We start from the raw sequence: 132127 nt of genomic DNA on the forward strand, positions 1-132127 counted from the left end.
TAGCACACATGCACTCGAAATGTTCTAAAATGTTCTGTATTGAGCGCATGTGACTAACACCACAGCCACCTAAGCCCTGACTTGCCGGACAAGAACGGACAATTAATTGGAATGACTGTAACAGCGTTTCTATCAACAGTGTTTCCTGGAGGCTTGCCCCGCGTCTAGCGCTGCACCGTCAGGAGTTAACCACTCCTACGACACCGGCCGCCACACGGTGAGAAGCCCGGGAGAGACGCGCCACGCTCCCATGTGATCGTTTCACTTGTCTTTTTGGTTAGTTCTGCTACCCTAGTTCACGCCCCCGCGAGAGGAAACGTATTTCCCCTCACATTAGACAGAAGAGCCCCGATTCACCGCGCAGGCTGACGGAGGGCCACTCCAGCAACTGAGCAGCGCGGTCCTGGCACAGGCAGGGTCCAGCCTACCCGCGGCCGGCGCGGCGCCTCAGCAACACCCCCTCCCCCGGAAGTTTGTGCGTCTCAGATGTAAGGTCTGGGAGTCACCTTGACCCTCCTGGAGCGGTGGGGAAAGTTAGCCCTGAGCCCGAGGGGGCGTGAGTGAAACCAAAGAGCACTTTCGCGAGTCAGTTACGCCGTCACATTTTTTTGGTTTCAGGGTAGCTGAAGACCCAGAGAGTTTAAGGGTGGCCAGAGCAGGTGGCAGGACTCCGCCCACCACCACGCTTCCCTTCCTTCAGCTCGCACGCTTCGCTCCCTTCGTGGGGTCCCGCCTCTCAGGCGCGCGCGAAGAGTTGTCGCGCAGTTCATCCTGGGAATTGTAGTCCAGACGCAGAGAGTCGCCCCAGGAGAAATGACTCTGGCCTACATACCCCACAATGCCTTGCGGCGCTGGCCGCTCCCGGATGTGTGCCTGGCGCCGGAAGAGAAGACGGCCCCCCTCTCTCGGCCCGGCCATCTTGTGGGAAGAGCTGAAGCAGGCGCTCTTGGCTCGGCGCGGCCCGCTGCAATCCGTGGAGGAACGCGCCGCCGAGCCACCATCATGCCTGGGCACTTACAGGAAGGCTTCGGCTGCGTGGTCACCAACCGATTCGACCAGTTATTTGACGACGAATCGGACCCCTTCGAGGTGCTGAAGGCAGCGGAGAACAAGAAAAAAGAAGCCGGCGGGGGCGGCGTTGGGGGCCCAGGGGCCAAGAGCGCAGCTCAGGCCGCGGCCCAGACCAACTCCAACGCGGCAGGCAAACAGCTGCGCAAGGAGTCCCAGAAAGACCGCAAGAACCCGCTGCCCCCCAGCGTTGGCGTGGTTGACAAGAAAGAGGAGACGCAGCCGCCCGTGGCGCTTAAGAAAGAAGGTAAAGCAGGGGCAGAATGTGGGGGAGACTGGGATGGAGGGAAGGAGCGAGGGGGCTGCCGGCTGCCACTTGTTTCTGGAGCTCCGACGGTCCGCGGGAGACTTTGCCGCCTATTTTCTCACGTTTCTTCACGCGACAAAAGCCAGGTCCTGCGAAGGTGCCAGGAGCGTGGTAGCCCCAAGTTCGAGCCACCGCCGGCGAGGTTCTCGGGGCCACCCCTTCCCGCCTCAGGTTGTGAGCAGAGGAGCGTGGTCGGAGATGAGCTGCTCCTCGAGCGCGCCCGGGGTCCTGGGAGGCTGTTGCCTTCCCGCCGGATTCCTTGGCGGGCGAGCGCGTGGACCGAGGTGCGGGGAAGCCGGCCGCTCACCGAAGCTTTCCGTAGTTACGGAGGAGCTTGGGGTCCACCGCTGCTTGCCGCGCAGAGCTGCTCCTTTGAGGTGCTGTTGTTTCAGGCTCCCGTCCTGCCATCTTGTCCCACGACGGCGCGGAGTATCCCCGCTGAAAAGCAGGGTGTCGTTCCAGGCCGTCAGGCGTGTGGAGTGAGCTGCAGTTTGGGGTGCAGCATGTCCCTTATTGTTTCTCCTCCCCCTCTCAACTGTTGGGACTTTCTCATAACTTGCTGGGGTGAGTCGAGCCGTTGGGAAATGGAGGAGTTTGGCCACACTCGGTTAAGCAGGAGCGGGAATTATGAATGAAGACTGGTGATTGCAGGACATCCCGAGGAACGTCCTCGAGTCACGATCCTCTCTCTCGACTCCCCAGACTGAATCTTCCACGTGGTGGGGTCTGGGCCTCGTGGGCGAAGTGAGTGCAGAGGCTGTCACAGCGTTAGTCGCAGCAGAACTCTTGAGAGTTTGCGCCTTTTTTCCCCCCACACGTGCCTGAAGCATGGTCAGAGTTTCACTGGCGGTTAATAGTTGCTTCCAGGGCACTGTGAGTTTCACAGGATTGTCTGGATTTTTGCATTCTCGTTACCAGTTTGTTGCGGGTGAAAAAGAAAAAGAGCAAGTAGTTCGGAGATAAGAACGTGCATGATCAATGGCAAGCAGGTGTCGGACCTGAGGTCTGAATCTTGAAAGCTGCATTTATATGTTGAAAGTTGAAATTACCCCTTCCTGCCACGTGCTTCTCTGAAAGGAGTTGTTTCTCGTTAGCTTTAGTTGAATTCTGTAACATTCAACTAATTTTAAAAATCAAAACACTTTTCTCGTCGTAGGATTTGTTTTAGGAGGTTTTTTTTTTTTTTTTGAGGACTTTTGTGAGGCTTGGAATGAAGAACCTCGGTCCTAGGTGGTGAATAAAAGAAAATAATTAATTCTTGTGGTAAAATTATAGGTTGAGGAAAAATACAGTTGGAGTAATAGAAAGCATGTTCATCACTTAGGCCAAGTATCTCTTCAGCCAGTTAGGCTTTATGGCAATCTAGCACAATTAAATAAATCATTTAATTCGTGTGTTAAGTAACGCTGACTTGTGTAATTATTTAAACTATGCTTAAGCTTAAGAAAGTACAAGAAAAAGTTGAATCTGACGAGTAATGTGTACCAGTTAGATGTGTTCACTCATTTTGAATGTTCAAAACATGAAGCATGGTTTAAATGCCTGAGTTATTTTGATCATGAAGCCCATCTATGAAATAAGCTCTTACCTGAAAAGTAGTATTTTAAGTTACAAATGTGGGGAATGATTTCATGAAGTTAGAACCAAGACTTAAGTTCACCATTCAGTAAGTCTTTCCATGGGAAAACTATTTCACTTTAGCAGTCGGCATTTTCCTTAGGTCAGTATTTCAGAGCACTCTTATTAAGTTGCATAAAATACAAGCATGTAAAATACAGGAAAAGTGTTGACTGGACAATACCCGTTTTGAGATTCTACTGTCCTGTTCACTGGGAATAAATCTGTAAACAAAGTCGCTGGAAGGTTAACCTGATTGTGTTCTGTGATTTTGCTACCACATCATGACATAATGCTTGACATACTTTAGACAGATATTTAATATTTATGTTTTATGAGTTAATTTTGTAGATTCTCTTGCCCATTTGAAGAACTTGAGAATTGACAGCAGAATGTCATTGAGAGTGTAGACCAGGGATTTTCTAAAAAAGAATGAATGCCTTGAAACTAGTGCAGTTAGTGAGCTTGGAAGTTATGGATAAGTATATCAAAAGAAGCTTGCATTTTTAAATGTCAGTCTTTTTCATTAGATGAGTTTTAATACGTTTTTAAGATTCTGTAAACTTGATATTGGGTGGGGACGCCAACTATTGTTCACTTGGGTGTGTTTGGCTTGGATATTATTGCAAGGACTGGCTCCATAACTCCACCCCAGTAAACTTTATTACTGATGACATTTATTTAAATACCTTGGTGTAAGGTCTAACGTTTGTAGTCTATCTTGAGTATTTGCAGGGAATGAACTTCAAAATTCTATTGAAGAGATTGATAGTTCTGTTTGGCTCCAGTTACAGGCAGTAGAACAACTGGGTGTGTCCTGATGGTGTTCTGCTTTCTTAGAAAGAACCAAAGTGAAGCAGCTTAAGGTCTTGTAAAACCAATTCCTCACCTGCTTTATGACTTTGTCAGAAATTGGGAATTAGAGCATACCGACAATCTTAAAGTCATTAATTTAACCATCCATTGATCCTCATGGGCACCAATAATTTAAATTGGTTGCCTTTGTGGGGTTTCAGACATTACAGGAAAAAAGTAGTAAAGGGGGAAATTAGTAAATGCTTCAGCTATCACTTAGTGTCACAAGTTTCTTATTTCTTACATATTGCTTAAAAGGAGTCTTAACGTGTGTGTGTTTGGTTTTTAAAGATTCTTTGAAAATAAAGATAGTTGTTAGGGCATATTTTTTAGAGGACTCTCTCCATGCATAATAAGTAACTGTTTCCTAACTTGGAAGTACTTAGGGATGTGGGAGTGTGTACAAACATATATACCCTTATATGCTATAAATTTTTAAACTTTAATAGGGAAAGATGGCCCTTTTTGTGTGCCTGTAGCTAAGAAGACCAAAAGATGACACTTTTTCTGGTTAAATGGCTGTTTTAAACTGAGGTGATGTTCTCTAATTAACCTAAATGCCATATTTTCCTTTCAGATTTGTAATTTCATAGAATTATGAGTCTTAATTGCATTTATTTTTTCAGATTAAATAGAATAACATAGTGTGGCCCTCACTTTTGTGAGGGGCCATATCTAGTGAGAGTGTTGATTTGCTTGGTTATTTATGAATGGCTGCTGGTATTTTCTTTGGTATTTTAAAAGCCAAAATGTATTGCTTGCCTAAAATTTTTTAAATTTAAAACTTTTTATTAAGAGACTGGTATCTTGGAAAGTGACGGGAATAATGGTTGCCCAAATGATTTCCAAGTCAGTTATAGAAAATGCTTTTGAGGGGGAGAACTTGGCAAACTAAATAGAAGTTTAAAACAAATTTATTGTTTTTATTTTATGTATGTATTTAATAGTCGGTGGTATGGATTGGAAGGTTTATTGTCTTTAAATGGCAGTTTTCTTAAGGTACTTTGTTACACATTAGAGTTGCCCGGTGTTTGCTTTTTTCCAACAGGAAACGGTAGTGGATTGGAAGAGAAGCAGCTTTTGACAGTCCAGGCCTAAACTTTTTGGATTGCAAAAATAATTTGCTCATGCAGGTTATCTTATTGTTTTAGGAATAAGACGAGTTGGAAGAAGACCTGATCAACAACTTCAGGGTGAAGGGAAAATAATTGATAGAAGACCAGAAAGGCGACCACCTCGTGAACGAAGATTCGAAAAGCCACTTGAAGAAAAGGGTGAAGGAGGCGAATTTTCAGTTGATAGGTAAGTTGTTTTTTGTTTTTGAGCCAGGTCTAGCACAAACTAGGTCTAACGTGTAGGCTGGAGCGCAGTGGTGCAAGCTTAGCTCACTACAGCCTCTGCTTCCTGGGCTCAGGCGATCCTCTCATCTCAGTCTCCTCCTGAGTAACGGACTACAAGGTCACGCCACCACACTTTGCTGATTTTTTTGTAGAGCTGAGGTCTCACTATATATATTGCATTGGTTGGTCTTGAGCTCCTGTGCTCAAGCTATCCTCCTGCAGTATTGGGATTACAAGCGTGAACCAAAAAAGTCTTCATATTTTGTTAACTTTATGGAGTCACATCTTAATGTTAAGCTATAAATTGGGCCTAATTGCCAGGTAGCAGTCTGGCTAATTGTTTCTCTTAGTTTTACACAGAAACATCTGTATGTGTGCATTGTTAAGTTTTAGATCTTTGGGTAACGGTTCAAACTTAGGTCTCTTGTAATGGACACACTTTGTTGAATTGATAACCAGTTTCTTTTTCTTGCTCTCTCCAGATACAGAGTTAAGAGGAAAATACTGTTAGTTGAAGGAAAATACTGTTGGTTTATTGTTCATAGCAAAATAAATTACTTATGCAAGTTAGATGTGTTTAATTTTTAAGTGTATTGGTAAATAGTGATGGACTGGATTAGATGTGCAATGAATAGCAGTGGAAAAGTATAGGGTGCACTGGTAGTAATGCTTTAGAGTGCTAAAATAGTTTTCTTTTTCTGGGAGGCTGTCTTGTTCTGGTTTCCTTTATGTTTAGAAATAGACTATTTTGAATTTTCTGAAGCGTATGTATTTAACTGTTGGTTTTTGAGCCAGTAAACATGTTCTCTATTTTTGATCTTTTGGGTGAATTTTCCTCATTTCTTCTGGAAACCATGGAAGTATAATTTATTTGTTTGTATTATAGACCGATTATTGACCGACCTATTCGAGGTCGTGGTGGTCTTGGAAGAGGTCGAGGGGGCCGTGGACGTGGAATGGGCCGAGGAGATGGATTTGATTCTCGTGGCAAACGTGAATTTGATAGGCATAGTGGAAGTGATAGATCGTAAGTCTTACTGGTTTTTATTTTACTTTAATATTTTAATCTAATAAACAAACTTTGAATTTCTAGAACTAAAGAGTGTTATGTTAACTCAGTTTTGTTAGTTCTTTTTCACATTACAGTGGCCTGAAGCACGAGGACAAACGTGGAGGTAGCGGATCTCACAACTGGGGAACTGTCAAAGACGAATTAACGTTGGTATTCTGATTTTTTAAAAAATTCTATACCTAACTAGAGGTTAATCCATACCTCTGTCAAATTTTACTTGTCTCTGAGATAAGAATGAATGCTCTCCTCTGAGAGTTACTATATTACAAGATAATGTCTTATGGGATGGGTTTGGGTTATAGTGTATTGAATGACCGGTTTTTTATACTTCGATATATTTGTTACTCATTTTTTTTTTCCCCATATGTATTTGTAGCTTTTCCTGAAACTCCACAATAAGGTTATTTGGGTATTCTGATTATCTTAGTGTCCTTAATAGTTCCTGTTCTAGCTTTTAACTTTGTTGTCATTACAAAATTTGATAAGCTAGTAAAGCTTCATTTTATAATTAACTGCCTTGTTCTGTTACTTTTTAAGTATGAAGTATATGAACTAACTAAATAGTTTATATTGTTTACTTTTCGTCTTCTTCTGGGGAGTGTATTTAGTAGGAAAGGAGTTAGAGAATGTGAGGGCTTATGGTATTTTTGTATGAAGAACTTTTCAGCTACATGTAAATGGACCTAGATGCCTTTCTTTTTCTTTCTTTCCTTAGAGAGTCCCCCAAATACATTCAGAAACAAATATCTTATAATTACAGTGACTTGGATCAATCAAATGTGACTGAGGAAACACCTGAAGGTGAAGAACATCATCCAGTGGCAGACACTGAAAATAAGTAAGTGGTTTTACGTGTAATAGTAATGACCCCGAATTGAAAGCACTGGAGTTTTGCCAATAAGATAACCCATAGATTTAATGCTGTTACTTGATGGCTTTTTGTTTTTGACAAGGGAGACTTATTGTACCCTCATCCCTCAAAGAGTATTTAAAAGAATGCTTTTTTTTTTCTTTTTTTAATAGAGACAGGGTCTCATTATATTGCCTAGGCAGGTCTCGAATTCCTGGGCTCAAGCGTTCCTCCTGCCTTGGCCTCCCAAAGTGCTGGGATTACAGGCATGAGCCACTGCACCCAGCCCTTAAAAGAGTGCTTTATGTGTATATATTTGACTCTAATGCTTTGAAAAATAGAATATTTTAATGTGGTTATTTCTGTTTGATTAGTCATTTTACCATTGTCATACAACAGTACAAATTTTACTTTGAGATAGTTAAAACTAGAAAATGTGGCCATTTTAAGATTAGTTCTATCTTGAAGTTATTTCCAATGTAGAATTTGGAACATAGCATTACTGGCCTGTTTTTAAATGTATGAAGAGAGCAAAGATCAGAGTATGTTATTCACTATCATTTTTTTTTTTCTTTTTTTGAGGCAGGGTTTCATTCTGTTGCCCAGGCTGGAGTGCAGTAGAGTGATCTTGGCTCACTGCACCCTCCGCCTCCTGGGCTCAAATGATCGTTCCACTTCAGCCTCCTAAGTAGCTGGGACTATAGGTGCCTGCCACCAGGCCCGGCTAATTTTTGTATTTTTAGTAGAGACAGGGTTTCACCATTTTGCCCAGGCTGGTCTTCAACTCCTGAGCTCAGGCAAGCCACCCACCTTGGCCTCCCAAAGTGCTGGGATTACAGGCGGGAGCCACCTTGCTTGGCCCTTCACTAACTGTTTTTTTTTTTTGGTGAGATGGAGTTCGCTCTTGTTGCTTAGGCTGGAGTGTAGTGGCGCTATCGGCTCACTGCAACCTCCGCCTCTCGGGTTCAAGTGATTCTCCTGCCTCAGCCTCCGGAGCAGCTGGGATTACAGGCACCCGCCACGATGCCTGGTTAATTTTTAAAATTTTTTAGACTAGCTGGCCAGGCTGGTCTCGAACTCCTGACCTCGGTGATCCACCCTCCTTGGCCTCCCAAAGTGCTGGGATTACAGGCTTGAGCCACCACACCCGGCCTTTCACTAGCTTTTAAAATTACATGGTTTTTTTGTTTTGTTTTGTTTTGTTTTTGAGACATTCTCTCTCTGTTGCCCAGGCTGAAGTACAGTGGCCCTATCTCGGCTCACTGCAACCTCCGCCCCCTGGGTTCAAACGATTCTTCTGCCTCGGCCTCCTGAGTAACTGGAATTACAAGCGTACATCACCACGCCCAGCTAATTTTTTGTATTTTTAGTAAAGACAGGATTTCACCATGTTGGCCAGGCTGGTCTCGAACTCCTGACCTCAGGTGATGTGTCTGCCTTGGCCTTCCAAAGTGCTGGGATTATGGGCACGAGCCACTGCACCTGACCTAAAATCATGTTTACTTTGCCAGTTATTTGTTACAGTATTTTGGTTTAAAGTCTTGGATTACGGGTTATTTAGGACAGTGATTCCTAATCAGAAGCATATTCAAGTTAGTTTGGGGTTGGGAGGGGCAGATGCTTTCTAAACTTTTTCTTTTTTCTTTTCTTTTTTTTTTTTTTTTTTTTTGAGATGGAGTTTTGCTCTTGTTGCCCATGCTGGAGTGCAATGGCGTGATCTCGGCTCACTGCAACCTCTGCCTCCAGGGTTCAAGCAATTCTCCTGCCTCAGCTCCTGAGTAGCTGGGATTACAGGCATGTGCCACCATGCCCGGCTAATTTTGTATTTTTAGTAGAGATGGGGTTTCTCCATGTTGGTCAGGCTGATCTCGAACTCTGACCTCAGGTGATCTGCCCTCCGCGGCCTCCCAACGTGCTGGGATTACAGGTGTGAGCCGCCGCACCTTAAACTTTTTCTTTTCTTCAGGAAGAATTTGCTCGTACGGTGAGCACTGTTAATGATGGGAGTATCGTATTCCGTGGATTTGTTGGGATAAGGAAAAATGATATACTATTGGAGGGAGTAGATAAAAATACATGGTATTGGGTGATGTTTTGAACTTGGTAATAAAAATCTATGCAAAACTATAATGGAATCATAATTTTGCATGATAAACAATGAAATTGTGATTGGTGCCTTAACAAATGAACCCGATGCAACGTTAAGTTTCTCATAGTGGTCAACACAACTTTTTTTTGTTTGTTTTCTTTGAGACGCCATCTCCTGTCTCCCATGCTAGGGTGCAGTGGCGCGATTTTGGCCATTCTGAAGTTCAAGCGATTCTCCTGCCTCAGCCTCCCGAGTACTGGGACTACAGGCATGCTCCACCATGCCCGGCTAATTTTTGTATTTTCAGTAGAGACATGGTTACATCATGTTGGCCAGGCTGGTCTTGAACTCCTGGCCTCAAGTGATCCTTCCGCCTTGGCCTCCCACAATGCTGGGATTACAGGTGTGAGCCAGTGCGTCCAACCACAACTGTTTAATAGAGCCCATGTTCAATCACTCAGAGTGATCTGCAAAGATTATAACTGTTTACCAAAAGGTACTAATGTATTGATAGGCTATTGGTAGCAAATCCTTAGCGCAGTGCCCAGGGGTGAAATTGAGGGTGTTTGGTTTAAAAAAAATAATTATCCATCACATTAGAACAGTCTCTAATCTTACTCCAGACTAGGGGAGAATCTGGGCATAGCATATGGAAGTATAAATTTAAGGAAGACAACATTGGCTGACTTTGTTTAACTAACTTATATATAGCTTCCAGAGCTTCTGTTTGGTTTTTATTTAATCCTTGCAGTAATTCCTGAAAGGTAGGTGTCATGCCTCCATGATATCATAAAAGGTGTGCTAAGTTCTGTTCCTGGCTGTGTCATAACATATGGGTAACCAGGACTTTTTTTTATATTCTTAGATTTCTCATCTGTAAAATGACTAGGTGGACTCAGTACCCAAGATCCCAAGATCCTGTCAATTCAATATAAACTTGCTCTAGGAAGTTTTGTTTTTTTTTTTTTTGCAGCATAAATGTAACCGGAGGAACTTTTAAGATAGCATTTGTCAAACAGTAAAGGGCAGCATCCAGGGAGATATTTGAGCTCTAAGGCTAACTGAATCACCTGCTATCTTTGGAAAGAAGCAGGGCTCCCCAAATAGCAAATGACTTGTTTGGTGACAATTGCAAATTGAGATTATACTAAAATAATGGATCCTTAGGCCTGTGCTTTGTTTCTGTAAAAAGAGGAAAGGATCATATTCTATAGTTATGACCTGAGAATTATATTTGGAAATAAATGGTTTAGTATTAAATAATGAAACCAGTGTGTGTTTGTGGATAGTTCTATTAGTAGTGAATCCATGGCCTCCTTTCCATATACAGGTTGGTTTGAAAATTGGAGTATAAGGATTTTAGGATTTGTAGAAACACGGCTATTGTTTTGATTTGCTCTAAGTGCTAGTTGCTGAAACAAAGCATAGAGGAACAGTTCTTTTATATTCCAAAATTTGAACCCTGGTTGCTGACAGACATCCTAGAGGATTACCTTCTTGTATGTTATTAAGAGTTACATATTGTGGGAATTATGGAAATTAAAAATGTGGTTTAGGAGAAGATAGGCTGAGGATTTTACATAAGAGGGTAGTTTTTAAACAAGGTAGTGTTTTTAAGAAATGTATATTTTAGTATTGGTAAAGCCAGTTCTAGATTGTATTACTGATAAATGATCATTTAAGAGTTCATAAGTATGAATTCCACATTCCTTGTCTATACTTTAATCAGCAAACACTGAATTCCTGGTCTCTACCAAGTTGCTTAGTTACATAGGAAACTAGGATACCCTCATCCTTGGATAATCTTTCTCTAAAAGATTACAAGGTTAACTTTCTTAATTAAAGTCATAAATTTGAAATACTTTCAAAGTAAATGATATCAGCTCTCTACCAGGTATAAAACTTGAAAACCTTTTCACAGGGAGAATGAAGTTGAAGAGGTAAAAGAGGAGGGTCCAAAAGAGATGACTTTGGATGAGTGGAAGGCTATTCAAAATAAGGACCGGGCAAAAGTAGAATTTAATATCCGAAAACCAAATGAAGGTGCTGATGGGCAGTGGAAGAAGGGATTTGTTCTTCATAAATCAAAGAGTGAAGAGGTAAAACTAAGTTTTGTTGTGTTTGAAAATGTTCGGATGTGACTTGAATTGTATTTATAATTTTTGTTTTAAAATTTCAACGTGGGTTGTCTATAAAAAAAGCTTTACATAGGATCATTTGGGGCAGATAATTTGTTTTATAAGGAAAATAAACTGTATTATCACATATTCTAAGAAATTTAGTCCTTTGATCAATTCATAATTATGTTTTATGTGGTAGAGTTGCTTTTTCCTAAAAAGCTGTTAGTGGAGTATCGTGTAATTATTGGTGTTCAGAAATATGATAGTTCTTTTCAAAGTTGTGGTTGTATTTTTGAAATCTTGCCAAACGGGATCATTAAAGGGTTGTGGTATTACGGTGTTAGGTTGAAATCTTGACATTTTCATATGGTTTAACCTAAAATGTAAGTGACTTCATTTAGAATTCAACTTTGGAAACTGTCTGCCTATACCATATATAATGGCCAGGACACTCAGTAAATGGTAATATGCATTTTGTCTAAGGAATGACGGCTTTGAAAACCAAAGTATATGTGGGTTTTACTTGAGAAACATGGAAACTAGTGAAAATACAGTTGACTTGTTGAACAACATGAGGGTGCTAGGGGCACTGACCCCGCAGATCAATGCACGTGTAACCTTTGGCTCTTCCAAAACTTAACTACTAATAACCTGTTGACTGAAAGTCTTAGTGATAACATAACCAGTTAACGCATTTTGTATGTTGCGTATTATATACTGTGTTTTTACAGTAAAGTAAGCTAAATAAAATGTTGAGAAAATATATTTACTGTTCATTAAGTGGAACTGCATCATCACAAAGGTCTTTATTTTGGATAGAAAGAAAAGGGGTTGGGCTTGCTTGTCTCAAGACTGACAGAGGCAGAATGTTCAAAGCCAAGTTGTTCAAGGGTCAGCTGTATTAGAGTAAGTCACATTGATGGCTTTTGATTTGGTAGCTTCCGTTTAAGCTTGGGGGTGTGTTCTTAGAGGAATGTTTCAGTGCCACTTCCTGTTTGGCTTTAAAAACTCATACAAGCCCTAACTATATTATTTCTTCTCCTAAATTCATTTTGTCTATCAGCTTCCTTTAACCTTTTGACATTTGTGTTTGATTTATTCATATCATAAATTGGGCTGTGCCAGAAATCCAGACTGTGAGTTTTATCATCCTAAGGTAAAGTTAAATTAAAATATTGTGAGGGCAAACCCTTTCAATAAGGTATTAGTTATTTTTATTTTTTTTGAGACAGAGTCTGGCTCTGTCGCCCAGGCTGGAATGCAGTGGCACCATCTCTGCTTACCACAACCTCCACCTCCCGGATTCAAACAGTTCTTTTTTTTTTTTTTTTTTTTTTTTTTTTTGAGACTGAGTCTCGCTCTGTCTCCCAGGCTGGAGTGCAGTGGCGCGATCTCGGCTCACCGCAAGCTCCGCCTCCTGGGTTCACGCCATTCTCCCGCCTCAGCCTCTCCGAGTAGCTGGGACTACAGGCGCCCGCCACCACGCCCGGCTAATTTTTTTTTTTGTATTTTTAGTAGAGACGGGGTTTCACCGTGGTCTCGATCTCCTGGCCTCGTGATCCGCCCGCCTCGGCCTCCCAAAGTGCTGGGATTACAAGCGTGAGCCACCGCGCCCGGCCTTCAAACAGTTCTTGTGTCTCAGCCTCCTCAGTAGCTGGGATTACGGACACTTGCCACCACGCCTGGATAATGTTTGTATTTTTAGTAGGGATGAGGTTTCATCATGTTGGCCAGGCTGGTCTTGAATTCCTGGCCTCAGTGATCCACCTGCCTCACCCTCCCAAAGTGCTGGGATTATAGACGTGTGCCACCATGCCCAGCCGATAAGCATAATTTTTTAAACTGCAAAATGGCTATAAGACAGACTTGGAAACATTTTAAAATAAAATGGAGGTTAAAAAGATTAAAAGTTTTTTTTAGGTTTAGAACATTTACTCCATATGAGTAGTAAATGAGGACATTGTCTTTTTTAAGTCCTGTAGAAAAAAAACTGCATTAGAACACGTGGTTTCGGCCAGGCGCAGTGGCTCACGCCTGTAATCCCAGCACTTTTGGGAGACTGAGGCGGGTGGATCACCTGAGGTCGGGAGTTCAAGACCAGTCTGACCAACATGGAGAAACCCCGTCTCTACTAAAGATACAAAATTAGCCTGGTGTGGTGGTGCATTCCTGTAATCCCAGCTACTCAGGAGGCTGAGGCAGGAGAATCACTTGAACCTGAGAGGCAGAAGTTGCAGTGACCTGAGATCACACCACTGCACTCCAGCCTGGGCGACAGAGCAAGACTCTCAAAAAAAAAAAAAAAAGACAAACTCTTTAACTTTCACATATCTTCATTCTCGTGACAAATGTGAGGTAGTTAAGGGGAAGGAAGAAACTATTTACAAATGGAGAACTGTGTTACCGTGTTATTGACAGAGCTCAGAGTTTCTGTTTTCTGCTTCTCATTCTGAGTGCTCTAGAAAAAAGGTCGGACACAGTGGCTTACACCTGTAATCCCAGCACTTTGGGAGGCTGAGGCGGGCAGATTGTTGAGTTGAAAGTTGGAGACCAGCCTGGGCAACATGGCAAAACCCTGTTTCTACAAAAAATACAAAAATCATCTGGATGTGGTTGCACGCACCTGTGGTCTCAGTTACCTGGGAGGCTGAGGCGGGAGAGGATCACTTGAGCCCAGGAGGCAGAGGTTGCAGTGAGCCAAGATCGCATCACTGCATTCCAACCTAGTTGACGGAGCAAGACTGTCTCAAAAAAAAAAAAAAGGAAAAAAGAAAAGGATCCCCCCCCCGCCCCACCACCCCCTGCCCTGACTTTATCCCAGTACAGTTGCTTGTTATCTGCAGGGCCAGGTATCGTTCCAGGACCCAGAGATACTAAAATTTTCAGATGCTCAAGTCCATTATATAAAATGGCATAGTATCTGCATATAGCCTAAACACATTTTCCCTATACTTTATTTTTTATTGTTTCTTTTTTTTAATTTAAAATATAGAACAATTTACAGTTTTGCATGTCATCCTTGTGGGGATCATGCTAATCTTTGTATTGTTCCACTTTTAGTATATATGCTGCCAAAGTGAGCACTCCCTCATACACTTTGAGACAAGGTCTTGCTCTGTCATGTAGGCTGGAATGCAGTAGCATGGTCCCAGCTTACTGCAGCCTCAGCTTCCCCGTGCTCAAGCGATCCTTCTAGCTCAGCCTTCTGAGTAGCTGGAACTACACACCTGTGCCAACTCCTGGACTCAAGCAGCTGTTCTGCCTATGCCTCCCAGAGTGCTGGGATTACAAGTGTCAGCCACCACACCTGGCCTGCTTTTTATTGTTATATGGTTGGTTGGATTTATTTTTTTCTGAATATTTTCGATCTGTGGTTTGCAATAAATTGAAAGCATTGGTTTGAAATAGCAAACATTTAAAAATCACATAGTTAGTATATATAATTGATTCTAATTTGCTGGTGTTTTGTGAATTTGTTTTTATGTTTCTAGCCTCCTTTAAAATTTGTATTAGAACATTCTGTTGCCTTACAGTGTGTTGGTGTGGTACAAAGGAGTGACATTTAATACTAGTATGAGTTGATGTAAGGGGTGAAAACATGGATAAAAACACAAAAATTTATTTGTACTTTAAAGGCTAGTTATTAACAGCTGTAATATTTTTTAAGTTGAGTCTAATGGAATTGTAATAGTACAAGTTCTAATGAAAGAACAAAATGTTCTTTATCCCTTTGGAAAAGAAGATTTCTTACATGTATTTAGGAAAAGAAAGCTGTACTTTCAAGTCTTATAAGCACAGTTTTCAATTACAAGATTAAAACCCATCCCAAGCGTACAAGAAGACATCAGGATGGAGCAGTGTAGAATTGTCTGGCTTACTGCTTTTTTCCCCCAGACTGGGTCATGTATCTTAAACACAAATAGAAAAGAGGATCTGGATTTCACAAACATGACTTCATTTTTAAGAAGTTTCTAGCTGGGCATGGTGGCTCATGCCTGTAGTCCCAGCACTTTGGAAGGCCAAGGCCAGCGGATCGCTTGAGCCTAGGAGTTTGAGACCAGCCTGAGCAACACTGCGAAAACCTGTCTATAAAAAATACAAAAAAAAATTAGCCAGGCGTCATGGCATGTGCCTATAGTCCTAGCTACTTGGGAGGCTGAGGTGGGAGGATCGCTTGAGCCTGGGAGGTGGAGGTTGCAATAAACCCAGATTGTGCCACTGCACTCCAGCCTGGGTGACAGAGCGAGACCCTGTCTCAAAAAAAGGTTCCTGTGACACATTTAAGGTGTGGTTTTATTTGTGCATAGCTTTACAAGATTCCCCTCTTTATGTAAAGTGTGTAGTGTTTCACTTGAATTTGTAGCTCTCCAATTTGTGTAGAAAAACATAATGGTTGTATATTAACAGAAAATGCTTCTGAGAAATTTATATGTAATAAGAGCTTTACCCTAGTTGTAGTTGGAAGAGTGTAGAACAGAGGTTTTCTTTTTGAGTGTTCTTTTTTAACTTCAATGTTAGTGCTAGTAGTAACCTTATATGTCATCTCTCCAGAGGTCTTCATCAAGGATTCACATTGGAGTCCTGATCTGAAGGGCATATTTAAAATGTACTTGTCCAGATTTCACTGCTAAAGATTATGATTCAGTAGGTCTAGGATGGGCTTCAGCCATTTGGGTTGATTGTGATAGCATACATGTCTTTAGTTGAGGACTGCTGATATTACCTGCAATTTTGAGATAGCGAAAAGTGAAGGAAATTCTTCCTCCAGGATCACTATAGCTGAGCCCTAGCTTGTTACCTGTGGAGGCAGTGAGACATTTGTTCACAGAAAGTACAGTTTGGATTTTTGGGTTTTTTTGTTGTTGTTGTTTTGTTTTTTTTAGAAGAAAGCTCATTATTTAGAAATTTTGCAATGTTACTTTTCTACCAATAACCCAATCATCTTCACTTACATTTTTAGGCTCATGCTGAAGATTCGGTTATGGACCATCATTTCCGGAAGCCAGCAAATGATATAACGTCTCAGCTGGAGATCAATTTTGGAGACCTTGGCCGCCCAGGACGTGGCGGCAGGGGAGGACGAGGTGGACGTGGGCGTGGTGGCCGCCCAAACCGTGGCAGCAGGACCGACAAGGTAATTTAAGACTTTCTTTTCCTTTTACATAATTTAAGAACCTCTTGTAAGTCACTGGCTGGGTCAGACTTATAAGTCATTTTTGGGAACATAAGAAGTAGAAGTAGTAGCAGTGTCTTTAAGAAACCGCATGTTAGGTTATATTTTTGTTTAAAGCACTTAAATGCCTTTTTGTGTAGTGCTGTTAGTGGTGTTAAGTTACCACCCTTTTGAGTTCTTCCTAGGTGCCGGTCGTGGTGCTGGGCTAGGCATTTTTTGTACTTAATGTCATTTAATTCTTGTTATTGTGAAGACATTCTCATTTTCCAGATGAGAAAATTCTGGTATAGTGAATCAGGTTAACTCTTGGCCTTTGCTAAGGCTTACCTGAAAACCAATCTGTTCACTTTGATAATTCCTAACTGCTTTTTAGGTCTCCACTTAATAACCATTGTGTTCCTTGTATAATTCCTCTTGTGACACTCATGATTGTTGACACTTTTTTCTTTTACTAGACTCTTCTGTGAGAGCTGGGATTCATTTTTGGCTTCCTTTCTATAATCTCTCCAATGCCTTGAACAGTATGTGGCACAAAACAAGTTCTTAGAGAAATATTTTGATGAATTCCCAAGTAATTGATAGATATGAACTCAGATCTGATGCTTGGAAACAACCATAATGTCCTCCTAAATTCTCAACACCTTACACACCAATTTGGGGACCCACCTGCTTGATTGAGTCTGTTTTTGGTGATTTTAAGGGTAACATCGTTGCCGTGTAATGATACTTTGTTCCTCCAAGACCAATCTTTTTTTTTTTTTTTTTTAAGGTGGTGGTTGTGTTTATGGGCTTTTCCCATACTTTCTTTTTTTATTTTAGTTCTGTTATTTATACTTTAGGCTATAAAGAGCAGTTTGGACTCCTTTTTTCAGACTTTTAACCTTGATGGTTATTGCTACTTAAATATTAGTTTCTTAGCATGCTTTCACATTGATGCCATTCTTATTTAGCAAGTGGAAAAAGTATAAGAATACTGAACAATGCGAATTCACATACATAATTGCTTGTGAATCTACTCGTATGGTTTATTGGAAAAAGTAAAACAACTGGGCTGGGCGCACTGGCTCACGCCTGTAATCCCAGTACTTTGGGAGGTCGGGGTGAACAGATCACCTGAGGTTGGGAATTTGAGACCAGCCTGGCCAACATTGTGAAACCCTGTCTCATTAGCTGGGTGTGGTGGTACACCCCTGTAACCTAGCTACTTGGGAGGCTGAGGCACAAGAATCACCTGAACCCAGGAGGTGGAGGTTGCAGTGAACTGAGATTATGCTACTGCACTCCATCCTGGGCAACAGAGTAAGACTGTCTCCAAAAAAAAGAGAAAAAGAAAACAACCCATCCTATTACTCTGGAATGAAAATAGATCTTGGTAGAAGTTTAGACAGGGCTCATTGCAAATATATGCAGTTTTTTTCTGATCCATAATTTTGTCTTGATACATTTTACCTAGAATTTTAATAGTAGGCTTTTTTTTTTTTTTTTTTTTTGCGATGGAGTCTCACTCTGTTGCCCAGGCTGGAGTGCAGTGGCACAGTCTCGGCTCACTGCAACCCTCGCCTCCTAGGTTCAAGTGATTCTCCTGCCTCAGCTTCTTGAGTAGCTGGGATAACAGGTGCCCGCCACCACACCCAGCTAATTGTTTATATTTTTAGTAGAGACAGGGTATCACCATGTTGGCCAGGCTGGTCTCAAACTCCTGACCTCAGGTGATCCACCCGCCTTGGCCTCCCAAAGTGCTGGGATTACAGGTGTGAGCCACCGTGCCTGGCCAACAGTAAGATTTTTTTAGAGTTCTGTCTTAATGTAGACACTAGCTAACAATGTAATTTAATTTTGGTTTTTCTTTTTCAGTCAAGTGCTTCTGCTCCTGATGTGGATGACCCAGAGGCATTCCCAGCTCTGGCTTAACTGGATGCCATAAGACAACCCTGGTTCCTTTGTGAACCCTTCTGTTCAAAGCTTTTGCATGCTTAAGGATTCCAAACGACTAAGAAATTAAAAAAAAAAAAGACTGTCATTCATACCATTCACACCTAAAGACTGAATTTTATCTGTTTTAAAAATGAACTTCTCTCGCTACACAGAAGTAACAAATATGGTAGTCAGTTTTGTATTTAGAAATGTATTGGTAGCAGGGATGTTTTCATAATTTTCAGAGATTATGCATTCTTCATGAATACTTTTGTATTGCTGCTTGCAAATATGCATTTCCAAACTTGAAATATAGGTGTGAACAGTGTGTACCAGTTTAAAGCTTTCACTTCATTTGTGTTTTTTAATTAAGGATTTAGAAGTTCCCCCAATTACAAACTGGTTTTAAATATTGGACATACTGGTTTTAATACCTGCTTTGCATATTCACACATGGTCAACTGGGACATGTTAAACTTTGATTCGTCAAATTTTATGCTGTGTGGAATACTAACTATATGTATTTTAACTTAGTTTTAATATTTTCATTTTTGGGGAAAAATCTTTTTTCACTTCTCATAATAGCTGTTATATATATATGCTAAATCTTTATATACAGAAATATCAGTACTTGAACAAATTCAAAGCACATTTGGTTTGTTAACCCTTGCTCCTTGCATGGCTCATTAGGTTCAAATTATAACTGATTTACATTTTCAGCTATATTTACTTTTTAAATGCGTGAGTTTCCCATTTTAAAATCTAAACTAGACATCTTAATTGGTGAAAGTTGTTTAAACTACTTACTGTTGGTAGGCACATCCTGTCAAGTGAAGTAGTTTTATAGGTATGGGTTTTTTCTCCCCCTCCACCAGGGTGGGTGGAATAAGTTGATTTGGCCAATGTGTAATATTTAAACTGTTCTGTAAAATAAGTGGCCATTTGGTATGATTTCTGTGTGTGAAAGGTCCCAAAATCAAAATGGTACATCCATAATCAGCAACCATTTAACCCTTCCTTGTTCTAAAACAAAAACCAAAGGGCACTGGTTGGTAGGGTGAGGCGGGGGAGTATTTTAATTTTTGGAATTTGGGAAGCAGACAGCTTTACTTTGTAAGGTTGGAACAGCAGCACTATACATGAAATATAAACCAAAAACCTTTACTGTTTCTAAATTTCCTAGATTGCTATTATTTGGTTGTAAGTTGAGTATTCCACAGAAAGTGGTAATTATCTCTTCTGTCTTCCTCCATTAGAAAATTAGGTTAATAATGGATTCCTATAATGGGAGCATCACCACTTATTAAAACACACATAGAATGATGAATAAAAAAAGTTTTCTAGGATTGTCTTTTATTCTGCCACATTTATTGATAAACAGTGAAGGAATTTTAAAAAAATTTTTAAGAATCGTTTGTCACGTCATTTTTAGAAATGTTCTGCCTGTATGTGGTAATGTCCCGTTTTAAAAGTATTGGGCATCTTCAATCTTAAATATTTCTATTTAGCTGATTGATTCTCACATATACTTCTAAAAGAAATTTTATGTTATAAGAGTTACTTTTTGGATAAGACTTATTAATCTCAGTTACCTACTATTCTGACATTTTAGGAAGGAGGTAATTGTTTTTAAATGATGGATAAACTTGTGCTGGTGTTTTGGATCTTATGATGCTGAGCATGTTCTGCACTGGTGCTAATGTCTAATATAATTTTATGTTTACACACATACGTGCTACCCAGAGATTAATTTAGTCCATATGAACTATTGACCCCTCTTGAGATGGCAACATACGCACTCCTAAATCAGTGTGTTTAGACTTTTCAAGTATCTAACTCATTTCCAAACATGTACCATGTTTTATAAACCTCTTGATTTCCAGCAACATACTATAGAAAACACCTGCTACTCAAGACACAACTTCTTCTCAGTGTCATCCATTGCTGTCGTGAGAGACAACATAGCAATATCTGGTATGTTGCAAGCTTTCAAGATAGCCTGAACTTAAAAAGTTGGTGCATTAGTTGTATCTGATGGATATAAATTTGCCTCCTAGTTCACTTTGTGTCAAGAGCTAAAACTGTGAACCTAACTTTCTCTTATTGGTGGGTAATAACTGAAAATAAAGATTTATTTTCATGCTCACTTCTTAAAAGTCATAAAAACCATCAAATAGGATCATGTTTATTGTCATGTGTTTCCTGGTTTCTGACCTGTGTGCACACCCCTGTGTGTTTATAATTTTTAAATTGAATTTTATATGGGGTTTTTATTTGCTAAAAACTAGGCTGTCGAATCACATTTGGGAAGGGTACTTACCTTAATGACTAATGACTTAATTGGAAAAGTTGAATTCTTGTAAAATACAAAATCCAAGGACTTCTTGGATTTAATCTAATTGTCACTTCTTCGCAGATCACTTTTTTCATAATGAAAGTTAAGCATACTGAATGCTACTTTTGATTGACAAACTGGCTATAATAGTCTAGGGGAAAAATCCCTAAACAGGTACAGATTCCTGAAGTAGTGGTGGCAGCTGATGTTTCAGTGAACTTTTATCTTGATGTGTTTAAATGGAAGTAATGCCAGAGCTGACATTTTTAAGGCACTTTTACAGCTTGTATTGAAATGATTGGAGACCTGGTTTCTTTATTAGCTATTTTGAGACCTGTGGAGTTATGCAAGAATTTTTAAAAGTGGCACCATATACATCTAGTTAGTTCCTTTACTCTTATTTTTTAAATAAAAGTAGGACACATCATTTCCAGGGTTGTAAATATATTTGGGGCTTGTTTTTGGTATGGGTTTAAAAGGAGGATATTAAGTATTCATTCTAATTTTGTTATTTTTCTAATTGCCAGAGATGGTTGCACTGAAATAAAAATAGGGAGTTGCATACAAAGCCTAAATGTGTATTGGATTTCGAAAATGCTAGGTTGGTGCAATTACTTTTGTACCAACCTAACGTGTCTTTAGGAAAGTACCGTCGTGTGGAAGGAAACAACAGGTATTAAAAGGTTCAAAGGAATGAGAAATAGGAAGTTGCTAGAACCTAACTGATGTTGACTTTAAAGGTAAGATTGTTCAGGTATATTAGTGGACATCTAGTCCAGTGGGATAGCAAATTCCAGGGATCTCAGGTGCATGCAATTCTACTTTCTAAAGTAAACACTTAGAAAATAGATTATAACCCAGACGTTTTGGATTATACTGAGACAAATACGTAAATAAGTTTTAGCAAGTCTGAACGTGTACAAGCCAGATCTTCAGGTTAACTAAGAAAAGCCCAGAAACTTCATTATTTACTGTGCTTTGTATGGCATAACTGGTAACAAGGCAGTAAAATGATACATATTTCAACTGGACCGTAGTAATTAAATGATTCATCAGTATCGTTTGCAAGATAATTGGCAGGTTGAGTTAATAGTAAGTGGCAGCTTCCCAGAAATTTGGGTTATTTGGCCTAAGCTGTGCCCTGGGATTACCTCTTCATCTTCCTTGACCTAAGTTCGAATTTGGAGGTTATGTGAAGTGATCGAAATAAATCTTTCAGGCAGAGGAAGTCGGTAATTTCAAGAATATAGAGAAAACAAGGTAATCTAAGCATGAGAAGCTTAAGTTTAGGAAATGGTTAGCATATAAATGGCTAAGCCATCAAGATTTTGGCCACAGATGAAAATATGAACATTGGAAATGAGTGCCGTTTAAATAAGATGCTATATGTAAGCCAGGGGTCAGCAAAGTTCAGCCTGTGACCTGTTTTTTTTTTTTTTTTTCTGTGTGTGTGTATGCATCCCCGAGTTAAGAATGGTTTTTAGGCTTGTATAGGATTAAAAAAAAAAAAAAGCCCACAAAAAAAAATGTAGGCAGCCCAGCATAAGATACCGCCCTTCACAGAAATGTTTGCTGACCCTGGAGCTGTCACTCTCAGGTTATGAGTTTGGTTTTTTTGAAACAGTCTGGCTCCGTCACCCAGGCTGGAGTGCGGTGGCATGATCTCAGGTCACTACAGCCTCCACCTCCCGGGTTCAAGCAATTCCGCCTCAGCCTCCCGAATAGCTGGGATTACAGGTGTGCACCACCACACCCAGCTAATTTTACAGGTGTACACCACCACACCCAAGAATCACTTGAACCCGGAGGTGGAGGTTGCAGTGAGCCAAGATCATAGCACTGCACTCCAGTCTGGGTGACACACACTGTTTCTCAAAAATAAAAGTTTAGTTCTAGGTACAAATTAAGTGGTCTACCCAACAGGAAGCTGTGAAATTAGAAGTAATTTTAAAGCAAACTTTACACCTCTATATAATCAAAGTAAGGGCAAGGTAAAACTTGTTAGTAAAACATGGTTTTTTTTTTAGCCTGCAACATAAAATATATTCTGAAAGCTGTTAAGGGGTGTATAGTCTGTTACAAAAATACCATGATTATAGTTTAGTATTTCACATTTAGTGACTTTCAGATCCCTTTGTGTAAGTCCTTTGTGTTGTGCAAAGAGGTTTTTCTATGAGATGAAAATTATGAACATTTCATATAGGTAAATAAACTCCATAGGTAGAGCTGAGGCAGAAATTAATGGCTCCTGGAGACTGCATCTTTTTTTTTTTTTTTTTTTTTGAGCTTAGAATTCCCATTTGGACAGAATTTAGCTTTTGTGCTATTGATTGCTTCTGTACTAAACTGGCAGCCAATTGTTCACTTCTAAATGGAAGGGAAAAAATTACCCACACAAGTTAGAAAATGATTTACCAAATTATTTTTTTGAGTTTGTATATACTGTTTTAAATCAGTAATGTTTGTTCCTTTTGCTGCCTATTTGGAAGTATGTGGCAATTCCTAGTGCTCTCGTATGACATTACTCTTCTTGAGACTTGTATATGCAAGAAAGTATATATAAAAGATACCTGGTGGTAACTTCGTATCTGAGTTCTGATTCATTATGGACTTTCAGAAATCGATTTAGATAATTGGTTCATACTAGGTGCTCAATCACTGTCACCTTGTGTGGCTTCGTTCCTTAAATAGTTGCTTTAGGTGTTACTGGGTAGAAGCATGGAAAATGAAGGGCTAATATTAAGGATTTTTATGTGTTACTGAGTAGGGAAAATGGGAAGTAGCTTATCTTTGGACAGTTGTATTACTTTGCACTAATCACCTTGTTTGCAGTTGTAGCTGATTCAGTTCTAGATTTTAGGACCAAAAAGATCTCTAATTTAAAGAAACGGTTTTTATATACCTAGAATGAAGATTCTGTTTAAAGTGGTCTTGGTTAACTTGGTTCTTGACGTTTGCCTAAAATTTTGTTGGATTGGGACTAAAATGTTCTATTAGCCAATGAGTAACGTCCAAGTAAATTTTTGTTTTATTTTGGGAACTTTTTATCGAATTCTTTGTTTTACACGTAACGCACAAAGAAATGTTGCTTCATATGGCAGCTGCACTTTGAGAGTACTAAGATAAGCACGTGTTTAGACGTTGTCAGAGTGCTCTGACTGCTGGGGTTCTTTTGGAAAGAAATGGACTGAAAGTGGGTCGGTTTTGTATTTTTCCCATTACATGACAACATGTTTAGGCCTTCTTGATTGGTGAACTAAACACATATCTTTGTTTAGAGATAAGACAATTAGTTTGTGTACTTACCCTGAAAATTCATAATTTCGTGTTTTTTGTTTGTTTGTTTGTTTTTGAGACGAGTCTCACTCTGTTGCCCAGGCTGGAGTGCAGTGGCGCGATCTCGGCTCACTGCAGCCTCCGCCTCCCGGGTTCAAGTGATTCTCCTGACTCAACCTCCTGAGTAGCTAGAATTACAGGCGCCCGCCACCACGCCCGGCTAACTTTTTGTATTTTTAATAGACGGGGTTTCACTATGTTGGCTAGGCTGGTCTCGAAGTCCTGACCTCAGGTAATCCACCCGCCTCGACCTCCCAGAGTGCTGGGATTACAGGCATGAGCCACTGCGCCTGGCTGTTTTGTTTTTTGAGACAGGGTCTTGCTCTGTTGCCCAGGCTAGAGTGCAGTGGCATGATCTTGGCTCACTGCAACCTCTGCCTCCTGGGTTCAAGCAGTTCTCATCCTTCAGCCTCTCAGGTAGCTGGGATTACAGGTGTGCACTACCATGCCCAGATAATTTTTGTATTTTTGGTAGGGGGGGGGTCTTGGCATGTTGACCAGACTGGTCTGGAATTCCTGGCCTTAGGTGATCCACCCGTTTCAGCCTCCCAAAGTGCTGGGATTACAGGCATGAGCCACTAAACCTGATCAAAATTCAGAATTTCTAGTGAAACTTCCACTTTTTTTTATAAAAAGAACTTTTCATTAACAACTACAGATAATTTGGTTTTAATTTGATTTTGTGTTCTAAGCTTCATAGTATATTTCTTGCATATTTGCCAAGCCTTTACTTAGGTGCTAAAGCCTAAATCAGGATCTTCTGAAGAATATATTGGAAGCCTGGATTGGATAAAGCTTTTCTTAAGGCAGATGTTCATTGGTCACTAGTCACAGGCAAATCAATACACATGGCAGGTATATTGTGTGTGCTTCAGACCTCTGTATTTTGTTCATAACAGTATACGTTGAAGATGGAGTGGCACTTAGTGACAGTGTATCAACAAAATTCAGTAGATTTTGTTGATACACAATCCAATATTAACAATTGGACTGACCTCTTGCATCTTTAGTCAAATGCTAGACCTGGAAGTCATGTTGAATTAAGAAATGCTTTGTATGCTGAGTACTTCTAAGTGAAAATACAAACAACATGAGAGGTTCTCTTCAGGAGAAAATTGACAGTTTATTAAGAGAAAATTTCCAATAAACTGTGATTTAACCAGCACTTCTCAGTTACAGGAGAGCATGGATGTTTCCTTTTTTCAAGATCATCAATCTCTTGCTACTTAGGGTTATTAAACCTTAAAAATAACTGCAGATTTTTAGATGACAAATTTTGAAGATTGCAGCTGTAGCTGATGAAATGACTTACTGATTATCCTTGCAAATTATTTTAATCTCACAAGCAGGTTAAAAGTGGGTGTAATTCTTTTTAAGCCATCTCTACAGCTACTCTGCCAGAGACAGATTAGAGTCGGTAAACTAGAGAGACTCTGAAGTGTTTACAGGAAGGCAAAGGAATCCAGTCAATTTAAGTATGAGAGTTGGAAAAAAAAAAACTTCGGAAACAAGTGTTGTGAAAAGAAGGAAATGCTCTTTGTTACTAATTTTCATCCGATTTTGTAAGTGTTTTTACAGTTTTTCTAACTAGTGAAAATGCCCTGAGGGTGAGTGGGTGTTCTGCCCTTCCTTGAAGTGTTTCCTTGGGTCCTATTACCTATAGGTGGTAAAACGCCTGAAATGGGAAGGTGTCTTGAACCTCACCTGTCATAGTCTTGCATGGGCAATGCCAAGGTCTCTTGATGGAAGAATTCCTTAAAGTTGTGGAACTTGAAGAGGCCTGAATTGACCTACAGGGACCCTTTGGCAGCATATGAGAGGTTTGTATCAGTGATGTGACTGAAGTCTCAGAGGAGCCAACTTTAGAATAGTTCTGACACTTGTAAATAAGAAAAGAAGTGACCACTAGCAAAGTATGGAGCCATTTACCACAGAATGAAGGAAAGGCTCTTATTTGTTTCAACAGCTCAGCCACAAAATTGAGTTAAATACAGCCCTAATTCCTTTTTGTTTAAGAAATAGCCTTTATTTTTAGAAAAAGTCAAGTAAATTGGTTGGAGTTCTAGATATTTCTATTAAAGAGGGAAGAGCATATTTTCTGGTTACTTCCTGTTTAAAAGAATGTTTTTATTAATGACAAAATACTCCATTTATCAGTTTACTTCAAATAGTTCTTTTCAAGGAGTGGTACTTCTTTTTTCGTGGCCTACCTGTACCTTGTATTATAGGATTTAGATGAGCTGGGTAGATAAGTTAGCAAATTGAGGAGTGCCAGATTTGTCCTAGTGTCAATTTGTTTTTAAATTTATCTTTTTTTTTTAGGTTGGTTTCTCAAGAGCCAAGAATGAACTAGAACTTCAGAAGTATGGAAACACCAGTTTTTGGTTGCCTCATAAAAGTAACTTTTTTTGGTCCGAGTTTATTTCAGAGGTTTTTTGGAGACTTCAAAGATTTTGTACAGAATCACAGTTACAGTCAACTACAGTGAGAATCCCAATTGGTGTAAACTTGTACAAAATTTGCATAGAATGGAATTCGAGAGTATTTAAAAGTTATGCTTTGAAACTAGACTGTCTGGTATAAAGTATTAGTTGTGTGAATTCCATTATTATTTAACCTTTGTATTTGTTTCCTCACCTGTGTGGTGGTAAGAACTGACTTACAGTCCTTAAAAACTCTATGCACTAAGTACTGTTAGTGTTATTGACTATAATTAACAATTCCTATTAGAATAGGAATTGGCAAAAATTGGCTTATTATATTTTTATTTATTTTGAGACAGTCTCATTCTGCTGTCCAGGCTGGAGTGCAATCGCACGATCTCTTCTCATTGCAACTTCTGCCTCCTGGGTTCAAGTGATTCTCCTGCCTCAGGCTCCTGAGTAGTTGGGATTACAGGCATGTGCCACCATGCCCAGCTAATTTTTTTTTTTTCATTTTTAATAGAGACAGGGTTTCACTGTGTTGGCCAGGCTAGTCTCGAACTCCTGACCTCAAGTGACTCACCTGCCTCGTCCTCCCAAAGTGCTGGGATTACAGGCGTGAGCCACCACGCCTGGCCTATACATACATTGGATTTCAAAGATTGGTGACCTCAAATACTACCTTAACACTCCCATCCCCACATCACTTGATTGTGTCATGTGCTTTGCTTTTTCTTGGTCTGACAGAAGCACTAAGGGTCAATGCAAGTGCCAAACAGAAGGCAGAGGGCAAAAGAAACATGGGACAGGGCCACAAAGAAAGTAGTCAGCAGTATCTGTTGCTAGACCCCCTGTCCCAGGTCTTTGAAAAGAAATTGGTAATATTTTATTGAGTATCCAATTACAAGAGTAGTGAGTAGGTGTGATTAAAAGAATGCAAAAATTTAGTTAAAAACTATGGCTAGAGGTAACCATGGTTAGCATTTTAATGTATATTCTTTACAATTTCTTGCATTGATTTATGAAAGTGAAATGATTCTGTTGAGCCTTTTTTCCTTTTTCTTATTTTTTCCAGACGTCATTACAAATATCCAGCCTTTTGTAAATGACCATTTCCATGTCAAATATTGATATCCTTTTGTTTTTTAATTTTTTTAAAGAGACAGGGTCTGCCAGGCATGGTGGCTCACTCCTTTAATCCCAGCAGTTCGGGAGGCCTAGGCGAGTGAATCACGAGGTTAGGAGTTCGAGGCCAGCCTGGCCAACATGGTGAAACCCCGCCTCTACTCAAAATACAACAATTAGCCAGGCATGGTGGCGGGCACCTGTAATCCCTGCTACTCGGGAGGCTGAGGCAAGAGAATCACTTGAACCCGGGAGACAGAGTTTGCAGTGAGCCAAGATTATGCCACTTCACTCCAGCCTGGGTGACAGAGCGAGACTCTGTCTCAAAAAAAAAAAAAAGAGGGTCTCACTCTTGCCCAGGTGATCCTCCTGCCTCCACCTCCCAGGTAGCTGGGACTACAGGTATAAGCCACCATACCCAACTAATTAAAAAAAAGAAAAAACTTGGTAGAGGTGGGGTCTTGCTATGTTGTTGCCCAGGCTGGTCTCGAACTGGCTTTAAGTGATCCTCTGGCCCTGGCCACCCAAAGAGCTGGGAACATAGGCATGAGCCACTGCACCTGGCCTTGCTTATACTAAAAACAAAACAAAACTGCATAGAATGCTTTTTATCAATTCTAAGATACATCCCAAATTCAGGCATATTAACATGTTAAATTGTGCATCATAGATATCAATGGCATATTACAGTTTTATTGGCATTTTTTTTCTACTTAGAACATAAACTAATGAGATGTCTTAAAACTGCTGGAGTCTTAGATTCCTTGAAATTCAGTGTTTTATTGTACAGATATATCATGATTTAACCAGGTCTCTACTGAAGGGCATTTAAGGCTTTTCCCCCTCACTCCCTGCCCCTCACCATTTTATAAAATCAAATGCTGTTGAGGAATCCTGTATTCAGTTTAATATAATTATACTGTTCCTTGGGCTATAGTGTAGGAGTGGAGTTGCTTATTCAGGTTTTATCGAATATTGCCCATCTGCCCTTCACAAAGGGGCCAACTTACACTCCTGATTTTTATTTATTTTTATTTTTATTTTTTGAGATGGGAGTCTTACTCTATTGCCCAGGATGGAGTGCAGTGGTGCAATCTTGGCTCACTGCAACCTCCGCCTCCCAGGTTGAAGCAATTCTCATGCCTCAGCCTCCTGAGTAGCCGGGATTACAGGTGCCCACCATGCCCAGCTAATTTTTTTTTTTTTTTTTTTTAAAGTAGAGACAGGGTTTCTCTGTGTTGGCCAGGCTGGTCTTGAACTCCTGATCTCAAGTGATCCGCCCACCTCTGCCTCCCAAAGTTCTGGGATTACAGACATGAGCCACCATGCCTGACCTGTTGCAAATATTTGTGTGTGTGTGTGTGTGTGTGTGAGTTTTGCAAGGCTTTAATCTATTTTGGAAATTCATTCTAATTAGGCTGTGATGTAATGATCCAATTTATTTCCATCAGCCAGCAGATTGATTGAATTTCGTATCTTTTTTTAGGGTGGGAAGAAGACCCTCTGATCTCTTGAGAGGTGCTTTACTCATGAGGGTTCACCTGTCAGCCTTTCATAAAGGTGGATGATGTGAACTTCCATGAGTCTTGCAAGTTAGGAAGAGGAAAACATGCCTCCTTGGGAGGGCTTGAGTGGTGCTATTGGGACAGGTGACAACTACATTAGATGACTGAAAAGAGTAGAACCTGGTGGAGAAAAACCAAGAATCGTACACGGGGAGCTGACTATGATAGAATGTGCCTAGTTTGGCATTGCTTTCACAGGCCTCAGGGGATTGGTGATTTAATGCTGAAGCTGAAAGGCTATTACTGGAAGCTGAAAAATTGGGACAATGTGAAGAGAAGGAGGAAGAGAAAAAAGCTAACACCAGTTTAATTTTCCTATTGCCTACAAGGTAGACAGAAACCCAGAAAATAAAATCTCTGGCTTCAGGGAAAGAGGGGTCCTTCAAAGATACTCATGGTGAGAATCTCACAGTTGACGGTGAGGATTTCCATGAATTCATTAAGAATGAACTCAAGGGCTGGGTGCGGTGGCTCACATCTGTAGTCCCAGCACTTGAGGAGGCCGAGGCAGGGGAATCACTTGAGTTTAGGAGTTTGAGACCAGCCTGAGCAACATTGCAAAACCCTGTCTCTACAAAAAATACAAAAATTAGCTGGGCTTTACTCTCAGACCACAACTAAATACAGAAGCAACTTCTGTGACCAGATGGTGGATGTCAGGGGGTGTTTCCCCACACCAAGCAGCAGACGTCATCTGGGTGTCCTCTAATTCAGTGCCAACACTATTCTGGGCATTGGGAACCCAGAGATAGTGTCAGATCCCACAAGTTGCGGGCTCAGTCGCCAAGACTGTCCCAACCCTAACCCCCTGGAACTTCTGACCGATCAGCTTCAAGTTGTTCCCACAGCCCCCTCTTTGGGTTTGATTAATTGACTGGAGCAGCTCACAGAACTCCTAGAAACAACTTTGGTTTATTCCAAAGGATACAGATAAAGAGATATGTAGTGCAAGGAATGGGGGAAGGGGCGTGGAGCTCCCATGCGCCACCTTTTTGGAATCTCCACATGTTCAGCTATGTGGATGCTCTCACGCTGTCTGGATCCAGTCCTCTTGGGTTTTGCTTTTTGTTGTTTTTTAAGACAGTCTTGCCCTGTCGCCCAGGCTGGAGTGCAGTGGCATGATCTTGGCTCACCACAACCTCCACCTCCCGAGTTCAAGCGATTCTCATGCTCCACCCTTCCAAGTAGTCGAGATTATGGGTATGTGCCACCATGCTTGGTTAATTTTTGTATTTTTAGTGGAAATGGGGTTTTTGCCATATTAGCCAGGCTAGTCTCAAACTCCTGGTCTAGAGTCATCCACCCACCTTGGCTTCCCAAAGTGCTGGGATTACAGGTGTGAGCCAACCGCGCCTGGCCCTCTTGGGTTTTTATGGAAGCTTCATGACATCAGCATTCCTTCTCCCAGGGTATGGGTGGGACCCTCTAATGGGAGGGTCTTAAGACTCACAATTGGAAAGGCAGGGGAATGTTAGAGTGAAAGGAGGGTAGGAGAAGGTCAGAGGCCGGCCCCTGAGGCCTGACACACCCAACATAGCAAAAGACTAAGGAGGGCTACAGGAGTTATTGTTATGGGACATCCATAACAATGGATGGAGTCCCCATCCAGACCCCAAGAGGGGATTCTTGGATCTTGAGCAAGAAAGAATTTGAGATGAAACCATAGAGTAAAGCGAAAGTAAGTTTATTAAGAAAGTAAAGGAATGAAAGAATGGCTACTCCATAGAGCAACAGCGTGGGCTGCTCAATTGAGCATACTTACAGTTTTGTTGTTGTTTGTTTGTTTTTTTGAGACAGAGTCTCACTTTGTTGCCCAGGCTGGAGTGCAATGGTGCAATCTCGGCTCACTGCAACCTCCGCCTCCCGGGTTCTAAGCAATTCTTGTCTCAGCCACCTGAGTAGCTGGGATTAGAGGCGCATGCCACTACGCCTGACTAATTTTGTATTCTTAGTAGAGATGGGGTTTCACCATGTTGGCCAGTCTGGTCTGGAACTCCTGACACCTCAGGTGATCCACCTACCTCAGCCTCCCAATGTGCTGGGATTACAGGCGTGAGTCACCATGCCTGGCCCGAGTTATTTCTTGATTATATGTTAAACAAGAGGTGAATTATTCATGAGTTTTCCAGGAAAGGAGTAGGCAGTTCCCAGAGCTGTGAGTTTCTCCCCCTTTTAGACCCTATAGGGTAACTTTCTGACGTTGCCTTGGCACTTGTAAACTGTCATGGAGGGAGTGTCTGTTAGCATGCTAATGTATTATAATTAGCATATAATAAGCATGAGGATGACCAGAGGTCACTTTCGTCACCATCTTGGTTTTGGTGGGTTTTGTCTGGCTTCTTTACCACAACCTCTTTTATCAGCAGGGTCTTTGTGACTTACCTTGTGCCAACCTATCTCATCCTGTGACTAAGAATGCCTAACCTGCGGGGAGTGCAGCCCAGTAGGTCTCCGCCTTATTTTACCCAGCCTCTATTCAAGATGGAGTTGCTCTGGTTCAAACACCTCTGACATCAGGAGCCCGCAACCGTGGATGGAAACCAATATATATCATTATAAGACCACAAAATTGCAATTTTCCTGAGGAATGAAAGCCTAGCTGTATGTTGGTGAGTATCACCTAGATCTGGTGAACCTAGCAACTTGGTCTGGGGTTTTTACTAGTGGTGGGAGGCAGTGGGGAGAAGGGCAGATTGTGAAAACCCCTTGGGGCAATGGCAGAACAGAGTTACCCAACTTCTGTTATTCATGGAAAGAGGACACCGTATCTGGCAGAGTGAGCTGCCAAAGACATGCTCAAATACGTCTTTAAAACGAGAAACACCCCACCATGCATCACAATGGTGCTGTCAACAAATGGGAGAGAATGGGGTTTGGGAAGGAAAATGAACGAATGCAAACAATTGTTCCAATAAGGAGGAAATGGGCACAGATGGGCTGGCTTCTGGAATAGAAAGAATAAGACAAAGCAGTGGCAGGTGATACTCCCGCCTCCCATTTTATTCCCCTTCTCCCCACCAAAACTGCGTACTTTCCTCACAGTTTGCCCACGAGGGCTTCAAGATCTTTACTCTGAAACAGTTCTGTTGAATTTCGCCATAGCTGATCTTCACAGGTGTGGGACAAAGGATAGGCAGAGCTCAAAGTCATCCCTCTGTTCACCTGAGCTACCTCCTTCTCACATGTAAATTGTGTATTTAGTAAAAGGCTGATCAAAACCCCAAAAGAATATGCAACCTTTTGTCTCTTATTTACCTATGACCTGGAAGCCCCCACTTTGAGTTATCCTGCCTTTCCAGACCCAACCAATGTACATCTTAACATATGTTGATTGATGTCTTATGTCTCCTTAAAATGTACAAAACCAAGCTGTGCCTTAACCACTTTGGGCACATGTCCTCCAGACCTTCTTAGGGTGTGTCATGTGTGTGTCCTTAACCTTGGCAAAATAAAAACGTTTTAAATTAATTGAGACCTTTCTCAGATACTTTTGGGTTCATGATGCTTACTTTTTTATTGGTAGCTACTATGGACCAGGCATGATGCTGGTGCTGGGGAAACACTGCCAGAGTTCCTGCTTTCAAGTTGTCTGCAGTCCAGCAGAGAAAGTAAGTACATGGAAATCATGCTGAGGGGGCCTCAGCATCTTAGGAGTCTTTAGGAGTCAAGGAAGGATTCCTTAAAAAAAAAAAAAAAAAAAAAATTTTTTTTTTTGGGAAGACAAATGAGGACTGCAGTATCATATGAGACTTTAAGGGAAAGAAAAGGGTGGGGAGGTTAAATGGGAGACTTGGTAAAATGGGGTGTCGTAGACACGAGGGAGGGGAGGAGAAGAGTGGCTGAGATGGATGAGAGGTAATCAAAAGGAAACCAAAGATAGGAAAAACCAGGTATTATAAGAAAACAGTGAAGTTAGCTCCCATTGCCAAAAGATAATAGGTTGTTCCGCTTCTGAGGAGGTGGCCTTGTCTGTCACGGTTTGTGCCAGTCAAGGGCATGTCTGTCATGGTTTGTGCCAGTCAAGGGCATGTCCTGGGTACAGGCAAGCTACAGCGATGCTGAGAGGAGAGGAACCATTGGGGGTGCCGCACAATAATAGCTAAATAGAGTGGAATAGAAATAGAAAGGAAGGAACTTTTAAAAAAAAGCCTGAGAAAATGATAGGTGTTAAGTTTGGAATTTCAGGAAACGAGGATGTATCAAGAGTTCCAACCTGAAGAAGCAGAGCAACTGTCCATCGCTCAGTTTCTAGAGCTCTGAGGGAAACCTGGAAAACCTAAAGCCCGAGAACAGTTGTTTCTACAGGACTGGGGTATGTATGGACAAGTTTCTAGTTCCGCACATTAGGGAAGAAGTACACATTTGCAACAAGTACTTTGTTAAATGAAAATCCAGAGGATGATGGGGAAGCCATCTCAGTTCCAGTGTTCATGTGGGAAGGGGTAGGGGGTGGACCCTAGGCTTGACAGGAATTTAAGACAAAGTTTTTTTGGATCTTTTATCCTGTTCTTTAGGGAAGAGCACTGTTAGCAGTTTAGACCAAGACTTTTCTCCACTAGTTTGGCAGAAGTGCCTATGGTGAAGAGACAGAGGCAGCAATGGGCCAGGGAGGGTGGCAAGCCAGGGGCCACAGCTTTAAAGAGCAAAACATGGATCATGTTCCAAGTCCATGCTGTGGAAAAGAGAGTTATCTTCCAGGCTCAACTTGAGCTGGCAGAGGACCAGCTCCATATCTTCTCGGGGAATGAAGCTGTGCTTTTGGGAACAGGGGACAGACAACTTCTGAGGACAACCTCAGAGGCTGGGGTCTTAGACCCTGAGACAGCCCTGGTCCTGAAGGCAGGGCCTGCTGCAGCAAAAAGGAGAGGAAACAAGGGGTCAGAGAGCCTTTGGTCCAGCCTTTTACAAGACACCCGAGATTCAGAGTGGGAGGCTGGGTTGCCCAAGGTACTATGGTACTATGGTGAGTTTACCATAGGTCTTCACCATCCAGCTGCCCTTGATTTGCTGAAAGAGGATGAAGCCAAAATAAAACAATAAACCAGCAAATCTAGGAAAAAGGTACATTCTTTTTTTTTTTTTTTTTCTTTTAGAGACAGAGTCTTGCTCTGTTGCCCAGGCTGGAGTGCAGTGGCTCACTGCAAGCCCCACCTCCCCGGTTCATGTCATTCTCCTCCCTCAGCCTCCTGAGTAGCTAGGACTACAGGTGCCCGCCATCACGCCCAGCTAATTTTTTTTTTTTTATATTTTTAGTAGAGATGGGGTTTCACCCTGTTAGCCAGGATGGTCTCGATCTCCTGAACTCATGATCCGCCTGCCTCAGCCTCCCAAAGTGCTGGGATTACAGGCGTGAGCCACTGCACCCGGCCAGAAAAAGGTACATTCTTAGACTTCTACAAATAAGACCAGTCATGACCACCTTGGGGGCCCTTTTACATTGGTGTTTACCAGTGTCTTTTATGTCTTCATCTATAGAACTAGGTTGATTTGTTTTGAAGGCTCTCAATAATCTAGGAGCCATCTAGAGCTGTGCTCTCCAATACAGTAGCCACTAGCCATGTGTGGCGATTTAAATTTACAATCAAAATTTAATTCCTCCGCCAAGCTAAACACATTCCAAGTGATTAATAGCCAATGTGCCTAGTGTCTAATGTACTGGACAGTGAGTGCAGAGGTAGAACATTTCCATCATCTCAGGAAGTTCTGTTGAACAGTACTGATCTGCTATGTACAGCCTGCTGTGTAGCAGGTGCTTTAGAAATAGTCATTGCATGAATGGTCCTCTAGACTGCATGCCGTTAACTACTAAGAGCTGTGGTTTCTACTCTCCTCCTCATTTCCCTTTCTGGCCAGCATACCAAGAAGGTTACTAGGAATCCAAGTTGGAGTCTCTAGGTCCACACAGTGAAGGATGTAATTTTAAGGCCCTGGGAAAGGCAAGATGAGGCATCTGGGTGAAGACCAACTCCCAGTTCCTAAGACTTCCCCAGAGCTGGCTTGCCTGTCCTCTAGCTGCAGCCAGACTGATGGCGGCACCCAGAGTTGACAGCTGCTGGAGCCGGGGCTGGGGGAACTGGGGCAGGCTGTGCTGGTTGGGGGCACACTGACTTTAAGGCTTCAAGCCTCACCACTCAGAGCATGAGGGAGTCACACCTCATCTTTAACTGATCCAGAGTCAGCTTATCACCACAGGAGAAGGTGAGTGGGTGAAGAGAACTTGAGGGGAAAACAGAAAGGGAGATGTGCTGAGGCTCCAGTTCTTCCGGAGAGTCAGCGAGAGGCGCCTCATGTGAGGGGAGGTCATCTGTGTTGGAGGGTAAGTAGCCATCGTGGGTGGGAAGGTCACCCGCTGGGAGCACCGTCCAGGGACAGGCTGGGTTTTCTGGCTTTGGGTCAGAGTCCTTGCTCTCCAGCACCTTGTACAGATCCACCAGTTGTCTGCTCTCAACTGGGAGAGCGCTTGGAGGTGGTGGGCTTGAGGCACTGTGCATCATGTCTTTCTCAGAGGCCTGATCACCTTGGATTCCTTTTTCCCTTTGTGGCCAGTTGGAGCAGTGGGGATGTCTGAAAACTGGGGTCACTTGATGAAGGACTTCACTGATGACCAGCGGTTCAGGATCTTCAGGCATGGGCCAGTCTATCAGGAGCCTGTCCAAGGGCAGCTGTGTCTTCTCCTGAGAGAAAGGAGGAGGAAGAGGCTCACACTGCTGTAGAAGTGACCTAACAACCTATTTCTCCAGGGTTCCCAAATGCCTCACAACCTGCACTGTCTCCTCAGCCCTGGCTGGAACATGGTGGGCACTGGAGTTTGCGAGGTAAGAAAAACAGTTAACATTGTTGGGGAGGCAAAGGGGCGGAAGCCGGAGACTCCTCTCAACCCCCAGCCAGTGAGTGATTCACTGCCCTGCTCAACCTTCAACCTGTTTCCTTCTTTTTTTTTTTTTCTTGAGACAAAGTCTCCTTCTGTCACCCAGGCTCGAGTGCAGCGGCATGATCTTGGCTCCCTGTAATCTCCGCCCCCCGGGTTCAGGCAATTCTCAGCCTCCCGAGTGGCTGGGATTATAGGCGTGTGCCACCATACCTGGCTAATTTTTATATTTTTAGTAGAGACAGGGTTTCACCATGTTAGCCAGGCTGGTCTCGAACTCCTGACCTCAAGTGATCCACCCACCTCGGCCTCCCAAAGTGCTGGGATTACAGGTGTGAGCCACCATGCCCAGCCCCGTTTCTAATGTGAACCAAGCTGTACTACCTGCTTTTCCTCGAGGACAGAGGGCACCGGAGATGCAAAGGAAAGGCTGAGACTGCTTCTGTCTTGGGGAGGAGGCAGTGAAGCCTTTAGGATCACACTGAACAGGTGATGAAGGGACACGAGAGCTGAGCTGAGTCCTGAGAGATGTGTGGTGTTTTTCAGGTAGGGAGGTGCTGGCAAGGAGGACTGGTGTATTTTGGAACCTGCTAGTTATTTCTTATGACTGGTAACCTGAGGCTTCAGAAACAGGAGGCGGTCACATCACACAGGGCCTTTTAAGTGATGCAAGGGTGTTTGTGCCTTGAGAGAACTACTGAAAGGTTTCAGGCAAGGTAATATTCCTTGTCACATCTGCTTTTAGGAAAGACTGCTTTGGAATAACATTTTTAGAATAAATTTTCATCTTTTTTTGCCTTTAGCTAATTTTGTTTGTAACAGACAAGATTAGCTTATACTTTTGTTACTTAATTAATTCTCTCATTTTCTCTTAGCATTCTGCCGGTGACCAGCTCTTCCATGTCCTATCTCTTTCCTTTCCGAACTTGCTGCCAATTCCTGAGTCCAAGTCCTTGGCACTTTATTCACATTTTTAAAAAACTGGGATTTAATTGGGGTCTCTGCATCCTAGAAACAATCCTACACACTGGCTGCCTGACCTTTCCCAAGCAGAGGGTCCAGAGCCTCTACTGACTTGGCTTACATGCAGTCAAGATTCCAGCATTGGCCTGGCAATTGGTTCCTGCCCTTCCTGCACCTCCCTGTCTTTCTCTTCAGAAGCTGCTCTTTCAGCCACTGTCCCGGTCTTACTAATCACGCCCTTCTCTCAGTGCCCCACACACTTTTGCTTCCACTGCCAGCCTTCACCCTGCTTGTGTGTACTTCCCACTGTCCCCTGCTTCGCACCTTCTCCTTCCATGAGGCCCCTGGTGACTGTTCAGTGAAGAAACCACCGTTAGGTTCTTGGCATGTGATACTTTGTGCTGTCACTCTTTTTTACATGTCTGTAAGCCATGTGTGCACAGGGACCAGGTCTTACAGGAGAAGTAGGATGATAAGAAATAGCCATGGGATGAGGCACACCCTGGGGACTAGTCCCAACTCCAGCATGGTAGCCTAGGAAAAACCAGTCAATCTCTCTGGGGTCTCCGTTCTCTCATTTGTCCAATGACAAGTTGTGCAAGAGGGGTTTGGTCTGGATCTTCTTCTTACATCCCCCCCCTTGCCTTGGACATGGCAAGTGTCAGGAAAGTGAACAATGGCACTGTCTCAGAACAGATTTCCACAAAGGGCCCCGCCAAGCTAGAGGATGTGTGTCTGTTTCACTTCGGGGAGACTGCTCTTTTCTGATCACTACCCAAACTGGCCCTGGCACGTTGGTCTGGCTCGGAACACAGCTGGCAGCTCTGGGAAGCTGAGCCGCCAAAGTGCTGCTACCACAGATGTGGGAAAGATGACACCCTGTGCGGAAATGGCTTGTCGTTTTCACAAGGTGAGGTGTTTGCTCTGCCATCAGGAGAGCAACGGCAATACTGAGGCCGCTTCTCACGGCTTTTACAAAGCGGGCCCTCTGGCTGCCAAGTCCTCGGGGGCAGGCCTCTTAAACCACTATCGGTTCAGGAACCTCATGGACACTATTTTAAGCTTTTACAAGCTGGATAACACTCCAGCCATCCCCTTTATGATTTGGCCTTTTCCTTCAGAGCTTTAGGGCACATGGTGGTGTAGCCACATCTTAAGAAACAGTAGGGGGAGGGAAGGCCTGAGAGCTCAAAGCACATTTGCTAGGAGGGGAGAACACACTATTTATTGTGTTTCTGTTGTCTGCCTCTGCCTGGCACCTGGAGAGCAGTTTGCTTTCTAAAAAGAGTCCACCTCCTTCAAGGGTCAAGCCACATGGGGTTCTAAGGCCATCTGAAGGCCTTCATCCTAGAGGCCATATTTAAGCTGCTTCATTTTTAAAATTTTCTAATTCATTGGTTATTTTTGCAAAAAAATTATATGCACATAGTTTTCTTAAGATATTCCAGGCCGGGTGTGGTGGCTCACGCCTGTACTCCCAACACTTTGGGAGGCTGAGGCGGGTGGATCACTTGAGGTCAGGAGTTCAAGACCAGCCTGGCCAACATGGTGAAACCCCATCTCTACTAAAAAAATACAAAAAATTAGCCGGGCGTGGTGGCGGGCGCCTGCAGTCCCAGCTACTCAGGAGGCTGAGGCAGGAGAATGGCGTGAACCTGAGAGGCGGAGCTTGCAGTGAGCCAAGATAGTGCCACTGCACTGCAGCCTGGGCGACAGAGCGAGACTCTTTCCCCCCACAAAAAAAAGGATATCTAAAAGTTCAAAGAGACTATGTAATGAAAGTTAAGTGGCCCTCATACTCTCAACTCTTCCCCTGGAGGCAACCACCATTTATCCGTTTCATATGTATCATAGTCGGCTTCCAGAAATATCCTGTGCCCATGCTGCAGATGTTTGAGTGTAAAATCGCCCTCATTTTTATATAAATAAACCCACTTAGGCAATTGTGATAAATATTGCTCTTTTTACTTTTAAGTATCTTGTAGATCTTTAGGCACATATAGATCTATCTATCTCATTTTTTTAGTTTTTGCCTAATACCCTATTGTATGGATGTACCCAAAATGTTTAATTTGCATCCTGGTGCACCTTTACGTTATGCCCGAGTTTTTGCTTCTATTGATAATGCTGCAATGGATACGCTTATGCTACATAACTTTGGGCATATGTATACCAATTTCCATCACCTTCCTCCTGTCTTTCTCTAATAAGTCTCTTCAGCTCAGAGGTGTAGACTGCTAGAAACTCTCTCCTCACCCCGTGTTTAAAGATCCTTTAAAATGTATAGTGCAATGATGGGCAGCACATCCTGCTTGGATATGAGTCCAGGCTCCACCATTTACTCGCTGACTAACATTGGGCAAGTTACGTAGTCCTCTGTGCCTCAGTTTCCTCATGTGGAAAATGAAGATAATCATACAACCTCATGCCGGGCACGGTGGCTTACGCCTATAATCCCAGCACTTTGGGAGGCCGAGGCGAGCGGATCACAAGGTCAGGAGATCGAGACCATCCTGGCTAACACGGTGAAACCCCGTCTCTACTAAAAATACAAAAAAAAAAAATTAGCCGGGCGTGATGGCAGGCGCCTGTAGTCCTAGCTACTTGGGAGGCTGAGGCAGGAGAATGGCGTGAACCTGGAAGGCAAAGCTTGCAGTGAGCTGATATTGCACCACTGCACTCCAGCGTGGGCGACAGAGCAAGACTCTGTCTCAAAAAAAAAAAAAAAAAACATATGACTTCATAAAGATGTTTATGGGTTAAATGTTAATGTATGAAAATGTTTTCAAAAGTGCCTGGTACATAGAAGATAAATATATCTAAATTATAATAATGAATGTATAATATTACTATATAATTATATATTATATGACAGAATATATAAAATATATAATTACATAACCTGTATATTATAGATATAAAATAGTGATAACAGCAGTTTGTATATATATATATAAAACAGCAGTTTGTGTGTGTGTATATATATACACACACACACACACACACACACACTCACTGCTGTTATTATCACTATTTTTGCTGTTGTAACTTAATAGGGATGAAATTCCTCAGAGGAGACTTAAAGTATGGGTCTTCTTGGGAAGAAAGTGAATGATCTTTGTCTTATATGACCCATGTGCTTTACATGGCATCTTATTTAATCCTCACGGTGGTGAGTAAGAATGATATTGTCAACTCCTGTTTTATTGAGGCTGAAACTTGGGCTCAGATCGTTGGGCAAGTTGCCCAAGAGTCACACACATAGTAAGTGGCAGAGGCAAGGGTGGCCTCCGGGCTTGACTTGAAAGGCACTAAACTGTAGTGACTTAAATGCCTAAAGAAGCTGTGGCTGGGATCCACTCTTTTTTTTTGAGTGGAGGCTGGGACTATGGAACGCTGGCTTCTGGCCTGAGGAAGGGTGTGGATAACAGAACATACTCAGTAGTTGGAGAGAAGCATCTTGAGCGAGAAGTGTTATAAGGTCTTGGAAAGGGTGCCTGGAGCTGTCAAAGCCGCAGGCGATGGGAGGAATATTGGCTTGCTGCTTCTCTCTCCTATTTCTCCCCTTAAATGTAGTCTTCATATTCAGATGCTTTCAACTTCCAGACCCTCCACCAGGGATGGCCCATCTTGCCCACTGTGAGCTTTCTCACCTTTCCTGGGCTGCAGCAGTTCCCTTCACTTCCTTTACTCTCCCCTCTATCATCTATCTGCCAGCTGATCAACCTCTCCTTTAAAACCTTTTCTTTGCACAGTGGAATGATGTACTGGCTTCTTGCCCAAACCAAAATAGTATGGGTTCTATTTATCTTTTCTATGCTTAGACAGGAAAATCAAAATCTTCAATTCTCTTGAAGTTTGGATGAGTCAATGCTCAGGCTAGTACTCAACAAATGGCAAAAAAAAAAAAAGTTTGCTTTCTTCTTTTGAAATAAGTTAGGTGACGAGAACAGGAGAGCAGTTTGGTGAGAAGGGGAATGTGAGGCATACTGAGGAATAAAAAGCTAGGGGGTTTTAGTCTTATGATCGTAAACTTCAGAAGATTCCTGTGCATGGTTTCTCTTAAGTTCAGGAAGAAAAATGAGAGTGAAGACTCAGTGGTAGCTTAGCATGAATAACTTAAGCTCAACCATAGGGTCTCAGCACCCAGGCTTCCTCGTAACTACAGTGGAAATCTTAGATGCACTGACTGACCACAGAGGAATGATACCTTACCTCCGCAATGGGATATTTCTTAGCACAAGTGCTATTTGCTGGATCTGGAATTTCTCTGCTACACCACTGAGGTCTGAGGGCCGCTAGGAGAACAAATACCCTATAGATAAAGAAAACAGTGACATTTGCTTAGGTGTGCACACAGTGGCATGGAAGCACAGGTTCTCAGTGCAGTAACTTCAGTGTAAAGGCTGCTTTTGTATGCAAATAAAAGATAGACACTGAAAGACAAAGATGATTTATCGTCCAAGGCTAGGGTAGTCTTCTGTGAAATTACAACACAGCCACTTGGGGTTTGCTAAATAAACCATGGAACTTTTGATCAACCTAATATTTAGCAATCTTCTATCACTATCCAGCTATGCATTCATTCAACAAATACTGATTGAACCCCTAATATGTGACCGGCACAATGCTACCTGCCAAGCATTGAAGATGACATGTTCCCTACCGTTACTATTTAGCTAATTAGAATATTTACAAAGAGTTTATAATGACAGGTAAATTATGCGAACAGTTGAAAAAAAGACAGGATTCAAAATGGTATAAATAGCTTGAACACAACCATGTTAAAAATGCCAAGAAAAAACTATTATGGGAAATATCTGAAATATCTATTAACAGTGGTTGTATTTGGCAATAAGAGGAAATATAGGTCTTTTATGATGTAGAAGGAAAAATCCTAAAAACATTTCTTATAAATGCATGTGACTTATTTTTTTTAAAGTTCATGAACAATATGAAACATTTTTAAAGACTTGGCTTTGATAAGCTTTGATTTTTTTTTTTTTTTTAAAGTGTGCTTTACAATTTAACCTTTTGAAGTAAGAGATGTGGCCACGTGACTAGGTTTTCTCCAGAGAAATATGAGCAGAAGTGTCTGTGATCTCAGAGATCATGCAGATGAAGACAATACCTAGGGGATGGTATGCCAAAAAGATGGAAGAAAACTGAGTCCCCAGATAACTATGGAGCACAGCTGCCCACCAATCTGGATACGTTACCTCAGGGCCGTTATATGGAAGATAAATAAAGTATTACTTAAGCCACTGTACTTTGGGTCCTCTTTTTTTTTTTTTTTTTAAAGACAGTTTAGCCTGCACTGTAACTGATCTTCACCATTTCCATGAAGAGGATGCATGTGATCCTAGCTGACTCCTTTTGAATTAAACTTTTTCAAAGTCTACCCAAAGACAGCTTCGCTTTGAAGTATCTATCACACATTAGATCTTCAATCAATGTACAGACTGTTAGACAAGTTCAATGGCTGGTAGAATGACTTTGAGTTAGTTTTATTTTGACCTCTTCTCTTACTTTACACAGCATTTGAAGAAAACTTTGTATTGAATAACCAACTCATTAAAAATCTTTTCTTTGAAAAAAAATACATGTTTACTAAGGAAATTCTAAAAATATAATTAAACGAGAAAAACTAAAATCACCTACAATTATATCCCCAGATATAAACACCATTAATATTGTGGTTTAGGCCGGGCACGGTGGCTCACGCCTGTAATCCCAGCACTTTGGGAGGCTGAGGCGGGTGGATCATGAGGTCAGGAGTTTGAGACCAGCCTGGCCAACATGGTGAAACCCCGTCTCTACCAAAAATACAAAAAGTAGCTGGGCGTGGTGGCGGGCACCTGTAGTCCCAGCTACTTGGGAGGCTGAGGCAGGAGAATCGCTTGAACCCAGGAAGCAGAGGCTGCAGTGAGCCGAGATCACGCCACTGCACTCCAGCCTGGGCGACAGAGTGAGACTCTGTCTCAAAACAAAGCAAAAATACTGTGGTTTATATCCTTGGGGCAGAGACTAATTGCCACCCAATATTCATTTTCCCTCCTTCTTAGGACGAGGACCCAGATTTATTAGGACGACAATGCACTTGGCTAAAGTACCACAGTTTTGTTTTCTTTTCTTGTAGCTCTACCTCCAAGGAAAGACCACAGTGTTTTTTTTGTTCTTATTGCTCTTTTAGGCTGAAGTGCAGTGGCGCAATCTCAACTTACTACAACCTCTGCCTCCCAGGTTCAAGTGATTCTCATGCCTCAGCCTCCTGAATACTGGACTACAGGTGTGCACCACCATGGCTGACTAATTTTTGTATTTTCAGTAGAGACAGTTTCACCATGCTGTCCAGGCTGGTCTTGAACTCCTGACCTGAGGTGATCTGCCTGCCTCGGCCTCCCAAAGTGCTGAGATTACAGGCATGAGCCACCATGCCCAGGCTCAGTCACGTTATTTTGGCTTTTATATTATATATAACCAAATTTAATGCAAACTGATATATCTTACATTTGCATCTGTGTGTATGCACTGTTTTTAAGAAATGAAAGTACATATTGTTTGGCAGGCTGCCTTTTAAATGGAACATGGTAAATGTTGTTCATACCATTTGATTTCTTTTTTTTTTTTTTGAGACAGTCTTGCTCTGTTGCCAGGGTGGAGTGCAGTGGTGCGATCTCGGCTCACTGCAATCTCCGCCTCCCAGGTTCAAGCAATTCTCCTGCCTTAGCCTCCTGAGTCTCAGCTGGGACTACAGGCTTGTGCCACCACACCCAGCTAATTTTTGTATTTTTAGTGGAGATGGGGTTTCAACATGTTGGTCAGGATGGTCTCCATCTCCTGACCTCGTGATCTGCTCACCTCAGCCTCCCAAAGTGCTGGGATTACAGGTATGAGCCACTGTGCCCGGCCTGCCATACTATTTAATTTCGACATCATCTTTCATGGACACATAATATGTTATAGTACAAGATATATCAGGATTTAGTTAACCAATCGCTTATCATTGGGCATTTAGGTTGTCTAAAATATTTTTCTTTTCTGAAAATTATTTCAGTGAACATATTTTCCACTAAATATCTGCAGACATCTATAATAGAATAGGCTGGGCGCCAGGGCTCATGCCTGTAATCCCAGCACTTTGGGAGGCTGAGGCAGGTGGATCACGTGAGGTCAGGAGTTCGGGACCAGCCTGGCCAACATCATGAAACCCCGTCTCTAATAAAAAAAATTAGCTGGGCGTGGTGGTGGGCACCTGTAATCCCAGCTACTTGGGAGGCTGAGGCAGGACAATCGCTTGAACCCAGGAGGTGGAGGTTGCAGTGAGCTGAAATCACACCATTGCACTTCAGCCTGGGTGACAAGAGCAAAACTCTCTTTCAAAAAAAAATTTTTGAAAAAGAAAATATATATAATACATTTCTAGTTAGAGATTATTAGATCAAAAGATATATTTTTAAGGATTTGACACATACTGTCACCCAAAGTGGTTAAATAAGTTTAGTCTCTCACCAGGAATGTGTGAGAGTGTCCATTTCCCTAACCCATGGCAGCAACAGCTATTATCATTTTTTAAAAGCCTCATTTACCCACTTGGTAGGTGTAACCAACTCACTTTTGCTGGAAGTAATGCGTTGAGAAAACGCCCACCACGATGATAGCAATGCAAATGCTTGGTGCCACAAACGCCATCCAGTTGGCTTTACCTGAAAAGTTAGGGAGTCCTGTGACTGAGTTGTCATCAATGAACATTTCAAAACCCTAATTGGTGTATGGGCCCTCTGGGCCTTACCCACAGCTCCTGGGCAGCTGTGCTCAAGAACAAGGTGAATTCACTTTTGTCTATGCAGTGCGGGAAATGGGACCCTAAGGGGACCAATTCTATGGTTCTAAGAGGAGCTCTGGCCCTACAGGGCTCCTCCCACTCACAGGGTCAGAAAGAAAGGAGGTACGGAATGCAAAGTACAGTTGTGAATTGGGAGCCTTGACTTAGTCCTGGCTGTGCCGCTTGCAGACGTGTAATCTGTGGACTTCAGTTTCTTTCTTTTTGTTTTTTTGAGATGGAGTGTCACTGTGACTCCCAGGCTGGAGTGCAATGGCACAATCTTGGCTCACTGCAATCTCCGCCTCCCAGGTTCAAGCGATTCTCCTGCCTCAGCCTCCTGAGTAGCTGGGACTACAGGCACGTGCCACCATGCCCGGCTAATTTTTGTATTTTTAGTACAAAAATTGTACTATTCATGACTTCTTTAGACAGCAGAGCCATGTCCTATTTATGTTTGTATCCCAGCACCTAACAGAGACTGTTACATGGTTACTACTCAGCAAGTGCTGGATGAATTAATGGACAATTCCAATAAGTAGTAAAATGCTATAGTTCTTTTCGTAGGAAAGAACAGGCACAATTTCAGGTATTTCAAAAATTTCACAATCACCCTAGCTAAAGGCTTATGCCATACTTTGCTAAAATTAATAGCTACTATTTCTTGAGGACCTCCTATATTCAGACATGCTGCCATGTGCTTTAGATACACTGTCTCTGATCTTCATAACAACCAGCAAGGTATATGTCACCATTCACATTTTATAGATCAAGAAACTGAAGTCCAGGCCGGGCACAGTGGCTCACGCCTGTAATCCCAGCACTTTGGGAGGCCAAGGCAGGCGGATCATGAGGTCAGGAGTTCAAGACCAGCCTGGCCAATATGGTGAAGAATACTTTGTATTGAATAACCAACTCATTAAAAATCTTTTCTTTGAAAAATAATACATGTTTACTAAGGAAATTCTAAAAATATAATTAAACGAGAAAAACTAAAATCACCTACAATTATATCCCCAGATATAAACACCATTAATATTGTGGTTTAGGCCGGGCGCGGTGGCTCACGCCTGTAATCCCAGCACTTTGGGAGGCTGAGGCGGGTGGATCATGAGGTCAGGAGTTTGAGACCAGCCTGGCCAACATGGTGAAACCCCGTCTCTACCAAAAATACAAAAAGTAGTCATGAATATAGTATAGGATACAGATGTGCGAACATGTAAACAATAAGCCATGATGCCATGGTGATATCGTTTGGCTGTGTGCCCACCCAAATCTCATCTCAAATTGTAATTCCCATAATCCCCACATGTGGTGGGAGGGACCCACTGGGAGGTAATTGAATCATGGGGGCAGTTACCCCATGCTACTCTTCTCTTGCTATGAGGGAGTTCTCACAAGAATCTGATGGTTTCCTAAGGGGCTTTACCCCTGCTTTGCTCTCATTCTTCTCTCTCCTGCTGCCTTTTGAAGAAGGATGTGTTTGCTTTCCCTTCGGCCATGATTGTAAGTTTCCTGAGGCCTCCCTAGCCATGCTGAATTATGAGTCAATTAAACCTCTTTATAAATTACCCAGTCTCAGGTATGTCCTTATAGCTGCATGAGAACAGACTAATATAGTAAGTAAATTGGTACCATATAGAGTGGGGTGCTGCTGTAAAGAAACCTGAGAATGTGGAAGCAACTTTGGAAACGGATGAAGGCAGAGGTTGGAACAGTTTGGAGGGCTCAGAAAAAGGAAAATGTGGGAAAGTTTGGAATTTCCTAGCAACTTGGAGGGCTCAGGAGACAGGAAGATGTGGGAAAGTTAGGAACTCCTAGAGACTTGTTGAATGGCTTTGACCAAAATGCTGGTAGTGATGTGGACAATGAAGTTGAGAATGAAGTGGTCTCAGATGGAGACGAGGAACTTGTTGGGATCTGGAGTAAAGGTTACTCTTGCTATGCAAACAGACTGGTGGCATTTTGTACCTGCCCCAGAGATCTTTGGAACTTTGAACTTGAGAGAGATGATTTAGGATATCTGGCAGAAGAAATTTCTAAGCAGCAAAACATTCAAGAGGAAGCAGAACATAAAAGTTTGGAAAATTTGCAGCCTGATGATGCAATAGAAAAGAAAACCCTATTTTCTGAGGAGAAAGTCAAGCTGGCTGCAGAAATTTGCATAGGTAATGAGGAGCCAAATGTTAATTACCAAGACAATGGGGAAAATACCTCCTAAGCATGTTAGGAACCTTCATGATAGCCCCTCCCATCACAGGCCTGGAGGCCTAGGAGGGAAAAATGGTTTTCAGGGCTGGGTCCAGGGCCCCCACTTCTGTGTGCAGCCTTGGGACTCGGTGTTCTGCATCCCAGCCACTCCAGCTTGGCTAAAAGGGACCAACATACAGCTCAGGCCATTGCTTCATAGGGTGCAAGCCCCAGGCCTTGGCAGCTTCCATGTGGTGTTGGGCCTGTGGGTGTGCAGAGGTCAACAGTTCAGGTTTGGAGAACTTTGCCTAGATTTCACAGGATGTATGGAAGTGCCTGGATGCCCAGGCAGAAGTTTGCTGCAGGGGCAGAGCCCTCATGGAGAACCTCTGCTAGGGCAGTGTGGAAGAGAAATGTGGGGTGCAAGCCCGTACACAGGGTCCCCACTGGGCACTGCCTAGTGGAGCTGTGAAAAGAGGGCCACTGTCCTCCAGACCCTAGAATGGTAGATCCACTGACAGCTTGCACCATGCACCTGGAAAAGCTGCAGACACTCAATGCCAGCTATGAAGGCAGTTGGGAGGGGGCTGTACCCTGCAAAGCCACAGGGGTGGAGCTGCCCAAGGCTGTGGGAGCCCACCTCTTGCATCAGCATGACCTAATGTGAGACATGGAGTTAACCTATTTATGCTTGAGGTTGAAATTTTTTGAATTTTTGTCTGAGTGAAAAATCTGACCTTGGCAATGACCTTGAACAGTAGGATATAAACAACTCCCACATGCTTAGTGTTCCAATAATGGAACACTAGGTATAAGTGGGTCTAAGCAGGAGATCATTTTGGAGCTTTAAGATTTAATGATTGCCCTGTTGGATTTTGGACTTGCATGGGGCCTATAGCCCCTTTGTTTTGGCCAATTTCTCCCATTTGGAAGGGGTGTATTTTCCCAATGCCTGTACCCCCTTTATATCTAGGAAGTAACTAGCTTGCTTTTGATTTTATAGGCTCATAGGTGGAAGAGACTTGCTTTGTCTCGGATGAGACTTTGGACTTGGACTTTTGGGCTATTACTGGAATGACCTAAGACTTCAGGGGACTGTTCAAAATGCGTGATTGTGTTTTGAAATGTGAGGACATGAGGTTTGGGAGGGGTCAGGGTGGGATGATATGGTTTGGCTGTGTCCCCACCCAAATCTTATTCTTGAATTATAGTTCCCATGATCCCTACATGTGGTGGGAGGGACTTGCTGGGAGGTAATTCAATCACGGGGGCAGTTATCTCCATGCTGTTCTTGTGATAGTGAGTGAGTTCTCACAATAATCTGATGGTTTTCTAAGGGGTCTTTCCCCCACTTGGCTGTCATTCTTCTCTCTCCTGGCACCTTGTGAAGGACGTGTTTGCTTTCCCTTCTGCCATGATTATAAGTTTCCTTAGGCTTCCTCAGCCCTGTGGAACTGTGAATCAATTAAACCTCTTTCCTCTATAAATTATCCAGTCTCGGGTATGTCCTTATAGCAGCGTGAAAATGGATTAATTCACATGGGATACGTATGAAAACGGGTGTATGCAATGTCCACAGCAGTGCAGCAGAGAACAGCATGGAAAACTGGCTCACAAGTAGCAGAGGAAGGTTTTGCAAAAGGCACAATGTCAAAAGTTTAGAGTTGATTAGCTGGGCATGGTGGCAGGAGCCTATAGTCTTAACTACTTGTGAGGCTGAGGCATGAGAATCACTTGGGCCCAGGATTTCGAGGCTGCAGTGAGCTATGATCATGCCACTATACTCCAGCCTGGACAATAGAGTGAGACCCTGTCTCAAAAAAAAAAAAAAATATAGAGTTGGAGGATGAATAGGAGCCAGCTAAATGGATAAGCTAACAAAGGAAGACCAGACCAGAAAAAAAAAAAAAACCTATGCAAAGGCATGGAAGGAGGGAACAGCCATTACTTTCAGGCGACTGCAGAAAGTCTGGTCTTGCTCCATAATGAATGCTGAAGTGTGTGGCAAAGGATCCAACTAGATGGGTAAACAGGACCATGTGGACCTGGCATTTCCAGCTTGAAGGCCCTTGGGGAACCACTGATGAGTTACAACAAGAGAAGTAATGCCAGCATCTGGAGTCTTGCAGAAAGACTCCTCTTCTGATTGAATGAAAAACAGGCTGGGTGGGGGAGTGAGCAGGAGGAGCTAGAGGCCAGAGACCTGTTAGGGCTCATGAGAAGTGTCAACAGGGCTGAACAGGGAAGTTAATGGAGGTAACCTTTTTTCTACCCCATACAATCAGGAGGATCTGGCCTTCCTTTGTTTTTAAATTGAGATGGGGTCTTGCTATGTTGCCCAGGCTGGTGTGGAACTCCTGTGTTCAATCAATCCTCCCACCTTGGCCTCCCAAAATGCTAAGATTATAGGTGGGAGCCACAGCAATTGGCCAAATCTCACGTTTCTTCAGCATCTGCTTTCCTTTCTGGGCAGATGGAACAAGTTTGGAGTAAAACCAGCAGCAAGATGCTGAGTCCTTTTTTGTTTTTAATTTTTTTCATTTTTGAGACAGAGTCTCACTCTGTCACCCAAGCTGGAGTGCAGTGGTGCGATCTCAGCTCTCTGCAGCCTCTGCCTCCTGGGTTCAAGCGATTCTCTTGCCTCAGCCTCCTGAGTAGCTGGGATTACAGGCATGGGCCACCACTCCTGGCTAATTTTTGTCTGAGTCCTTAATCCACATTAATCGAGCAAGTTAACTTTCTTTTCTTTTCTTTTTTTGAAACATAGTCTCACTCTGTCGCCCAGACTGGAGTGCAGTGGCGGGATCTCGGCTCACTGCAAGCTCCACCTCCCAGGTTCACGCCATTCTCCCGCCTCAGCCTCACAAGTAGCCGGGACTACAGGCACCCGCCACCATGCCCGACTAATTTTTTTGTATTTTTTTAGTAGAGACGGGGTTTCACCGTGTTAGCCAGGATGGTCTCGATCTCCTGACCTCGTGATCCGCCCGCCTCGGCCTCCCAAAGTGCTGGGATTACAGAGAGGAGCTACCGTGCCCGGCCGCAAGTTAACTTTCATGGGAGTGCTGGGGAGATGAGAAGAAGTCTTGTCAATTTCCCAGTGGAGAGTTTCCTGGCATAGAACAACAAAGTCTCTTGAATGATCAACTTGATGCTTCATGTCACAAAGCAAGAACAGCTTGTTTTATGCTTAGAGCAGATGCAAATGAGCATTGCTAGAGAGAACAGCGTAACTTAGCTGGCGGAGGGAAGCCCATGCTAGCTGGGTCACTTATTCATCAGACTCAAATTTAACTTAAGCAACTCAAATCTGAGTTTGATTTGTAGTTCTGCCACTTACCACTTCCATGACCTTGGGTAATCTTTCTGTACCTTAGTCCCCTCACTTTAAAAAGGCATGATAATCCTTCATTTTTAAATTCATTTCATATTGAGTGTCTGGTAGGATGGGGTAGGTATAACCATGTGATTTTGTTAAGGAAATATTAGCAAAAGTATATGTTATAGGTTGAACTGGGTGATCCTCAAATTTGTATGTTGAAGTCCTAAACCCCCAGCCTCAGAATGTGACCTCATTTGAAATTAGGATCATTGCATATATAATTAAGATGAAGTCATACTGGAGTAGAGTGGGCCCCTAATCCAATATGACTGGTGTCCTTATAAGAAGGAGACACATGGAGAATGCCAGATGAAAGCAGAGACCTACAAGCCAAGTAATATCAATGACTACCTGCAAATTACTGGAAGAGAGGAGAGAGGTCTGGAATAGATTCTCTCTCATAGCCCTCCGAAAGAACCAACCCTGCTGACACCTTGATCTTGGACTTCTAGCCTCTAGAACTGTGAGACAATAGATTTCTCTTGATTAGGCCACTCAGTTTGTGGTGCTCCGTTACAGCAGCCCCAGCAAATTAAAGTAGTACACAAAGTGCATAAGAGAATGACTGTTGCATATGCAATAGCTGCTATTGTTATTGTTGATGTGATTCTCACCATTTGTGGAACAGATACTTAGTAAGCAAGTACCGTGTGCTGGCCACCATGCTAGGCCTCGAAGACGGAGGTAAACAGGTATCAGTCCTTGCCTACAGGATTCAGTTTTGAGTAGGAGTTAAATGTAAGTGCATTATGTAAGGAGCATTTGGGAAGGCTTCCTGAAGGAGGAAGGATTTCTGATGAATTTTGAAACATGAGTAGACACTGTCTCCAAGAAGATAGTAGAGTGGTAAAGCATTCTATTTAGGAGAAACAGCAAGTGTAAAGTGACAGCGAGAAAGTTATTAGTGAATTAAAGAAAATCTGATTATCTCTGTACCAAATGTAATAGGAGTGCATGCCTGTGCAAGAATCCAGGGTAGGCTCATCATCCTTAACATTGCCTCTTACCTTGCAGACAAAATTCCCTCTCATTTCCGTGGGAACTTTCGCCAGCAGCTGTCAGAGCTGTCATCCACAGGACATATGTCACTCGGGGCTGCAGGCTGTTTATTGGATGTGAATTTTGGGAGACTCTATAGGGAATTTCTGAAAGGAAGATAAAGGAAGAAAGGCACGTATTTAAAGGATATGGCTTTTAATGTAGGCTTCTACTCATTTTTACTCTTTAATGCTTCATTTAATTTGGAAGGAAAAAGCATTTTGCTATTTTAAAATAGTCCAAATTCCTCAGTACTTAATACCTTAATAGGCCCTAGACATTGTCATTTATGGACATCTCACTCCACAGCATATCAAATTATTTTTTTGTAGTAAAATCTTTTATTTTTACTTTATTTTCTTTGAGACGGAGTCTCACTCTGTCGCCCAGGCTGGAGTGCAGTGGCGCGATCTCGGCTCACTGCAAGCTCCGCCTCCCGGGTTCACGCCATTCTCCTGCCTCAGCCTCTCCGAGTAGCTGGGACTACAGGCGCCCGCCGCCACGCCCAGCTAATTTTTTTTGTATTTTTAGTAGAGACGGGGTTTCACTGTGGTCTTGATCTCCTGACCTCGTGATCCGCCCGCCTCGGCCTCCCAAAGTGCTGGGATTACAAGCGTGAGCCACCGCGCCCGGCATTTTTACTTTATTTTCTAATTTTCTTTTTTTTTGTGTTTTGTGGTAAAATCTTTTGAATAAATTTTTGTTATTTTGCTTTTGAAAATATTTAGCTATAGTTAACTCCCTTTATTTCCAATGCTGATAATATTTCTAGTATTTATCAGGCTTATTTGGGAGTTCTGGAGGAGAAATGTTAAATTTACAAATTGTTTTCAAGGCTATGAAACTTTTTTTTTTTTTGAGACAGGGTCTTCGTCTGTCGCCCAGGCTGGAGAGCAGTGATGTGATCCTGGCTCACTGCAACCTCTGCCTCCTGGGTTCAAGCAATTCTTCTGCCTCAGCTTCCCAAGTAGCTGGGACTACAGTTATGTGCCACCATGCCCAGCTAATTTTTGTATTTTTATCAGTGATGGGGTTTCACCATGTTGGCCAGGCTGGTCTTGAACTCCTGGCCTCAAGTAATCTGCCTGCCTCAGCCTCCCAAAATGCTGGATTACAAGTGTGAGTCACTGTGTCCGGCCAGTTATGAAATTTTGTATTTTGTATTTTTTTTTTGAGATGGAGTCTTGCTCTGTTGCCCAGGCTAGAGTGCAGTGGCACGATCTTGGCTCACTGTAACCTCTGCCTCCTAGGTTCAAGCAATTCTTCTGCCTCAGCCTCCCAAGTAGCTGGGACTACAGGTGTGTGCCACCACGTCTGGCTAATTTTGTATTTTTAGTAGAGATGGGGTTTCACCATGTTGGCCAGGCTGATCTTGAAATCCTGGCCTCAAGTGATCTGCCCACCCCAGCCTCCCAAAGTGCTGCGATTATAGGCGTGAGCCCCCACACCCAGCCTATGTAAGTTTAACAATTAATGAAACAGACATTAACTTTTTTTTTTTTTTTTTTTTTTTTGACACAGAGTCTTGCTCTGTCACCCAGGCTGGAGTGCAGTGATACGATCTTGGCTCACTGCAACCTCTGCCTCCGGAGTTCAAGCAATTCTTCAGCCTCAGCCTCCTGAGTAACTGGGATTATAGGCACGTGCCACCATACTCGGCTAAGTTTTGTATTTTTAGTAGAGATGGGGTTTCACAATGTTGGTCAGGCTGGTCTCGAACTCCTGACCTCGTGATCTGCCCGCCTTGGCCTCCCAAAGTGCTGGAATTACAGGCATGAGCCACAGCACCTGGCCTCACTTAACATTTTTAAACTTTGATTTTGCACTTTTCCATTTGTAGGTTCTAGGCCCTGAGCTTAATGAGGATCTTCAGTCTGACATAAAATCATTAAAAACTAGAGCACCGATACCCAGATTTATTTGGCAGCTGTAAACTTAGATTACCAGTTCCTATGTTCTCAACACCCCTGCAGTTTTCTCTGTAGGGAAGATTTTGTGTTTTGAGTAATACACTGATGCTGTTTTTTTAATCTAAGAAACATGAGTGTAGGTAGCCTGTAATGAATAGACAATCTCCAGTGGCCTGTTGGGTTTGGATTTGGGAATGACCTTTCAAAAGCTGGGGAGGATGGCAGAGTCAAGGCCAGCACTCTAGCAGAAGTAGCCTGTGTCAACTAAAAACAAAATAGACAAATTTCAATAGGTGTTTTTTGTTTTTTTTTTTAAGATGGAGTCTCGCTCTGTCACCCAGGCTAGAGTGCAATGGCACAATCTCGGCTCACTGCAACCTGAGTTCAAGCAATTCTCCCACCGTGGCCTCCCGAGTAGTTGGGATTACAGGCATCTGCCATCATGCCTGGTTCATTTTTGTATTTTTGTAGAGATGGAGTTTCACCACGTTGGTCAGGCTGGTCTTGAACTCCCGACCTCAGGTGATCCGCCTGCCTCAGCCTCCCAAAGTGCTGGGACTACAGGCATGAGCCACCACACCCCGCCGAGTTTCAGTTGGTTTTGAGGTTCATTTTGCCAACTTTGAGGTTGAGGTTGAAAAAGAAACACAAATTACAATAGGATCTGTGACCTATGCTGAGGACCTCAATATTTAAAAAGGAAAGAGGGGAAACTGGGACAGAAAAAAATGGGTGGGGGGTGGGGAAGATAGGCAGTGAGGCAAAGTGGTCTTGTGAGCCTTTGATTAGCACTCAGTGAATCTACATTTTACATGTGAAAGGAGGGGTAAAGGGTCAATTATGCATTTTTTTCTGGAACTCAGTAAATCTATATTTGACATAAAGCAAGCATATGAAGTTACAGCTATCTGTTTGGTAACAAAGGAAAGGCAGTTTTTGCATGACTCAGCTCCCAAGCTTATCTTTTCTGGCATAGTGAGTTTGGGGTCTTGAGATTTTATTTTCCTTTCACACCTGCTAGCTCATTGAGATGACTTCATCTGTGCTGGTGATCACAGGGAAAACTAGAACTCAGCATCATATATTCAGCATATACTGGCTCACAAACTCCGGGGCAAGTCAGAGATGTCTTGCATGCTGAATTTATTTCAACAGTCATAAATATGAGTGCCTACACTGGACAAGGCACTGACAATACAAAAGCATAGAATCTGCCTCAAAGAGTCCACTATCTAATGGGGAAAAGAGACCCCTTCCATTATCCCATCCCTGCTTACTATGGGTAATCAGCAAGATGAAGTCCTGTAATATTACCTCTACTCCACCCAAAGGGGTTGAGGCCCATGCAGATAATTTATTCACCATGAATATCACAGAATTTCTATATTTTACATCCTGTTGAGAAAAGTCCTTGTGGAAAATTCTCAAGTCTACTCTAGCCTGGTGAAATTGCTTGCATAGACTTAAGCTATATGATTGAGCTTAAAAAGCCCTTTCTCTATTCCTAACGCAGGGGATTAAAAAATTAATTTTAGAGAGACCTTCTGTTCCTCCTGCTGCAGCAAAACATCAGCAAGCGTCAGGGAATCAACTGTCCAACTGTGTGAGGGCATCCTTAACTCTGGGAGTGAAATGAGATATTGGAACAGAAGGGAAGGGATTTGTATGGGTTGCTGGGCCAATAAAGTTTATCCACACACACACGCACACACACACATGCACACGCACATATATTAGAAGAACAAAAATAGAAGCTCTATGGGAAGAGGCAGTGAGGAAGATGATGGTGTCAGCAGTTTGGTTGGCAAAATAGGCTGAGTTGTGTAATAGGAGAAAGAAGTCAAGAAGTCAAGCAGGAAATACCAGTCCTGCTCCCTCTGGGCTGTGATCTCTGGCAGAGATAAAAGAGGCCATTCAATCCTTGGCCGTCTGAAAACTTACACTCAGGGTGGTTCAATGATAAAGGCACCAGTGTAGGGAGATGTGATAGTTGCCAGTTATTGGAAAGGCTGTAGATAGGAAGGTCAAGTGGTGCTAGACAAAACAGCTGCACTGCTATTGGAAACAAGTTTTTAACGATCTACATTGGATTTAACAAAGGGTAGAGTGGTATTCAGCTGTTCATTTTTATGAAGCACCTACCATGTGTCTGCCTGTATTCTAGGTATGAGGAGACGATGGTGAGCAAATGCCATGGCTTCTTCCCTTAAGATGCTTAGAGACTGTTGGCAAAGACTACTAGGTAGTAGCAAAGTATAATGTGTTCTCCAGTAGAAAACTGTGCTGGCTGGCCGGGCGCAGTGGCTCACGCCTGTAATCCCAGCACTTTGGGAGGCCGAGGCGGGCGGATCACGAGGTCAGGAGATCGAGACCATCCTGGCTAACACGCTGAAACCCCATCTCTACTAAAAATACAAAAAATTAGCCAGGCGTGGTGGCGGCGCCTGTAATCCCAGCTACTCCGGAGGCTGAGGCAGGAGAATGGCGTGGACCCGGGAGGCGGAACTTGCAGTGAGCCGAGATCGCACCACTGCACTCCAGCCTGGGCGACAGAGTGAGACTCTGTCTCAAAAAAAAAAAAAAAAAAAGAGAAAAGAAAAATGTGCCGGCCATGGCTCTACTGGTGCACATGGCAATATGGACAAGCTTCCAGAGGAGTGGCTGTGCACAGAACCACCCATATAACTCACTACAATCCAGATACCTGGGTTCCTCCCTGGCTCTACACCTTACCTCCTCTGCCAAGGCAGGTCCTTCATTTTTTGCCCTTACCGTGTTCCACATATGCCCTTAATACTGCTGCCTGGTCAATGGTGCTGAAACACCAGTAAGATGGGGCCATCAAAGCAGAACACCTTCCTGCTTTGCCTTTCTCTCTCCTCCTCAACCTACCACCTCCTACCACTCTCTAGAAAGTGCCCTTGTGAATTCACCAATGATTTCTGGTTGCCAAATGCAATAAGTAGTTGTCAGTCCTTGGTTATGACAGTTATATCCCTTTTGTGTACTTCTCCTTTTTATTTTTTACTCTTTGAGACAGAGTCCATCTCTGTTGCCCAGGCTGGAGTGCAGTGGTGCGATTTCAGCTTACTGCAACCTCTGCCTCTTGGGCTCAGTGATCCTCACACCTCAGCCTCCCGAGTAGCTGGGACTGCAGGCGCACACCACCATGCCTGGCTAATTTTTTGTAATTTTGGTAGAGACAGGCTTTCACCATGTTGCCCAGGCTGGTCTTGACCTATTGGGCCGAAACGATCTGCCCACCTCAGCCTCCCAAAGTACTGTGATTACAGGCATGAGCCACCATGCCCAGCCTCCTTTTGTGTACTTTTCTATCTCCCTCATAGACTGTGAGCTTGTCGAAGATAGGGAATAGGTTTTTGTTTTGTTTTGTTTTGTTTTTTTGAGACAGAGTCTCGCTCTGTTACCTAGGCTGGAGTGCAATGGCACGATCTTGGCTCACTGCAACCTCCACCTCCTGGGTTCAAGTGATTCTCTTGCCTCAACCTCCCGAGTAGCTGGGATTACATGCGCCCGCCACAACGCCCAGCTAATTTTTGTATTTTTAGTAGAGACAGGGTTTCACCATGTTGGTCAGGCTGGTCTCAAACTCCTGATCTCGTGATCCGCCCGCCTCGGCCACCCAAAGTGCTGGGATTACAGGCATGAGCCACCGTGCCCGGCAGGGAATAGGGATACTTACTGAATTAAATGGAAATTTAACCTAAACTAGTATAAAATAGGACTGTGAATCTGCACTCTCCCTCCCCTTTTAGCTTATTTTTAAATACCCTTATGCAGGCCTTAGAGTCATCAGATTTGTGACAAAATAAGGAAGGCATTTTCTTCAACATCCACAAGAGCAGCTTTAAGAATCAACAGACTCAAGAGACTTTGACTATTAAAGTAGACGGCTCACTGCTAAAAAAAAAAAAAAAAAAAGAGGCTGGGCTGGGTGGCTCATGCCTGGAATCTCAGCACTGTGGGAGGCCAAGGCAGACGGATCACCTAAGGTTAGGTGTTCAAGACCAGCCTGGCCAACATGGTGAAACCCCTCTTCTACTAACAATACAAAAATCAGCAGGAGGGCATGGTGGCACATGTCTGTAATCCCAGCGACTCAGGAGGCTGAGGCAAGAGAATCACTTGAACCCGGGAGGGAGGTAGAGGTTGCAGTGAGCCGAGATCGTGCCATTGCACTCCAGCCTAGGCAACAGAGCAAGGCTCCATATACAAAAAAAAAAAAAAAAAAAAAAAGAATCAACAGACCATGTGGTTGCAAACAGGTATCTCAATTTAAACTCTGCCAAAATGAAAGTTATTTGGGGGGCAAATTTCACATGAGAAATTCCAGATGGCTTAAGAAGAGATCCATTGATTCCTTACCTCTTGGGGTACATTTCAGAACTGACTTACTCTGGGACAAGTCCAGGGAGAAGCAGTTCTGATCAGTGATATGTTCTGTTTATCAATGGTGGATTTGTTCAACAAATGACCGTAAGCCCTTATGATGCCATACTACAGAGATGATAAAAAAGAATGACATAAGTTCACATGGATGGATGTAGAAAAGTCTCTAGCATGTATTATTGAGAGGTAAAAGCAAGGTGTAGATCAGAATATTGAAAAAGATCTCAACTTTATTCTTGTATATGCATCAATTGTTTTTTTCTGGAAGAATACACAAGGGACTGTTAACAGCCTAAGTGTGAAGGGAAGACAAATTTTCTTTTTATATCTTTCTGAACTATTTTTATGTTTTAGTATTATTTATACAATAAAAATTAACCAGCTTTTAAAGTCACACTGCGGACCTCTTAAAGTCAAGAGAGAAGACAAACTCCTAAAGCTTCCCAGGTGAAAATCACCCCTGCAGGCAGCTCTCTGGCAGCTGCATCTTAGGGTGGCTTTGTTGCATTGTTCTTGGACCTACTAACTCTCATAAAGAAATACAAATGTTCCTTCTTTATGACAAATGTTCCTGAAAACTAGCTGCTTACAAAATAAACAGAAGGTCAAGTCAAGAAAAACAAAAACTCTGAATAAATCAAAGATTGGAACATCAAGTGTGGCAAGTGACTTGGAGCTGTACATGAATGAGTGATCCATGACATCATTTCAGACAACACTCTAGCTAGAGTTTAATTGCTTTAGTTTTATACTTAGAGAATAATTTTGGGCCATAAAGCGTTACTTAAACTGTATCATATTTTATCCATTTTAAGAAGAAAATAATATGCCATAATAGTAATTGCAAATGTGGGGATTTAAAAGTTCTCCAGATGCATTTCTTGTGAACCTCAAGGCCTATACAGGATTGGCGGGGCGCTATGGCCCACGCCTGTAATCCCAGCACTTTGGGAGGCCGAGGTAGGCAAATCACCTAAGCCCAGGAGTTGGAGACCAGCCTGGACAACACAGGGAGACTCTGTCTTTACAAAAAATTAAAAAATTAGCTGGACATGGTGGCATGCACTTGTAGTTCCCACTACTTGGGAGGCTGAGGCAGGAGGATTGCTTGAGCCCAGGGAGGCCAAGGCTGCAGTGATCTGTGATTGCACCACTGCACTCAGCCTGGGCAACAGAGTGAGGCACTGTCTCAAAAAAACAAAGAAGTCTATACAGTATTGAAGTGACTTGTTTGTTGAAATGCTGTCTCTCCATATGAGTAAGCACCTTAAGAACTAGTCCATTTACTTCATTTCTGTATCTTTAGCAATTTGCTTGGCATATAACACATATTCAGTAACTTCCTGTTTGTGTGTTCAGATGTCTTTTCTAATTCTTCATTCAGTTAACTTTACAGGTATTTATGGAGTACTTGCTATATGCCAGGCATTGCGCTAGCACACGTGTGTAGATGTGCACGCACACTCCCTTTGTTTTCCTGACATCCAAACAAGAAGGCCCCACTCACTGCATTTGGTTCTCACACATACCACAGAGCTGAGGCTGGGAGTTGGAGTCCCGTTCCTTCCAGTATATCCTGTAATGGAGGAGGCAGCCCATTTGCTCCTGGACTGGAATGCTGTTCCATGAAATTAAAATGCTCCCCTTTTCCTCTGTGATGGCATTAATGTGGGGGCCACTCAGTGGTGCTGTAAAGTAGGGCACAGGAGGCTTCTGTCACCCTCCAAATCCAAATCATTAAGCTAAAGCAAAATTTGTATGGTCCCAAGACTCACCTTTGTGCTTAGAGTTACCCAGGATGGAGCTGCATCCTCCTTGATCCCCTGAGAGTGCATACACACGGATTTCATAACAGACGTAGGATTTTATGTTCTCTGCAAGAAAAAGGGAATTCCCATAACAGTCGTGCCATTACTGTGAGTCACTAAAGGAGCCATTTTATTATCTAATACAAATGCTTTCAAGGTGTTTCTTGTCTTGTCCTGGTTTAAAGATGGTTCAAGCACAGTCTGGACTGATGACCTGTGTTACAAATTCTCAGCATCTGATTTGCCATGACGTTGGCTTCTGGAAGTTACTGCTCCCAACTTCAAAGGATGAGATCAACCAACCAACCAACCAACCAACCTGAGTTTCTTTCCATAAACAAACAGGATCACCGTGATTAAGAAAGAGACAAAAGCTATCTGATTTCCAACACGGATTTAAATATAACCACACACACACACACACACACACACACACACACACACACGCACCCAGACTGCTTTTGAAACAACAAAACAACTTGCCTTCAAGAAAAAAAAACCTATGGCATGAACCTGGGAGGCGGAGCTTGCAGTGAGCCAAGATTGTGCCACTGCACTCCAACCTGGGTGACAGAACAAGACTCCATCTCAAAAAAAAAAAAAAACCTTTGATTTCTACAAATAAAGCATTTGCTGTTTACAGGAAAGTGAGGCTGGAATTTTGCAGGCATAGAACCTGAATGGCTTTTAGAATTCCGCGATGCTTATCAAGATCTGACAGGGCAGATGACACACTCAGCCATAACTAACCACACGCTCTGGGTGCAATCCAACCCCTTGTTACCCCATCTCCTCTCCCTGTATGTTCCAGTTAGATTTCCGTTGCTTCCCAGCCTGGAAGATTTAAAAGGTACTTGGGAATGTTAATGCTCCTTCCTGGCTTTTAAAGCGCCACACTTTCAATTTTCTGTCAGTCATGAAGCTTATTGGCAAGTCTTTCTTCCCCACCAAAATTCCTTATTTCTATGAATCTCAGATTTCTACTACTTGTGAATAAAAGGCCCCTTTCATAGATACCTCTGCTGAAATACTTTTACATTTCAAATGAACATTTAAAGGAAAAAGAGATACTATAGGTAACTATAGTATCAGGGAGTCAAAGTAAGAACCCTATCCAGTATTGATTAATGCCCTGCCGATAGGTAGCCAGGGTCCCCTATGCTGACAGTTGATTAGGGTTTAACTTTTTTTTTTCAGAAAGAATAATTTTATATCATAGAAAAATTTATTAAATTATGTGTGTTTTATATGAAAATCCATTGCCCATTAAATATTCCAGCAAATAGCACATAAAACTCAGTTGTGCAACCAGTGCTGTCAGAAGAGACCATGACAAGATCAAAACACATGCCATGGGTAAATTCCAATTTGAGTTCATGAACCAAGTGAAGTGGAGAAAAGGACACAGTCAGCTTGGTATGGTAATCCAAAGATTCCTCATGGGTGGTATTGACACCAAGAAGCCCAAAGGGCAACATGGAATATGAAATCCTATTTAATGTGGGAGGGGCCAGTGAGTAGCTTTCAGCCCCCAGTGCCTGGCTGTTCTGCCCCTAGTTGTGAAAGGGGCCAACCAACCACTGCCTTATGGAGGCATGGGAGTTCCGCATGAGCTCCCTAGGCAGACGGTTCCGTTGTATTTTGCCACTCAAAATGTGAGCTCAGGGCAGAGGCCTTGGGAACTGCTGCATTAGAAGCGGTGGTTCATTTTTGTGAATGGCTCACCTTTAGTGGAGGGGGGAAGACAATGTGGTTCTGTAACTCAGCTGACACTTCCCTTTCCACCAAGAGTAGAGCCTACTAGCAAGCTTCTTCCCCAGTTCTGGCCTCAAGAACTCCTGTTTTACTGGCTGATTCTTGTATGAACACTCCCTAACAATATCTGCTCCCCACCTCAAAACCTTCCGTGGATGAAGCCCATACTCCTAAGACTTTTATTTCCTTTCTAGAGTCTGGCCGCAATTTCCAGACTCATTTCCCACCACTCCCATACATACATACATACCTAGCACCCTTCAGCAAAGTCCCTGCTCCCCTGTTTATAAACCATCACTTAGGTGGTTTTTCTGCAGAAAGCTAATTTCGCCTCTTAAGTGTGGGAGAAGGCAAACATTAAATGACCAGTAACGAGGAAGAAGAAGGCAGAAGAGGGTGGAAGAGGGCCCCCAACAACTCTAGGCGCAGGGAAGGTTTTCTAGACACCATGATGTTATGTATTTGTAAAAGGAGTGGCTCTATATGGTCAGAAGCAATTTCACCCAGACAGGACAGGGCTGGTCTCTAGCCTAGCCTCCACCGACCTATAAATCAGGAGCCGGGCTGTATACTGGCCCACTCCAAAATGTCCAAATCTGCCCCAGCATGGCTGGTGAAAATCAGTAACGAGTGATCTTACTGACTAGAGGAGGCCATTTTGAATTAATAATAACCATGAATTGCTTAATTTTTAAGTGTTTATTTCCAGACTGTAACATCAACATAAACTAATAGCTAACCAAGTGTTTCCAAGCAGGAGAACAACTTTAATTAAGTTATTTTATTCATATATATATATACATATATATATATATTTTTTAGATGGAGTCTCACTCTGTCACCCAGGCTGGAGTGCAATGGCATGATCTCGGCTCACTGCAATCTCCGCTTCCCGGGTTCAAGCAATTATCCTGCCTTAGCCTCCCAAGTAGCTGGGATTATAGGTGCCCACCACCATGCCCAGCTAATTTTTGTATTTTTAGTAGGGATGGGGTTTCGCCACGTTGGCCAGGCTGGTCTTGAACTCCTGACCTCCGCCTCCCAAAGTGTTAGGATTACAGGCGTGAGCCATGGCGCCCAGCCTAGTATATTGATTTTATTCAAATGAATATTATTTCTAAAGTGCATAAAGACACTTATTTCACTAAGTATGGAAAACATCTCTCTTGCCATATAGTTCAAACTGTCCCACAGGGGTAAGTCCTAATACAGCTTATAATAATGATTACAATTTCTTAGCAGCTTAAAGTTTGGTAAATGCTTTTTCTATCCACTTTCACCTGATTTGATGGGTATAACAGCCCTGAAAGAAAACTGGTTCTACTGCAAAAGCTCTAGGGACAGGGAACACACTGCCTTGAGAGGTAATCGATTGTCCTCCCATTAGAGAACATCAAAGGCAGGAAACTGCTTTTTCAAAATTGAGCTGATAGCTACTTCTTTTATAATTTCCACACAGGGCTTTAGTTTTTCTCTCCAGAGCAACAAAGGAAAACATACTCTTTTGTGTGTAATGTCAAAACCAGCAACAGCCATCAAGCCGTCCCATTCCCGTGCCCATCTAGAATTCTCTTTTCTAGGCTAAATGGTTCCCAGATTAGAAGTTCCAGGCCCCTAATAACTTGGTCATCTTCCTCTGGATGCTTACTAGGTTATGTAGGCAGCATTCTATTTAAGGGTAGTCATGAAAAATTAACCTGCTAGAATTCTGAGCAGCCAGACTATAAAAGAGGTGCACAGTTAAGGATGGACTCATCTATGATTATGCAGTGTGCTATTTATTTCATTTGTATAAATCTTGTCACCTTAAGCAGGGTGTGTATTTCCTCTTAGACAGGTGTAACGATTGTTATAGAAACATTATAGGATTTAGAGCTTGAAAACCTTAAAATATTAGCTCTGTCTCATGTAATAATAATAATGATGAGAGCTAAATTACTGAGCCCTTACAATGTATTAGGCATTGTTCAAAACATTTTCCATGAAGTAATTCAGCTAGTCTTCACAATAACCCAGCGAGGCAGGTAATATTATTATCCTCATTTTTCAGATGAGGAAACTGAGGCACAAAGCGGTTAAGGAACTTGCCCTAGATCACACAGACAGAGCCAAGACTCAAACCCAGGTAGTGTGGCTGCAGAGCCAGAACTTTCAACCACTGATTCAATTCAGTGCTGAATTTACGCTTAACGATGACATTAAGTTCTGCCCAATCATTTTAATATATTTTCAGGTGCGTTCTCTCACTTCATTCTAACCACTGACAGATTAGGAAACTGAGGGTTAGAAACACCAATTATCATATAGATAATTCTGGATTTAGTATTACACAATTAATAAGCAACAGAATTGGGAATGAAGGACTTCCTGGTTTCCTCATTTATACAATGGTCATACCGACTCTTACTGAACATGACTGCTTTGAGAGTTATTAAATAAATGAACTCCCCAGAGTTGAGGATGGCCTCATGTATTATCATGCAGTGTGCTATGATAAATAAAGGTGTCTATTACACTGGCCAGTTAACTTAGCTCTCAGCCATACTTGTTTGGTTCAGTTATTCATTCATCTTCTTTGGCATTGTGCTAGGGATGTGGATTTTCCATAAATACGAGACTTTTTAGTCAACCAGTTGGTCATTTATGTCTGCAGTGGAGTATTCTAAAGTGCTGCTGGATGGACTCTAGGTCATCAGTCTCTCTTATCATGTAGCCACCTGTAATTGAAGGCAGGGTTCTGGCTCTTGCCTGCAGTTTCCTCAAACAAATGTGAACTTAGTAACCCTCTAGAAGGAAGGTGAACAATTAGGTACCTGAAATCAGAGCAGACACATTGTAGGGCGGACTCCGTAGCCAGTTCAGAGGGACCTGTGTGTCACCCCCTGGATGGAGCTCTCTCCATTCCACCACGTACTCCTGAACTGCAGAGGGATCTTTGCTGGGAGGCTGCCAAGTCACCAGAATGTTGTCCATGCCCTCCGAGTTTGCAGAGACCTGACGAGGAGCTAGCAACCCTTTATCGGGCAGAAAGAGGAGAAACAAAATAAAAAAAGAGGAGGGATAAAGATTTAAACAACAAAAAAAGCCAAACAGCTTATCCCAACAAAGTTTCAGGAAGAATCTGTTTACTTTTAAAGACTTTGGAGTCACAGATTTAAGTTTATTTCATTTCTCAGTTCATGGAGAACTAACAACATCAGCTTGTTCAAACATTATGTAAAATGTCATGTGTACAATTATTTTCCCCTTCTTTTCCTTTCTCTTTCGTTTCTTTTTTCTTTTCCTTCCTTCCCTTCCTTCCTTCCTTACCTACCTCCCTCCCTTCCTTCCTTCCTTCCTTCCTTCCTTCCTTCCTTCCTTCCTTCTTTCCTTCCTTCCTTCTTTTTATTCTCTCTCTTTCTTCGTTTTTTTTCTTGAGACAGGGTCTTACTCTGTCACCCAGGCTGGAGTGCAGTGGCATAAGCACACATCACTGCAGACTCAACCTCCCAGATTCAAGTGATCCTCCCACCTTAGCCTCCTGAGTAGCTGAGACCACAGGTGCATGTCACCACACACAGCTAATTTTTTTTTTTTATTAGAGAGAGACAAGGTCTTGCTACGTTGCCCAGGCTGATCTCAAACTCCTGGGCTCAAGTGATCCTCCTGCCTAGGCCTCTCAAAGGGCTTGGATTACAGGCATGAGCCACCATGCCCAGCCCCATTCCTTTTTCCATTTCTATAGCCTCAAAGGTGCCTAATCTTTGTGAATATATTAGACATCTTTCTAATCCACCTTTCATATATTTGTTTAGACAAATTCCTATCCTTGAAATTTAGTGTTATTTTGTGTGTATGTGTTGAATTTTCATGAAATGTATTGGGAGATAAATCTAATGCTTTTTGTTTTTTTCACTCAACATGTTTCTGGGACGTATACATCCTGCTGCTATTATGTAAATCCGACTCATTTTTTCAGACTGCTACCTAAACCCTTTACTTGTCCAGTGTTTGACTGACAAGCAGGAAGATCTTTTGGAGTGTCTGCAAACACAAACAAGGATGCAATGAATATTCTCTTGCACGTTCTCTTGTGTGTCTGTGCAAGAATGTTTCTGTGTTTCTGGATATATATGCATAGAATTGCTGGATTATAGAGCAAATTCACATATTATTTTACAAAATACTGCCAGATTAATCTCTCAAATAGCCAGTTGACACTCCAGCAAGAAAAGCATGAAGGCCCTCATTTCTCCACCAATACTTAGTATTTTCTGATTTTCTAATTTTTATCAATCTGGTATATATAAAGTGGTATTTAATTGTGGTTTTATTTTCATTTTTCTGATTTCTCTTTTTTTTTTTTTTTTTGCGATGGAGTCTTGCTCTGTCTTGCCCAGGCTGGAGTGCAGTGGCACCATCTCGGCTCACTGCGGCCTCCGCCTCCCAGGTTCAAGCAATTCTCCTGTCTCAGCCTCCCGAGTAGCTGGGACTACAGGCTTCTGCCACCACACCCAACTAATTTTGTATTTTTAGTAGAGACGAGGTTTCACCATGTTGGCCAGGCTGGTCTGGAACTCTTGACCTCAGGTGATCCACCCGCCTTGGGCGCCCAAAGTGCTGGGATTACAGCACCTTGTGGGCCATCGCACCCGGCCATTTTTCTGATTTCTTATGAAGCTGAGCTTCTTTACATATATTACTAGTTATTTGACTTTCCCCTTCTATGAATGCCAATTCATATACTTCACTCATTTCCATCAGGTTTCCTGCATTCTCTCTGATTTGCAGACAACTTTTTATATTGTAGATTTTAGTCTTAACAGTTTTCAACAGTATCTTACCTAGCCTGTCAACTCTCTGATAACTTAATGACACATATATAGCTACTTTGATGTTGGTAAATTTATCCATTGCTTGTGTACTTTACATCTTATTTATGAAATCCTTCTGTCCTAGGGTCATGAAGACACTCAGCTACATTTTCTCCCATTGGTTTTTAGTTTTACCTTTCACATTTAATGGGTTTTTAAATTCAAATCCAACAAAAGCGTTTTTTTTTCAGGGGGAGAATACATTTTACTATTTTTCCACATGGTGAGTCAATTTTTCCCAATGTCATCACATTTGGCATCTCATCCCTGTCATATACCAAGTTTCATATAATCATGGGTCTGTGTCTGGGTTGGCCACTTTACCAGAAAACACTGTTCATGTTACCAGCCTTTGTAATGTCTGACTATTTGGTCAGTAAAGTCTTTTCCTTTTTGCTCCTCTTTATTTATTTATTTATTTTGAGACAGTCTCCCTCTGTTGCCCAGGCTGGCATGCAGTGGTGCAATCTTGGCTCACTGCAACCTCCGCCTCCCAGGTTCAAGCGATTCTCCTGCCTCAGCCTCCCAAGTAGCTGGGATTACAGGCGTGTGCCACCATGCCTGGCTAATTTTTTGTATTTCTTGTAGAGAGAAGGTTTCACCATGTTGGCCAGGCTGGTCTTGAACTCCTGACCTCAGGTGATCCACCCACCTCGGCCTCCCAAAGTGCTGGGATTACACGCGTGAGCCACTGCGCCAGGCCTGCATGGTTTCTTTGAAGAAGTTAGATGTAATTCTTATATTTGGTCTTACAAAGTTTTCTTTTTCCTGTGTCTTCTTTCAAGAGTTTTTTCTTTACCTTTGATTTTCTGCAGTTTGAATGATGTATGTAAGTATATTTTTTGTGGGTAGAGGGTGCCATTTACCCTGTTTGGTGTTCTTTAAGGTTCCTGGGTCTGTGGTTTGGTGTCTGACATTAATTTGAGAAATTCTCATTCATTATTGTTTCAAATATTTCTTTTCTTTCTTTTTTTTTAACCTTCTCATATTTCCATTATGTGTATGTTACATCTTTTGTAGTTGTTCCACAGATTTTGTATATGCTGTTATGTTTTTTCAGTCTTTGTTCTCTTTGCTTTTCAGTTTTAGCAGTTTCTATTGACATATCTTCAAGCTCAAAAACTCCTCCCCCAGATATGTCTATTTTACGAATCACCCATCAAAGACATTCTTCATTTGTTACACTGTTTTTGATCTCTAGCATTTCTTTTTTGACTCTTTCTTAGAATTCTAATCTCTCTGATTACCCTGTCCATCGGTTTTTGCAGGTTTTCTACTTTATCTGTTAGAGCCCTTAGCATATTAAACATAGTTGTTTTAAATTCCTGGTCTGATAATTCCAACACCCCTGCCATATCCAAGTATGGTTCTGATGCTTGCTGTGTCTCAACAAACTGTTGTTTTGTTGTTGTTTTTTGCCTTTTAGAATGCCTTATAATTTTTTGTTGAAAGGTGGGTATGATTTACTGAATAAAAGCATATGCAGTAAATGGGTTTTTAGTAATGCGGTAGAAAGGTGTTGGGGGAAAGAAAGCATTCTATAACCCTGTGATTACATCCCAGTCTTTTTGTGAGGCCATGCTCTTGCACTGGGAACTTGCCAGTGCGTATCAGTTTTCCCCCCTTAAGTGGGATAGGATGGCTACAGTGGGCTGGAGTTGGGTATTTTCCTTCTCCCACCTAGAAGAATAGAGGGGATTGGAGTTGGGTATTTCGTTTCCCTCCACATAGAAGGCCAGACTAGGATGAAATTAGATATGTTCCTCCCACCAGGCTGGTTAGGTTCTGATAAAACTCCAATACTTTAGCCCTATTAAAACCGTTTCCTTGGAGGGCAGGCCTTGTTAAGAACAGAATGCTCTGGTGTCTTTTTTTTTGAGACAGAGTTTTGCTCTGTCACAGGCTGGAGTGCAGTAGAGTGATCTTGGTTCACTGCAACCTCCGCCTCTGGGTTCAAGTGATTCTCCTGCCTTAGCTTCCCAAGTAGCTGGGATTACAGGCACGCGCCACCATGCCTGGCTAATTTTTGTATTTTTAGTAGAGACAGGGTTTTGCCATGTTGGCCAGGCTGGTCTCAAACTCCTGACCTCAAGTGATCTGCCTGCCTTGGCCTCCCAAAGTGCTGGAATTACAAGGCGTGAACCAACGCACCTGGCCAACTCTGATGTATTTTATAATGGTTCCTTTTTCCCTCCCACTGAGAGAAACCTGGGGGATTTTTCTGATATTCACTGTGATAACCTGGTCAATCTCCTTTTTTTTTTTTTTTTTTTCTGAGACAGTCTTGCTCTGTCACCCAGGCTGGAGTGCAGTGGTGCCATCTTGACTCACTGCAACCTCTGCGTCCCGGGTTCAAGTGATTATCCTGCCTCAGCCTCCCAAGCAGCTGGGATCACAGGCACGTACTACCACGCTGGCTAATTTGCATTTTTAGTAGAGATGGGGTTTCACCATGTTGGCCAGGATGGTTTCAAACTCCTGACCTCTAGTGATCCGCCTGCCTCAGCCTCCCAAAGTGTTGGGATTACAGGTGTGAGCCACCGCGCCCAGCCCCTGGTCAAGCTCCTTAAGATAAAACTCACAAAACTGTGAGGACCTCCTATGACTGATCCCCAGTGGAGGTTTTAACTCTCAGATTTGTCCGTTCTGAGCCTCCAGCAATTCGTGAGTTACAGTTTAGGTTTTCTTACCTCAGCACTGGTTCCCATGAAGTTTTCTGCTTGGGGATTTTTGCTATGGTAATTTGTGATTCTCTGTATTTACCTATCTCTTCAATTTTCGGGGCAGTGGCTTGCCATAAAACCTGACTTCTCATAGGTCAAAGAAGTGTTGACTTTCCAGTTTGTTGAGTTTTTACTTGTTGTTATGACAAAATGATGACCTCCAAAGTGCCTTAGATGCTAGACTGGAAACTGAAAGTATCACCACTGTGTTTTTTGTTTTTTGTTTTTTTTTTTGAGATGCTCTGTTGCCCAGGCTGGAGTGCAATGGCATGATCTCGGCTCACTGCAACTGCCACCGTTCAAGTGATTCTCCTGTCTCAGCCTCCGGAGTAGCTGAGATTAAGGGCATATGCCACGACTCCCGGCTAATTTTTGTATTTTTAGTAGAGACAAAGTTTCACCATGTCAGCCAGGCTGGTCTTGAACTCCTAATCACAAGTGAGCCACCTGACTCAGCCCCCCAAAGTGCTGGGATTACAGGCGTGAGCCACTGTGCCCAGCCTCCACTAATTTCTAATACATGTGTTGAATTTACATCTCTCATTCATCAGGTTATGTGTCAAGGTTCATAAGTGATTTAGGCAATAACTTTTCTTGTGCTGTCTTTATCTGATTTTAATACCAAAGTTAAATTCGTCTTAGAAAATAGGTTGGGCAGCTTTATTTTATATTTTCCATAGCAACTTGAACTAACACTGAATTCAGAGTTCAGTTGTAAAACAATGTGTGGCTGGGCTTTTTTGGAGGGCATGTTGTATATAAATAAGTTTTTTATTCTTATTTATTTTATTTTATTGAGACAGAGTCTTGCTCTGTCACCTAGGCTGGAGTTCAGTGGCACGATCTTGGCTCACTGCAATCTCTGCCTCCCGGGCTCAAGTCATATTCGTGCCTCAGCCTCCCGAGTAGCTGGAACCACAGGCGTGCACCACTATGCCTGGCTAATTTTTGTATTTTTGTAGAGATGGGGTTTCACAATGTTGGCCAGGCTGGTCTGGACCTCCTGGCCTCAAGTGATCTGCCTGCCTTGGCCTCCCAAAGTGCTGGGATTATAGGCATAAGCCACTGCACCTGGGCTGTTTTTTATTCTTGACAGTTATTTATTTAAAATTAAAAAAATATTTTTGTGCCAATTTTTTAGCTTTTACAATATTTAACCATAAGTTTATTTCAGCTAGGTTTGAAAGTTTACTTTTACTAGGGGAAAATATTCTTTCCCTCTTGTTTTGCTTGGTATTTTATTTGCATCTTCTCTCTCTCTCTTTTATCCTCACATCTTGTTCCTCTGAATTTACTCTATTACCTAAGTTCTCTCTCGTTTTAATTTTTTTAATTTTAATTAATTTTTTTTTGAGATGGAGTTTCACTCTTGTTGCCCAGGCTGGAGTGCAGTGGCGCAATCTCGGCTCACTGCAACCTCTGTCTCCTGGCTTCAAGCGATTCTCCTGCCTCAGCCTCCAAAGTAGCTGGGATTACAGGCCCACACCACCATCCCCAGCTAATTTTTGTATTTTTAGTAGAGACGAGGTTTCACCAGGTTGGCCAAGCTGGTCTCAAACTCCTGACATCAGGTGATCTGCCCGCCTTGACCTCCCAAAGTGCTGGGATTACAGGCGTGAGCCACCGTGCCCAGCCAGTTCTCTCTCATTTTTAAATGATAGTTTAGCTGGAGAAACATTTCCAGATTTAAAGTTCTTTCCTTTCTTCCATTTGAAGATATTACGTTATTGTATTTTTATATGTTCTGTTATTGACATATCTAGTGTCCTTTTGATTCTTGTTCCTTAGTAGTTGATTTGCTTTTTTCTTTGGCTTTAAGGTCCTTACACTTTACAATAAAATGAAAAAAAAAATTATGTTGGGTTTAGCACTCTGAGGCCTTTCCACTTGAGATCTTATGTCTTTCTTTCATTCTGTAATATTCTTGATCACTAGTCTTCAAATATTTGCTCCCCTCCATTTTTTTCCTCTACCCTAACTCCTTTTAGACGGTTGATATAACTTCTATTTCTGCTCTTTCAGTGTTTTAATTTTTCTAATCTTTCAATTTCTTACCCATTTTTTTACACCTTGTGGAAGAATTTCACCCCTAGTCTTCCTCTCACTAATCTAATCTTCAGATCAGTCCTCTCTGCTATTCATCCCATCGGCTGAGTTAGTTGTTTCAATAACTAAACTTTCCTTGCATTCTCTTAAATATGGTGAAGTTTGTATGATGGAAAAGATAGATGTAATTGGCCACTATCAGACGAAAGTAGAATAGTATTCTAGCAAAATGTTCGAACCACATGAAGCCCTAATATGAAAAGATGTTTGAAGAATGCAGTGCAACTGAAGTTTAAGAGATGGAAACAACTAAATGTGTTTGTTTTCTAAATAGACAAAGTATATTAGAAACTTCAAAGGTTAAAAAAACACTTTTTCTAGCTTCTATTACTTGTTGCTATACAATACCGAAATCATTTTCTTTAACGGCCCTTTGAGGTTATTCTAATAAAACATGCTTTTTTTTTTTTTTTTTCCTTTTCTTTTCTTTTGAGACAGAATCTCACTCGGTCACCCAAGCTGGAGTGAAGTGGCATGATCTCGGCTCACTGCAACCTCCACTTCCCAGTTTCAAGCAATTCCTGTGCCTCAGCCTCCTGAGTAGCTGGGATTACAGGTGTGCGCCATCACACCCAGCTAATTTTTCTTTATTTTTATTTATTTATTTTTTTAGTAGAGACAGGGTTTTGCCATGTTGGCCAGGCTGGTCTTAAATTCCTGGCCTCGAGTGATTTTCCTGTCTCAGCCTCCCAAAGTGCTAGAATAACGGCATGAGCTACCATGCTTAGCCTAAAACATGCTATATTTAAGAGGGAATAAGCAATCTGTTTAACATCACATAAAAAACCCCTAAACATTCCATGCTGACTCTGTTTGGGTTTTCTTCATAACTACCTGTTTCTGACTCATGTTTTGGTTTTCTCTCTTATCTTTCTAAGGATGCTTTTTACATTTATTCTAATCTTTTGTACTATCTGTTGCATTAGTTCTGTTTCCTATGATACTGATTTGTTGCCTGTCATTCCCAGGGCTTGTGGTCTTCACATTTTGTCTTGATGTTTTCTTTTGGGATCATGTTTTATTTTCTTTGATTGGTCAACAACCTTGGTCAACAACCTTGGCTTTTCTTTCTTTATAGGGAGAGGAGTCAAAGTACAGCTGTAGCTCATGGTCCTCCATGTATGTTTAGGGTAGGGAGGAGGGCTTTTCAGCTTGGAAAGCTCCAGGCCAGAGACCCTGCAGTGATACAACCTGAGCTCTTTGTCCCCAGGCACCCCTTGGGCATACATGTACCTCCAGAATCAAACTAGTACCTCTGTGGTAGGCACTGCTTTTCATGAGGGAATTGGGCTATTATTCTTGTTTGAAACTGCCAGGCCCATGGGATGGGTGGCAGGAAACAAATGCTGAAGGGTCAGCCAGCTCACAGGCACTCTTTGCTCCCAGCTCTCCTCCCCAGTGAGGTTCCAGGGCTTCCTGGACGGTGACTCTGCACTGCTCCCCAGAATTCCCTACCCCATCATGGAGATGCCTGGGCAGCAATCACAACAGGATAACAAGGGGAAGAAACAAAGAGAACAAGTATAAAGCTCCCTTGGTCCTCCCCGCTTCATCACTACTCCCCACCAGGGGGAACTCGGCCATCCATATCTTCTCTCTCTGCAGCAGCTTCAGGGCCAGGCTTAGTGGCAGAGCCTGTAGACAGTGTACTGGCCATCTTGTCAGGAACTGGAATTCCCAGCAATGGTTCCTTGTCTTCACTTGCCTTGGTAGTTGATGTCCCAGTTGTACTGTGGGCTTTTTGTGTTGTTTTGTTTTTTGAGAATAAAATTTACTCATTCAGCAAGGATTATTGAACACTGTGGTTTGCAAGATCCTTTGCCAAGTATTGAGGTAAAAATGCCAAAGAGCCTTTCTAGCCGCTGCTTTCTCTGGAATTAGCTAAGTAAATCAACTTGGCACTGCCCAGGGTTCTTCTGTCTCTGAGTCACCACACTTGCCAGGAACCAACTTGGAATTTCCTCTCATGAAGTTTGCTGGGGCATGTTCTTTCCTTCGGAAGTCTGCTAACAACTCACCTTCTCCCTGTCACTTTTCGAAATTATTCCTTTAGCCTCAATCATTCAACTCCCCATCTCCATTTTCACTGAGAGCTTCTGTATGAAGTTACAACGTTCAGAAGGCATTTGGAAAAACTGCTCACCCAAGGGTGGTCTGGTTTTCCATGTAGCTCTGCCACTACTGGATGTATGATCTTGGCTCAGTTACGTCACCTCCTAGGACGCCAGTCTCTGCCATCTCTGTGAGCCTGTGTTTATGACCATACTGGCTTCTGACTCTTCCTGTAGTTTCAAGAGGTCTTGAGTAGAAGGGCTGGGTCTTTGAAATATTTAGTACATTTTGCTAGTTGACCGGTAGGTTTAGCACACATTCCTTTTTTTTTTTTTTCTTTTTCTTTTTGAGACAGGGTCTCTCAGTCTGTTGCCCAGGCTGGAGTACAGTGGCATGATCTTGGTTCACTGCAACCTTCACCTCCTGGGTTCAAGCGATTCTCCTGCCTCAGCCTCCCAAGTAGCTGGGACTACAGGCACACACTACCACACCTGGCTAATTTTGTATTTTTTGGTAGAGACAGGGTTTCACTGTATTGGCCAGGCTGGTTTTGAACTCCTGGCCTCAAGTGATCTACCTGCCTCGGCCTCCCAAAGTCCTGGGATTACAGGCGTGAGCCACGGCGCCTGGCTCTGTCCTTTTTTTTTTTTAGATAATGTCTTGCTCTGTTGCCCAGGGTGAAGTACAGTGGCATGATCATGGCTCACAGCAGCCTCCAACTCCTGGGCTCAAGCAATCCTCCTGCCTCAGCCTCCCAAGTAGCTCAGAAAACAGTCATGTGCCATCATGCCTGGCTAGCGTGTAACTTTTATCATAAGCTAACAAAATCACTCTTGTGCCTCTTGATATACAATGTTGTGGCAGGTGCTTTTTATAATAAATTTGTCTCTGGTCTCTCAAAATCAGCATAAATCAGCCTAAATAATGTTGGGGCATTATTTTATCCTTTTCTTGAAGGAAAGATACATATGTAAATAGTATGAACGTATACTGAAAGAGGAGAAGGCACAAAGTCATGTTCTACCCCTATAGATCATTCAGGGTATGTGTGAGACAAAGTCCTCAAAGACAGGACCATGCAGTTCGCCAGTTTGTTCTCCAGGTCCCTCTGGGACACACAACTACTTGTGTTGAATGGCTTAGGTGTGATCTTAGGAGAGGCAAGAGGCCCTTGAGATTCTGGCACTTCTAAGGCCCTCTTAATGACAGCTTGGCTCTAAAGAATTGCCTCATGTCCTTCTTTCCCTCCAGACATATCTTTGCATCAACCCCATTCTTACCATTCTAAGATCAATGGTCCTCTGTCCACTCTCAGAGGATGAAGTGAGTGTTCCACTTCCCTCTTTTGGTCACTGGCTCCTCATCATCTCCCATCTCCCCAGGGACTTTATTCTATTATTCCTCCCTCTCCTTTGTCTTCAACTTCTTCCTTATCCCTGGTTCTTCTTTTCAAGTCCTATGCCTGCTCAGCTCTCACTTTAAAACAAACCCTCACACCTGCACACCTGCTCTCCCTCACCTGGCTAGCACCACTTTGTCTCTCCATACTTGGTACACATGTCACCAGCTCTCCTGGCCTCCTCTCCAAGCTCGTGCTTTGGCTTTTCTCTGTTCCTAGAGCCCCCATGCATACCTCTAACCTCATGCTTATTCCACTGTACTGCACTTTACTTGCTCACATGTCTGACCCTCCCCCTCGACTAAATATAAGTTGAGGACCTCGACTGTATTTTTACCTATGCTGGATTCCAACTGCCTTATATAGTGTATGCTCAAAAATGACTGTTGAATGAATAAAGTAGAAATGAACCCTAACATGATGAAAGTGGCGTTTGAGAAGTTGTCACCAAATCTAACTAAGGAACCTGGAAGGGGACCACAGAATTCATGCGGTTTAAAACCTCAAGACCCATCTGCAGTGAGGTTTGAAGAAGTAAGTTATTCTGATGTATTTCATTTTAAAAACAGCAGAATAGAACCACAGAATTCACTTTAAAAAGTACATACGCAGTACTTAGCCATTGAAGAACAAATTTTTAAATATAAAAAGCAAAAGGGAAGAAAAATAACTTGTAATTCCAGATGTAGAGATGATCTCTGTTAACATTTCTATCTATATTCAGCTAGACATTTTTTTAATTTTACCCTTCAAAAAATACGTGCTCATGTAAACGTTTATTTATTTTTTATTTACTTTTGAGACAGAGTCTCACTTTTTCACCCAGGCTGGAGTGCAGTGGTGTGGTCACAGTTCACTGCAATCTCAGCCTCCTAGCCTCAAGAAATCTTTCCACCTCATCCTCCCAAGTAGTGGGACCACAGCTGACTAATCTTCTTATTTTTATTTTTTTTGTATCTTTTTCCTTATGTTGGCCTGGCTGGTCTCAAACTTCTGGGCTCAAGCAATCCTCCACCTTGCCCTCCCAAAGTGCTGGGATTAGAGGTGTGAGCCACTGTGCTGGTTGTAATATGTATTTAAAATGGCATCATCTCATACACGCTTTTAAAATCTTACCTTTTCACTTATAATGTGTATCTGTCTATGTTAATAAAAAACATAGCTACAACATCCCTTTAATGTTGGTGTAGGATTAAGGCAGGTGAGGGTCATGATGAGTTTAACCAGTCCATTCTTTACTATTACACACTTAGGTTGTTTATGGTGTTTCACGGTTTCAAACAATTTTTCAGCAAACATCTTTGTACTAACATTTTTAAGCACTTATCCTATGATATGCTGAGTATACATTTCTAAGGCTAAGATTACCTGGTCAAAAGATACAAGTTTAATTTAAAGTTTGTTACATATGGCCAAGTTGCTCCCTAGTAAGTTGTACCGATTTACGCACTCACTAGCGTGTGCAAGAACATCTTCCCACACCCTCACCAACATGGGGATGTTCATTCTCCTTACTCTTTCTCAGTCTGATCTGGTTTCTCAGGTTTTCTCAAAATGTGTATCTCATTGATTGCTAGTTAGGCTGAACATTTTCATATCTTTGTTGCTCCTTTTATACTTCTTTTTGAGTTGTTTGTTCATATTCCCTAGTTTCATATATTTGAAAAAGTTATATAGATAAATATAGACAGAGATTACCGGTTGCCTACAAACACCTTCTCCTCATCTTTTTTTAGCAAGGGAACATTGCTGCCTTAATATATTTTTGAGCCTCCTTTGCAGCTGGGTGTGACCAGGTGACCAGTGGGCTGATGAATGCAAGTGTTGTTGTGAGACCTGGGGTAAAGCTCCTTAAAAGTAAGGGCTGAGCCCTTCTTTTCCTTTTCTGCTGTCTAGAAGGAAATAGCTAGAGCCTTGGCAGCCATGTTGGACCATTTCCATCATGAGGATGAAAGCCAAACTTGGCAGAGGGAACAGAAAGGAGGAGCCTAGAGCCCTGATGGCATCGTGAGGCTGTCACACCAGCCCTAGGCTGTCTACCTCTGGACTTCTCTTTTTTTGAGAGGATAAATAAATTCCTATGGTCAGGCTTTTGGTAAGAACAACCCTAATCCCAAGAGAAATTCCTAACTCATACACCAACCCACGGTTATATTCATATAATATACATATATTGTTTACTTGTATATATACATTAATACTTACCTGTATTTTCTTCTAAGTATTTTATCTAATACTTTATTTCTATGTGTACAGATACATGACTGAAAAGATATATAACCAAGATTTAACAGTGTATATTAAATAATAGTATTTTGGTAGACTTTTTCAAAATGAAGATTGCTAAACCCACTGGTAGATAAAATTATTATACTGAATTTTAAGAAAGGATCTCATTACAGAGTTTTACTCTATTAGGCATTTTTTGAAGTTAGGCCAATGAACTTGACATGGAATTCTTTTATAATACAGATCTTGAGAAATAGGATTAATATCAATTTCCTTGCCTAATTGTGAGCTTTTATCCTGAGAAGTTAATTTTCAGAGGATATGACTATAAAGTGTGACTGTACATCTAGTTGGGAATTTTCTGATAAAGGTAATTGGATATGTGTCTAAGCTTGTGCAATAAAGGGCTGTGGTAAAACAAAATTTTACTATAGTTTCATTAGAGTCAGAATCTCAATATTATTGGTTGTATTTATTTATTTATTTGTTTTTGATGAAAGGAATCTCACTGTGAGGCCCAGACTGGCGTGGAACTCCACTCCTGGGCTTAAGCAATCCTCCCGTCTCATAGTCCTAAGTAGCTGGGACCACAGGTACACACCACCATCCCCGGCTTTGGTTTTAAAATATATTTTGACTTTAGGTGTAAAATGTTTCCTGAAACTTAACACATATTACTCCTGCTTCTATAAAAGCTAGTCAGATATTGGTGTTCAATTTAATGTAACTAGCATTTCCTTAACTACAATGTATTAAATACCTGCTATGTATTAATATTTAGTTTCAAAATGACCTATGAGACAGGCAATATAATTCCTATTTTAGAGAGAAGGACATTGAAGCTCAGAGGTGTTCATTCACTTGTCCAAGGCTACTCATAGGCTGATTGGAAAAAAAAAAAAAGCCTCTGAAAGCTGTTGACTCCAAAGCCTGAACCCCTAGCTACTCATTTTAGGTCCTGGGTTGGGCCTGCAGGAGATAAGAGATGAGTAAGACACAGTTTTCCACATGCAATGTTAAAGAAAAATGAGAACTTACCTGCCTCACACAGGTTCATTATGTTAATGCGAGTGGGCAGAGAAGTGCCTTTTGAATTTGCTGCAGACACAGCCACAGCCCAATTTCCGGTTCTAGGAATGACTGTGGTCCAGGAGGTGTGTCCTGTGATGTTCTGTGTCATGGCTTTCCCTCCTGTCAGCTCCTGCAAGGTCACCTGATAGTGGAGAATTTTTCCTCTTGCCTCCGAGACACTCAGATGCTGCAACAAGACACATTTATTCACTATTTACTCCCAGACAAGATCACTGATGCTCTGTGCCTGGACCTCAAGGGTACAGATGTACTAGGCAGCTACAGCTAAGTGACCTTTTTATTCATATCATCTCATGTTCCCTGCTACACACTTTTATGCAACACCCACCTTCCCCTCCCTTCCATTTAGGACATAAAAAATCAGTTAACGTTTTTAAAAGATAATTCTTAAGAACACATTGATTTTCTGTTTTGCTTTAAAATGAAACTTACTAATAGTAGACAACTTGGTCACATCCAATAGAACAAGTGTAGAATCTCAACTCAGAAGATCTGGATTTGAGTTCCAGCTCTACTGTTTACACAGCCCAAGGGCAAGGCCCTCAGCCCCTCTAGTCTCCATTTCTAAATCTGTAAATCACACACACACATACAACCTTTTCTACAGAAAGTGCACTGCTGCTCAAGACATGAAACAGAAGCTTTTCAAGAGCTAACCTAGTCAAATCTTCATTTAGTGAATTCAATTAGCCATCTGTGCTAGGAAACTAAGACACTGTTCATAAACGTGTGACTAACAACTTTTGGAACTGCAAAAATTCCAATTGAGATCATTTGGGAGCAATCCCAGAAAGTAAGCAGAGAACTAATTATTTATATTATAACCCTGTTTTGACAAGGACCATGGGAAACAGAAGCATAGAATATGGAGAGTTGTCAAGTCTAGCATTGGCGGTGCCCATCCATGCCTAATGCAAGGTGAGGAAGGCTTGCTCACCAGATTCTGGTGCTACAGTTTTCTTGGCAAGGCTGTCCCTTCCATGGGTGGGGGGCCTCCAGCTGCCTTTGCTGAAAGACACACTGTAGTCAGCAAATGCCTCTTGCTTGGGTTCCCTGCTCACCAAGCTCTCTTCTAATAATTTGGTTTCCTTTGTCGTTTGTCAGGAAAGGCTGGGCTAACATGAACATCTGGTTCACTTATAATCTGCATTTTTCACTTTAAGTGAATAAATTGGCCTTCTGATTATAATTTGGCTTCTGAAGCCATTAGCATACTGGGAGGGAATGTTCCAGTCTGCTGACTCGAGCCTTCTGGTTGGCCCCACAGCTGCGTTTCTTGCTGAAATTAATCCATGAGCATCTAGTTTTTATATTTCCATTTCTGGAAGCTTGATTAATGCAGGTCCATTCTGGTGACCCTTCTGGATCCAAAAGGCCCAAAACTAGATCTTAAACCATAGTCAGTGCACCAGGTGGATGTCATGTTGCTGTGGCCCTTTTGTGTGGATGTTCTGCCTTTCCCTAAAGTCAGCATTTCAAACATCTGTCGCAGCTGATCTCATAGTCCTGTTGTATGGATTAGAATGAGCAAGTGGTTTTTAGAGTAGGATGTTCTGAACTATTATTATTAAATATGCCCTTTGTCAGAGGAGAAAAACAATAAATTAAAGCAGACACTGGCGAGGGAAGACCATCCCCTCAGCTATCTCTCACTCCATCCTTCCCTATCCGTCTCTTCTGCAAGTCCAGAGATAGGACTGTTACTTGCACTCACACCCCAAGTTTTCCAACCCTAAGGTACTTCCCAAGAGTTAACTGAGCTCACAAAACTCTTCTTTCTGGCCAGGGACCCAAGAGGCTTCAGTTCCACGCTAACATTGCAAACCAGTCTTCTTATCTCCCTCCCACTGTCCTTCATAAACATCCCAGAAATCTCATTTGATATAATAGTAAAGTGCTAAAGGAAGGGGTGAAATGTTATCTTGGATCCAATGGCTGTGCACAGTCTAGTAAATAGGAGTGTGGCTCTGAAGGATCATGAAGTTTTCCAGAGGACGCGGACCCAGACTCTTACATTTTCCCCTTCACATCCCATATTTTAGAGTTGAAAATATCAATGAAAAGGTGGGAGTGGGATGGAAGTAGGTGGACAAGTAAATATGGTATCCCATGGGTTAGGCTGATATAAGATGTCAAACTCAATTTTTGGAATAACGATTATCCTTTCTTAGGTAATTGGTCTCCTTAATCAAATTGAAAAACAAGCCTAACTGGTCCGACAGGGTCCATGGAACAAAAACTTCAGTGAGCCAATAGGAAAACAGATATTTAGCCACGTATTCTCCTAAAGCAACTGAAAACAGTGTAATCAGTTCAGGGTTTTTTTTTTTTTTTTTAAGGCAGCATAAAGTTTGCAAATGGTGTATGTAGTCCATCACTCCTGGATTATGCCTTGCCCTGATGGAAGGGATTATCATCAAGGAACCACCAAACTGGAGGTGAATCTACAGATTAACAATTAATTCAATGATTCATTTTATAAGTGGGAAAACAGGGGCCCAGGGGCATGATGTGACTTATTTAAGGCCATTCAATGGACAGATGAAGAAGGTAGGCGCAGAATCCAGAGCTCTCAACTTCTAGGCCAATGTTCCCTCTGTTATGACGTGCTGCTCCCTATACAGGCAAGCCTGAGACAATGAACTGGTAGGTGTGGGCAGCTGTGTTTCACAGTTGAAATCCCCAGTCACCCTTCCAGCCCAAAATTGCAAAGCAACTTCTCTAATTGTGAGGTTTGGTACATTCTGACATGCAGCACGAACAGGCAGCACGAGTTCATCCGTTTGGGAAGGGTGGAGACCGAGAATCCCTTTTTTTCCAGAGTTAGCAGGTTCTGAGTCACAGGAGACGAGCTGTGAGCTCAGAAGGACTGCAAACCGGAGGAGCCCGCCGACTCTTCCCAGATCAACTCATTTGTATGCTGGTGCTGCTGGTTTGGGTGAATGATAAAGGAAACACCAACATTTATTGGGCTATACCATGAGCCAGGAGTTTTATGTCTAATGTCCCATTTATCCCTTGTAACTGTCCATTCTGATTTTGAGGATGTTGAAGCTTGGGGAAGTCAAGGAACTGTTTCAAATAGTCCCCACAGAAAAGTAATGTGAGATTTTTGAGTGCCCTCTGGTGGATGTGAGAGCGGTGCGCAGTATCCAGAATGTGTCTTGCATCCCTGGGAGTGTCTCCAAGACCTGCCACCTCTTGTTCCTACTCTGACAGTGCTAAGAATGGGTCTCAGGCCAGTGTTCCTACTGTCATTGTCACCTTCTCCTATTGGTAAGAATATGTTATAAAGGAACCACAGTCCCATTGCCTCTCTCCTTCAGTTTTCTTTCTGCTCTGTCCTATGGGAAATGATTTAAGTTTATTATGGAAAGCCTTTCTGACTTGGCTTTGTCTGAGAACTAAAGAGTGAACGGCTCTCTCGGTAAACCTACTGTAAGAGTTCTGCTGCCTGAAAAAGCTTTCAGCATTAAAAACGTGGTAAATGTAATCCATGACAGGACAAAATCTGACACATTTCAGAATGCAATGCATCTGTTTTTATTTTTAATTAAAGATCTATTGGAGGAGGGGTGTCTCCATGAATTGATAAATCATGTCTTCTTAAGATTTAAAAAACGTACTGAACTTCTCATAAAGTAATGCTCTACTTCTGAACTTCCCCGATGCAAATAATAAAAAAAAATCTGTTGGCGCTTAGCCTGTATCAAAGAAGAGGGTCTATAATCTAGACCTTAGACAGCTGGGGGAATCTGAACACTATTAATCACAGCTTTTATTTCTTTTGATTTTGGCTTTGGAATACTGTTGACTTTGATTTTTTTCTTATTAGAGCAGATCCTTTGCTTTCTTGCTCTACCACATAGCAGCTGTATGATCTTGGGCAAATTATTTTCCGTTTTTGAGCCCCAGTGCCCTCATTTATAAAATACGGATACTGTCATGTACAGTATAGGCTTACTGGAGCATTCAATGAGTTAAGGGAGGTAAACCGTTTTAAAGAGTGCTTGGCACATGTTAAGACTCTTGGTGACTTCCCTTCTCTCAGTTACTCTAAAGTAACATAAAAATATCACGATTGTCAGTTTTGCTAATACACTTACATGACTCTTCTACCAGTCTATGAAGAGCTAGGTCATCTTGACTCTTGGCCTACTCTTCTGTTCTATATGGAAGTCTCACCAATGCCATTCAGTTGGTTACAAAATACATGTAATTTGTAAGTTTTTGTGGGCATCTTGATTTTAAAACTCGTGACTGCCTTCTGCAACCCCAGTCCAAATGAAGTGATTCAAAAGACAATCCTCGGCCGCGCGCGGTGGCTCACACCTGTAATCCCAGCACTTTGGGAGGCCGAGGTGGGCAAATCACTCGAAGCCAAGAGTTTGAGACCAGCTCGGCCAACATGGTGAAACCTTGTTTCTACTAAAAATATAAAAATTAGCTGGGCATAATGGTGCAGGCCTATAATCACAGCTACTCGAGAGGCTGAGGTGGGAGAATTGCTTGAACCCAGGAGGCAGAGGTTATAGTGAGCTAATATCACACCACTGTACTCCAACCTGGGTGACAGAGTGAGAACCTCTCTCAAAAAAAAAAAAAAAAAAAAATAGACAACCCTCACCTGGACATTTTAGAAAACACCCCATTGAAACTGTCTAAGGATCTATCTTCCCACTAGCACCCTCAATGTCATGTACAATGTTTGCCTCATAACAATAACTTAACACTTTTCACAACGATTTCATTAATCTTCACAACAACTTCATGTGATCTGCACTTTACTCGTGAGTAAAATAAGGAGCAGAGAGTTTAGCACTTTGCCCAAGAACATCCAGCCAATAAGTAGTGAGGCTGGATCGCAAACCCAGGTGGCACAGCTCTACCAAGAGGTGAACTCTTAACTGCTGGACCATGCTAGCACTTCCTAGATACTCCCCAGTGTTCTGCTATACTGAACTGACTTAACTGATAGTCAAACCTCTTGGTGGTGACCCTGGCATAATGATTTCTATCTTGTTTGGCAGCTAGAAAAACAGAAAAATAAGAGAAACTTTCATGAAAGCAAAACTTTAAAATGCCCTTCCCATCTCCTCTTTCTATCTTCTGTTAATTCTTGGCTACCTACTCTCTTATTTTTTTTGCACTGGCCACATTCTGCTGTCCAATCAAAATTCCCTACTTTCAGCTGGCATAACATGTGTGACTAGTAAGCAAGGAAAAGCAGCCCTTTCTTTCCAAAAATATCTTTGGAAATGCTGTGCCTGCCTGTGATGGGCCAGGATTGCGAAGGGGGAGATAGAATTGAATATTGCAACAAAACAATCTAAATTGTACCATCTGCTGCTTTTGTATTTAAATATTGATTCTGAGATCGGATAGCTCCTATAATTATATAAATGCCCCAAGGTCCTGGCAGCCAATCCTCACTAGGGATTTACAATAGACCTTTGTCCTACATCAATATAAATCAGGTCCCAAATAATACTTTCCACTTTTAACAAGCTTTTTCATATGAGGAGGCCAAAGAATTCATCACTTCAGTGCAATGTGATATAGGTTGGAATATTCTGCATATGAGAGAGAAATACAAGGAGAAAGAGACAAAGTGAATGTACTGAATAAGCTGTTCCTTTCACAACAGTCTCTCTGAGGCTGTGCCGTAAATTGGTATACGGGGCTTGCTATCTTCTCTTTCTTTCCATCTTCTGTGGTTTGAGGGTAGCTGTTTGTCAAAATGAATTACCTCGTATAACAAATAAAAAACACTAAATCTTTTCCCCACTTTTGGAACCAAGAGTTTTCTTTCTTTTTTTTCTTTTTGAAATGGAGTCTCACACTGTCGTCCAGGCTGGAGTGCAGTGGCGTGATCTCGGCTCACTGCAACTCTGCTTCCTGGGTTCAAGCGATTCTCCCGCCTCAGCCTCTTGAGTAGCTGGAATTGCAGCTGTATGCTACCATGCCTGGCTAATATTTTTGTATTTTTAGTAGAGACAGGGTTTGGCTGGTCTTGAACTCCTGACCTCAGGTGATCCTCCCACCTCGGCCTCCCAAAGTGCTTAGATTACAGGCATGAGCCACCATGCCCGGTCGGAGTTTTCTTAACTCTCTCTGTATTGCTCTCAAAACACAGGAGCTGTGCTGCTGAATATGGGAGGGAGCCCCTAGCTGTAGGAAGTCATGGAGCCCTTGAAACATGGTTAGTCCGAGCCAAGATGTGCTACTGTCTGGAGGGTGAAGTCTTAACCAATGTGCCCATACTGGCACTTAGTAGACTCACCAGTTGTTGAAAACTTGGTAGGATAAAAAGGTTATAAAATATCCAAATAATTTTAAAAATTGATTACATGGTGAAATGACAATGTTCTGGATCTACTGGGTTAGATAAAACGTATTATTAGGCCGAGAGCCGTGGCTCACGCCTGTAATCCCAGCACTTTGGGAGGCTGAGGCGGGAGGATCACTTGAGGTCAGGAGTTTGAGACCAGTCTGGCCAACATGGCAAAATCTCGTGTCTACTAAAAATACAAAAATTAGCCAGGCATGGTGGCACATACCTGTAATCTGAGTTACCTGGGAGGCTGAGGCACAAGAATCACTTGAATTTAGGAGGCGGAGGTTGCAGTGAGCCAAGATCACGCCACTGCACTCCAGCCTGGGCGACAGAGAGAGACTCTATCTCAAAAAAAAAAAAAAAAAATTATTAAAATTAATTTCACCTGTTTCTTTTTACATTTTAAAATTTGGCTACATAAAAATTTTTAATCATGCATGTTGCTCACATTTGTGGCTTGCTTATATTTCCATGGAACAGTGCAAGGTAATCCTTTCCATGCCAAATCCATAGAGGTGTCCCTCTCTGATTGCTTACCACTCCCCTGCTCCACTAGGCGAGCCCAACCACATCCCTCCACCTGAACCTGGAACTGCTCCCTCACACCCAAGTGTCCCCAGCCTCCTGCTCCTGCTCCTGTCCTCTTGCTGGACCTCCCTGACACCCAAGTGTCCCCAGCATCCTGCTGCTGCTGCTATCCTCTTGCTGGACTGTGAGGTCCAGGACATGAGGACTGGATTTGTCTCGTTCACTTCCATAGCCCAGCTATGCAGTACAGTGTCTAACACTAAAGAAGAGCTTCGTATGTTTGTTTGAGCGAATGAATGAGCTTAACATGAATATTTCTCTTCCAGACTCATGGCCTCAAATTTCAAAAGTTTGTGATTTGCTAAGATCAAGATAACGAGAGGATGCTAAAGAAATTAAGAGAGGAAACTGGAAAGGTTGATGTGGCTTTACTGGTTCTCATATCTTTTTTTATATGTATATGAAAGGTGGTTTTCTTCTTAAAAGATACATGCTGTTTTAACTAGAAAAGAAGTATATTGGAATCATGGATTGAGATACTTAATTAAGGAAAGGATACAATATGAAACAGTACAGAAGGAGAGGAGAAAGGAAGTTTGAGGGACAGGATTGTTAAAAGGGGCCTAATCCAACCCTGGGGCTGTTTGTAATCAAGCAACATTTTTTACTTTTATTGCATTTGTGGTTTTAACAATACCCAGGTGTTCTTGTTTCATTTCATAGATTAGGCTGTACTTTTTGGCTTCAACATTGAAAGTATTTTTCCTCTTACAAATAGCTATGGGCCAGGTGTGGTGGCTCACGCCTGTAGTTCCAGCATTTTGGGAGGTTGAGGTGGGCAGATCACTTGAACCCAGGAGTCTGTGACTAGCCTGGGCAACATGGTGAAACCCTGTCTCTGTGACAAGCAAAAATTAGCTAGGCGTGGTGATGGATGCCTGTAGTCTCAGCTACTTGGGAGGCTGAGGTGGGAGGATCACTTGAACACAGGAGGTGAAGGCTGCAGTGAGCCGAGATTGTGCCACCGCACTTCAGCCTGGGGAACAGAATGAGACACTGTCTCAAAAAAAAAAAGGTATGATTTTAAAAAGTAGTACAAGATATTTTTGAGGAAATGGTACTTTCAGGAGAAACTAAGGCATGGGAAAAGGAGTGACAAACCATAACAAAGCAAAGGTCTCCTTCACCAACATCCTCACATCCTCACACACTGACACATGCTCCCATTCATACATACACACACACTCACATACCTACATATTCGCACCCTACTCACATGCCCACACTCCCACGCCTTCCACACACTCACATCCTTACACTCACATTGACACCCACACTCACACACACACTCCCACCCCAACCCCCAGGGGCTGCACCCAATCAGCACGGAGTTGTTCTCCTCTAATGTAAACATCCTACAAAAGTGAAAGGTCATCTCACATTTCCCCATATGCAAGAGAAAAGCGCTCTCACTTTATTCACAGGCAAATGGGGTTTTACTTGGGGCTTCCTTTGATGCCAAGGCATGAAATTTCCTTCTTTGCAGTGGTGGGTGTTTCTTGCATTTGGTTTCCCAGAGTTGCTCAAAGGAAAAAAAAAAACAAAAACAAACAAACAAAAAAACCCAAAAAACCACCACACATGCCCTTGCTCCCTTTCCCCAGTGAGGTATGACGTGGGCCCTATCACAAAGCGATCGGGCTGCAGAGTTTTCCTTCTAGCCTGACACTTAGATGAGTCCCTTGTACCACAGCATTCCCTTGAATTCCCAAGTCTGCCTGAGAGTGGCATGAGGAATCCCTGTTAGAGGCTGGGATAAGAGCGGACTCAAATCACCTGAAATCCCCTCACTGGAAGTCACCTCTTGAAACCTCAGTTTCCACGTTTTAAACTGTGGGGTGAGACTACATGACAGTTAAACCCCTTTGGCTCTAGAAGTCTACAACTCTCTGGCTCTATGGTCCAAAGCAGGACTGCTCAGTAACTCTGGTCAGTGTTTCCATTCCCACCCTCAGCTGAGTGGCCTGTTTGGGGCCATTAAAGAAGCCCAAGTTTGACAGAAAAGGACTTAATCCTGTGACAATTTAGGACTGCGTCCAACTTTCCTTGGGGAGCCTCTTAGACTAGAGAGTCACTGAAGGTTTTGAGGTTGGCTTTTGATGACCACCATCTGACATCAAGTTATAGAAGCTTCTAGTGCTTACCTTTTTCTTTCTCTTTCTTTCCTTCCTTTCTTTGCTTCCTTTCTTTTCTTTCTTTTTCTTCTTTCTTTTCTTTCTTTCTTTTCTTTCTTTCTTTCTTTCTCTTTCCTTTCTCTTTCTCTATTTTCTTTCTCCTTCCTTCCCCCCTTCCCTTCCCTTCCCTTCCCTTCCCTTCCCTTCCCTTCCCTTCCCTCCCCTCCCCTCCCTCCCTCCCCTCCCCCCTCCCCTCCCCTTCCCCCCCCCTTCCCTTCCTTCCCTTCCCTTCCTTCCTTCCTTCCTTCGTTTTGCTGTGTCACTCAGGCTGGAGTACTGTGGCGCGATCTCAGCTCACTACAACCTCTGCCTCCCGGGTTCAAGGGATTCTCCTGCTTCAATCTCCCAAGTAGCTGAGACTACAGGTGAGCATCACCATGCCCAGCTAATTTTTTTGTATTTTGGTAGAGACAGGGTTTCAGCATGTTGGCCAGGATGGTCTCAAACTCCTGGACTTAAGTGCTTTGCCCACCTCGACCTCCCCAAGTGCTGGGATTAGGGATTATGGGCGTGAGCCACTGTGCCTGGCCCTTTTTGGTTTCTTATAAGCCAGTTCCAACCCCAGGCATCCTTCTTGAGCCCACAATTCTGACTACACAAAAGGAAACATTTTCTAAACAATAAGAGATGTTCAACCATGGCATGGGTAGACTACAAAGTGAGATTCTCCCTGTCCCAGAATATCCCCACTGAGACATCTGTCTGTCCTGTCAGGAGTAGGAGCAATGTTTATAATGAAAGGAAGGCTGAACTAGAAGAGCTTTGAAGTCCCTCCAAATTCCAAGACCTCATTATAGAACCTAAGCCTCGTGAAGATAGAAATAAAATCAGGGCAGCAGAGAAGAAATCGCATACTCACATTTACCAAGCATCACTCATGGCCGACACATACTTATTTTGACTTCACTCTGGTGCTGGTTTCAGGGAACCACGATGATGTCCACTATGAACTCTGTTTATTACAGTGAGAAGCACGCAGGCATGGAGCTTTCACCGTTAGGGTAAACATGCATCATGCTGCACTGATGAATTTTACACTGGTGGCCCTCGTGATTTTTACATTTGTGTCCTCTCATTTGCTGATCCCCACAATGGTCTTGTCAGCTCTGCAGATACCGGTATCATTACCCTCATTCTACTGAGAGAAACCCTTGAGTTGAGAGGCGTGGAATAGATTAACACGTAGCATATCTTTCCATATCACTGTTGAGGACGTTTTTGGAGGAGAAACCTTTACATGAGAGGAGGAATTTTGGTTTTAACCAGTCACTTGCTCGTGAAAAGGAAATAATTAGGCTGGGTTCTTCTATAATATTCACAAATTATGGCTGTTCTAAATGTCCTGCTTTGAGAATTGTCTTGCTATTAAAAGTAGATTCATTTTAAAATAAATTTTGAGCTGCAGTGTTAGTTTCAAAGTGAAGAGCCTGATCGTGATTCACCAGGCTATTTATAGTAGTCTCTTCTTATACCAGACATTTTATGCGTGTGTGAGAGAGACAGGGAGGAGAAAGAAGAAGAAATAACTCATTTCTTAAAACTGAAGAAGAGTGCAATGATCAAAACCCATCAAAACCCATCATGTGAACCCCATCAGAGGACTTTATAATTGTTATTCTTACTCTTCTGGTTTTGTGCTCATTCAGATTCATAATTCCAAAACTTTCTATCCTCAACTGGAAGAGGTGTAGTGAAGGGGATGTGAGTTCTGAGAAATAAAGAGTGCAGTTCACCAGGAAACCTCTTATGAGCGTGCTAATCAGTAGCTCATTTCAAATCACACAGCATTTTCCTTCAGCAAAGATGAGTCACGATGCAGCAGTTCTGGATAAGGTTTCAGTCTCAGGTCTGTGCTTAGTAGCTGGGTGACTTTGGGCAAGAACTTCCTCTCTTTCCTCTCTCTGATACTTGTTTATTCATTCATTCATTCATTTTCTCATTCACTGGTAAGTGGGCATACCAGTACTTACCTCAGGGGGTTTTTATGAGGATTAAATAAAATGGCAATGCCAGCTTTCGGTGCTTTGTGAAACTTTCACATTCTATGATAATGTCAGGCTTCACTGTTTTCTGGAAAGTTGTCTAATTTACTACTGTTTTATTACCATTCCTGAGGAAGGGCTGCTTTCTATTCCTGTTTGTGTGATTTTCTTTTTTTTTTGAAATGGAGTCTCACTCTGTCACCCGAGCTCAAGTGCAGTGGCATGATCTTGGCTCACTGCAACCCCCGCCTCCCGGGTTCAAGTGATTCTCGTGCCTCAGCCTCCCCAGTAGCTGGGATTACAGGCACGTGCCACCACGCCTGGCTAATTTTTGTATTTTCAGTAGAGATGAGGTTTCGCCATGCTGGCCAGGCTGGTCTCTAACCCCTGACCTCAAGTGATCTGCCTGCCTTGGCCTCCCAAAGTGCTGGGATTACAGGCGTGAGCCACCGCACCTGGCCTGTTTATGTGATTTTCTACCACTGTTACTGTTCCTAAAGTAGAGCAGCTTTTTCTTTCCTCCTTCTCCCTCTTCAGTGACTTAACAAACATTATTAAATATCCATATCCACAGCTTTTTCATCTTTTGTTTCCCAAAGAGTGAATAAGTGAAGTGACATGGTCACTGCTGGGCATATTTATGTAGGAGAGATGGGGGTGGGCAGAAAGGGGACAACGGTCAGAAGAGATGATGTAGTTGGGGTCAGAGGGTAGAAGTGCCAGGGATGGATAAAGACCTTGATCTTACAGGAAGTGGGATTGAAACGATGTGACTGTGTGGAAGAAGGAACTCAGCTCTCACCCCTGTCCACCAAAGGCACATGACACTGTGGTGTGTCATGAATATGTCTGAGAAAATAAGCTCTAGCAAAATCATTGAAGCTTCATATAAAAGCCACTATGCAAATAGGTCTTTTTCTGCCTTGAAACTGATATTATTCCCTTGAGTTTTAAGTTGACACTTAAAACTTACCTTCCAGAAAAGAGAAATCTGTTGTCTACTGTAGTCAATGTGCCGTTTCATGTACCAGACATCTAACACCCCAGTAGGCTCTGTTTCAAAGGAGAAAAAAAGACATATTTTCATATATTTACTACTTTGAAAGTTAGCTGGTCATTCAGTAAGTGATTCTGGAAGAGTAGAATTAGAGGATAACTTCAATTATCTGTGTGTGTCGCAGTATTTTTTCTTTTTCTTGTTTAACAATGAACATACATATCTTTGGCCAAAAAGTCAGAAAAACAAGGTTACCTTAAAAACAAATTTAAAAAAAATGATGAGGAATTTGTTTCTTAACTTACTCTTTTTTTTTTTTTTTTTTTTTTCAAGACAGGATCTTGCTCTGTTGCCTAGGCTGGAATGCAGTGATGCAGTGGCACGATCTTGGCTCACTGCAACCTCCACTTCCCAGGCTCAAGTAGTCCTCCTGCCTCAGCCTCCCACATAGCTGGGACTACAGGTGCGCACCACCACGCCTGGCTAATTGCTGTAGTTTTTGTACAGACAGGGTTTCATCATGTTGCCCAGGCTGGTCTCAAACTCCTGAGCTCAAGCGATCCACCCACCTTGGCCTCCCAAAGTGCTAGGATTACATAGGCATGAGCCACTGCACCCGGCCTTAACTTACTCTTAAAACGCGTTATTCGGTGAAACCCCATCTCTACTAAAAATACAAAAAATTAGCCAGGCGTGTTGGCGGGCGCCTGTAGTCCCAGCTACTCGGGAGGCTGAGGCAGGAGAATGGCGTGAACCCGGGAGGCGGAGCTTGCAGTGAGCCGACATCGCGCCACTGCACTCCAGCCTGGGCGACAGAGCGAGACTCCGTCTCAAAAAAAAAAAAAAAAAAAAAAAAAAAAAACCAAAACATGTGTTATTAAAATAACCCAAGGAAAGTACATGTGGCTTTAGCACCATAAGACAGAGCAAAAAAATAAAAATAAAGTATATGTGGTTTTTTTGTTTTTTTTTTTTACTAGAATGCAGAAAGAATTCTCAACAGAGAAGATACAACTCATATAGAAAAACACTTTTTGGTCTTGTAAAAATACACTAATATAAATGACAAACCTTGTGTTCATCTCCATTCCTAGACTTATCATGGTATAGTATAATTATTTGGTGTGTGATCATTAGACAGTGATGTACTTAAAGGAAAGTCCTATCTCACTTAATATGCCACATACCCAGCGCAGCACTTAGAATATAATAGGCTCCTAATAATGGTTAAGTAACGAATGAACAAATCACATATTATCTATTTAATGCCAAAACACAGGCTGAACTGATTAAATAACCACCAGTCTGTAAGACAATGGTCAAATACGGCCCAACTTCATTTCAGCCAAACATACTTGCAAAGAGACTAAATAATCAACTCCTGTATGTGTAAGCGTGAGTGTGTGTGCATGAGTTCATGCTCACGTGAGTGAGTGAAGTCATTTTGTTTTCTCTACCATCAAGTCACTTAGATTTGTTTTGATTTACAGCCAGGAGTGGAACCAGTAGAAACAACTCCTGAAAACAGGCTTCAGCTGCACCAAGCTAATTTCCTCAACAGTGAAACTTAGAGAGTATTTGAGGGGAGGCTGCACTGGGGTTTTTTCCTAGGTTAGAAAGTTCCATCTAACCAGATGGAAATTTCTAGAAAATTAAGTCCAACCACCTGGATAACAGGAGATTAAGAGAAGAGCAAAAGAGAAAGAAAGGGAGCGCAAGTACCCGCATGTAGAGGGCAGGTGCTGTGTGGGCCCATCCACAGCTCCATCTTCCCTCCTCCTGCAGTAGTCAGTGTGAGCTTCCGAGCCAGGTCTGCGGGGTAAGCCCAGCTCTGGGACTTTGAACAAATGCTAACCACATCCTTCAGCTAGCTCCCTCATCTGTCAGATGAGGGTGATAATTCCACACGTCACACAGGGCAGAGTGGGAATTTCAGTGGAGCGTGCTGACACATGGTGAGTGCTCAGCAAGTGTAGCTCTTGCTGTTTCCCGCATTTGAAAACTGAAGTGCTGAAAGGTGAAGGAACTTGCTTAAGGTCCCAGAACTAATCAACAGAAATGCCAGGCTTTGAACACAAATCTGTTTTGTCCCAGAGCCCATAGCCTTGGCTCTGCACCATGCAGGTGCCTGGCTCTGAGAAAGCTAATGGTTTCTCTGCGATACTTCCGCCCCCCATCAGGTGGGCCTTCTTTTTGTTCTATCCTTTCCTTTGTTACTTCCTTTTCCTGCCTTTCTTGCGCTACTTTCTTTTTTGTTTTTTTCTAAACATTCACTCTTTTCTTTCCTCTCCTTTGCAGTAGTGGTAGTATTTATCTTTTCAGTGAAGACTTAGAGGTAAGCAATGCTTATGTACAACATTTTGAAAATGCTCTTAATTCTCCAGGAATATGAAGAGTGGCCCAGGAGTCAAACCTGGGACTTCTATCTGCTAGCTTAGATGCAAAAAGGAAAAAAGCACAGGCAACAAAGGAAAGGGGGTGTGACATTCACTAACCACCTACTGTCAGGTGGTGTCTGGACACTTTATATACATCATCTCATTTAACCCTCACACAACGCAAGGGTGCATATGATTACATCTGCTTTATAGCTGAGGACAAGGAGGCTGGCAAAAGTTAAATGATTTACAAAAGACTTGGGCCTGGTAAATGGCAAAGCTGAGGACTGAACCCAGGTCTTGCTTTCCCCGAAGACCCTGCTTTTCCCATTACAGTTCACTACATTGACCAAGACCTGAATACTCCACAAACTAGATAATCCAGACATTTGCAAAATCAGGGTTTGGAAACCTGGGTGTGCTCAGTGTCAAAGCCAGTTGAGTTGTACCACAGTAGTACATGTCTTCAGTTAATTACATATTGGTAAGAAATCTAAAGGGGACACTCATTGACTCATTAAAAATCCACAACCCAGAAGATTATTACAGAGCTAAGAATCAAATTCTAGAATTACACTCTTTTCACAAGGTACATTGCAAGTAAACTGAAATGTTAATGGTGCCCACCTGCAATGTAAACCTCCATGGGAGATAAATCATTAGTTGAATCTGCATGAGTCTCAAAGTGTAACATTTCATGACCAGGGGTGTAAAATCGCTGCTGCTTCAAGCAACACAAGGGCTAATAGTGAGGAGAATCTTTGACATTCAACTGTCACAGAGTCACTAAAAGTTCTAACCTCAATGTTATCTAGCCAAATACAGATAAAACTGTTATAGGCACATGAGAAAAAAAAAGCCAAAGGCCAGTATGTTCAAGTGATTTCAAAAGAAATGGGTACAAATGACTAAACATACAAATATGAGAAATGGAAGTCAGATGAAACTACTTTGTCTGTAAAGGAAAAAACTGTAGGGTTAAAGTGGAAGAAGCCACCAGTATGAAAAAGAGATGACCTTGCCTCAGACTCCACCAAGCAAAAGGAAGCAATCAGATGGAAATTCCCTTCTCTTTCCACCATGAAAACGTTAAAACTCCCCCAACCAATTCCCTAACACAGCACTGCTAATGATGTCCCAGTGGATGAATCATCCCTACTTCCATCACCGTCCAACTCCTTAGCCAGAGTTCTGGACCCCACTCCCTCTTGCTTTATCAAAGACGTCTCTCCAGCCATTCTCCCCACTTTCCCTGTGTCATTAATTTCTCCTTTTCTGCTGGACCTTTTTCATCCCCTTGCAAATACACTATATTATCTCAGATCCTAAAAACAAAAACAACAAAAGATTGATATCTCTGCTCTTCTTCATGTAACTTCTTGAAAAGGGTTCTGAATTGTCATTCCTTCCTTCCAAGATAGGTGTTGAGCTTAGAGGAGAACAAGTGAAGGAGAGAAGGGTTTAGGGACTGTTACTGAATCTCAAACATAACACTTTCCTGTTAGTGAAAGTCTCTGATATAAATCTCTTGAGAAAAGAATCATTCATTCTCAAGCCTCAAGCAAAAAGACACACATATGACGCTTTCGAGTATAGCTAGCTTAGGGGTCAGCAAACTACGGCCCCTGGGCCAAATCTGGCCCTCTGCCTGTTTTAATACATCCTGTAAGCAAATGATTTTGATAATGGTTGAAAAGAAACCAAAAGAAGAATCCAGCCGGGCGTGGTGGCTCACGCCTGTAATCCCAGAACTTTGGGAGGCCGAGGTGGGCGGATCACGAGGTCAGGAGATCGAGACCATCCTGGCTAACACGGTGAAACCCCGTCTCTACTAAAAATACAAAAAATTAGCCGGGTGTGGTGGCAGGTGCCTGTAGTCCCAGCTACTCGGGAGGCTGAGGCAAGAGAATGGCATGAACCTGGGAGGTGGAGCTTGCAGTGAGTCGAGATCGCGCCACTGCACTCCGGCCTGGGGGACAGAGCGAGACTCCATCTCAAAACAAACGAAGAATCCTTTTTAGTGACATGTGAAGATTACATAAAATTCCAATTTCAGCATACATAAATAAAGTTTTGTTGGAACACAGCCATGCCTGTTTGTTTAGGTATTGTCAATGGCAGCTTGCATGTGACAATAGCACATTTAGTAGTGACAGATCGTATGATCCGCAAAGCTGAAAGTATTTACTATCTGGACCTGTAGAGAAAATGTTTGCCAATCCTCCAAGCTTGACTGTTATCAAATGTCTGCTATCCAAAATAACCTCTAGTATTTAATTGTTCACACCTATCTTATCTTGGCAATATTTTAAAATTACAAATGAGTGCATGAATTTCCTAGCTTCTCAATGTGGGAAGAGGTGGCTGCAGCTGGTAACTCTTCATTTTCTCCCCTTTAGGGATTATTCACCCCTCACCCTTGCTGTCACCACGATCGGGGAAGGTTTCTCCTTTACCACTCTGCCCCTCCAAAGTACGAATGAACATGCAACGCTTCCTTTGTTAGCTGTAATAGAGTTGAGCAAGATCACAAACTGCAAATAAGACTTTTTAAAATGGCGGATTAACAGACAGAGACACATATTGGTAACATAGCTCTAAGGAACAGCTGATTAATCAGTATTTTGGCATCTCTTCCTGGGTGTTCTAAGTGGTGACAGATCACCTTCCCTCAATACCTGTGCATATTCTCAGGCATGTCTGGGCACCTTGAGCCCAAATTCAAGAATGTTTTCCCACTACAAGGAAAATGTGGCTGCTCTCTTCCCAGTGTCACTATCAGGCCTGCCTTTGATGGATGCTGATTTCAAGACTGTTCTCTTAAACACAGCAAAGTAGTTTCTTTCCTCCTACCCCTTACTTTGCGGTCATTTAAACAGTGTTTTTCAGTGATAGGAGCTGAATTTAATGACATAGTAAGGACCCTGTGGAGTAAAGGACCTGACCCACTGTTCGAATGATATAAACAACTGCACCCAATCCACCCAGATATGTTACGTTTCTCTCAATTTTGAGAAGCAAAGGCTGCAAAAAGGCTGACTCTGTTATAGAGTCATTCACAGTTTTAGAGAGTACCTAAAAAAAAAAAAAGCTTACTAGTAATTTTTTTTAAATGCCAAGTAACATATGAGTACACATTGAAAGGGTTAAAAGGAAGATGTGTTAAAAAAAATTCACACCTTTTACGTTTACATCAATTGGTGTTTCATAAAGAAACTGATGACAGAAACAGCGGGTAAGGGGTGAAAACCAAAAGCAGCTTAGAGTAAGAGAAAAAAGACCTGCAACAACCCACAGAAAAATCAAACACAGAAAAGGGAGATTCGGAGACAGAAAGGGAGCCAACAGAGCTTGGTAAAGGTGGTGTAGCTCAGAGTATGGGTTTCCCTCTTCATGAATACCTCCAGTGACTGAATAAGCCAGCTTCCTAGGTTCAATTCATAATCATCCATGAGTTCACAGCCATAATGAGTTGCTACACTCATTGTTATGATGGTGGTTTATTTTATAGGAAATGAGAAAGTTACTGTGCTGCCTTGAAGGAATTTTAATTCAAAAGACAAACACTTTTTAAAAAAGAAAAGAAAACCCTTTTCACACATCTCTAACTAGGTCATTATCATATGTGAGTAAGAATGACAAGAATTCACAAGCCCAGAGTTTCCCTAGTTTATAGTTTGGCTTAATGTGATATAACTTAAATATTTCTCAGACTACTTACTACCTTGAACTTGGATATAAAATATAGCCCATTTTCAGAAATTTTATCTGTACCACATACATAAACAAAATCTAATTCATGAGATAGTCTTTAAAAAAATTACTTTGACTATATGTAATAAAAGGATATTATGAGTAAGTTCTGGATTATAAAAGTAACAACCAGAGGGCAAGTGGTTCAACATTAAGAGATTTTATTATAAAATGAGTGGTAATAAATTATCATTTGTTGGAGAAATTCACTTTTAGACAATTTTTAAAGTGTATTCTGTAATCCCAGCACTTTGGGAGGCCGAGGCAGGTGGATCACCTGAGGTCAAGAGTTCGAGCCCAGCCTGGCCAACATGGTGAAACCCATCTCTACTGAAAATAACAAAAGTTAGCTGGGCATGGTAGTGCATGCCTGTAATCCCAGCTACTTGGGAGGCTGAGGCAGGAGAATCACTGGAACACAGGAGGCAGAGGTTGCAGTGAGCCGAGATTGTGCCACTGCACTTCAGCCTGGGCGACAGAGCAAGACTCTGTCTCAAAAAACAAAAAAATGCAATTAATACAAGAAGTAAGGAAGAATATAAGATTATTCTATGAATCATATATTAGGTATTATATTCTGCTAAAGGCCCTTCAGTTCCTTGAATGTCATTGATGTATGATTGCTAAGGATCATCAGTTATCAAAAGCCATTAGTAGCTCACAGAAAATAAATGCAACTTAATTATGAGAGGTTAAATGCACACATATCCATAAATTTCACAAATAAGAATTTAGATTTTGCATGTTAATGTTACAAAAGCTCCAGATAATGAACAATGGATTATGTGCCAAAAAGTTTTTCTCTGAGTCAAATTTACATAAATTATGAAAGGCTCTCTACTATATCACTAAATGAGTGCATTTATTTATTTATTTATTTATGAGATGAAGTCTTGATCTGTTGCCCAGGCTGGATTGCAGTGGCACAATCTTGGCTCATTGCAACCTTTGCCTCCCGGGTTCAAGTGATTCTCCTGCCTTAGCCTCCCGAATAGCTGGGAGTACAGGCACGCGCCATGATGCTTGGCTAATTTCTTGTCTTTTTAGTAGAGATGGGATTTCACCATGCTGGCCAGGCTGGTCTTGAACTCCTGACCTCGTGATCCGCCCACCTCAGCCTCCCAAAGTGCTGGGATTACAGGCGTGAGCCACCATGCCCGGCCTAAATGAGTGCTTTTAAAAACTAATATTCAGGTGGCTATTCCTTGTGTCTCCAAAGATTTAATATTGGCATAAAGTTTACATAGGCATTTTTGCTTCAATAAAATATTTTCTTATACTTCAATAACATTCCCTTCCCAATAATTACTAAAAAAGAAAAATTCATCAGACTGAAAAACACATTTGATATCCTTTTCATAGCTATGGGTGGCCAGGTGGTTCTCATCTGTGCAGTAAATATCAAAGGCTTGGAGTACAGTGTTATAATATTTGGACAAGAGAGGATTGCTGGATGCTAAATTTTATTTTGAAATATGTGTCTCCAGAGCCTACTTTCTTTCAAGCTTTTCATATAGCTTATTGAGCCACATTACTTTTCATAGAATCAAAAATATAAAATATATGAAGCTTTAACAAGAAATGAGATTAATTACTGGTTATAGCTCTGTGAAATAAGTTACTGAGATAGTAAGAGAGATAAGAGTTATAACCAAGCATTATAACCAACACGACTGATAGCAAACAGCAGTAGAACTTACCCAATGTTAAAAATTTCCTAGCAATATAAACATATTTCCTTGAACAGTTTCAGCACTTAAGTTAATATAAAAATTAACTTGTCAACTAATGCAGTCATGCTTTTTGATTCAGCACCAGTACTTTAAAGATTCTATTCCAAGGAAATCATTACATCTTCCCCTCTCTCCCCTTTATTCCTCCCCGATACGTATGTACATTTTGGACATATACCTTCTTCTGGTGTTTGTGCTCTCAATGATTCGCTCCAATCACTCCAACTTCCCTTATAAAGATGTAGCTTAGAGGAAATCTGAAATTCGTATTCTGTAAATGGTTTCAGATCCAGCAAATCATGTCTTCCTTTGGCCTTTGTAACATTAACCTTGAAACAGACATTTTTTTGAAATGCCTATTAATACTAGATTGCTAATTTAAAGAATTTTAACATAAAATGAAAAAAAAAAACCCAGGCTATTTGATTTTTTTTTTTTTTTTTTTGAGACAGAGTCTTGCTCTGTCCCCCAGGCTGGAGTGCAGTGGCACGATCTCGGCTCACTGCAAGCTCCGCCTCCCGGGTTCATGCCATTTTCCTGCCTCAGCCTCCCGAGTAGCTGGGACTACAGGCGCCCGCCACCACGCCCGGCTAATTTTTTGTATTTTTAGTAGAGACGGGGTTTCACCGTGTTAGCCAGGATGGTCTCGATCTCCCGACCTCGTGATCCGCCCGCCTCGGCCTCCCAAAGTGCTGGGATTACAGGCTTGAGCCACCGCGCCCGGCCATGATCTTATTTGTTTTTCAGACATACCACTAAATGAGAAGAAATATCAGTGTCTGTCTTACCGAATGGATATGATATTAATCTGAAATGATAGCTTCTCATCAAAAATAAAACAAAATCTCCAGGGACTAAGAACCTATCTATGTAGGTTCTCGAGGGGGATCCTGAAAACAGCTGAAAAATAAGACTGAAAACTACGAAGTTTCAAAACGTCTTGGAGAAGTTTCTACACTAGGATTATTTTTTATTTGATTACAATTAGGATGTGATGAATGTTTTAACACAAACATAGAACTGGCTTTTTAAGAAAAAAAACCGTTTAATTAGTTATACTCTCTTGAATATCAGCTATCTGTGGAACCGATCCTTTGTTATTATAAGCCATTGAATTTTATAACAATCCTGGAAAGAATCATAATCCTATACCTTTTATTTTAAAACATGTAATACCTAGTATTATATTAAATTGTAGACCTTTTCTTTGGAATATTAAATTCTATATAAATCTCTGTGGACATTTCTTAATATTTCTCTTTTCAATATATTTTTAAATGCTAAAAAGTAATAACAGGATGGGGGTAAATAATAAGGAGAAATGAATCCTCTGTTAGAAATAAACTATAGAAAATTAATATTGGTCTACAAAAGCCTTAAAAATTTCAGAATCAGAGATCAAAATTCAAGATATTTCTTAATCAACAGAGGCGTACATGACTTTCTGATAGTTCTCCAGTGTGTGCTTTTGGGATAAATATTCTTAAACTCTGTATTTTGCTGTATGAAAAGACAGAGGTCTGTGCAGCAATATTAAGAATGCTTCAATGCTTTTTCCTTCACTCTGAAGATCATTACCATATTCCAGAGCCTGCTGTTACTGGGCCGATATCTGAGTCGATTAAGCAGTACCAGTCCCTCATCTCTCCAATAAAGGGTACATCTGCTCACGGAAGCCTTTTGAAATTTGATTCTAATGTCCCACGGTGGAAGAGGCCTCACTAGTAACCAGGACAAACAAAAAAGTGTGGTTCAGGATCTGTGATCAGCAACTGTCTTATGTACTGGCATGAGCTATAAAGAGTTTGACAGAACTCAGTTCTGAGATGCACAACCATTAACATTTGGTAAAATATAAAAGAGAAAAGTTCCAGGCTTTAAGAAAGAATTTTTTTAAAAGCTGGATTCACTTCTGAATCTTTAAAACAATTCCCCTTAATCAAATCTCATTTTCACCAAATAACTACTACCAACATTAGTGGTAAGTTTCAACTCCACTTAGTCCAATGGTTTTTAAAAAAACAATGTGCCAAACCCAAGAGTTCCAATGACTGAGAAGCCAGAGGTGGCTAGTGATGACTGCCTCAGGAGGAGAAGAAATGTTGGTAGGAAAATTCATAGCAAAGGGACAGGGGAAAAGAACAAGGGGGCAAGAAGGTAGCCTAGAGATGAACGGTCTATGAAAGAAAATGGGAGGAAGCCTGAGAAGAAATGTGGTGGAAAAGCGTATAGTAAATGCCAACGATCAGACTCATCGTTAGCAGTATGTATGCAGAGAAGTGCCGTGGAAAGAGAGGCGAGAAGCACATAGTGTGAGGTTGGAACTTCAGGCAGCCCAGTTCTGCCTGGATGGTCAGAACTTGGAATGCTTGAGATTGGCCTCTGATTCAACCGGGACCAATTACATTTGCTCAGAAAGGTACTGGCTCACTCCAGGGATGGAGGTAAGTATTCTCAGAGCAAGATGCATCTGTGTTGAGAAATTTCATTTATAGTTTGTACCTCGCTGCTCTAGCCTAGCAGGCCCACATGTAGCCTATCTCACAACAATGGGAGTAGCCACGGGGGTGAAAGGACACCTCCTCCAAGAAGGGCTTGCACTGAGCATCTTGAATGACCTCACAGGACCCTCTCCTCAGTGAGGTGGTATCATTAGTAGCTGGTTCTTTCATGGGATTTGAATCCAGGGGCTAATTTCTTCAATAGAGAGAATAATGTTGAACATCCCACTATGTATAGCCATCTTTAGATAGCTCTAGAATCTGCACCCTTTTACTTGCATCAAAGTAACTTCTATCTTTTGCTTATGCCTGTTGGCCAATTTCCATCAATCTCTGTCTTTCTTGAAACAACCATATAAAAAAGATTTGAGTGATTTTAAAAATAATTATAAAGTACCAGTGAAATAGTGAAATAAAATATACCTATGTCCAAGAATGTGAATGTGGATGGAAATGAAGAGGAGCTTCCAAGACTATTGACAGCAGTAACCTTGGCTGTGAAATTAGAGTCAGGTGATTCAGGGGTGAGGTTGATTCCAAAGTCCAAATAGTCACAATAAGTATCTTTACATTGCTTCTGCCAGGTTAAATTTTTTGGTCCACTTAGCCTGTAAATAAAACACAACCACGTGTAGCAAGATGTTTTATGTGCTATTTTCTACTTACAGTAGAAAAGAACAAAATGTTTAAATATTTAGAATTCTAGACAATTTTTAAAGGTCAATCTTATGACTGAGGATATACCCCAGGAACATTTATATTATATGGTCATATAAGACTATACTTCACCCAACTCCCTTTTTTGGTAGAACTGAGATGTTCTTTCATGTTCATGTAGATCGGTAACCAAGCCTACGCTGCTGAAATTCCCCAAACCCTGCTGTCATCTTGGCTCCCCAGCGCAGTTCCAAACATTATCCTAAGCACCGTGGCCACCTTGACATCTGTGGAACAGAACTGTCGGTTCCTAGTACAGCAGTGGCCAGAGTAGAATCCGGGGCTATTTTACCCTAATACTGAGACCTGCGTGTTGATAGATATTTCCTTTAGGTTAGAAAAAGTACATGTACTACAGAACCCCTCCTTTCCTCCATCTCCTCCTCACTCAGGAATAGCACAAATCAGCTGGATATTTAATGGGATCATGAAATCTACTTCAAGGAACAGAATCTCCCAGACTCTCTCTTCTCATGGACTCTTAGGTCAGCCAATGGTGCTTTAAAAAGAAACTTCTCCAAGCGAATGGAAAACTACCACAAGGAAGAGTTTATTTATGTATCATGACCCCAAGATTCTACAGCTGCAAAAAAGAGAAGCAATCTTATGCAGCCAGTTTAACCCTACTAGAGCGGGAAAGAACAGCTATAACTTGGATCTTGGATGCACTGAAGAGAACTCTGAGTTAGAACTCAGACCCAAGACATCAGGTCTCTCATACTATAGGTGAATGAACCAGTTTTAACTATAAACATAGAAACTTTTAAAAAAGTATCTAATTGTCTAGAAGTATCTATTGCTTCTCCTCTCTGGTAAAAATAAAACAGATAGGCCGGGCGCCGTGGCTCACGGCTGTAATCCCAGCACTTTGGGAGGCTGAGGAGGGCAGATCACGAGGTCAAGAGATCGAGACCATCCTGGCCAACATGGTGAAACCCCATCTCTGCTAAAAATACAAAAATTAGCTGGGCATGGTGGTGAGTGCCTGTAATCCCAGTTACTCAGGAGGCTGAGGCAGGAGAATCACTTGAACCCGGGAAGCAGAGGTTGCAGTGAGCCAAGACTGCACCACTGCACTCTAGCCTGGTGACAGAGTGAGACTCCATCTCAAAATGAACAAACAATAAATAAACAAATAAAAATAAATAAAACAGATATTTCTAAATGTCATTTAAGAGAAGATCTACAAAACAGCTGCAAAAATACAGCCTCTCACTCACTGTAGAGTATACTCAGTGTATAGGTGGGTGTCTCGCCCTCTTTCCCAGGTGCAGGCCACAGTCCCTTGTTCTCCCTTCTGTATGCAGGATAAATTTTGAGGCTGTTCTGGAGCAACTTTAAAAAGAAAAGACAAAACCTTATATATCACACAGGTGATATTTCAACCAAATTGTTATTATCTGCCATCAACATGACAATACGTCCCCTACATGCCGTAAACCCAGGTAAACTAGAAGCTATTTTAGATTCCATCCAAGTCCCAGTTTGCCATTAAGGCATAAATTTCTCCTAGAAACAGTAATAATAGTAGTAAATATGGATCAAATACTATACCCCTAGCCAAGTGCTATGTGCAGTTTTTCTGAATTAGACAGCGTAGCACCCCATGAAGTAGATACCATTATTATCTTTATTTTTTCAGAGAGGAAACTGACGGAGGTGAAATATCTGGCCCAAGATCATAAAATTATGAAGTGGCAGATTCAAGGCTCCCGCTCAGCTGTGGGTAACTCAAGTCCAAGCCTTTTACTCCATATTCTACCATTTTCCCTGACAGGTGAACATCCAATGCTAGCTCCATTACCCTGCTAATAATAAATTAACTTCTTTTAGAGTGGTGCCCATTCAAATATTAGGAACCTTTAAAAATGAGAGACTTATTTGCTTTCTTCACCAGAAATTTGCTGTCAAGACACTTACACCCACTCGCCTCAGTCATGTCCTCCTGGGCTATACCATCTAAATCTAACTTCTGCATTGTCTCTTGGAGCACTTTATGGACATTTATAAATTAATTCTTTTGTGTACATAGGCATTGAGTACCTGCCACGAACCAGGCACAGTGCTAGCTGTGGAAATACAAAGATGTACAAAGCAAGCATGGTCCCTTCTACTGTAAGGTGTGTATTTTTAAATAAAGCTATTTTATAGTGAAAGGACCCAAACTAGGAATTTCTTGGACAAAATGGAGGCAAGAGAAATACTCAGCGATTCAGTCATCCCATTTTACCCTAATACCTAGACCCACGTGCAGATACGTATTTCCTTTAGGTTAGATAAAATGAGTATACTACAGAAGTCCTAGCTATTGCCTACACTGAAAAAATCTGTAATTGATTAAATGAATGTCTTTTTTGTCCTTAGCACCCACCATAGACATAGGCACAGGAATGCCCACTGTGTGACCTTGGACAAGTCAGAGCTTCAGTTGAATCTATAAAATGGGTATGATGATATCTAGCTCATATAGTTTTAATAGAATAAAAAACTTTTCCTTTAAAAAAGCCTCTTCTCACTGGATGAAGTGGCTCACGCCTGTAATCCCAACAATTTGGGAGGCTGAGGCGGGCAGATCACTTGAGGTTAGGAGTTTGAGACCAGCTTGGCCAACATGGTGAAACTTCTTCTTTACTTAAAATACAAAAATTAGCTGGGTATGGTGGCACATGCTGTAATTCCAGCTACTGAGGAGGCTGAGGCATGAGAATCACTTGAACTCAAAAGGTAGAGGTTGCGCTGAGCTGAGATTGTGCTAGTGTACTCCAGCCTGGGTGACAGAGTGAGACTTTGTCTCAAAAAAGAAAGAAAGAAGAAAAGAAAACACTGGAGGCTCTTGCTGAACGTAGAATAAAGGAATGTTACCAATAAATTTCAACAACCAACCTTTGAGCTCTTACTACGTGCCACACTCTTGCTAAGCACACTAGGTGCATGACCCCATTTAATCTGTATAAATGACTCAAGAGGGATGCATTCAGATGAACCTCATATAATGGATGAAGAAGCTGAGGCTCAGAGATGTTAGGTAACATGTTCAAGGTCACATAGCTAGTAAGTGGTAGAGCTGAGTTTGAGCTAGTTCTCTCTGATTCAACATCTATTCTTGTTCCATTTTATGAAGCTGCCTGGGGCATCACTTCCTCTAAGGCATATCGACTGGAAACATCAGAGTCTTTCTCAACATTTCCTCTTCATTTTCTACATCCAGTTAGTCATCAAATTCAGTGGATCCTACTTCCACCAGGTTTGAGCTGTTTCCATGTTTGGTTCCCATTGCAACTGCCCTAGATAAGGACTTGATCCCTTCTCCCTGGACTATTACAATAGTTTACTCTTTTCTCAGAGACTCCACACAGGTGGTCTGAGAGTCATTTTAACTTACAAGTTCATACTTAAAAGTTAGAGTCCTGGGCCAGGCACAGTGGGTCATGCCTGTAATTCCAACACTTTGGGAGGCCAAGGCAGGCAGACAGCTTGAGCCCAGGAGTTTGAGCCTGGGTAACATGGTGAAACCCCATCTCTACTAAAAATACAAAAATTAGCCAGACATGGTGGTGTGTGTCTATAATCCCAGCTACTTGGGAGGCTGACGGGGGCGATCACTGAGATTAGGAATTGGAGACCAGCCTGGCCAACATGGTGAAACCCCCTCCCTAATAAAATACAAAAATTAGCCGGGCATGGTGGTGCATGCCTGTAATCCCAGCTATTTGGGAGGCTGAGGCAGAAGAATTGCTTGAGCCCAGGAGGCAGAGGTTGAAGTGAGACGAGATCATGCCACCGCACTCCAGCTTGGGCAACAGCCCGAGATTCCGCCTCAAAACAAACAAACAAACAAACGAAAATCTCTTCCTTGTGTATATATATGTACCCATGCACACATATACATTTAGATATGTTTATATATATATTTGCACAGTGTATACTTATGCATATACACACACTACTCATGACTGAGCCATATAGAATACTATATTAACTTTTCATTTTCTGTACAACTTTTACTCTTAGAATTAGTAATTATCTTGTTTTTCCATTTGTTTAGTTTTCTTGTTAATAAAATTTCAAACTTGCAAGCCAATTATCTGAATCACTGTTCAATATACTGCAATGTATTGGGACTTCTATCCATTTCATCTGCTTGAGGATCTCTCTCGGAGCCTTGTGAATTTTCCAATATAAGACAGGTTGTCTCCATGCCTGGTACCCAGCTGTCATTCTGGGACTGCTCATCCTCAATGTCTCCTAAGTTCCTTCTTTTTTTCCTTTGGCTCTCTTGTTTCTTAGATTTAATGTTTTCTTCCTTCTTGTCTAATTACTTGGGTTGGTGGAGCATAGCCTCCAGTAGTTCCCTGGGAAAGGGTGCATGTGAGGAAATATTTTGAGCATAGTTTAAAATGTCTTTATTCTACCCTCATGATTGACTGATACTTTGAGTATAGAATTCTAAGTTGAAAAGAGTTTGTAGTCACGACTCTTGTTGCCTCCCACATTCCAGGTTGCTGTTGAGAAGCCTAAAGCCATCACCTAAATGCCTCCCATGTGCCTTGCATGGGATTAAGCACTTTGCATATAAGAGGTCTTCTAATTACTATGACCATTTTATGAGGTAGATGTTATTATCTTCATAACACAGATGGAGAAACTGAGGCTCAAATAATTTAAGTTGTCTAAAGTACACTGCTACTGGCAGAGTTGAGATTCAAAGCCTATGCTACTTCTACTATACTGCAGGCTGTCAATGCTGAGAGTATATGACTCATAGTGGTGTGAACAGGAGGCCCTGAGCTGGAAGGTGAGTACTTGGCCTAGTTTATACCTCCTTCCTACCAATGATCTGCTTGGCCATTTGCTTGGTCTTCTGCTCCATGCTTCTGGTGGCCCTCCAGGAAAATTGCCTGGCACCAACTATACATATATATCCTTATAGGTCACAGAGAAGAGGTTTCCATCTTTCCTGGACAGAGTCTCATTGAGCTATATATCACTGCCTTTATGACAGAGACGATGTCTATGAGGCTTGGTCAGCCAGCCTGCTAGAGCAATTCTTCCTAGTCTCTTCATGACTCTTGTCTGCCACCCCAAAGCTTCCTTGGAACCACTGAGGCACAGGGTGCCATGGAATCCCTCAAGGCCCATGCTTGCTTATGGGATTGCCTGGTCGGACCTGCAAGGCTGTGGGCCACAGGCTGTGAACTGCAGGCAGGTGTGCTGCTGGCTGCTGGTTCATCCTGTGCACTGTGGCTCATGCTGCAGATGTCAACTCTGACACTTTAGTTCTAATCCCCCAGCAGCTGCCTGAAGGGACCAGCAATGCAAGCCAGCAGTCTGAGAAGCTGATCCCCTGTCAGGTGGACTTTGGCCAGTGGGAGATAGTTAAGTTCTTCTTTCTCTTGTCATGAGATTTCTGTATGCTCTTTCTGGGAGTGTCCCTAAGTGTATAAACAACCAGCTGTATTTTCTGTTGAAGCTGTGGCCAGTCCAGTAATGTTACCACCTGGTATTTGCTTTTGTCCCTTTCCTGGCTCACTCCTTCCCTCTTGCCTCCCTGGGGTTGTGTAACTCCTCTGCCCCACGCCCCCTTCCCATGAATTGTTAGCAAGTCAGGTTTTTGCTTTTTTTTTTTTTTGCTGGAGTCAGTTTCCTAGAGAACTGAGGGAAAGATAGCAAGTATGATCAATGTTTTCTTTTACCTTCTGTTAAGTATGAGAACCAGTGGTCTGGGTGAGCATGGATGGAAGAACTATTCTGGGAGGCATTAAGTTAGACAGGGCGAGAGGTGCTGCTCAAATCTGTGTAGTCATCCTGGGCTGCATAAGTCTAAAAAGACATCTCTTCTTTCTTTTTAGGAGGCTGTAGCTTTAAACATATTCTCATAAGTCAAAAAAGCATAAAGACCCACCTGCAGAGATCCATTTTTTCTGCCACTGGAGTTAAGGACAACAGATAAATGGTTTTAATGGCAAGAGAAGGAGAGAGAGAGAAAGAGAGAGAGAGAGAGACTTGCCAAATAAGATTCCAGTTTCTGAACTCACACTGAAGCTCTCAGGTCGGTATCAAGATAAAATACTTCAATGTGGTGGGAAAAGAAAGAACATTAACCTGTATTTGGGTTTCTGCTTAACACCAAATATCAAAAGATCAAAAATACCAGAAGATCACCAAGTTTTAAATTCAAAATGGAATGCTCACCACCAACGAAGATCTCTGCTCCACATATTTGAATTTCATCACTATTGATACAGGCCAGTTTGCAGACAAACAAGGTTGTACCAAGGGGAAGACTTGTGACTTGAGAATTGAGGGAGTGGCCATGGTGAAAATTGATTCTTCTGTCAAACTTGTACAGGATTAACTTGTTACGTCTGGAATGGTGCAAGCAGCCTTGTCTGGGCTTCAAAGAGCATGAAATATTGACAGTGGATCCAAGTAAAATTACACGGGAAGGCTTCACAGTCACATCGCCTCTCTTGCATGCATCTGCAATAAGATACAAATACAATATTTAGTTAGTGATAATAAACCCATTTCAAAATGAAGAGTTTATGTAATTCCCCAAAACAGGGTAAAATTAACCCCATCAGATCATGCAAATATAATTAACCTACATGTCTCTGGTTATAATGGTGATGTACAATGAAAACAGAAGGTAAACATATTAAAGTCTAATGTATTTGAATGAAAATATGCATCCTTCTCATAACAGTAATACTATAATCAGAACTATAACCAGGAAAGTGGTTAGAAAGCAGGATTGGAAGAACATTCAGGAACACATTTCTGGGAAAAACCAGCCTCTCTTATATGCAAATTATTTACCAGACTACTAAAGGCTTCCCAGAAAAAAACACATTTGTTTCCATCACCATTTATGATTTATAATTTTTACTTAAATACTTGTACTAAGAAAAAAAAGACAGTTTTAAAAGAGTATTAAAAAAGTATTGCAAACATTGTGCTACTACACTCCAGCCTGGGCAACAGAGCCAGACCCTGCCACAGAAAAAAACAAACAAACTTGTGGAGGGTGGGAGGCAGGAAGAAAAATGTGCTGAACAAACCAACACAAGAACAGAAAACCAAACAGTGCATGTTCTCACTCTTCAGTGGGAGTTGAACAATGAGAACACATGGACACGGGGGTGGGGGTGCATCACACATCAGGCCTGTCATGGGGTGGGGGCTGGGGGAAGGATAGCATTAGGAGAAATACTTAATGTAGTTGACAGGTTGATGGGTGCAGCAAACCACCATGGCACAGGTATACCTATGTAACAAACCTGCACATTCTGCACATGTACTCCAGAACTTAAAGTATAATAAAAAAAAAGAAAAATGTGCTGAAATGTAAAACATGTATTTGTGATGCCTAGCTGGGTTACCAAGCCGCTTTCTTAGGAAGAAATAAAATAATTGGACCCTTATATTAATCATTAGTGCAAATTAAATAACTATTAGTTATAGACAGAACCAGATTTATCCACTTAAATGACAGAGATTGACTACAAAAGAGCAACTATCAGAACATTTACCACAAATACATACTTCATCTGTAACTGAGAATTTAAACCACAAATTCTTCCACAGAGTAACTTACAGAAATATCTTACCTATTTTTGCTTTAATCAACAGCCACGTGATTATAAAAATAAGTGCCAATGAGCATCCTCTAAAAGTATGTGCCATCAACAATCAACTCTGGCATAGAATTTTGTATTCTTCCTTGCAAAAGAAGACAAATTCATTCATGTTAAATACGTTCAGAAAATACCAGAGCCAAAATAGCTCAGAAGAGCTTCAAGTGCCACTTTATTTTTCTCCACCTTGTTGAGATCTTGTTATTTTAAAAAATGACATATGCCTTTAAAACTAGTAAATCGAATATCTTAGCCACCTTCCAAACCCCATCTCAGTGAAACTTCTTGGGGTCAGCAAAGGATTAGAGAAGGAATTTGGATGTCTTAGTTTATTTGGGCTGCTGTAACAAAATACCATGAACTGGGTAGATTATAAACATCAGAAATTTGTTTCTCGCAGTTCTGGGGACTGGCAAGTTCAAGATCAAGAGGTCAGCAGATTCAGTGTCTGGTGAGGGTCCACTTCATAGATGGTTCATAGATGGGGCCTTCTTGCTGTGACCTCACATGGTGGAAGGGACAACAGAGCTCTCTGGGATCTCTTTTATAAGGTCACTAGTCCCATTCGTGAAAATTCTACCTTCATGACCCAATCACCTCCCAAAGACCCCACCTCCTAATATCATCACCTTGAGAGTTAGGATTTTAACATATAAATTTGAGGGGGACATAAACATTCAGACCACAGCAATAGGCTTTGGGGTCCTTTAGCATTGGGTGTAAATACTTGAGGCCATGTGCAAGTTGCTTAACCTGTCTGAGACTTAGTCCCACACAACACTTTTCTTTTTTTTCCTTCTAAACAAGGCTTCATCATCATACCATACAGAGTAGTTTGACTAATGAGAGTTTCTGATCCAGTCATGTGATTCTGGAATCAGCAGATTGAAAAATGGCTCATAACCCATCTGGAACTTAGTAAAAGATTGATCTCTTTGGCAGTAAAAAAGGAATTCCAGGGTTGTCTGGGTTTTCTAGAGAAGCTTGTTTACTTATTTGTTTTTTAATTACTTATTTTACAGAGTGATTTTATCTTGAATAGGTCAGAAAACATAAGCTGGCAATTTCTGATCTGTTTCAAATTCAAACCCAAGGAATGGCTCTATTGGTCAGTAACAAATTCTTTAAATTCTATTAAAGATAGGCCAAAAATTCATAAAGTAGGCTGGGAAGTTCTGTGATGTCAGGCCACTAAAAAGTAGTCAATGCAAAGCAAAAGTTTACCTCTTAACCCCATATCTAGACGTATGCCAGAAAATATTGAAGAGCTTCAGAAAATTTCACTTATTCATTCAATATGGATGGCTGCCTTTCATGTGCTAGGCACACTAAGTGCTAGAGACAAAGCATTCCTGTCCCTATGGGGTTCTAGGAAAGTGTCCTTTGTATCCTCTACCTCTAGCCTAGTCATCATTCAGGAAAACCCTAAATAATGTTAGCATAAGTCTTTGCTGGCTGCTCTTTGTTTTCCTCTTGATTTTTAACTCTTGGAGGACCTTAGCACACTCAAGGTACTTTTTTTTTTTTTCTATTTCTACTTTCTCCTTAGGGGATCTCACCTGGTTCCCTGGCTCTAGATGTCACCTGCTAGCTAAATATTTCAGAGTAGATCTTCAACTCACACATCCCCCTGAGCTCCAGTCTCATCCATCTGTCTCCTTGGCATCACCTCTTAGATGTCTAACAGATTCTCAATATTAAGGTGTTCAGTTTAAATTCTTGGCAACCTTTCTCCAAATTCGTTCCTCCTTCAGCCTTTTCTATCTCAGTGAATGATATTCTTACCCCTAACTGGCTAAAAACACCTAGAAGTCATCTTTGATTCCAACATTTTTCTCATCTCCTACAGGTAAACCATCTCTAGTCCTGTCAACTTTACCTCCAAAATATGTTACAGATCAATGCACTTCTCTCCATTCCAACTGTCCCCTCACCCTAGTCCAAACCACTGTCATCTCTCCCCTAGTCTATGCTAGCCGTCAACGTGTCTTTCCAAACCATCCTTGCCCTTTCTAAGCCATTTTCACAGAGCCAACTACCTTTGAAAAACATAAATCAGATCATGTTACCCGCTGCACACCACCACTATTTGAAACCCTTCAACAGGTCCCTACTGCTGTTAGAAAAATATCCACAGCCCATACCAAACACAATCTCTCAGCCACTGCATGGACTCACTTCTTCCCATCTTGTCATCCTCGCTTACATTTTTGCCTGGTTCACTCTGCTCCATTCACACTGGCCTTCAGACTGTTCCTTGAACAGTGCCCTTTGCTGCCTAGAAGACTTTGCATTTTCCATGTCATCTGCTAGAATCCTCTTCCCTTGCTTCTTCGTGTGGCTGATGTATTTACACCCTTTAGATTTCAGCTCATGTGTTACTTCCCCAGAGAGCCCCTCCCTGACCATTGTCTCTATCCCTCCCACGCCCTCCCTGACCAATGTGGTCTTCCCCAGTTGATTTTTTACTCATCACCTTATTATTGTCTTCATGGCACAATCTGTAACTACCTTATTTCTTTACTTAATTACTTGTCATGTCTTCTATACTAGAATATAAGCCCCATAAGAGCAGGAACATTGACTACCTTGCTCACTGTTGAATACCAGCACTTAACACTGGGAAACAGTAAGTACTCCACAAATGTCTATTGAAAGAAAGATGCAAAGGAGGGAAAGGAATATGATCTTTACAAAACTCCCTATAAACATGCCTGTGGTAGATAGGAAAATGGCCCACCAAAGATGTCCATGCCCTAATTCCCAGAATCTGTAAACAGGTTACCCTACATGGCAAAGACACTTTGGAGACACGATTAAAGTTAAGGATCTTGAGATGGGAAGATTATTCTGGATTAACCAAGTGGGCCCAATGTAATCACACGAGTCCTTAAAAGTGTACAGGAAAGGCAGGAGAGTGGGTCAGAGAGATATGATGTACCAAGGACTTGCTCTGCTGCTGCTGGCTCTGAAGTGGAGGAAGGAGCCAATGAATGTGACAGCCTCTAAAAGCTGGGGATGGATCTCAGTTCAGATACATAAAATGTATTTCTTCTGAGTCATTGTTAAAACATTTGAGAAGCACAGATTTAAGCCAAAATCTGCAGGTCTCCCCGTCTCTAAACCAAAAAGTCCAAGGTCATGGAATACAATGGCCTCTGTGAGCTAATTTCTGTCTTTATCGCCAGCCACATCCACCACCACTCTCTGCTGACACTACCATCTAGTGACACTGAGCTGCTTATACTTACTCCTGCCCGTCCCATGCCTATTCATGCCTCTGTGTCTTTCCTTCATGCTATTCTCTTTACTTTCCCACTATTTTTAGACTGGGTGAGTCTTATTCATCCATCTAAACTCAGTTCAGACACCTTTCATTCAGTTATTCATTCAATAAATATGTATTAAGCAGCTGCTAAGTGCCAAGGCCTTGGGATATGGTAAAGAACAAGGCAGAAGGGATTTTAGCACTCATGGAAACAACATCCTGGAGTAGAGAGGCAAAAAACAAAAATATAAGCAACAAACTGGTGAGTTCAGGTAATAATAAAAGAAGGATATAAAAGAGGAGAGACCCTGGGGAGGATAGAACTTTGTCAACAAACGCATTTGTAGGAGGCGAAGCTTGGGCTAAAACTGGTGCTGGCCAACTGAAGATGTGGGAACACTTTTCCTCACAGAGGAATGGTGAATGCACAGCCTGGAGGCAGAGTAATGAGCTTGCCAAGGGAGAGGTACAGAAATAAGGTCAAGGTGGTTGGAGAAAGTGACTGCAGGGAGAATGGTATGTGATGAAATTAGAGAAGACGTCAGGAGCCAGATTTACTATGGACTTGTTTGTCAAAAAAGGGAGCCTAGATTTTACTCTCAAATATATGGGAAACCACTGGTGTTTAATTAGGAATTTTACTTATTTAATTGAGTTTTAATTGAGGGTTTAACAAGATATGAGTGACATTAACACACACACACACACACACACACACACACACACACACACACACACACTACTCTGGGGACTAGGGTGGATGCAGGCAGACCAGTTAGGAAATGACTGCAGAGGCACAGGTAAAATGATGATGATGTGGTCCTCAGGTGTAGTGGCAATGGAAAGAAGTGGTCAGATTTCAGGAAGCTTTACTTATGTCTTCAGGTCAGAGTTAACCCTCCTACCAGTATCGTCAGGGCACCCTGGCATCTTCCTATCTTAGCACGTACCATAATTAAAGAGAACTAATTTATTTAGATACCTGTCTATCTCCTCCATTACCTTGCAAGCTCCTCAGGGGCAGAGGCCACAATTTGTGACACATAGTAGGCATGTGCTGTCCTGGATAAAACTTAAATTGTGTGTGTATGCTCATCTATTTTACTTCTAGTTTAGTTTAATGCAACTACATTAAAACTACTTACATTAAATCTTATTCTACTACACTGTGGTTGGATTAAGTTTTTGTTACATTAGTAAAGGTGTTAAAATATACTCTTCTGACATATTGACTATTTGAGTTAAAGGCACTTGAGAAACAGCAGGGGCAAGAAGATCACTTTGACTTTCCTGCTGTTTCTTAAAATCAGAAGGTGAAATTCCCATATGAAAGACACTCCCTGTACTAAAAAGGAAGTCAACAACATCTTTATCTTCAAGGATGAAAAGTTGAGACCAAGAGAATTCTGTACAGACTTTGGCATCCCCACATAATTCAGTCACATTTTTATAGGTTACTATTCCTTGCTCAATCCAGTATTTAAGTAACTGACTCTAACTACTTCTTTGGGTCTTCACTTTTTGCATGTCTCCCATGTCCCATAATATTTATTGAGCAAATTTGTATTTTTTTTCCTGTTTATCTAATGTCAATTTAATTCTCAGACTCAACCAAGACCCTAGGAGGATGGAGGGGAGTTTTTCTACCCCTACAGTAGCTATGCTAGCTGCTGCATTAAACTTTGGAATATTCTGGCATAGATAAAATTATGGATTGAACTGGAAGATAACTGAATGAACGGCTACATAGGGATTAAGTAGGTTTCTGCTTCCTAACTGCAAAAGATATCTATGGCACCCCTTTGTAGAAATTTTCAACATGGGTCAAAATTTATGAAGCTATAACATTCTCCAAATAGTAAAATACTCAGATGATAATTATAAGGATTTAAAAAAAGGATATATATGAAATATGTTTTAATATATATTATGTCCTATTATTAAATAGGTTAAAATATATGTGTATATTATATAAACATATATATTTATATGAAATAGGTAAAATGGAAGATAAATTTGAGTTTACATAATGGTACATTGATCCAAACACAAACTTGCTCATTTTCTCTGACTACCAGGTAAAAATAGCTTCTCCATTTATGAGAAGTTCAGAATCCCCAAAGACCTTCAAGTAAATGAGGTATCTTCCAATAAAATGAAACCTCCTGTAACTGTAAACATCCTTCACATACCCTGCCTAGAGGGTAAATATTAAAACAACAACTCGGTCTTGAATCAGAAAATCAAAGAGTGTGCTATGTCACTGACTCATCACTCAAGTTGTGACAGTTTCCAGATGGTGAAAACAACGTCTCAGATCGGGGATGGGGGTGGGGTGGGCGGGAACAAGCCAGATATACACCGACCGTCAGGAAGGCAGAGACAACAAGTACTCCGTGACCAGCCTCTTTCCCCATTGCTCTAGAAAGAAGCACAAAGCATGCAGCTACTTCAAAATTGTACTGCGCTAGGCTAGGAAAAAAGAAACTCTTAAGTTTCCTTTCACAGGTGATAATCTCACGTTGGCAGAAAAACTTTCTACTTCCAAACTATTTTTCTTCTGTAGCACTGTATTAAGGTCAAGGGAAATAGTGGTATTAAGGAAAAGAAAAAGGTGAATGAATCTCAGTTCTGCTGTATGCTATTGACTGTGAGAGCACCATTTCCTCATGCCTTACAATAGGTATAGCAACACCTAGCTCGACAAAGTTACAGTGACGATTAAGGCAAAGTTATTGTGAACAGTCCATGGTGTCATGGATTCACGAGAATGCTTAGCACAAAGTAGGACCCCACGGAGGCTGGCTCCTATTTCCCCTGCTGATTCCCTCATTTGTATTTCTTTACTAAATCACATATGATTTTCAGTGTACTAGAGTTGTATGTTTTGTTAGGCCAGGTAAAAACAAATCTTAATTCCTAAGACTATCAAAGAATTTAAAAAGTCAGGGGAGCAAGGAGCCACACAAGTTACTAGTAACTACTGTGTCCTGCTGCTCCCTTCCCCTCCAACAGCTGACATTTCAGTCTGGGCTACCACAGACAACCAAATGATTGTTTCAAGTGTGTCCCAAGGCTGGTTGTCATATAAATGCATGTCGTTAATGATCAGGTGACTAAACGAGGCAAAGAACAAAATTCTTCCCTTCTGCCTGCAAAGCTACTTACAGAGATACGTTCTACTGGTAGCAGATCAATATACAGACAAGACTTCAGAGGTCATTTATTCCCGACTTTACAAATGGATCACCGTGGCCTAGAAAAAAAGAGGGGACTTGCTCAAGTTCACATTAATAGCAAAATCCAGATCAGAACCTCAGTCTCTCTCTCTCTCTCTCTCTTTCTCTCTGATGCAGTCTCGTTCTGTCATCCAGGCTGGAGTGCAATGGCACCATCTTGGATCACTGCAACCTCCACCTCCTGGGTTCAAGTGATTCCCTTTGCTCAGCCTCCCGAGCAGCTGGGACTACAGGCATGCACCACCACACCTGGCTAGCTAATTTTTGTATTTTTAGTAGAGACAGGGTTTCACCATGTTGGCCAGGCTGGTCTTGAACTAACCTCAGGTGATCTGCCTGCCTCAGCCTCCCACAGTGCTGGGATTACAGGCATGAGCCACCATGCCTGGCCAGTCTCTTGATTTCCAATCCAACATTACTTCTGGATGTCAGACTGCTTGTAATCAATAGCAACAGTAGCAGCATAATACTAAAAATAATGCTAATCTTAACACTATACTAATACTAATGCTGCAATTTTTTGATCTCTTACTATATTTCAGGCATGATGCTAGGCACCTTACATACAATCTTTATGATATCTATCTAGTAAAGTATTTATAATGCCTAATGCTTTACTCTTCAGAAGGTTGACTCATTACTTCTGATGCCCACCTCCCTCAAAAGAGGATGAAACAGCAACACTCAGCGCACATACAATATGTAACTATATCTAATGCTATTCCACTACGGTGATGGAAAAGGATAATCAAGTTACCAATTAGCTAACCTTCTCTTCTTCATGAAATTTCCTGAGTTATGGTCATGAAAATGAACTGTTTTTCATTCCAAGTCTACCATTTGGTGATAGAATGTAACAAGCCATTACATGGGCAAAAGCCCGTCTATCAGGCCCCATCATCAAACCAGCCCCATTCATAATGTCATGGTAAATGGCTTGAAGGTGAAGGAAAGTAAAATGCATAACCTTCTCTACTTTTTCTTCTTTCTATTCAATAGTCCAAGCACTGTTTACATGAGCCAAATTTAACACACACACCTGTTTTCCTTTTTGTGCAGCTGAGGAGGCTGCCTGGAATTTTCTCTAATTTCATTGGTAAGCATTTGTAGTCCTATGGTTCCTCTTTAATTTCATCCAAGTACAGGAACTTTCTTTTCTTGCTCAAATTCAGGAGACTTCCGAATTTTTGTTCCTTTTTTTTTTTTTTAATTCAATGTGTTTTCTCCTTTCCCTCTTTATGGCTTTTTTTTTTTTTTTTCTTAACTGCCTTTATTCTTTTCTCTCTTCTTTTTCTATTTTTTTCTGGAATGTTGTTTCTGTCAATTCTGTTTGTCTTTATTTCCATTTTAGATATATCCCATTTGATGTAATAGACTCCTGAAATGTTGTGTGTAAACAAATCACAGTTGAAATGAATTTATCCCACCCCAACCCCTGAATCACCTGTACTGAGAACTATTTTACCCTATAGATTGAACAAGCATTTCTCCAATATAACAGTAAGAAGAAAGAAAGAAACAAGACATGAATGGAGTCTTCGAGAAACAAGACACTTTCAAATAAACTACGTGACCTCTTTTCTTTCTTGAGTAGCTCCCGTAAGCCTAAAACTTTCATGGCAAGCGTTCAGCAAAGCTTCAGAAACTCCAACCGTCTCTGATTCACTCTCTGTATCCTGCTAGACCTATTGATAAAATAAGCTGTCTTCTACTGGGAAGGATGATGTGCTGGAAAGAGGCCCCGGGCGCCATCCTTGGTTCCTCCACTTCTGCCTGTGTCACCATGGCAGGTAACTTCATACTTCAAAGCCTCCTTTCCTTATTTTAAAAATAGCAATTGACCTTTATTGAGAAAATTAAACCTCTTTCACTAACTTTTCTTCCTTAGTTTATTGGAAAGTTTTTTTCTTTGACATCCTCAATCTGGAAGTCTCTGTTGTGGACAATGGCAGGAGGTTTATCTTTGAATCTTGGGTATTGCAAAGTCCTGGCCAAGTTTTGCTTCACCTTGTAAGCAACCACTGAGTATTTTCATAAAGTACTACAAGGCATTAACATATTAAAATAATTGCATTGTTTTGAGAATTTTCTAAGAATTTCACAATTGTCTTAAGATAATTGGAGGCACACTTGGGAGGGGAATTAAAAAACTAAGGGTAGTGATCACCATGCCACAACGTCTCCCCAGGTTTCTCATATAAATTAAGAATTCAGCTGAAGTCTCTACACCAACAACCCTCCATCTCAGTATTTCCTGATATTTTACTTAATGTGTTGTTTTTCCTGCATATCATTGCAAAATAGAGGTTAATATTCTAATTTTAATAATCTTTTGTAGGCATTTACTTAGTAGTTTATCACTGTGCAAAACATATAATTTTGTTGTTAATATTTGGTCAAATACATAAAGTAATGATTAGTATCCTATTCTACAGATAGAAAAATCTGTAAGTGGACCAAGATAACCCAGAAAAACCACACATAAATCTAGAATTGGATTTGAATTACATTCCTATGCTTCCCTTCTCCATAAGCACCTGAGAAATAAAAATCCTAGCTTGATGCTGTTAGTCTAACTGCTTTCCCTCTTCTGTTGGTTTAAATTCTGCAGGAACAGGCTTACCCCCTCATTCATTCTCAGCACGCCTCAGGGCTCGCATGTTAAACCCACAAAGCTACTACCTCCAAGAGGAATTGAACCATGTTTATGCTCATCACCTCAGTCCAAGCTCCTAGAAGAGCCTCCTGATGAACTGTAGTAGTAATGAAAAGAGCAGTGGATCAGCTCAGGACACCTAAGTCTTGGCTCGGATAATTCTAGCTGTATGGCCTGTGACAAATCACTTGACCACTCAGCCTAAGTTTCTTCATCTGTAAAAAGGGAATAAAAACAGCACCTACTGGACGGGCGCGGTGACTCACACCTGTAATCCCAGCACTTTGGGAGGCTGAGGCAGGCAGATCACGAGGTCAAGAGATCGAGACCATCCTAGCCAACATGGTGAAACTCCGTCTGTACTAAAAATACAAAAATTAGCTGGGCGTACTGGCATGCACCTGTAATCCCAGCTATTTGGGAGGCTGAGGCAGGAGAGTCACTTGAACCCGGGAGGTGGAGGTTGCAGTGAGCCAAGATCGCACCACTGCACTCCAGCCTGGCGACAGAGCAAGACTCCGTTTCGAAAACAAAAAACAAACAAAAAACCAGCACCTACCTCACAGGATTATTGGGAGGGTTAAATGACAAGCTGTTAGCAGAGTACCTGGTATATAGCAAGAGCTCAATCAATGTTACCTGCTATTATTATGATAAGAAAAAAGGCAGTATCACTTCTTTTCAGTGACACTACAAGAACTAAGTTAGATGGCCTTGCTTTTGACTCCTCTCTTTGTCCATTCATCTGATTTAACACTGAAAGACTGATTTGATTAAAACTAGATTCCATACCTCCTAACTTCATGCCACCTATCATTTAAGACATATTAAGTATTCTCAAAATTTTCCCAAACAATTTTGACTTTGTAGGTCATGAACTGGGCCTTACATTTCTTTATATTCACTAAGTCCAGCAAATGCACTGACCATAATGCACATGTTCAATACTTATTTGGAAAACAAAAACAAAAACAAACCACTGTTACACTAGCGAAGACCACTAGAAACTTTCAAGGGCAAAGGAAATTGTATAAGACTTCTTTTGGGATTTGGCTTTTTTTTTTTTTTTTTTTTGAGATGCAGTTTCATTCTTGTCGCCCAGGCTGGAGTGCAGTGGTGTGATCTCTGCTCACTGCAACCTCTGCCTCCTGGGTTCAAGCGATTCTCCTGTCTCAACCTCCCAAGTAGCTGGGATTACAGGTGTGTGCCACCATGCCCCACTAATTTTTGTATTTTCAGTAGAGATAGGGTTTCGCCATGTTGGCCAGGCTAGTCTCAAACTCCTGACCTCAGGTGATCCCCCCACCTCGGCCTCCTAAAGTGCTGGGATTACAGGTATGAGCCACCGTGTCCCGCCATTCTGCACAAATTTATTTGTAGGAGTTGACAGCAGTGCTGTGAGTGTAATTACAAAGATGACAAATAATTTGGTAGAGAACAAAGCAGGTGCAGCAGTACAAAAATAAGTCCACAACTGAGAAATGATGCCCAATACCTACTGTACTTGGAGGATTCTTCTACCTTAAAAATTATACGTGTGCTTTAGAATTTTTTTTTTTCACACTAAAACGCATTCTAATACAGAAAAGATTCCGTTTGTCAAAGTTTGGGAATTTATCAGCCTATATAACGAACATGACATTCAGGAGGCATGACATATGGAAAAGAGCATATTGCAAACTTTTCTGGAGCCTGTTGTGCGTAACGGATAGTGTAATGTATTGAGGATTTCACATTAAAATAGGGAAGGAAAGTGTTAGCTCTTAGCCACTAAGGTCCTTTTAGTTACGTGTTGGACAGAGAAATAGGGCACTGTACCATTCCTATTAATGGAAAATGAGAATCCAACATTTGTTTGTTCAAGTGGAGGTGGTTACAAGGTTCTGAGCCAGAGAGGTGGAAACAGAAGGAACACAGTTTTGAGCCAGAAACCTGTAACTCTCTAACTGTGTGAAACATGTAAGTTTCCACATCTGTAAAATGGGAATACTAATAACAATTTCACTATGTTTTTAAGGAATTAGATAATATATATCCCAAAACCAAATACATAGTAGGTGCTCGACAAAGATATTCATCGCACACACATAGCAGATTATAACAATTATCTAGAATTTTAAAAATGGAGAAAAAGGACTAATTTTGCCTTATTCTTTATATATATATATGTGTGTATGTGTGTATATATATATATATATATATGTATGTAAGTATTTATTTTTAAGACAGAGTCTCACTCTCTTGCCCAGGTTGGAGTGCAGCGGCCCCATCTTGTCTCACTGTAACCTCTGTCTCCCGGGTTCAAGCAATTCTCCTGCCTCAGTCTCCCGAGTAGCTGGGATTACAGGCGTGCGCCATCATGCCCAGCTAATTTTTATATTTTTAATAGATACAGGGTTTCATCACGTTGGCCAGGCTGGTCTTGAACTCCTGACCTCAAGTGATCTGCCCACCTTGGCCTCCCAAAATGCTGGGATTCCAGGCGTGAGCCACCGTGCCGGGACCCTGTTCTTAGACCAGGTCTATTTATATGCTTTTAGGTTACTATTTGTAAGACCTGGATCTAATGGTACAGATACATAATCCCGTACAATGGTGACACTGATATTTAGTGTGTCCCAGGGAGATGAGAAGGGCCTCATAGTTCACAAAGGAAGGGGCATTTCACAGAAGAGAAAACTGAGGCTGGTCAATTTACTTGCACCAGAGCATCTTGCTAGTAACCGGCCAGGCAGGGACTCGGGGTCAGTCCAGAGGCCACAGGAAAGCCTGCCGAGACCGGGACAGTGCACCCTCAGCCGGGACTATGGAACCCCCCCCCCCCCAATATCTTACATTAGATACACTTTGAAGCAACGGGAGCCACGTCTGTGGGCCTGAACCAAGGCTGCCCCCTCAGCGGTGCCCTCTGCCCTCTTCCAGTCGCCGTCCCCTCCCTTCCGTGTGAGCCCACCCCTCTGTGCCCGGCCCAGAGAGTACCTTGGAGGCTCAGTCCGCGCGCTCCCTCCTTGCATCCAGCCAAACCACAGCCCAGTGCCTCCAAGTGAACATCTGTGCCCAGGGCGTTAGGACTGTGACGAAGAGAAGCCGTTTGGGATCATATTGGAAGACTTTAAAAAAAATAAATATACATATATATAATTTTTTTTTTTTCTTAAAGAGAGAAGCCGTCGCCGAAGCCCCCTCGAGAGTCGCGGGGCACGGAACCCCGGGCGCGCAGACACCCTGCTGGTCCGGGATCCTGGGGTTCTCTCTGTCCCCGACCCCGAGCCACTGGTCACTCACCGCGTGTCGCCTGCCTGCGGGGACCGGGTGGCTCCGGTGCTCTGGGCCGCACGTGTCGCGCTCTCCGCGGCGCTCGGGCGTTCCCGGTGCCAGCGCCCGCCCTCCCGCCTCCGCGCCGCCAACTCCGGGGTGGGTGCGGGGGGCTGGCGGCGAGTGCGGATCGGGCCGGGGCGGGGCGGAGAGGACTCGCTTCTCAGTTCAGCTCCGCAGCCGGGCGGGCGCCCGTGGTCTCCACGCCGCAGGTGGAAGCGGGCTCGGGCGGGATTCTGCCACCTGTGGGCTCTGCTGTGCCGCCGTGAGCAGGAGAATTCTCTCCCCGCCGTCAGTTCTCCTCAGATAAAACGCGGATAATAAAGCCTGTCTCACAAGGCGGAGCAAGGGTCGGCCGGGGTGAGGTGCGTTTATGCACCAAGATACGATAGGCGCGACAGAAGCGTGTTGTCAGCGTCCACAGCCGCAGGGACGCGGCACTTTGTCGACAGCCAGCGGGGAACTTTCCTCAGACGCCCTCGCTCCGTGCTCCGCGCCGGCTCTCACCGCACCTGAGCGCCGAGGCCTCCCGAGCGGACTGCGCGCGACACCGCCCCCTGGAGGGCGGGCAGAACACACTGCAACTTCCATTGGTATTTGCTGTCTGAAAAATGAGAGCAAAGTTAAACTTGAACAGACGGCGTGTCACCACCACTCCCATCTAGGTCCCGTGTTATAAGTGGTGTTCTCAGGCAAAGGGGAAAACTGCCCAGAGTGCAGAGGGGTCGGCAGCTCTGCATAATATTATTTATGACAATATTACTTAGAAAAAAACTTTTCTTTAAATCCATAAAGACAGACGCTCACTCTGTTACCCAGGCTGGTCTCAAACTTCTGGCCTCAAGCAATCCTCCCGCCTTGGCTTCCCAAAGTGCAGGGATTACAGGCCTGAGCCTTGGCGCCCGTCAACTTCGATTTCTTTAAATCTAAGACTTCCTTAATTATAAGACATACCATTATTTATGCACTAGTAAGAAATAAAAAGAACTGCCAGGTAAACAGTAACAATGCTTTCTCAACATTTAGAATATTTTAAACTAAAATTTTATTTAGAGATTTTTAGATATCTCTAAATAAAATTTAGATTTTAAACATATGTATATTATCTATCGAATTTTTTTTTAAAGTCCCCCCGCCCCCCCCCCCCCCCCGTTGTCTCTGGAGTTTTCTTCTAGTCCACTGAGCCCAATACAGGTTTGCTGAGCCCGCAGAAGCGGACAACTACATACCATGCGTCTGGGCATTACCTTAAAACCGCTCTCAATGTTTGAGATGTTAAATATGAAAAATGTACATCTTAGAATCAACAACGTAAAATAGATTGTCTTTATGGGATTGTGACATACTGTAGTTTACATGCTTTAGTAATTTATCTACATGAATAATTTTACTAAAATCTTTTAAATCGTAGAATCTAGAATCTTAATATTACTTTGTAATGAGATGATACATAATTGTAAAAATCACTTGTAACAAAGATTTTAAAAGTTGTCTTAAAGTGAGTTATTTTCTTTATTTTTACAAAAAACCCCAAATACCCTAAATTTGCTGATCTTTTCTGTATTGATAGATGGCTCTCGGCATACGTTATCTAACAGATCTTTTTGAAGAACAAAAAACCCCAGAGGTTTATTTGTTGTTGTTTCTTCAAGGTAATTTTCACACCAAGTGATACGTTGTTATGAAGAGATGATTTGAGAACAAGTATTTCAAAGTGTTCCCATTATTGTGTGTTTTTCTTACTAAAGACTGTATGATTGTCATCACAGAAAATGCTTTTAAAAACTGGGAAACAATCTGCTATTTTGTTTCAATCTTTTAATTGAGCAGTTCAGTGGACTTTGAATCCATTTGTTAAAAAAATATAAAAATGCAGCAGCTTCTCATTAATTTAAAACGAAAACTGATTGATATCAGGAATGAGATTATTATAGCCGAATGTTATAACAATCTTGCATAATTCATGGATTTTTCAATACTTTTTAGAGAGAAGGAAGGCTTTTAATTTTGTTGATAAATCAATAATTTCAAAAACGTATTTTACTGTTTATCTTATTTAAAAATTTAATTTATATATTTGTGTGTGCGTGTGTGTGTGTATATATACATATATACACACATATACATATACATATGCTTTGTAAGGAAATAAAAAAACAACCAAACATATGTTGGGGATGTTTCTCAAAAGTGCTTTTTTTCTGAAGGAGTATACCATCTAAAATGTTGAAAGACCATAGCTCTGTTAACTTCTAATGGCAGCATCTTACAAAACTGCTGAAGTCAGACACAAAATGGTGTTTCAAATGCATCTGAGGCATATTCTTTGAGGGAACAGATGAGAGCTATTGAGGAAAGAACTTGAATCTGGTTGTTAAGCAAGAATGACAAATTATGAGAATACAGTAAGATGCAGGTAACAATGATAGCCGTCTTTATTCTCTTCTTTTCCCTAGATGCAGGAAAAACGAAGTCAGAAGATGACCACTCTTACATAAATATCATTCGAGAAATTTTCATGCTCTAGGTCCCTCAGTATATTGTTTAACTTAGACTTACATTATCAAGTGAAGACTTGCACTGATTGCCACTGGTAACAGTGGTTCTCTTACCCTGCATGCTCCCTGGATTATAAACTCTGTGCACGCAAGGATCCCTTATCTTCAGCATCTGGCACACTGAGTGGTACAGGGCAGGTAGTCAATAAGTATTTACTGAGTTGAACTGACTTGTTCTGGAGAGATCCCATTCTTTTTGGCCAATTCAACAGGATTGTAGGTGTTGTTCAATCTTCATACTTTTCAACAGTTAAAAATTAGTTGGAAAATTAAATACATTTCTTCTTAGCAAGTCGGTAACCTTTCTGTATGAAATCACCATCTGTAGAGGCCTTTCTATTTCTCCACTTCTTTTTTCTGCCTTCTCCTCCTATTAATATCTGGGAGTTTCACTAATACAGGCATGGCTTTTGTCAGTGCTTGCCTGTCTAGTTAGAGAATAAAACAAAAACAAAAATAACAACAAAAACCCACTTGCTTCTGTGCTTTCTAAAGAATAAACCCTAGATGGTAGACGATGCCTACTGAAGCAAGAGCATAACATACAACCCAAAATGTCAACTATGATCGTTAAGGTAATCATTTTTAAGTCTATGGGTATCATACGGTCTTCCGTGTAGCTGTTAGGTAAATGAATGTACTTGTAAATCAAAAGCTCAATTAAGTGGATAACCACAGTGACAGTGACAAAGTCTTTTCTAGGAAATACTAGTTCAGTTTCCATTTCTGGTACAGTTCCATTACCTTAAATGTCTAATTTGGTTCATTGCTGATACCAAACACCCTGAAAATACGTAATCACACTATTCTATGAATAACTGAGATGTGCTTTTCCTAAAGTGTCTCTTGTCAGGATAAATACTAAGAGGTGGTTGCTAACATAGTGATTTAGGGCATCAAATGAATGCTGGCACTCGTTAAACTTGGTAAGAAGGTTTTAACATCATTTTAAACTTTTACTTATAATGAGGAAACTCAGAATCTACTATTAACTGTTCAACCTTAACTGCCTCATTTTGTAAAAGTTTCATTTCTAAAAGTTTTTACTTTGTTAGTTTTACTCATCTCTCCAAAGTATTAAACTTATAGGACACCAACATAACTCCTGAATATATTTGTAGTGTTATGTATTGAAAAGGTTTATATAAAATTAAAATAGTGCAATACCAGATTCTCAGATTATGAATAATCTCCATAATTCTTAAGATGTAGACTTATACCTTCTCCACAACTGACATTTAACAAGCACAAACATTGTTTACAGATGAACAAACTGGCCAGGCTCAGTGGCTCATACATATAATCTCAGCATTTTAGGAGGCTGAAGCAGATGGATCACCTGAGGTCAGGAGTTCAAGACCAGCCTGGCCAACAAGGAGAAATCCCATCTCTACTGAACATACAAAACTTAGCCAGGCATGGTGGCACACATCTGTAATCCCAGCTACTCTGGAGGCTGAGGCAGGAGAACGGCTTGAACCCAGGAGGCAGAGGTTGCAGTGAGCCAACATGGCACCATTGCACTCCAGCCTGAGCAACGGAGCGAGACTCTGTCCAAAACAAAAAAGATGAACAAACCACATGGAAATTGCCATGTCTTGGGGAGGAGCAGTGTGTTTTCAAGAGGTCTTTAGGTTGCTGAACGCCTTGTTAAATGAACATAAAGGTTAAAAAGCAAAGTGAGACATGAGGCAAATTTAAGGCTGTGATAGCTGCAGGGTCCTACACAACATAAACTTTATTCACAAACTGGCTCTGCTCTTCTTAGCAGCGAAATCTAAACATACGTTACAGGATTCACAGATTCCATCATGTCATGGCTGGTTACCTGATCATCAGAGCCAGAACTTTTGGTGGTGCAAAACTTTGGCAAGTTCTTATAAAAAGGAGAGTGATTTGCATAAAAGGCAAATTTCTCACAAACATGCCCACACATATGTTCCTCATCGTTGTTGTTGTTGTTTGTTTGTTTTTGGTTTGTTATAGAGTACGTCAACAGAAGCCCTATGAAAAGTACTCTGAAATGTGGATGTGGAATTATTAAGATTCTTTTCTACATTCCACTCTTCTGGCTTCAAATGTCCTTTTTTCCCCGTGCTTGTCATACATAGAAAACACCCTGATTCCCCAAATGAGACAACCCAAAGTCCTGTCCAGTCACGGCATCCAGCTCAGAGCCAAGCTCTCTGAAAAATGAGCAGGGGTGGCTAGCCAGTGAGATATGCCTCCTCTGGGTCCACAGCCTATAAACAAACAAGTAAAAAATGCCTTTATAGATGTATAAAAGCATTTTATGTTTTTTTTATATTTAAGCCATATAGAAAATATATTCTAGGTTTAAACAAATTGAGCTATTCTATTTCCCTATCTGTCCATCCATCTATCTTTTGTTTTCCTTTTACCACATGACACAAACTTCATTCCATAATGCACATAGTAGCGCTCTCATTTTTTTTCTTTTTTCCTTTTTTTTTTTTTTTTTTTTTTTTTTTTTTAGACAGAGTCTCACTCTGTTGCCCAGGCTGGAGTGCAGTGGCACGATCTCAGCTCACTGCAGCCTCCACCTCCTGCCTCAGTCTCCCAAGTAGCTGGGACTACAGGCAAGTGCCACCACCCCCTGCTAATTTTTGTATTTTGTATTTTTAGTAGAGCCTCAGCTTCCCAAAAGTGCTGGGATTACAGGCATGAGCCGGCGTGCCTGGCCTCATTTTTTTTTCAATAGCTACAAGTATTCCATACCATGTATGTACTAAGATTTAGTCAACCATTCTCTTATTTACAGGTCTTCAGGTTTCTAATTCCCACCTGCCCCCTTGCCTCCCCCAAAATGCAGCATACTCACCAAAATAAAAATATTCTTACACATATACTTGTACAAATACACGGTGCTTTCATTTGTGGGTAACATAATCTCACATGTAGCTTGTTGAATCAAAGAATATAAGCTTTTTCACTTTAATGGATTATGCCACATTACTATCCAAATTGTAGTAATTCATACTTCCACTAGCATGCCACATTATCACTAATAGTGAATGCTATAAATCTTCTCTAATTATCAATCTAACATGTGAAAAATGATATTTCATTGCCTTACACTGTGTATCTTTGACTGCAAACATCTTTTCATATGTCTGATAGTTTAAAAATATGTATTATTAATTTATTTCCATCTACCTTCAAATAGTATGCCAGTTTATGTATAATACAAAAACTTTACAATGGTATGCTTCTGTCCTTATATCTTTTGTACTGTTTGGTTGTACATTTTACTTTCATTTATGTTTTAAGCCCCATGATACATTATTACTATTTTTGGTTTACTTAGTTATCTTTTAAAAAATTAAAAAATATAAAACCCAAAATTTTCTATATTCCCTCATATATTTACAATTGCCAGTGCTATTTATTCCTTTGTATAGCTCAAAGTTTCCAGCTGGTATCATTTCCCTTCAGCCTAAAGAACTTATTTTAATATTTCCTATAGCACAGGTCTGCTCTTGACAAACTTTCTTAGCTTTTGTGTTCTTAAAAATTGTTTTATTTTGCCTTCATTTTTGAAGTTTTTTTACTGTATGTAAAATTCTAGGTTTACTTCTCCTCCTCTCAGCATATTAAATATATTATTTCATAGTTTTCTGGTTTGCATCGTTTCTGTTGAGAAGTCAGTGTTAACTCTAATCTTGCACTCCTGTATGTAATTTTTTTTCTCTTAATGCCTTTCAGATCTCCTTATAATGGATTTTCAGCTATTATATTATGACGTGCCTTGGTGTGGTCTCCTTTGTGTTTATTCTGCTTAGTATTTATTGAGCTTCTTGGATCTGTGGTTTTGTAGTTTTTGCCAAATTTGGAAAACTTTTCAGATTTATTTCTTCAATCGTTTCTTCTGCCTACCATCGCCAGATTCTAATTACATAATTTTGGTGTGTTTGATACTGTGCTACAGGTCACTGAGGCTCTATTCACTTTTTTTTCAGTCTTTTTTTTTCTTTGCTTCAGTTTGGAAAAATCTGATTGCTATATCTCCAAGTTTATTGCTTTTTCTTCTGCAGTGTCAAATCTGTGAAATCCATCCAATTAGTTTTTTACATAAGATATTAAAGTATTTTTCAGCTCTGGAAATTCCATTTATTTTTTATAGTTTCAATTTCTCTTATTATTAGTTTTTCTTTTAAATCCTTGAGATTTTTATAACAGTTGTAAAATCCTTGTCTGCTATTTCTGTTATCTCTGTTGTTTCTGGGTCTGTTTCTATTGCTGACTTTTCTCCTAGTTATGAGTCTTAGTATTTGTGCTACTTTGCCCATCTAGTAGCTTTTTTCTACTGAACCCTTGAGATTGTGAATGTTGCATGACCTGCAAAGCCTAAGATATTTGCTATCTGGCCCTTTAAAGAAAAGTTGCCACGCCCTACTCTAGATGTACAGAATTGTGTTGAGTAAAATTGTCAGTATATGGAGTTCACGGTATGCAATTGTCTTTTTAAGTCCACATCCCCTTTTAATTTTTTGTTTTATCTTATTTTCTTTTCCCCTCATTTATCATTCATCGCAATGCTATTCTTCTTTCTACTCCATTGACACTCTTATTTATAAATATCTTTCCAATTCACATCCCTTGTGTTTATTTACGTACATATGGATCTGTGATAAAATACATTGCTATATGCTTTAAAATTTTAAATAAATGGTAGTATGTTATAGATTTAATGCTGCTTTTAAGTTTTTTCTCCATCATGTTTTTATAGTCAATCCATGTTGCTACAAGTGGCTTCATGCTTTCAGCCTGCTGCATAGCATTCCATCACCAGCATAACCCACATTTACATAGCCATGCTCATATTGATGGGCTTCTAGGTTGCCTCCAATTCCTTGCTACCACAAATAACACCTTGATAAGAGAACATCCTAATGTGTGTCCCTTGTGTACATATCTGGGTGTTTCTATGAGGTGTGTATCCAGAAACAAAAGTGCTGGGTCATAAGAGATGCACCCACTCAATTGTACTAAGTACTACCACATTGCTCTCCAAAATTGGCTGTGCCAGTTGGCACTCATATGAGTACCACATAAAAATGTGTTTTCCCACATCCTTTCCAGAATTTTGTCTTATCCAACTTTGTTTCCTGTTGCTTTGCAACAAATTACTACAAACTTACTGGCTTATGGCCAGGCGCGGTGGCTCACGCTTGTAATCCCAGCACTTTGGGAGGCTGAGGCAGGCGGATCACGAGGTCAGGAGATCGAGACCATCATGGCTTACACGGTGAAACCCCGTCTCTACTAAAAATACAAAAAATTAGCCGGGCGTGGTGGCGAGCGCCTGTAGTCCCAGCTACTCGGAGAGGCTGAGGCAGGAGAATGGCGTGAACCCGGGAGGTGGAGGTTGCAGTGAGCCGAGATCGCGCCACTGCACTCCAGCCTGGGTGACAGAGCGAGACTCCGTCTCAAAACAAAAACAAAACAAAACAAAGAAACAACTTACTGGCTTACAACAATACAAATTTTTACAGTTCTGAAGTTCTGAAGTTTGAAATGGGTATGGTTGAGCTAAAACCCAACGTGTTGGCAGGGCTGCATTCTCTTCTGGTGCCTCTGGGAGAGAGTTCTTTTTCTTGCCTTTCCTAGCTGCTAGAGCTACTGGCACTGGCTCATGATGGCTCCCTTCCATCTGCAAACACAGCAATGGCCAGTCAAATCCTTCTCACCTCCTATCACTCTAACTCTCTCTCTTCTCACTTCTTCTTCCACAGTACAAGAATGCTTGTGACTGCATTGGGCTCACCTGAATAACCTCTCAATCTTAAAGTCAACTCACGAGCAACCTTAATCCCATCTGCAGCCTTAATTCTCTTTTGTCATGTAACCTAACATATTCCCAGACTCTGGAGATTAGGGTGTAGATCTCTTTGGGAGGTCATTTATTTTCTGCCTGCCACATCAACTTTCTAATTTTTGCCAATCTGTAAAGCATCTCAGTGAAGCTAAAATGCACAAAGAACTCCTGTAAATTGATAAGGAAAAGAAAATGAATAGAACATAAGTAATTGATAAAAAGAGACAATTCATAGGAGGAGAAACCTGAAAGACTAATAAATATATGAAAAGACGTTCAACTTCACTATTAATAATAGAAACACACATTAAAACTATACCGAGACCATTTTTGCAACAGCTTCACAGTTGTGCAACCATCACTACAATGAATTTTCTTTCCTCATTTGAGATGGAATTTCGCTCTTGCTGCCCAGGCTGGAGTGCAATGGCACTAACTTGGCTCACTGCAACCTTCACCTCCCGGGTTCAAGCGATTCTCCTGCCTCAGACTCCTGAGTAGCTGGGATTACAGGTATATGCCACCACACTTGGCTAATTTTGTAGTTTTAGTAGAAACAGGGTTTCACCATGTTGGTCAGGCTGGTCTCGAACTCCTGACCTCAGGTGATCCACCCACCTTGGCCTCCCAAAGTTCTGGGGTTACAGGTGTGAGCCACCGTTCCCAGCACAATCAATTTTAGAACCTTTCATCACCCCCAAAATAAATACTGTAGCCTTTAGTTATTATCCTCAGTCCCTCTCTCCCTGCACCCCACATTCTTGCAAAACAGTAATCTATTTTCTGTATCCATAGATTTGCCTATTCTAGATAGTTAATGCAAATGAAATTATGTAATATGTGGTCTTTTGCAACTGGCCTATTTTACTTAGCATAACGTTTTCAAGGTTTATCTGTATTGTGGCATGTATCAGTACTTCATTCCTTTTTAGAGACGAACAACATTCCATTGTATTATACATTGCTTTTTGTTTATCCATTCATCAGCTGATAGACATTTTGATTATTCTACTCTTTTGGTGGAATGATGCTGCTATGAATATTCATATACAAATTTTTGCATGGACATACATTTTCATTTCTCTTGAGTATATTCCTAGGAGTAAAATTGCTGGGTTAAATAGTATGTTTAAGTTTTCAAGAAACTGCCAGACTGTTTTCCAAAACGGCTGCATCATTCTAAATTCCTACTATCAGTAGTATATGAAGGTTCTGAGTTTTCCACAGCCTCACCAAAACCTGTTGTTGTATCTTTCTGATTAAAGCCATCCTAGTGAATGTGAAGCAGTATTTCTTTCCCTGTTTTATTTGCATGAGACTATTTTTTTACATATCATATTGACAAAGATAAAAATTTGAAAAAAAAACACTGAGATGGAGAGAAAAATTGGGAGAAAACAGTACGTTAACCTACATTGCTGGTGGCCATGTACATTAGCGTAACCTCTATGGAGGGCTATTGTTTTAGCTATCAAAATTTTAACTGCATATAACCTTTGACTTAACAATTCCTCATCTCGCAATTTGAACTTCAGATACTCTTGCACACGGAAATGTGGAAAATGATGTATGTACATTGTTGGTACCAATTTCCATTTATATGGTGTTGGTTATATACAAGGAATATGATGCTTCACTTTAAAATAATGAAACAACTTTATTTGTACTGAGGTGAATTATCCCCAAGATATATTCATATGTGAAAAAAGTGAAGTGCAGATGAATGTTCTACTCTGCTGTCATTTTGTAAAACAATAAGAAAAAAATATTTGCCTATGTGTGCCTAGGATATCTCTAAAAAAAATGCAAAAGAAACAAAGAGTGACTGCCTAGAAAAGGAAATTGGATGGCTGGGAAAGATGGGAGGAAATTTTAAAGTTATATTTCTTTTTGTATCTTTGAATTTTGAGCTATATGTATGCTATACCTATTTTATAAATAATGTTTACTTAAAATTTTTTACACACAAAATTCTGGCATTACTTATTATGTTAATTCTAACTTTGTTGTTTGTCATTATGATAAAAGAACTCTTTTGGTTACATTTTCTAATTGGGTGTTGCTGGAACCAAGGGACACTTTTTTTTTTTTTTTGAGACAGAGTCTCGCTTTGTTGCCCAGGCTGGAGTACAGTGGCACGATCTCAGCTCACTGCGTCCTTGACCTTTTGGGCTCAGGTGATCCTCCCACCTCAGCCTCAGGAGTAACTGGGACTATAGGAATGCAACGCCACTCCCAGCTAATTTTTTTGTATTTTTAGTAGAAACGGGATTTTGCTATGTTGCCCAGGCTGAACTCCTGGACTCAAGCAATTCGCCTGCCTCTGCCTCCCAGAGTGCTGGGATTATAAGCATGAGCCACCACGTTTGGCCCACTAGTGCTTTTATATACTGATCTTGTTTTGGTAAACTTTATAACAATCTGTTATAACAGTTTATTTTATTGGTTATAATAGTTTATCTTTTAAATGCAAATGATTATATCACCTAAAAATAGTGAAACCTTTGTCTCTTCACTTCTAATTCTTCTTATTTCTTTTTATTGTCTTATTGTGTTGTTTTGGTGGAGTTTTCTTTTTCCCATTCTCACTAACGGGACAGCCCTGTGTAGTTCCCAGGGTTATGCAAGATTTCCATCAAGCACAGGTCCACTGATCACTTAACTCT

The 132127-nt window shown here is 41.7% G+C and overlaps 2 protein-coding genes and 1 non-coding gene across 11 annotated transcripts; 1 reads left to right on the forward strand and 2 right to left on the reverse strand.

The window, feature by feature from the left end:
• Nucleotides 1–841: 841 nt before the first annotated feature.
• SERBP1 (SERPINE1 mRNA binding protein 1) lies at nucleotides 842–23320 on the forward strand. 4 transcript variants are annotated; one of them, XM_030823163.1, is made up of 8 exons: nucleotides 842–1315; nucleotides 4999–5149; nucleotides 6074–6214; nucleotides 6316–6405; nucleotides 6975–7097; nucleotides 11120–11297; nucleotides 16279–16452; nucleotides 18346–23320. In XM_030823163.1, exons 1-8 carry the CDS (start codon nucleotides 1003–1005, stop codon nucleotides 18400–18402), a joined length of 1227 nt encoding a protein of 408 aa, XP_030679023.1. In that variant the 5' UTR covers nucleotides 842–1002; the 3' UTR covers nucleotides 18403–23320. The 4 variants fall into 4 exon arrangements, with proteins under 4 accessions (XP_030679023.1, XP_030679025.1, XP_030679024.1 ...); XM_030823165.1 differs by having other exon boundaries at nucleotides 7020–7097; XM_030823164.1 differs by having other exon boundaries at nucleotides 6334–6405.
• Nucleotides 14301–14402, reverse strand: LOC115837736. Its single transcript, XR_004032795.1, has one exon. It is a non-coding gene; the product is annotated as a U6 spliceosomal RNA (small nuclear RNA).
• Nucleotides 23321–35079: 11759 nt separating the features above from the next.
• Nucleotides 35080–121103, reverse strand: IL12RB2 (interleukin 12 receptor subunit beta 2). Of its 6 annotated transcripts, XR_001114217.2 has the most exons (17): nucleotides 121035–121048; nucleotides 108560–108671; nucleotides 107142–107429; nucleotides 102170–102284; nucleotides 100656–100840; nucleotides 99310–99452; nucleotides 97910–98060; nucleotides 89844–89923; nucleotides 77736–77955; nucleotides 64149–64349; nucleotides 59548–59646; nucleotides 59302–59460; nucleotides 51422–51559; nucleotides 44636–44726; nucleotides 44146–44238; nucleotides 41236–41335; nucleotides 35264–35863 (listed from the first exon to the last, which is right to left on the reverse strand). XR_001114217.2 is itself a non-coding variant. In XM_003260163.4 (16 exons), the coding sequence occupies exons 2-16, from the start codon at nucleotides 108633–108635 to the stop codon at nucleotides 35321–35323; spliced, it is 2589 nt and encodes an 862-aa protein (XP_003260211.2). In that variant the 5' UTR covers nucleotides 108636–108671; nucleotides 121035–121048; the 3' UTR covers nucleotides 35080–35320. The 6 variants fall into 6 exon arrangements, 5 of the variants coding, with proteins under 5 accessions (XP_003260211.2, XP_003260212.2, XP_004090071.2 ...); XM_003260163.4 differs by lacking the exon at nucleotides 44146–44238 and having other exon boundaries at nucleotides 35080–35863; XM_003260165.4 differs by lacking the exons at nucleotides 41236–41335; nucleotides 44146–44238 and adding an exon at nucleotides 115023–115110 and having other exon boundaries at nucleotides 35575–35863; nucleotides 121035–121103.
• Nucleotides 121104–132127: the final 11024 nt, after the last annotated feature.

Source organism: Nomascus leucogenys, chromosome 12 (genome assembly GCF_006542625.1).
Source record: "Nomascus leucogenys isolate Asia chromosome 12, Asia_NLE_v1, whole genome shotgun sequence".
NCBI classification, from domain to species: domain Eukaryota; kingdom Metazoa; phylum Chordata; class Mammalia; order Primates; family Hylobatidae; genus Nomascus; species Nomascus leucogenys.

Excerpts from the sequence above, each read along its gene's own strand:
- SERBP1 (XM_030823163.1), top strand. The coding sequence starts at position 1,003 with ATGCCTGGGCACTTACAGGAAGGCTTCGGCTGCGTGGTCACCAACCGA. Across the intron at positions 1,316-4,998 it reads CGTGGCGCTTAAGAAAGAAG|GAATAAGACGAGTTGGAAGA; the intron begins GTAAAGCAGGGG and ends TTATTGTTTTAG. Across the intron at positions 6,406-6,974 it reads ACTGTCAAAGACGAATTAAC|AGAGTCCCCCAAATACATTC; the intron begins GTTGGTATTCTG and ends TTCTTTCCTTAG.
- IL12RB2 (XM_003260163.4), bottom strand. The coding sequence starts at position 108,635 with ATGGCACATACTTTTAGAGGATGCTCATTGGCACTTATTTTTATAATC. Across the intron at positions 99,453-100,655 it reads ATTCACATTCTTGGACATAG|TGAGGCCTCTTCCACCGTGG; the intron begins GTATATTTTATT and ends CCTGGTTACTAG. Across the intron at positions 89,924-97,909 it reads AGCACAAACACCAGAAGAAG|AGCCTACTGGGGTGTTAGAT; the intron begins GTATATGTCCAA and ends CCTTTGAAACAG.